General features: G+C 47.9%; 1 protein-coding gene and 1 pseudogene across 4 annotated transcripts; one reads left to right on the top strand and one right to left on the bottom strand.

Annotated features, from left to right (window-relative positions):
- Positions 1-48575: 48575 nt before the first annotated feature.
- Positions 48576-93229, bottom strand: LOC147114198 (myelin-associated glycoprotein-like). 4 transcript variants are annotated; one of them, XM_085995862.1, is made up of 13 exons: positions 93172-93229; positions 88768-88877; positions 78011-78379; positions 75345-75638; positions 70940-71221; positions 68538-68819; positions 67512-67793; positions 56340-56615; positions 55456-55749; positions 54045-54141; positions 51060-51141; positions 50113-50317; positions 48576-48931 (listed from the first exon to the last, which is right to left on the bottom strand). In XM_085995862.1, exons 2-13 carry the CDS (start codon positions 88853-88855, stop codon positions 48924-48926), a joined length of 2559 nt encoding a protein of 852 aa, XP_085851988.1. In that variant the 5' UTR covers positions 88856-88877; positions 93172-93229; the 3' UTR covers positions 48576-48923. The 4 variants fall into 4 exon arrangements, with proteins under 4 accessions (XP_085851988.1, XP_085851987.1, XP_085851989.1 ...); XM_085995861.1 differs by having other exon boundaries at positions 48576-50317; XM_085995863.1 differs by lacking the exon at positions 68538-68819 and having other exon boundaries at positions 48576-50317.
- Positions 83684-84980, top strand: LOC147114199 (protein NYNRIN-like; annotated as a pseudogene).
- Positions 93230-107551: the final 14322 nt, after the last annotated feature.

Genomic DNA, 107551 nt, shown 5'->3' with positions numbered 1-107551 from the left:
CAAGCCAACGACGACTCGAGTCTGGATGACCCTACGTCAGGTGCGGTTACATGTAGCATGATATGAACCCAAGATCCCGGTTCAGGCCATCCTCATGGGTGCGGAACTTGGCTATCAGTTTCTGCTCGATGATTTTGCGTTGTCGTGTGTCTCGAAGGCCGCCTTGGAGAATGCTTACCCAAAGATCGGAGGCTGAATGTCCTTGACTGCTGAAGTGTTCCCCGACTGGGAGGGAACACTCCTGCCTGACAATTGTTGTGCAGTGTCCGTTCATCCGTTGTCGCAGTGTCTGCATGGTCTCGCCGATGTACCATGCTCATGTGACTCGGCCAACGTTGTCTACCTCATACGTTGCAAGAAAGGATGCCCCGGAGCATGGTACATCGGCGAGACCATGCAGACACTGCGACAACGGATGAACGGACAACGCGCAACAATTGCCAGGCAGGAGTGTTCCCTCCCAGTCGGGGAACACTTCAGCAGTCAAGGACATTCAGCCTCCGATCTTCGGGTAAGCATTCTCCAAGGCGGCCTTCGAGACACACGACAATGCAAAATCATCGAGCAGAAACTGATAGCCAAGTTCTGCACCCATGAGGATGGCCTGAACCGGGATCTTGGGTTCATGTCACGCTACATGTAACCGCACCTGACGTAGGATCATCCAGACTCGAGTCATCGTTAGCTTGTTCTCTCCACACAGATGCGGCCGGACCTGCTGTGATTTCCAGCAAAAAAAATGTTTTTTGTCTGTTTTTTTGTTTTTCATACAGACCCCAGCATCTGCAACATTTGACCCCTTGTGACCCCACCTCATTGCTCTTTGATGTAATGTTTTCCTGACTGACCTGTTTGGACACCATTTACACCTCTGATTGCTGTGATTATCTCTCTGCCAAGGTGTGATAAATGGCAGTTAGAAAGATTACCTGTAAACATCTGACATTATTCTTTGACTATATAAGCTGTGTTTTTATGCATCTCTCCACTTCACCTGACGAAGGAGCAGTGCTCCGAAAGCTTGTGATTTCAAATAAAGCTGTTGGACCATAACTTGGTGTTGTGTGATTTCTTACATTTGTCCACCCCAGTCCAACACCGGCATCTCCACACCTTGACAGATCTGGAGGAGCCTTTCAGTACACACAAGCCAGGGTCTCCAGAATCATCATGGTCTGCTGTGCCCTGCACAACATAGGGCAACACCGAGGATTAGTGCTGCATGAGGAGCAAGGCTCTGAGCACACGACCTCTTCAGAGGAGGAGGAGCAGGAGGAGGAGGAGCATCAGCTGGAAGACGAGAAGGAGCAGGAGCTGCAGGAGCCTGCGGTGCAGATCCCAGGACCCCCCAACATGTTGCTGCCCGGGAGGCCAGGGATGGCCTGATCATGGCCAGAGATGGCCTCATCATGTCCAGATTTACTTAACCTTACACAGTACACCCATATGGCTTCCACATGATGCGCCAGGTTGGCACCACCACACAGCAACACAATAAAGGATCCCTACAATGACCAACACATTTCTTTCACACTGACCACCTTTGCTGGAGGTACCGTTATGTCTCACCATTCACTGCAACTCACTAAGCCACGTACAAAGGTGCACACAAATTTGTCCAAGACAGAAAAGTGGTGAAAATAAAGATTTTTATGGTTGATAATACATTAATGGAAACTTGACATTAACATTGAATAAAACACCCAAGTGGCTAGCCTTGTGAATCTACTTGTGTGTCATCTTTCTCTTTTGTGTGCTTCTACGAGATGCTACCCCTATGGCTTCAGCCGAGGAAGAGGCAGCCTGCTCACTTCCCTGCTGCGACTGCTTAAACACTATTGGTGGACATCCTCTAGGTTTTGGAGCCTGTGATGGCCCCGCCAAAGCCTGCTCTCCTCCTGTGACTGTGCAGGGGCAGACTAGGCCTTCGCGGTCTGAGGAGCCATCTGGGGCTCTGACTGAGGTGGGGAGGGGTGCAACGGGAGAGAAGTGTGAGCGTTTTGAGAGGAGGCCACACTTCCACGTCCACTCTCACCATCATCCCTCTCGTGGGCCACCCGCACTTCCCTGCTAGCAAGGAGCTGGAGAGCACCTTGCTGCACAGCAGTGGGGCCATGAGGACTCACGTCTACACTGACATCCCTCCTAGAGAGGACGTCTATGAGCTTCTGCCATGTATGGTCCATGGATGGTCATCTATTTTCCAAACCTCAAACAGACCCAGAGCATCACTTGGGAAACCGGGAAAACCAAATTCAGTTCAAGACGAAAATTTTTATATCGACCAGGCAATAAGCAGGAAAGCTTAAAATGTGTAAAATAACAGATGGCAAATATTTAGTTGTATGAAACCTCCTTCTTGGAGTTTTATGAAAAATGAGACAAAGCTAAATAAATAAGCACTTGATGCCCTTGTTTAGTCTAAAGAGGAACAGGTTGCAACAGAAGAACTGATTTGAAAGATTAAAAGATCAAAAAGTGTCAAGATCTTTGAGACTTGCAATCAGTTACTCAAACCACATTTAAATCAATCCTTTAAAAAGAATGACTGCAGTAAGATTGCTTACCTTGTGGGAAGAGACTGGTGAAGAAGTCCAGAGACTGAGCAGCAAAGCTCCCAGCACAGCGGCACACAACACACTGAGGCTCTCAGGCATTACTCTGCACAAAGTAAATGGCGTTGTCTCTTGTGAAACCACAGGGCAGGCGAGCTTCCTCTTCCCTTTCAGCTCAGGGTTCAGACACCATTGGTGTTGTGGACGTTTGAGCTGAGATAGAAAATTGGCTCAAAATAGGAAACAGAGGGTAGCTCAAAATAGAAACTTATCAAGTCCAAAAACATTTCGGGATGGGTCACAAAGGGTCAGTCTTGGTACCTGTTATTTTAAATGTTACTGGAGGATCTCAAATGGCAGAGCTCATGGTAAATCAGAGAATCTGCTGTTTTATAATGAAAGGAGTGTTATACCAGAAAGTGCCTGGGGTTGAAATTCTGGGGTGTCAGCTCCGCTACAGAATAAGGACAGACCGGGACTCCCTGCCACCTCTGGCCATGAACATTGAGAGAGTTTGAGGAGCTAGGATCCAAATTAAAACACAGAACTTCAAAGGAAATAATCTCTGGAATGTTACCTGAGCCACGTGCAAATTGGCATAGCGACAAGCAGATCAGAGTGTTAAATGCGTGGCTGAAAGACTGGTGTGGATGGATGGGGTTTTGATTCACGGGGCACTGGCACCAGTACTGGGGAAAGAGGGAGCTGTTCCGTTGTGAAGGGCTCCAATTAAACCGGGCTGAGACCAGTATCCTGGCAAATCGAATAACTAGGGCTGTAGATAGGGCTTTAAACTAGGGAGGGGTCAGGTGAGGGGAAATTTAAAAATCAAAAGAGAAAAGTCAAGGCAATGGAAAAGTGTAGTGATGTGGGTAAAGATAAGCAGAGTGTGATTGGATTGGAGAGAGTTTAATGGTAATATTACATCAGCGAATAAGGGGAAAGCAGGGAATAATGGTAAAAAGTTAAAATTAAAGGCTCTTTATCTGAATGTACGAATCATTCGTAACAAGATAGATGATCTAGTGGTACAGATAGAAAGAGACATTACAGAGATGTGGGCCAGAATTTTCCCATTGCCGCAGCTGTGGATTTGGGGGCGTGTCAGCAGTAAAAATGCCGGAAATAGTGAGCGCATCAGGAACCCATCATCATCCAGCCGCCTCGAGCATTTAACTCGGGCAGCTTTGAAGATGCGACGTGGACTCGATCCGCAGAGGCGGGCGACCTCATTGAAATGATTAAGTGCTTGTTTAACGCCAGCTTCTGAGTTTTACTGCAGGTGCACAGGACTCACAGAGGTTGGGTGCCTTGCCTGTGAAAGGGAGGTGGAAGCTTAGTGGTCTTTGGTGAGTTCATTCATTAATAGCTGGGACAAGCACTTAAATACTCCAACATTCCGCCGCATTATTTGCCTTATGGAAAGGCTCTTGCTCACTCCATTTTGACCACAGATTTAGACATCAGCAGTTCGCAGGTTACTTTTGAAACCTCAGAAGCCACTCTCACCACATTGCTACTCACTATCACAACATTGAGGGATTGGCCCTCTGATCTCCACTTTACCTGCCATCTACTACATCAGCATGGGTGCTGTTTATACTGTCTCTCCTTGCTCCTCTGAATCCGACCAACATGTGCCCCATCACCAACAACACCAGCCACACCGGCAGCACCAGCAGCAACCACCACTGCAGCCTTCTCTTCAATGACTAATGCTCTACAGGAGAAAGGGGGTCAACACAGGGCAGCACCTCGCCAGAGGCAATACCCCCAACACAGGGTGTACAGGCAGAGGACGAGCTTCCTGGACATAACTGAGCAGCAGTGCTTCAGGAGGCTCAGGCTATCGCTTCAGGTCATCGCAGACATTTGCAGCTTGCTGGAACAAGACCTGCTGCTCAGAGGACCTGGTGGACACACCTTACGGGTGGCTGTTAAAGTCACCACCACCCTCAACTTCTTTGCCTCAGGCTCCTTCCAGGGATCTGCAGCAGACATTTGTGAGATCTCGCAGTCGATCGCCCACAGATGAATCACCCAGGTGACGGATGCCATGTTTCACAAGTCAGCCAATTATATTAACTTTGTCACTGACGAGGCCAGTGTTACTGAGCGTGCGCTCGGCTTTGCGGCTCTAGCTGGCTTCCCACAGGTGCAGGGCATCATCGACTGCACACATATGACCAAGAAGGCACCCCACATCACCCAGGAGTGTTTGTGAACCAAAAGGGCTTCCACTCCCTCAACACGCAGCTCGTCTGCAATCATAAAAAGATGATTATGCATGTGTACATCAGATTCCCTGGCAGCTGTCATGACTCTTTCGTGCTGTGCCAGTCCACCCTCCCTCAGCTCTTCTCACCTCCAAACGGACTTACCGGCTGGCTGCTTGGAGACAGAGGCTATCCACTGAAGAAATGGCTCATGACATCCTTGAGGAGACCAAGTAATGAGGCCAAGGAGCGCTACATAGAGAGCCACACCTCCACCAGATGTGTCATAGAAGAAGCAATAGGAATGTTGAAGATGCACTTCAGATGCCTTGACAGATGTGGAGTAGGCCTTTAGTATGCACCAGCCGGGGTCTCCAGAATCATCGTTGTCTGCTGCGTGCTGCACAACATAGCACTGCAGTGAGGATTGGAGCTATAGAAGGACCATGGTGCACAGCACACAGCCTCTTCAGAGGAGGAGGAGGAAGATGAGGAGGAGAAGGAAGAGGAACCTGAGGTGCAGATGGCACCAGCAGTGATGCACATTGCTGCCCAGGAGGCCCAGGAGGGCCTCATCATGGCCAGATTTACTTAACTTGCTCCAATGCAGTCAAATCAGTGCCACATACTGTACTAAGTTCCCCCCACCCACCACCAGCAACAACACCATAAAGCATCCCTACAATGACCAAGCCATTCCTCTCAACCAAAGCCCCATTGCCCGAGGTTAAGTAATGTATCACCATTCACTTCAAGTGACACTTCGAAGGTTTCAGGCAAAAATGGACAAGACCCAACAGTGGTGCGAGCACACATTTAAGTGTGTCATCAAAAATAACTGAAAATTAGCACTAACATATTTTGATACACCCATGTGCATCTACTTTGGTGTCATTTTTCTTTTGCGAGTGTTTCTATGAGGTGCAACCCCATGGCTTCAGCAGAGGTAGTTGCAGGCTGCTCACTTCCCTGCTGTGACTCATCAGACACCTTTGGCGGACGTCCTCTGTGTTTTGGAGCCTGTGATGGCCCCGCCAAAGTCTGCTCCTCCTGCGATTGTGGAGGGACAGACTTGGCCATCGGGATCCAAGGAAGCATGTGAGGCTCTGACTGAGTGTGAGGCAACGGAGGAGAAGTGGGAGTGCTTTGAGAAAAGTCCCAACTTCCATGTCCCCTCTCACCACCGTCCCTCTCATAGGCCACCCGCACTTCCCTGCTAGCAAGGAGCTGGATTGCACCCTTGGTCGACCAATGGTTGAACCCTTATCCTGAGACTATGCCCCCTAGTTCTAGACTCTCCAGCCAGGGGGAAAAAACTCTCAGCATCTACCCTGACAATCCCCTTCAGAATTTTATATGTTTCAATGAGATCATCTCTCATTCTTCTAAACCCCAGACAGTATAGGCCCAATATACTCAATCTCTCCTCAGAGGACAAGCCTCTCATCCCATGAATCAATCTAGTGAAGCTTTGTTGCACTGCCCCTAATGTAATTACATCCTTCCTCAGGTAAGGAGACCAAAACTGTGCAGAGTACTCCAGGTGCGGTCTCACCAAAGCCCTGTACAATTGCAGCAAGACTTCCTTATACTCTTACACCCTAATCCCCTTGCAATAAAGTCCAACATGCCATTTGCCTTCCTAATTGCTTGCTCTACCTGTATGCTAACTCTCTGGGGGAAAAATTCATCCCCTTAGCACCTCCCGTTAGCGCCAGTAGATGGCGCTAATGGGGTGCTAGACCAGTAATGCTGCTGGTAAGAAGTATCGCCGTGAACGCCAACGCCAGGTAGATCGTGACATCAGTGAGTGTGCAATGCTCACTGACCGCCCGATTTGCAAAATTGATTCTCACGACTTACCTCACCACCTGGAGTAAACGCCAACAGGGAGAGCTGGCTTGCAGCACCCAGAAGCCGGCTCCAGGGAGGTTATTTAAAGGGATTATCAGTAATCACTCGCAGATGTCAGGTTAGTGCAGTTCCAGTGGTTTCTAGTTAGTTTCACCGACTGCAACTGTTTCGTTTAGTAACTTGAATGTTCTTTTTTATCAGGAATCTTGCGGCAACTAAGAAGTAGCTACATTTATTCTTCAAAGATTCAAACTGCTACACTTGGTAACATTAATGGATGCTGTACTGGCATGCCACCTCGCCCTTCAGTTTCTATGGAGGAGGGAGCATAGGCAGCGAGAAATATGGGAACATGTGCACAGAGGGAGAAGGAGGGTCATCAGGGCTCTCAACAGGAGGTGTTGCCCTCCGTGGGTATTCCGAGAGCACTTCTCCTATCTTCAGTTAAGCGAGGAGCAGTGTATTAGATGGCTTTGTTTCACCAAGGAGGTGGTCCTGCAACCAGACCTCCAGCCTCAGACCAGGGTGACCATGGCTCTCCCAGTGGCAGTCAAGGTCACTGTGGCCCTCAATTTCTTCACCAGAGGTTCCTTCCAGTCTACAACATGAGACATAGTGAACATCTCGCAGTTCGCTGTCCCTTGCTGCATCCTGGGGGTCACTGAGGCTCTCTACAGCAGGAGAGGGGACCACATTGGCTTCCCGATCACCAGAGAGAAGCAGGACAAGCATGCATGTGGTTTTGCCAGGATAGGGGGCTTCCCCAAGGTGCAGGGCACCATCGACTGCACCCACGTGGCTTTGCGGGCACCGCATAACAATCCTGAGATCTTCCGTAACTGCAGAGGCTACCATTCACTTAATGTGTAGTTGGTGTGTGACCACAGACAGTGGATCCTTAATATCAATGCCCGCTATCCTGGCAGCAGGTACGATGCCTTCATCATGTGCCAGGCCGGTGTGCCAGCACTCTTCCAGCCACCACGTCAAGCTCGAGGGTAGTTGCTCGAAGACAAGGGCTATCCGCTCTCCACCTGGCTCCTGACTCCCCTCCGCAACCCCAACACTCCTGCCCAGCACTCATATAATGGGAGCTATGCTGCCATCAGGAAAATCATCGAGCAGACTATCGGCCGACTGAAGCAATGGTTCCACTACCTTGACTGCTCGGGAGGAGCCCTCCAGTACTCGGCTGAGCGGGTGTCCCATGTCATGGTGGTCTGCTGCATGCTCCAGAACTTGGCCATCATGAGGGCCCAGCCCTTGTCACCAGGGATTGTGGGACCACCTCAGGAGGAGGAAGAAGGGAGGAGAAGGATGAGGAGGATGAGGAGCAAGAGGAAGATGAGGAGGGCGAGGAGGAACAGGAGCGAGGGAGGAGGAACAGGAGCGAGGGAGGAGGCAGCCACTCAATCGGCCTTCCAGAAGGGCAGTCCATGACCACCTCATCAGACTGCTATTCGAATGAATTAAACCCCAGATCCCCGTTGCTCAGGTCCCCACCATTCCATCCCTGTCGCAGGGCATGTCAGTGCGCAAAGCTGAAATGAGAGACATCAAAAAAAATCCAAACTTAATTAATAAATTTACCAATAATCATTGAACATATATTTACAGCAAAATTATGAACTATTCACCCTTGTGCAATCCCTTACTGCCTCTCGTTACGGTGTCTTTGCTGCTCTAGTGCTCCTACGAAGTGTTGACCCACAGTGGCTGCAGCAGGGCTGGTGGAAGGCTGCTGAGTGTCCATGCGGGAGATTTCAGATAGCCTTGCAGGATGCCCTTGACCAGCTCTGGGCCTGGAAGGCCCAGCTGTGGACTGTACCACCTCAGCATGGGCGGCAGCAGTCTGGGATGGCTGGATGACAGACTGCGAAAAGGGCAATGGTGGAGTGGCAGTGGGAGCAGGAATGCTGTCATCCTGAGAGAGGACAGCAGGTTCCTGCTCCACTGACCCACTGCCAATCCCCCGGGGCAGCACCTCAGCATCCCTAGCAACCTGTTGGAGCAAAGATTGCTGGCCTGCTGCGACACCGTGAAAACCCCGGTCGATTGTGGTAGACCCAGCCACGATGAGAGCAGTCTGAGATTGGATGCCAACAAGCATAGACTGCATTACAGCACAAAGACGTTGCGTCGCTTCTGCCTGTGCTGCACTGGAAGCTGCCAGATCGCCTATCACATGCAGCATCAGGTCTGGGTTGCCACGATCTCTTTGGGAATCTACCATCCTTTGCAGACTGGAAGTGATCGGCTCCATGGTGTACACAGAGCCTTGGGCAATGTTGGAGGCGGACTCCTCCATGCTCCTTATCATTGCCGAGAGGCTCTCGGGCATCCTTGCCAATGCACCTATCATCTCCATGTGCATGCCCATCGCCCTTCTTCTAAACGCCTCCCCATCGAGGTCCTCATCTGAGTCCTGTGCAGCAGACCTCGTGTGCGATCTCACCTTCTGGGGAGCTGGCCCCCGAGCTACCCTTTCCCCTGGCCTTGCAGCAGCCCACTTGCCCCTGGTGCCTCACCCTGTGCAGATCCCACTACTATACTAGCCTCTAACGAACGCGTAGTGCCAGTATCTGAGCTGGTGCCTCTGGGTGAGACATGCAGTGACGCGGTGTCTTCTTCCTCCTCCTCTTCTCCCACCTCGCTCTCTACTGTGCCCTCAGGGACAGGCTGCTCAGGTGCTTGCTCATTATCTGAAAGCATAAAAGCACAAGAGTCAGGTTAAGGTGAGGGGAGGGGTCAGGAAGGGAGAAATGCATGCATACAGCATGATTAGCTGGAAAGTGCAAAACGCTTGTGGAGTGAGGGGGAAGTGGGATGTGAGAAGAAGGAGTAGGGATAAAGATACTGACGTAAGAAAACTACTAGGCACTTGGTCTAAGTATTAAACAAGGCTTTAATCAACTGTTTTACAACATGGAGATCTAGTTGTGTCTTTCACTAGTTCCTGTTAAGAATGTCCTGAGCAAGCTGGGCCCATGCCCGAGTATTCATACTCTCCCTGGACAGTGCCACCAGCGGGCCGCCCAGTATCATTTCATAAGTCATTTCCACATGAATGATAAGATTCATGTCAGATACCATTGTTGTTCCCAAGGGGGTCAACGTCGCCAGTGGCCACGGCGCCCATCACCTGACGCCCAATAATTTGCGGCACTCTATTTTCCAGCACTGACAGTGGTTGGGTGTTGGTTTGTCCCCCACCTGTGCACTCCTGCTCCCTCCTGTTATGAGCCACCTTGGCCTGCAAGAGAAAGGAAAGTGTGTGAGTGAGTGTGCAGCAATGTGTTTGGGTGATGTGCCTGCCATATTTGAATAGCTGCCGTTGTGTGCAAGGTGTGAGATGTGGGTGCGAGTGTTGGTAGGTAGAAATTGTTGGTGGGTGTATGCTGGGGGTGTGGTGCTTTGGGCAGTGTGTGAAGACTGTGGTTCAGATGATGGCATGTAGCATTTGTTGAAGCATTCACTCGCCCTGACTACCCGAGTGAGGTCATTAAATTTCTTCCTGCACTGCGTGGCGGTCCTGGGAACCACAGTGCTGCCCAAGACCTGCTGGGCTTTCTCCCTCCACAAGGTGCGGAAGACTTGCGGCGAGGGCCTCCTGCCACTTGCCGGGTAGAGCACCGCCCTCCGCCTTTCCACAGTGAGCACCAACGCCTCCAATGCCATGTCGCTGAATCTGTGGGCTCTCTCCCTGGGGCATGGATCTGCCATGAGTACAGCTGCTGCAGTCCTCCAGCTCCTTCTCCTTGACCTGCTGTTGCTTGCTGAGGCAGCTGCCCAGCCAGCAATGCTGAGAATGAGATTCTGTAGCATCAATGAACCTTCCCTTGAAGAACTGGAAAAAGCCTGTGGCAATGATGACTTGCGATTAGGCTGCACCTGATATTGGTCCAATGAGCTTGGGCTTAAAGACTTGGGCCTAGAAATTCATTATAGCCACTTTTGGGGCGGTAAAGTCGTGCGGCCGCTAAAGTTTGCGCCCGGCGCAAATTCGAGGCCACTTCGCCGATATTCATTAGCTTCGCCCTAAGAGTTTGCTCGAGCGCTAAAACTGGCGATGCACAGCTCTCTTTAGGCGCTAAGCCGGAGGTGCTGAGCGATACCGCCGAGGCCGGGCGCAGCGCAGGTGCGGCCATTTCTTGATTGACAGCAGACACCCTGGCGCCGGCCAGCTCTTAAGGGGGAAGGGTTGAGTTGGTCTGCTGCCACGCCCTGGACACTGCAGCCCTCCAGCTAGGCCTGAACACTGCTGCTGGACCCAAATAGCGCCTGAAAGGATGGAGAAGGCCCATGAACGAGCGCAGCACTTCTCAGAGCATGATCTGAGGGTGCTGGTTGGCGCTGTGGAGAAGAGACGCCATATTTTGTTTCTGGACAATGGGAAGAAGCCGGCGGCCCGCGTCTACCGGAAAGCCTGGAGGCATGTCGCCACCAGGGTGACATCCAACAGTGAGGTCCCCAGGAGTGCTGTACAATTCCGCAAAAAGCTAAATGACCTCGCCAGGATTGTCAGGGTGAGTACCCTTTCCAGTGTCCTCCTCATCCTTGCATGTGCACCTCACATTATGGGCAAAGGGACCTGAAAGCCCTAATGGCCAGCCCTCATGCAGCAGCTATGGGACAGTCATGAACATCAATTGCACATTGCACACTTAACACACTGGCCAGGCTATTCGACCATGGGAGGCAGTGCACAAAAGATCAGGGCTACACACTGGCCAGGCTATTCCACCATGGGAGGCAGTGCACACAAGATCAGGGCTACACACTATACTTAGAGGCCGTCCTTTCTCTTGCAGGCCAAGCTGGCCAATAATAAGAGGAGCCGGACTGAGACCGGGGGAGGCGGACCCCAGATCCAGCCGCTCACCGAGCTGCAACAGCGCATGGAGCGCATCATGGGTGCCCGGGTGATTGGCACCGTTGCATCTGGAGATGCCGACCCTGTTCTGGGCACCAATGGTAAGGACATCACCTTTTGGACCTCTCTCGTCCCACTTGCGCATCAGATCTACATCCTTTGCCACTGTCCGACCAATGCGCTGAATGCCACCACTCATGCATCCCTCACTGACGCCCTCTCCTCACTCTAAAGCTACTCTTGTGCCTTCCTGCTTTCAGATGGTGAGGAGGAGGTCCCTGAAGTTGCCAGTGACAGCCCCTCAGAAGGGGAGGAGGAGGAGGAGCAAGAGGAAGGCGGCCCATCAGGGGAACCCTCAGCCGCGGCAAGCCATGCCAATGTAGGGGAGACGTCTTCCCTGGAGGGGAGCCTGGGGGAAGTGTCGGAGGGGAGTGTAGCTCCTGGGACCAGCGGCCTGCAGAAACGCGGGAGGGGGGTGGAAGCTCAGCGGCCTTCTCCCCAGAGGGGGGAAGGGTCGGAGGGGAGTCCAATTGCTGGGCCCAGTGGCGTCCAGCAACGCAGGAAGGGTTGGCCAGCTCGGCGGCCTTCTCCCCAGAGGGAGAGTCCGGCCTCCAGTCCGGAGACGGTCAACGCCGAGGAGATGCGCCGCCTCGAGGACATGTCCGCGGACTCGGAGCGCCGGCACACGGAGCTCATGGGGGTAGTGGCACGGATGCCTGAGGCCATCGAGTCCCTGTCTCGGAGTGTGACCGAATTCGGGGCCTCACAAGCCACCAGTTTGGCGGAATTCGGGGCAGCTCAGGCAGCGACTGGCCAGGTGATCAGTGGTGCCGTGCAGTCACTGGCTGCTGTGATGCGGTCACAGAACAGGGCAACACGGGCACTCACTGCTGCCACACTCACTGTGTCAACCAGGCATCGCCAGGGCACCCGGCGCGCTGCAGCAGCACAGTGGTCTGTCCCTCGGCAGATTGCTGCGCATGCTGCAGTGCTGGCCCGGGCGAGTGCCAGTGTCTCAGGTGACCAGCGAGCGCCTGCCATCCGCCAACTTGCCCCCATTCCTCCAGCTGCCACTGCCACTCCCCCAGTGGAGCTGCCACGAGCTGCTGCAGCAACTGATGCTGCCCAGCCACAGCTGCAGCATTCACCAGCCGGCCCCTCGACGGCCAGACCTCATCTAGGCCGACCCCCAAGGGCATCTGCCGTCACGACATGTGCCCCTCAGGAGCCTTCCCTCAGCCTTGCAGCAGCCACTGGCCTCACTTTGAGGAGGAGCAGCAGGGCGTGCAGGGGCCGCCAAAGTTTGCAGAAGGCATCGCCCTCGCGGGCCACAAAGTAGAGGGTGTGTCCAAATGTTTTGTTTTTTGGAATGGGTGTTTTGTGAAGGCCGAGGATGAAGGCCATTTTTGTTTACATCTTTTGTTAATCCTCCCCAGGTTGTGGGAGTGAGTCATGTGTGTGAGTGTTTTTTGGGGGTTTCGTGTGTTTTTGGTTTTCATGTGGGAAGGGCCCTCAGTTTGTACAGTAAATCATTTTATTTATTCACATTGTCCATGTTTGATCTTTGAAGTGTTTGTTGCCTTAACCGGCTGAGGGCTTGCGGAGCGGCTGCAATCATGTTCTTTCATTGGCACAAGCCATTTCCTGACAGGGGGCCTAGAAGTGACGTTCAATAAGCCGCCGACGGGCGGCCCTTGGACCTTCTGCCTCCCTCCTGGGCTGGTACTGCTCCTCCTCCTCCTCCTCCTCATGCTCCTCCTGCTCCTCCTCCTGAGGTGGTGGTCCAACGTGAGGTGGCAGTGCCTGAGTCCTGCGGATAGCCAGGTTGTGCAGCATGCAGCAAACGACGACGAATTGGGAGACTCGCTCCTGCGAATACTGGAGGGCTCCCCCGGAGCGATCCAGACAGTGGAACCGTTGCTTCAGGACGCCGATTGTTTGTTCGATGAGGTTCCTGGTCGCTTGATGGCTCTCGTTGTATGCCTCTTCAGCAGGGGTCATGGGCACGCGGAGCGGGGTCATGAGCCAGGTACACAAAGGATAGCCTTTGTCCCCGATAAGCCATCCTCTTGGGTGAGGCTGTGCCTGGAACATGTCAGCCACAGTTGTCTGTCGCAGGATAAAGGCATCGTGGCTGCTGCCTGGAAAGCGGGCATTGACAGCTAGGATGCGCTGCCTGTGGTCACACACCAGCTGTACGTTGAGGGAATGGTAGCCCTTCCGGTTGCGGTAATCCTCGGCATGCTCCAGAGGTGCCCGCAAAGCCACATGCGTGCAGTCAATGGCGCCCTGCACCATGGGGAAGCCCGCTATTCTTGCAAATCCCACTGCACGCTGCTGCTGCTTGTCCAGGGTCATGGGGAAGGAGATGAATTGACGTCTCCTTCTGAAAAGGGCATTGGTCACCTGGCGGATGCAGCAATGCACGGCGAACTGGGAGATGTTAGCGATGTCCCCAGCAGCGGATTGGAAGGAGCCGGTGGCATAGAAGTTGAGAGCCACCGTCACCTTCACTGCCACCGACAGAGACGTCCTGCGCATCAGCTGTGGATGCAGATCTCTGTGAAGCAGCTGGCAGATGTCTGCAACCACCTCCCTTCTGAATCGCAGCCTCCTAACACACTGCGCGGCAGACATGTTGAGATAGGAGAACTGCTGGCGGTATACCCTGGGTGGGTAAGGCCTCACTTGGCGACGCCTGTTGCCCCCTCTGCGTCTAGCCAGGGCTGCCACTCTCTCACGGCGTCTGTAAGCCCTTCCGACATAAGGCTGAAACTCAGCGTTGGCACCCAATGCAGCCCCCATAATATGCTGGCAAACACTGAGATCTCAATGAAGGCAAAGATAATTGCAAAGCTCTGGCCTGAAGCCAAAAATACCTGTCCTAGTGTTGGGCCAAAGCAGTAAGCTCTCTTCCTTGGTCTCTCTCCAAAAATCCGTTGCACAAGAGTGAATGCTGCAAAATGGCTGCCCTTTATAGTGCAGGGTAAGTGCCCTTTAATTTGCGCTCCCCGCGGCCCGCCTCAGCTGTGTACCGTTCCACTCAACAGTCGTTAGGGCCGCCCAGCGCACAATGGGGCGGCGCGATTGAAGTTCCGGTTCCGGGCGCACAAAGGGCGTTGCACGATGAAATGACGTCATGATCTGCGCGCGCAGATGAGCGCGCGCAAAGACTTTGCGCCGGCGCTAAATGTCTACTGAAGTTGGGGCAAGGTGCAGATCGCGCTGCGCCCGGGCGCTAAGCGCCTAGCGCTCGAGATCTGCTCCTCCTAAGGCGCTAACGGCTGGCGCAGCCAACTGAATTTCTAGGCCACTGTTTATTGGCCTGGCATAAATAAGGACATTGAGAACATGATAGGCAAATATGAGACATGTCAGAAACACCAAAACAAACAAGCAAAGGAACCAATGATAGTAGCTGACTTACCAACAACACCATGGCAAAAGGTTGGTATGGACCTTTTTCATTTGAATGGTAAAGCCTATCTATTAGTGATTGACTACTATTCTAACTATCCTGAGATGGTGCTGCTCTCAAGCACATCAGCAAGCAGTGTCATAATGCATGTTAAATCCATCTTCGCCAGACATGGAATTCCCAGGATTGCTGTTAGCGACAATGGTCCGTGCTTCAACTGTAAAGAGTGGCAACAGTTTGCAGCACATTATGACTTTCAGCACATCACATCCAGTCCTCTGTATGCTCAGTCGAATGGTAAGGCAGAGAAAGGTGTTCAAGTTCTCAAACAGCTACTGAAGAAAGCAACAGAAAGCAAGTCTGATCCTTATCTTGCCCTGCTGAGCTACCGAGCCTCCCCTTTAGACTGTGGTTCTTCACCTGCTGAACTCCTAATGGGTCACAAGTTACGTACCATGCTACCCTGCTGTGCAAAAGAAAAGCAGAGTAAGGAACTGAGACAGAGACTTCAACTGTTGAAGCTGAAACAGAAATCAAACTATGACAAGTCATCCAAAACTCTGAAACCATTGACAAGGAATGATGTTGTCAGGATTGAGGATCCAGATGCATGGAACAGGAAAGCTACAGTTCTTGAGGAAGTAGGACCAAGGTCATACACTGTTAGAACTGAGGAAGGACAGATTCTCAGGAGGAACCGCCGTTCCCTCCTGCAAACACAAGAAACTATCCAAGAGCAAATGGATGACAATGCCGCAACTGAATCTTGTCACTCACCACCAGAACAATCTAACACAAACACACATACAGGCTCTCATGCAAACACATCAGACTTACCTGTGCTGAGAAGATCCACACGTGAAGTAAAAAAGACTGATAGACTTAATCTTTGAGTACAAAGAAAAGTATAATAAAAGAATGAAAAGCTTAGAGTTCATAAAATAAAGCTTTGAAAATGTATTGACTGTTGTGAAGATGTTTATGTTGTTATGTAAATAAAAATAAGTTCATTCGAAGGTTTATAGAGCACTAACAAAAGTGTAACTGATATCATCTTTATCATTTTTCTTGAAAGTTGATTGATGTTGATTTTGTTTAACCTCAAATGAAGGGGGATGTAATGATCAGTAATATGTCATTCTAGAATGGTACACTAAGTGAAGCTGTATGTTTAGTAGTGGGCTACCCACGATGCACCAGTCAAGATGGATGCTGTATACCAGTCCACATGGCTGAATAAATGTCTAGCATAAGCTAGCTGTTCATAATGAAAACGTCTATTTATTTATGAACATAACAGGAGTGAATGTTTAAGGTGGTGGATGGGGTGCCAATCAAGTGGGTTGCTTTGTCTTGCATGGTGTCGAGTTACTTGAGCATTGTTGGAGCTGAACTCATCCCCTTCTTAGGCAGTGCCTCAGAACCGAGAATGACTTACTTCGTCACTAAAAATGAGCTCTCAGGTGACTGATGTGTTCAATGCACGACCTACAATCTCTGTCACAGGTGGGGCAGATGGTGGTTGGAGGGGCGGCTGGGTCGGGTGCTTGGGTGGATGTGCGCTCCTTCCGCTGTTTGCACTTGGCTTCAGCTTGCTCCCAGCGAAGAGGCTCGAGGTGTTCGGTGCCTTCCCGGATGCTTCTCCTCCACTTTGTGCAGTCTTGGGCCAGGGATTCCCAGCTGTCGGTGGGGATATTGCACTTTTTCAAGGAGGCTTTGAGGGTGTCCTTGAAGCGATTCCTCTGCCCACCTGGGGCTCTCTCGCCATGTCGGAGCTCCGAGTAGAGCGCTTGTTTTGGGAGTCTCGTATCGGGCATGCAGACAATGTGACCCGTTCATCGGAGCTGATTGAGTGTGGTCAAAGCTTCAATGCTGGGGATGTTGGCCTGAGCGAGAACACTGATGTTGATGTGCCTATCCTGCCAATGGATTTGCAGGATCTTGCGGAGGCAGCTTTGGTGCTACCTCGCCAGTGCTTTGAGGTACCTGCTGTACATGGTCCATGTCTCTGAGATATACAGGAGGGCGGGTATCATTACTACTCTGTAGACCATAAGCTTGGTGATGTGTTTAAGCTCCTGGTCTTCAAACACTCTCTTCCTCAGGCGACCGAAGGCTGCACTGGCACACTGAAGGCGGTGTTGGACTTCATCATCGACGTCTGCCCTTGTTGACAGCAGGCTCCCGAGGTGTGGAAAGTGGTCCACGTTGTCCAAGGCCTCGTCATGGATTTTGATAATCAGGGAGCAGTACTGTGTGGCAGGGCACTCATCCAGGCAAGTGGAGAGTATTCCATCACACTCCTTATTTGTGCCTTGTAGATGGTGAAAGGTTTTGGTGACTCAGGAGGTGAGTCACTTGCCACAGAATACCCAGCCTCTGACCTATTCTTGTAGCCACAGTATCTACGTGGCTGGTCCATTTAGTCTCTGGTCAATGGTGACCCCCCAGGATATTGATGGTGGGGGATTTGGAAATGGTAATGCCATTGAATTTCAAGGGGTGGTGGTTGGACTCTCTTTTGTTGGAGATGGTTATTGCCTGGCACTTGTGTGGCACGAATGTTACTTGACACTCATTAGCCCAAGCCTGAATGTTGTCCAAGTCTTGCTGCATGCGGGCACGGACTGCTTCATTATCTGAGGAGTTGCGAATGGAACTGAACATTGTGCAATCATCAGCGAACATCCCCACTTCTGACCATATGTTGGAGGAAAGCTCATTGATGAAGCAGCTGAAGATGGTTGGGCCTAGGACACTGCCCTGAGGAACTTCTGCAGTGATGCCCTGGAGCTGAGATGATTTGCCTCCAACAACCAGAACCATCTTCCTTTATACCTATCTAAGAAAGCGAATATGGGATGAACATAGCTAGGTATGACACCAGCCAGTTGAGAGTTTTCCCTCTGATTCCGACTGACTTCAATTTTACTAGGGCTCCTTGATGCCACACGTGGTCAAATGCTGCTTTGATGTCAAGGGCAGTCACTCTCACCTCACCTCTAGAATTCAGCTCATTTGTCCATGTTGTGTTTAAATCCATCCATGGCCTCGTCCCATGCCCCCCCCCCCACCACCACCCCATCTTTGTAACCTCCTTTAGCCCTACAACACTCCGAGATCTCTGTGCTCCTCCAATTCTGGCTTCTTGTGCATCCCTGATTTTCATTACTCCACCAGTGGCAGCTGTGACTTTAGCTGCCGAGGCACTAAGCTCTGGAATTGCCTCCCTAAAGCTCGGGCAATTCAAAAGTGAATTTGATATAATCTTGAAGTGGAAACTTTGCAGGGCTTTGGTGAAAAGGCGGGTGAGTGGGAATAATTGAATAGCTCCTTCAAAGAGCCGCACAGGCCGATGGGCCGAATGACCTCCTTCTGTGCTGTAAGCTTCTATGATTCTGCGATTTAAGTTCCTTACCAGCAATGCTTTTTCCCCACTGCTGAAATCATGAATACTGCAGAAGAACAGGGAACAAGAGGTGTTTGGCATCAGCGTTTAGTGTGAAGCCCACTTCAGTTTTAACAAACACGCAGTGAGACTGTCTGTAAAAGTCATGAACTCAACACAGCTGCTCCTCTGACCCCTCTGAGGCTAGAGGAGATTTGCTACTGTGCTTCAAAGTGTCTGCTGGATAGGGCCAGTGCTGAGCTTGGGGACAAGTCAGTCTACAATGCTGTATCGGAATCAACCTACAATAATATTGTTGGATCTAAAATAATCCCTTAGACAATGAGGATGCAAAGTGATTCCTTAGATAATGAGGATCCAAAGTGATTCCTTAGATAATGAGGATCCAAAGTGATTCCTTAGATAATGAGGATCCAAAGTGATTCCTTAGACAATGTGGATCCAAAGTGTGCCAAGCAGACAGAATCACCTTAGGCAATCAGCTGGGTTGAAGAGCAAACAAGAAGGTTAAGCTGGTTAGTGATTCATGATGGAGAAAATGGTGTGAATTCTGATGCCTCCTAATCCATTGATCCTGCCTTGTAAGTCAGCACAGAATGTACCTCTGTTGGTGCGCCATTTAGGCATTGTGTTGGATGAAAGACTTGCTTCACTAAACAGGGTCGTGAGGTCTATGACCCAATATAGAAGGAACTTGTCCACTCCTGTGTCCAGGATTCCCTTCCATCCATTGGGTTGATGGAACCATCTGTCGGGTCAAGAATTGTCTTCACATACTGAAATGTTGTGTGCTGAGGAAAGGGCATGAACACAGGTGGATGTAAGATCCACGGGCAATGTGACTATGAGTCTGTCCGATATGTGGGTTCAATATAATACTGATTGCCCAACCCCTCCTCCCCAGTACTCCTCCCCAATCACAGATATTGGTGTGCGATGTTTTATATTGATTTTTGAATTACTTTGCCTCAGGATTTACCAGGGAGGCTAACAGGGTGGACATTAGAAGTAGAGATCAAACAAGCTATCAAGATATTTAAGATAGAAAGGGGGGAATGAACTAATTAGTAAACTAATCAAACTTAGAGAAGCTAAAGCCCCTTATCCGGGTGGATTGCATCCGCACATACTAAAATAAGCTAGGGAAGAGATAGCAGAGACGTTATATCACATATTTAAAAGAAAAGGGAATTGTGCCAGAGGACTGGCGGACAACTAATGTTATTCCTCTATTTAGAAAGGGAGATAGAACAAGACCAGGGAACTATAGACCAGTTAGATTCATGTCAGGGGTAGAAAAGATAATGGAATCTTTATTCAAAGCTGTAATAGAAAAATAGAAATACATTTAAAAACTAAAAATATAATAAAGAATGTATTTCATGCTTGACCAACTTTATTGAATTATTTGAAGAATTAACAGAAGGAGTAGATAAGGTTGTGTAGCAGATGTAATATACTTGGATATACTCGCCCATCGCTAGTTGCCCTAAGAAGATGGTGGTGGTGGACCTTCCCCTTGAGTCACTGCAGTCCGTGTGCGGAAGGTGCTCCCACAATGTTTTTAGGGAGAGAATTCCAGGATACTGACCCAGTGATGATGAAGGAACTATGATATATGTTCAAGGTAGGACGGTGTGTGACCTGGAGGTGATGGGCATCCCATCACATTGCTGCTTTTGTCCTTCTGGGTGGGAGAGGTCTCAGGGGAGGGAGGTGCTGTCAATGTAACTTTGGTGAGTTCCTTGTTTGTCCTGTAGATAGTACACACTGCAGCCACTGTGCACCAGTGATGAAGGATTTTGATATCGAGTCTAGTGGAGTGACAAGACATCCAGTTCTAAATATTGATATTTCTCTCCTTATCTGTATTGTCACAAGAGTGGAAATGCGACAGTCCATGAGATGTGACAGCACAGGCAGGTTTGTGCGCACAGATTCCCTGTCATTACAGTTATCCATCGCATCTGGTAAAAGAAATGCAACATGGTGTCTGGTTTACTAATGAGGAATGGAGATCATCATCTATCGCCTTTCACTCCAAGAATCACAATCGCGGGTTGGCACGGTTATGCCATTGGGCCCGGCTGTCTGGCGATTCGAAAGCTGGCGACTGTTCCCTGATTATAAACGACATTGTAGGAGTCTACGTACTCCTAGCAAAAAATACTGAACTCGGAGAGGTTCAACAGAAAAGGTTTAATTGTTGAGGCTGCATGCTGAACACAAAATGGAGTCAGAGACTACACAAAGTACAACTCCCTTTCATCAGTGCACAGCTTCGACTGCTCCTCCCCTGCTCTGGGCTTAACTATGTTGCAGATCGAGTTTCTTAAAGGTGTGATCCTTCTTAAAGGCATGACGCCTGATTTATGATTTATACTCTACGGACCGGAAAGTGGATTGTGTCCGTTCTGTGATCGGTACGCCACACAGCCCCCCCCAGAATCTGCTAGTAGGGAGTGTACGAACCGGCATGGTGGCTTGATGGCACTGCCGGAACGGCTCTTGGCGGTTGGTGTCGGGAGCGGGGCAGTCGGACGCGTCGGGCTCTTAGGCGGTCTGCCCCGCAGTGGGGGTTGGCCCACTTGAATGGGTTCATCGGGCTCTAGGTGCGCCAGCTTGAGCCGGTCGACCGACACCTTGTCAGTTCTGCTGCCCACTTCGAGGAGGAAGAACTTGTTCCCCGTCTGGAGTACCTTGTAGGGTCCGTCGTATGGGGGCCGTAGAGGTCCTCGGTGGGCGTCATGGCGCACGAAAACAAATTTGGCCATGTGCAGGCTAGGTGGTATGCGGGTTGCTGGTTTGCCGTGCCGGCCGGTGGGTACCGGAGTGAACTGTTGTGCTCGGTTGGCGAAAGCGCGGCATTGCTGGTCAGCCGACCAGGGGGTCGTGGCGGTGGGCAGGAACTCTCCGGGTGCGCGCAGCGGCTGGCCGTACACGAGTTCCGCCACCGAGGCTTGCAGGTCTTCCTTGACCGCGGAGCGTAGGCCGAGTAGCAGCCATGGGAGGCGGTCGATCCAAGCCTCGTCCTCGAGGCTGACGCGGTGGGACGCCTTCATGGACCTGTGGAATCGCTCGCACAGTCCGTTGGCTTGGGGGTGGTAAGCCGTGGTGCGGTGAACGGCCACCCCGAGATTTCGGGCGATGGCGGCCCACAGATCAGAGGTGAACTGCGGGCCTCTATCCGACGTCATGTCGGAGGGGATGCCGAACCGAGCGACCCAGGTACCGATGAACGCCCTCGCGATGTCGGCGGTGGTGGTGGACGTCAGTGGCATGGCCTCGGGCCAGCGGGTGGTACGGTCCACGATTGTCAGCAGGTGCATGTGACCTTGTGATGGCGTCAGGGGGCCGACGAGGTCGATGTGGACGTGGTCGAACCTTCTTTCTGGCACTGTGAACTCCTCGAGTGGGGCTTTGACGTGTTGGTGACTTTGGCACGCTGGCAAGCTATGCAGGATCTGGACCAGACGCGCACATCTTTGCGCAGGCCGCGCCAGACAAATCGGTTGGCCACCAGTCTAATGGACGCGCGGGTGCCAGGGTGTGAGAGGCCGTGGACGATGTCGAACACCCGTTTTCGCCAGGACGCCGGGACTATGGGGCGGGGTTGTGCCAAGGAGGTGTCGCATTTGACTGTGATGGCGGACGGGCCGCAGGCGACGTCGGTCAGTCGCAGCCCTGGGAGGGTTGTGGGCGCAGACAGCCGATCGGGGTCGGTGCGTTGCTCCACTGCCAGTTGAGCAAAGTCTACTGCCAGGTGGGCGCCGTGGACGGCGGGGCGGGATAGGCAGTCGGCCACCACGTTGTCTCGACCGGAGACGTGCCGGATGTCCGTGGTGAATTCGGACACCGCGGCGAGCTGGCGTTGTTGCCTGGCTGACCACGGGTCCGCAGATTTCGCTATCGCGAATGTCGGGTTTGTGGTCGACAAACGCGGTGAAGGGGCGGCCATTCAGAAGAAATCTAAAATGGCAGACTGCCAGGTACAGTGCGAGGAGCTCGAGTTCAAAGGCACTGTATTTGGCCTCCGGGGGGCGCAGTTGGCGGCTGAGAAAGGCCAGCGGTTGCCAGGCCCCATCGACCCACTATTCGTACACGGCGCTGACCGCGTGGTCGGAGGCGTCCGTGGTGAGGGCCACACTGGCGTTGGGCTGTGGGTGAGCAAGCATGGTGGCATCGGCGAGCGGCTTTTTGGTCGAGTCGAAAGCGGTCAACATGTCCGCCGACCACTCGATCGCCATTCTGTCTTTCTTACCCCGGAGGGCTTCATATAGGGGCCGCATGAGGGAGGCCGCTCCGGGAATGAAGCAGTTGTAAAAGTTGATCATCCCCAAGAACTCCTGGAGGTCTTTGATGGTGGTAGGCCGGGGGAACTGCTGGACGGCTTGCACCTTGGCGGGCAGGGGAATGGATCCGTCCTGCGTGATGTGGTGGCTGAGGAATTCGATCCCGCTGAGGCCGAATTGGCACTTGGCTGGGCTGATGAAGAGCCCGTGCTCACTGAGCCGCTGGAACAGGGTGCGGAGGTGCTCGGACGGGCCTGGGGGGCCTCGTGGCCGAGCTGTGTGTCCGCGCGATAGAGGGTGGAACGCGCACCGACGCTGCAGAGGCCAGGTTGGGGGTGACGGCGTGGTTGGAGCTGGCGGACAGGAGCTTATCGGCTTCATCGGCCAGGGCCTCGAGGTCCATGAGGCTGAACGCCACGATCACCGGGCGGATGCTGGGAGGTAGTTGGCGGATAAAGAGCGTGCGGAAGAGGGAGCTGGGTGGTTTCTCGTCGGTCAGAGCAAGCATGTGTGAGAGCAAGTCTGACGGCGTGGAGTCACCGAGGACTGGGAGGTCAAGGAGGTGGCAATTGCGCAAGAATTGGGAGGCTGTGAATTTTTTAATGAGCGCGGCCTTTGAGATGTGCGCACTTGCCTTCCTCCGGAGGGTTTTGTAGTGTTGTCCAGACTTTCGTGATTGTGGAGCTGCCCAGGGAGGCGAGGAGGTAGTCGTACATCGTTGCGTCGGCGGTGATGCCACGGAGTCGGAATTGCGATTCGGCTTGAAGGAACCAGGCGGTGGCCAGGTTCTCCCAGAACTCCGGCAGCTTCACAGAAACTGTGTTTGTGTCAGCCATGGTTATGCTTAGGAGTCGTCCTGAGCGTCAGGGTCACCAATGTAGGAGTCTACGTACTCCTAGCAAAAAATACTGAACTCGGAGAGGTTCAACAGAAAAGGTTTAATTGTTGAGGCTGCATGCTGAACACAAAATGGAGTCAGAGACTACACAAAGTTTAACTCTCTTTCATCAGTGCACAGCTTCGACTGCTCCTCCCCCGCTCTGGGCTTAACTATGTTGCAGATCGAGTTTCTTAAAGGTGTGATCCTTCTTAAAGGCATGACGCCTGATTTATAGTCTACGGACCGGAAAGCGGATTGTGTCCGTTCTGTGATCGGTACGCCACAACATCACACATCAAAATGCAGGTCCTTATTTTTTCGGAATAGAATTTGACAACGGGGAGAACCATAACTACTACCCTGCAACACGGCTTCATGTTTCTGGTAAGTGCTGTGTTATAATTACTCAACAATTCACGTTCAACAGTCAATGAGAAATAACATAAACTGTGGCGTTTCCATATTAACACAAAACACAGCTTATTATAATGCAGCATCTGATTATGAATAACCTGGAGATATCTTCCAGTTCAGGCCTAAAGCAACCTCTGATACTTTATTATCAATGATTAAATGTCTTGACTGTGTCCATTAATGTTATCAGATTGTCGGCTCCCACCTATCTCTATGATAGTGTTTAAAAGGCTTACTTATAGGCAAAAGAAATAACTTACATTGCTGTAGCGCCTTTCACGACCTCAGGGCCTCCCAAAGTACTTCACAGCTAATGAAGTACATATGAAGTGTAGTCACCGTTGTAATGTAGGAATTGCAGCAGCCAATTTGCACACAGCATAGACTCACAAAATTCAATAAGCTAAATGAACAGATCGCTAAGAAAGTGACAAGCCAGTGCTCCTCAAGCTGTGACCTGCTCCTCCGCCCCCACCCAGTATTGTCCTTCTGGGTGGTAGATGTCACAGGGGAGGGAGGTGCTGTCAACATAACCTTGGTGAGTTCCTTATTTGTCCTGTAGATGATACACAGTGCAGCCACTGTGAGCCAGTGATGGAGGGGTGGATATTGAGCTTAGCAGAGCGACAAGACATCCAGTGATAAATATTGATATTTCTTTCCTCAGCTGTATTGTCACAAGAGTGGAAAGGCACAGTCCACGAGATGTGACAGCACAGGAAGGTTTGTGTGCACAGATTCCCTGTCATTACAGTTATCCAGCACGTCTGGCAAACCACCCGCGAGATGGAGTCTGGTTTAATACCGAGAGCGAGATAACATGCGCTCTGTAGGCTTTCACTCCAAGGATCACAATCATGAGTCGCCACAGTTACGCCATTGGACCCGGCTGTCCAGAAATCTGAAAGATGGCGACTGTTCCCTGATTATAAACGACATCACACATCAAGATGCAGGACCTTATTTTTTCAGAATAGAATTTGGCAATGGGAAGAGCCTTAACTACTACCCTGCAACATGGCTTCACGCTCTGGTAAGTGCTGTGTTATAATTACTCAACAATTCATGTTCAACTGTCAATGGAAATAACATAAACTGTGGCGGTTCCATATTAACACAAAACACAGCTTATTATAATGCAGCATCTGATTATCAATAACCTGCTGATACTTTCCAGTTCAGTCCTAAAGCAAACTCTAATACTTATTTTAAGACCAATGCTTAAATGTCTTGGCTGCATCCATCAATGTTATCTAATTACTGACTCCCATCTATCTCTATAATAGTGTTTAAAAGTCTTACATATAGACAAAAGAAAGAACTTGCATTTCTATAATGCCTTTCATAAATCAGGACATCCCAAAGCATTTCACAGCCAATGAAGTACATTTGGAGTGTAGTCACTGTTGCAATGTAGGAATCGCAGCAGCCAAATTTGCACATAACAAGGTCCCTCAAACAGCAATGAGATAAATGACCAGGTCTCTGATAGAGTGGCTCACCAGTGCTCCCCAAGCTGTGACCTGCTCATCCATGCCCATCCAGTATTGTCAAGTCAAAGGCCTTGGAGAGAAAGTGCATTAAGCACAGTGACAAACACTCCACCAAGCCTGAAAATAGGAAACAACTTTCACTTACATAAATACACAGAGTTACACAGTGTTACATAGAGTTACATAGAGTTACACATAGTTACACATAGTTACACATAGTTACATAGAGCTACACAGAGTTACACAGAGTTGCATAGAGTTACACAGATTTACACAGAGTTACACAGAGTCTACACACAGAAACAGGCCATTCAGCACAACTGGTCCGTGCGGTGTTTATGCTCCACACGAGAATCCTCCCACCCTACTTCATCTCAACCCATCAACATATCCTGCTATTCTCTTCTCCCTCACATGCTTATCTAGCTTCCACTTAAATGCAACAATGCTTTTTCCCTCAACCATGTGGGAGCGAGTTCCACATTCTCATCACTCTCTGGGTAAAGAAGTTTCTCCTGAATTCCCTATTGGATTTATTAATGATGATCTTATATTGATCGCCACTAGTTCTTGTCTAACCCCAGAAGTGGAAACATCCTCTCTATGCCTAATCTATCAATCCCCTTCATAATATTAAAGGCCTCGATCAGGTCACCCCCCAGCCTTCTCTTTACAAGAGACCAGAGCCCCAGCCTGTTCAGCCTTTCCTGATCGTTGTAACCTCTCAGTTCTGGTATCATCCTTGTAAAAGTACCTTCTCTTGCAGGACTATGATTTCTATCTGAACTGATGCTTGACGTTATAATTATCTAAAAGGATCCATTCACAGATAAACCCACGATATTCCCCGCTGAAATTATTGCACGAAAGCGTGTGAACATAAGCTGCGCCTTCCACACCACATACTCTGGAACAACATCTGACTTAACCTGGGTCAATCCCGCTGACGTACCCGGGTCAGTCTCAAACAGTGTAACTCAGCATGGCATCACTCTGATATATACTTCTGTTCTGACCCTGATCCCATCACTCAAACACTACGGACAAACTCTCATCTGCAGAGTCAGATATGCATCCGTCACATCAGAGCGGACACTAGCACTAACTGTGCAATGTAAGTACGAACATCCTTTATTCTATATTAACCATAATAGTCTACATTGCACACAGCAAGATCCCACCAACAGCAATGTGGTGATGATCAGATCATCTGTTTTTTACTAATAAATATTTGCAAGGACACTGGGGAGAACATTTCTTTGAATAGTGTCATGGGATCTTTTATGTCCACCTGAGAGGGCAGATGGGGCCTTGGGTTAATGTGTCATGTGAAAGAAGGCACCTCCGACAGTGCAGCACTCCCTCAAAACTGCGTCTCCGAAAGTGCAGCACTCCCTCACTACTGCCCATCCGACAGAGCAGCACTCTCTCAGCACTGCCCCTTTGACAGTGCAGCAATTCCTCAGTAATGCACAAAAGTGTCTGCCTGGATTATGTGCTTTGTGATGAAGGAACTTGCATTGATATCACACCTTTCATGTTAAGAACATAAGAACATAAGAATTAGGAGCTGGAGTAGGCCATACAACCCCTCGCGTCTGCTCCACCATTCAATAAGATCATGGCTGATCTTCGACCTCAGCTCCACTTTCCCGCCCAGTCTCCATATCCCTTGATTCCTCTAGTGTCCAAAAATCTATCTCTCTGAGTCTTGAATATACTCAACGATTCAGCATCCACAGCCCTTCGGGGTAGAGAATTCCAAAGATTCACAAACCTCTCAATGAAGAAATTCCTCTTTATCTCAGTCATAAATGGTCGACCCCTTATCCTGAGACTATGCCCCGTAGTTCTAGACTCTCCAGCCAGGGGAAACAACCTCTCAGCATCTACCCTGTTAATCCCCCTCAGAATCTTGCATGTCAGATCAAAACCAGTTAGGCCTATACGTGAGGCCATCAAGCAGTTTGCATAAATAATCAGGAACAACTTAAGGAAGCCATCGAGGCTGGTCAGGCCGATTAAGATGCATTAATAACAATACAACCCAGACATCAGGCCAGTAGGTGCGATTACCGGCCATCTAAAAACAGTTAGTTTAGATTGCTACCATTATTTAAACTAGCCCGCCAAGATTGGGACAATGAACTAACCTGATTTGGCGCGCAGATAAGGGCCATCCGAAGGAGTATAACCGAAGGCCCCGGGTAGCAATCTCTCCCTCTGACTCTTGCTCTCCTCTCTGCTCCTGCTCCTTGCCCTTGTGGCTGCTGCTCTTTCCACATCCTGCACTTACCACCTGGCCACTGCCCGTGCCTTTCCCATCCCATCAGGAACGCCCGGCATTGCACCAGGCGGACACGGACAAACCAGGCCAGGCGAGGCGGGACGAGACGAGGCGAGGTGGTGGGGTGAGACGAATTGGGAAGACGATTGAAGAACGCTTCGAATAATCGGGCCTTCAATCCAGCTGGCCTGCGACTATCTTCATGCAAACTCCAACTGCCGCCCGAGGAAGAGGAACCATCATCCCTGCGAGATAAAGTACCCAAGCAGAGACTTTAACCTTGGGGTACTTGTACCTGGACGATGCCCTTGCAGCGCCCTGAGACCACGTGACGACGGCAGGCCCCAGAGAGCACAAAAAGCGAAACCCAAGCCCCACCGCTGTTTGAATTCAGCAGATTTTTGGATTGGTGAGCATGAATTCTGGCCCCTCGTAGCTTAATCTAGTTGGTATAAGAGGTGGGATAAGGATAAGGGGATTGCTAAGATAGCTTGTTTTCCCTCGATGTGCTGTGTGTTCCCCATTCCCTGTATAAGTATAGTTATTTTGTATTTGCTTGTAATTTTATACTAGTAACTTCTCGTAATATTGTGTTAATTTCTATTTCAATAAAATCTTGGTTTTCTTACATCCAAACCACCTGTCTACTCGAGTCTTTTCTGTAACGCCGCCTGTACCTAAGTCCGGTGTCTAGAACCCAGGGGCGTGGGAGCGATTCGAACCACTCACAAACAGTCAGGGGCATAACTGACTGGGCGCACACACCAACCCACACCACCCCCTACACCAGCCAGGGGAAACAACCTCTCAGCACCTACCCTGTCAATCCCCCTCAGAATCTTGCATGTTTCAATGAGATCACCCCTCATTCTTCTAAAGTCCAGAGAGTGTAGGCCCATTCTACACAATCTCTCCTCATAGGCCAACCCTCTCATCCTAGGAATCAATCTGGTAAACCTTCATTGCACGACCTCTAAGGCAAATATATTCTTCCTCAGATAAGGAGAGCAAAGCCCTGTACAATTGTAGCAAGACTACCTTAGTCTTGTACTCCAACCTCCTTGCAATAAAGGCTAACATGTTATTTGCCTTCCTAATTGCTTGCTGTACCTGCATGCTAAATCTCTGTTTTTCCTGTATGAGAACACCTAAATCTCTATGAACACCAACATTAAATAGTTTCTCACCACTTAAAATGTATTCTGTTTTTTTATTCTTCCTACCAAAGTGAATAACCTCACATTTCCCCACTTTATACTCCATCTGCCACCTTATTGTCCACTCACTTAACCTGCCTATATCCCTTTGCAGGCTCTTTGTGTCCTCCTCACATCTTACTTCCCACCTAGCTTTGTATCCTCAGCAAATTTAGATACATTACATTTGGTCCCTTCATCTAAGTCATTAATATAAATTGTAAATGGCTGAGGCCCATGCACTGAGCCTTGCTGTACCCCACTAGTTACAGCCTGTCAACTGGAAAATTATCCGTTTATCCCTAATCTCTGTTTTCTCTCCATTAATCGATCCTCTATCCAAGTTAATCTATTACCCCAAGCCCATGAACCTTTATCTTGTGTAGCAACCTTTCATGTGGCAACTTATAAAAAGTCTTTTGGAAATCCAAATATACTACTTCCACTGGTTTCCCTTTATCTACCCTGTTAGTTACATCCTCAAAAAACTCTAATAAATTTGTTTAAAACAATTTCTCTGTCATGAAACCATGTTGACTCTGCCTAATCATATTATGACTTTCTAAATGCCCTGTTACCACTTTGATAATAATCGATTCCAGCATTTAAGTTCCTCACTCTCATTAGCCACTTGGTTCCCCATTATTTTTGGTATGCTTTTTGTGTCTTCTACTGTGAAGACAGATACAAAATATTTGTTTAAAGTCTCTGCCATTTCCTTAATCCCCATTATAATTTCTCCTGTCTCAGCCTCTAAGGGACCATTGCTTACTTTTGCTACTCTCTTCCTTTTTACATACTTGTCGAAGTTCTAACAATCTGTTTTTATATTTCTTGCTAGTTTACTCTCATATTCTATTTTCTCCCTTTTTATCAATGTTTTGGTCATCTTTTGCTGGTTTCTCAAGCTCTCCAATCCTCAGGCTTACTATTATTCTTTGCACCATTATAAGCCTCTTTTTTCAATCTAATACTATCCTTAATGTCTTTAGTTAGCCACGGATGCATCACTTTTCCCTTTGATATTTTATTTCTCAATGGAAAGAATTTTGGATATTTCATTAAATGATTGCCACTGCTTATCTACCATCATACCTTTTAATCTAATGTCCAAATCTACCTTAGCCAACATGCCCCTTGACATGAATCAGTCATTCATGAAAGAAAGACTTATGAAATAATACTGAGCAGCCTGCGGGTGGCGCTGTCCAGGGAGAGTATAAATACTTGGGCACTGGCCCAGCTTGTGCAGGACATTCTTAACAGGAATTAGTGAAGGACACAACTAGACCTCCATGTTGTAAAACAGTTGATTAAAGCTGTGTTTAAGGCTTAGACCAAGTGCCTAGTAGTTTTCTTACGTCACCCCTTATACCTTTGTAATTGGCTTTATTTAAGTTTAAGACTTTAATTTCACTCACAAACCCAATATGAAATTCTACATATTATGATCAGTCTTCCCTAGAGGTTCCATTGCTATGATATTACTAATTAACCCGGTCTCATTACACAATACAAGATCTAAAACAGCCTGTTCTCTGGTTGGTTCCGTGATGTATTGTTCTCAGAAACTGTCTCAAATGCATTCCATGAACTTGTCCTCCAGACTAACTTTGCCAATTTGATTTGCCCAGTCTATATGAAGATTAAAGTCCCCCACAATTATTGCATTGCCTTTGTTACAAGCTCCTATTATTTGGTGATTAATACTCTGTCCAACTGTATAGCTACTGTTAGGGGGCCTATAAACTAATCCCAACAGTTTTCTGCCTCTTATTATTTCTTATCTTCATCCATACTGATTCTGCTTTCTGATCTTCCGAGCCAAGATCTTTCTCACTAGATTCCTTATGTCATCCTTTATTATCAGGGCTAACTCCTTTTCCATTCTACCTGTCTTTTTGAAATGTCAAGTATTCTGGTATATTTAGTTCCCAACCTTGGTCACCTTGCAACCACGTCTCTGTAATGGCTATTAGATCAAACCCATTTATCTCAATTTATGCCATTAATTTGCCTATCTTTTTATGAATGCTCTGTGCATTCAGATAAAGAGCCTTTAATGTTAACTTTTTTCCAGTATTCCCTGCTTTCACCTTATTTGCTGATGCACCATTACTGTTAAACACCCTGTCCCTTCCTGTCACTCTCTGCTTATCTTTACCCAAATTGCTACACTGCTCCATTGCCTTTACTTTTCTCTTTAGATTTCTAAATTTATCCTCACCTGATCCCTCCCCCATCCCCCTGTTAATTTAAAGCCCTATCTGCAGGCGTAGTTATTTGATTCACCAGGACATTGGTCACAGCCCAGTTTAAGTGGAGCCCATCCCAAAGGAACAGCTCCCTCTTTCCCCAGTACTGGTGCCAGTGCCCCTTCCTCCCACACCACACTTTGAGCCATGCATTTAACTCTCTGATCAGCTTGTCCCTATGTCAATTTGTGTGTGGCTCTGGTAAAAATCCAGCGATTATTACCTTTGAGGTTCTTCATTTTAATTTTGACCCTAGCTCCTCAAAATCTCTCAGCAGAACCTCATTCCTAGTTCTACCTATGTCATTGGTTCCTACGTGGACCATGACAAATGGATCCTCCCCCTCCCACTCCAAATTATTCTGCAGCCACGAGGAGATATCCTTAACTGGCACTGAGCAGGAAACACAGCCTTCAGAATTCCCTATCGCGTCAGCAAAGAACAGTTACTATCCCCCTGACTACACTGTCCCCTACCACAACTACATTCCTTTTCACTCATCCCACTTGAATGGCCTTCTGTGCCACGTTGCTGTGGTCAGTTTGCTCATCCACCCTGCAGACTCTGCCCTTGTCCAAACTGGCAGCAAGAAGCTCATACCTGTTGGATAAAGGCAAAGACCGAGCTCTTCCAGCACTGCACCCGGGGACCAATTAGCTGCCTGAGTCGCAGTCACACCCTCCTGTCCCTGACCACTAACCAGACCTGTACCATTACCTAACCTAAGGGGTGTGACTGCCTCCTAGATAAAAGTGTCCAGGTAACTATCCCCCTCCCTGATGCCCTGCAATGTCTGCACCTCAGACTCCAGCTCAACAACGCTGAGCTGAATTTCCTCGAGATGCAGACACTTACTGCAGACGTGGTCATCCGGGACCATGATGCTCTCCGCAAACTACCACGTGCTGCAGATATAGTGCACCAACTGCACTGCCATCCCTATTATTTATTTGATTAATTAGAGTTTATGTATTTATTTAACTTAGCTTATAGTTTAGTTTTATAACTAATTACTTGATCTAGTTTAAGTGATAAGTAGCTGAAATTAAATCTTTACCTGTTACACAAAGCACTACAAGTATTGGAGGCAAAAAGAATCTCTCAAAGTGCTTCACAGTCAATGTTCTCAGGATCTCTCAAAGTGCTTCACAGTCAATGTAAATTAACTGATCTTTACTTGTTTTGAGACGCACCATGGAATCGCTCAATTACTTCTCGTGATACGATTAAGGATTCGTCAATCAATATAAAAGAAAGGAAATCTACTGTGATACTCTGCTCTGTCGAGAGCTCCCCAGCTTCTAACCTGAGGTGGCAACATCTTGGTGTCACAATGAACAGAACAAGATCCAGCAACAAGCTGTGGTTGGAGTTTCCTCACATTACATCCAGGGTCGATGGAGACTATCAGCGTGTGGCTGAGAATGAACATGGAGCAGTGGAGAGGGTCATAACCATCATCATGGAACATGAGAGTACAGATACTTTCACTTCTCTCTAAATAGAAACAAATTAATGTCTACGGGAGACTGTGGAAATTACAAAGTCTATGAGACGCACTCGACCATGCATAAACACACACATACACTCTCCGCCTCTCCACCTCTCTCTCCTCATTTAAAACGCTCCTTAAAACCCTCTTCTTTGACCAAACATTTGGTCACCTGTTCTAATATGTGGCTCAGTGTCAAATTTTGTCTGAGAGTTTTAAAGGAGGAGAGAGAGGCGGAGAGGTTTAGGGTGGCAATTCCAGTGCTTAGAGCCTAGGCGGTTGGAGGCACAGCTGCCAGTGGTGGAGCGAAGGGAATTGGGGATGTGCAAGAGGCCAGAATTGGATCAAGGCAGATATCTCAGAGGGTTGTAGGGCTGAAGGAGGTTCCAGAGGTAGGGAGGGGTGAGGGCCATGGAGGGATTTGAACACGAGGATGAGAATTTTAAATTCGAGGTGTTGCCAGACTGGGATCCAATGTAGGTTGGGGGCAACAGGGGGTGATGGGTGAATGAGACTCAGGAAGGGGCAGCAGAGTTTTCGGATGAGCTGATGTTTATGGAGGGTGGAACATGGGAGGGCTGGTCGGAGAGTGTCAGAATTTCCTGCTGACTCTCCTCTGGTTTTGTTCCAGATCCACCCAAGGAGACGAAGGTGGCCATCAGCGGAGCCATGGGCGGAATAAAAGAGGGAAGCAACATCACGTTAACCTGCTTCAGCGAAAGTGCCCTCCCTGCATCTACTTATGCCTGGTTCAGGATCGACGGAAACACGAATTCCCAGTTAAACACAAGCGCTCAGTCTGTCTACTTCGGTCACGTAACACGGGAGAATGATGCCAGTTTCTACTGCATAGCAAGGATTCCATTGGGTAACGGCACATCCACCATTGTACTTCTGAGTGTGGAATGTAAGAAGTTTACTATCTCTGTCTCTTATTAAAACTCAGGCACTGCCTGTCTGTGAAGAACGTACTGTGGCGGAGCCACTGAATGACTCTGGGCAACTGTATATAATTCCCTTTAACAATGTTCTAACACCAGCCTAAGCCTGTACCATTGTGCTAGACATTACTGTGTTTTGTGTATAGTGTTTGTATGTACGGGGCGTGGCCCCTTTAAGTGCACGGGAAAACGCGGGCAAGCGCGATGATGTCACGTTGCAGACCACGTGACTGCCCGGGCAGTCCTCGTGGAACCTCCATCTTATTAAGACCTGTTTTTGTGGTTCTCCTGTATCGATCTCAACAAACTGTTTGAACTCGTTTAGTCTTACATTAAAGACCTGTTTGATTGAGCTCCTGAGTCGACCTCAGTTATTAGTTAGGAATTCGTCAATTCCTACATTGGTGACCCCGTTTTTTGTGAACATTTTTCGCAAAAAGAACACAACATGGAGGCCAACGCCATTTCGTTGAAGCTACCGCAGTTCTGGGAACAGCAAGCAACCTCGTGGTTCATTCAGGTCGAGGCCCAGTTCACCCTGAGGGACATCGTTGCGGATCAGACCAAATATCTCTATGTGGTCTCCGCACTTGACAGTTCTACCGCCTCGCGGATCGTCAGCCTCCTCGAGAACCCTCCAACGGAGCGCAAGTATGAAACCCTCAAGGCGCGGTTGCTGCAAGTTTTCGGGCTCACTAAATTGGAGCGCGCCCGTCGATTGCTCGCTATGCCCGGGCTCGGGGACTCCCAGCCTTCGGAGTTGATGAGCCAAATGTTCACACTCCTGGGCTCAGAACCGGAATGCTTCCTATTCCGTGAACTATTCCTCAGCCAGCTGCCTGAGCAGGTGTAAGCTGCCCTGGCCAGATCCGAGGTGGAAGACTGCGCGGCACTCGCAGCAGAGGCGGACAAAATTTTCGCGGTAATGCAGCAATAATGCACCACCACGAGGCGATCATCCCCCACAGATGCCACCCCAGCTCATCAGCCTGCTGGGCTGTGTTTCTAACACGCGCAGTTCAGCGCGAAGGCGAGACATTGCCGCCCTCCCTGCAGCTTTCCCCCAAAAAAACAACTGCGACTACTGAGGAACAGGTCTAACGGGCGTCCCGTGGCCGCCATGACGATTGGCAACACGGGCAAGTTGCTTTTCATCACCGATACGCTCTCCGGTCGTCATTTTCTGTGCGACACCAGAGCGCAGTGCAGCATTTTACCCGCGTCCGCCCTCAATGTGCAGGCAGGGAATCACGTCCTCGCCCTTGATGTGGCCAATGGCGGAGCAATTTGGACCTTCGGCAGACGGCGAGTGGAGGTGTGCTTCGGGGGGCAATGTTTTCACTGGGAGTTTGTTACAGCCAACGTTTCTCAACCTATTCTCGGTGCGGATTTCCTGTGCGCAGTAATGCTACGTCGCGCACCGTCGCCTGTGCTTTCCCGACTCCTGACGAGACCCACGTTCTCATCCACAGCCACGAAACATGGTGTGGAACACCACTTCACCATGTGGTAAACCACTTTTATCGTTCACTATCGTTACACTATGGTTATCACTGTTATATCGTTACACTATGGTTATCACTGTTTACACTGTTGTATCACTACACGAGGTCACCTCTTGTCACGCTGTTATACCTGGGCTGACCACTGCTGACTCCGCCCATGGCTCCACCTACTTGCCCAGGTATAAAGGTGGTCGACTGGCTGGTATTCCTCCTTGTTGGATCCGATCACCCACGAGGGTGGGCTCTGTTATTTAGCCAATAAAAACCTATAGTTACTGTCTTAACTCGTCGCTTTTCATTGGATGAATTGATAGGTATATCAATTTTATTGGCTAAATTTTGAAATGTCTTTAACGGAGCAGCCAAACGACCAGTCAGATGCCCAGCTACAACAGCCACAGCAGCCGGCCTGGCTGTGAGCCCTCCGACCGCCGTACCTGGATCTAAACCCACAGGCAGCAAACTCAGCCCTCGACTTCAAACACTGGCTAAGCTGTTTTGAATCCTACCTGGGAGAATCCGGCGTGCCTCAGAGATCCAAACTAAGAGTTCTGACCGTCCAAGTGAGCCCTAAAGTATTTGCACTCATCCAGGACCTTACTACATACGAGGCCGCCCTCAACCTGCTGAAAGAGCAGTACCGGAGCCCGGTAAATTCTATGTATGCCAGACATCTCCTAAGATCCCGCCCGCAACAGCCAGGAGAGTCTGTGGATGAATTTTTACGGGCGCTACAAACACTCGGCAGGGACTGTGACTTTAAAGCTGTAACGGCTGCAGAAAATACTGAAGAGAATATCCGCGATGCCTTCGTGAAAAGCCTTCGGTCCGACTACTCACGGCAAAGACTGCTCGAATCAAAGGACCTCGACCTGAACACAGCTGCAGCCCTCGCTCGCTCTCTGGAAGTGGCCCATCGGGACCTCGAGGCGTATTCCAGGTACTGTGCTGCGCGACCCTGGGACTCGGGCCCGACCCCGACCGCAATACCCCTCGCACCGCTGTCTCTGGGACCTACCTCAGCATCGGCATCCCGGACCCGATCGGGACCGCCACCCCTGGTACCGGTTGCGACATCGGAGCCCCGCGATCGGGCCGCCGGCTGCTTTTTCTGTGGCCAGGCGAAACACCCGAGGGCGCGCTGCCCTGCAAGAAACGCGACCTGCTCCGACTGCCACAAGAAAGGCCACTTCGCGAAGGCCTGCAGGGGGAAAGCCACAGATGCCAGCAGTGCCTCATGCGAGTTGTGGGGGCGGCCATCTTTCATCAAGGCCACAGGTGCCAGTATCCCCTCGTATGAGTCGTGGGGGCGGCCATCTTTGATCAAGGCCACCGACACCGGCAGTGCCTCATGTGAGTTGTGGGGGTGGCCATCTTCTCCGCCATTTTATGCAACGTCGTGGGCACCGCCATTTTGTTCACCACACTCGACCGCCACCTTGTCTCCAGACCCGACCGCAGCCTCACCCGCAGACTACAGCAGCTCGCTCAGCCATACACTAGCCTCCATCACACTGGACCAAGCTCGCCCGCATCACCTGTCCAAGTCCATGATGGACATCAAAGTAAACGGCCACGCCACGACCTGCCTGTTCGACAGCGGAAGCACGGAGAGTTTCATCCATCCAGACACGGTGAGCCACTACTCCCTCACGGTCCAGCCAACGCGCAACCGGATCTCGATGGCGTCGAGGTCCCATTCAACAGACATCAGCGGATACTGTGTTGTGACCCTGTCGGTTAGGGGCACGGAGTATAAAAATTTTAAACTTCTCGTCCTGCCCCAACTCTGCGCTGCCGTCCTACTAGGGCTGGATTTCCAATCCCACCTTCAAAGTGTCACTTTGGCATACGGTGGACCCCTCCCCCCACTCACAGTCGACAACCAACAGCCTTTAAACCGCCCACCGCGTACCACCTGCGGCCTATCCACCCTCAGGGTTCCGCCCCCCTCCCTGTTCGCCAACCTCACCCGCGACTGTAAACTCATCGCTACCAAGAGCAGGCGGTACAGCGCCGGGGGCAGAGCTTTTATTAGCTCTGAGGTGCAGCGTCTCCTGAAAGAGGGCATCATCGAGAGGAGCAACAGCCCCTGGCGTGCCCAGGTCGTAGTCGTTAAGACCGGCGATAAAAACCGCCTAGTCATCGACTACAGCCAAACCATAAACCGGTACACCCAGCTGGACGCATACCCCCTTCCCCGCATATCTGATATGGTCAATCAGATTGCACAGTACCGAATATTCTCTACCATCGACCTTAAGTCGGCCTACCACCAACTCCCTATCCGCCCTGAGGACCGCCAGTATACCGCCTTCGAGGCGAATGGCCGCCTCTACCACTTCCTTAGGGTTCCCTTCGGCGTCACCAGCGGGGTTTCGGTCTTCCAAAGGGAGATGGGCCGGATGGTTGACCAGAACGGGCTGCAAGCCACGTTCCCCTATCTAGATGACGTCACCATCTGCGGCCGCGACCGGCAGGACCATGATGTTAATCTGGAGAGATTCCTCCGTACGGCCCAATGGCTGAACCTCACCTACAATAAGGAGAAATGCGTGTTTAACACCTCGCGCCTTGCCATCCTCGGCTGCATAGTAGAGAACGGAGTCATCGGCCCCGACCCCGAAAGAATGCGCCCCCTCATGGAGCTTCCCCTCCCCCACTGTCCAAAGGCGCTGAAGAGGACCCTGGGGCTCTTCGCCTACTATGCCCAATGGGTGCCGAATTATGCGGACAAAGCCAGACCCCTCATGAAGTCCGCCTCCTTCCCCCTGACGGCAGAAGCGTGCGCAGCCTTCTCCCTCATTAAGGGAGACATTGCTAAGGCCACAATGCACGCGGTGGATGAGTCTATCCCTTTCCAAGTGGAGAACGATGCATCCGACTTCGCCCTAGCCGCAACCCTTAACCAGGAGGGGAGACCGGTGGCCTTCTTCTCAAGGACCCTCCAGGGCCCTGAGATCCGACACTCCTCGGTCGAGAAGGAGGCCCAGGCGATCGTGGAGGCTGTACGACGCTGGAGGCATTACCTGGCAGGCAAACGATTTACCCTCCTCACCGACTAATGTTCGGTCGCTTTTATGTTTAATAACAAGCTGAGGGGCAAAATCAAGAACGACAAGATCTTGAGGTGGAGAATCGAGCTCTCCACCTATGATTATGAGGTCTTGTACCGGCCTGGTAAACTGAACGAACCCCCAGATGCTCTATCACGAAGTACATGCGCCAACGCGCAAATTGATAGACTGCAGACCCTCCACAACGACCTCTGCCACCCCGGAGTCACCAGACTTTACCACTTCATTAAGGCCCGCAACCTGCCCTACTCCATCGAGGAGGTCAGGACCATGACCAGGAACTGCCAAACCTGTGCCGAATGCAAACCGCATTTCTTTAGGCCGGACAGAGCAAGCCTGATCAAGGCCACCCGCCCCTTCAAGCGCTTGAGCATCGATTTTAAGGGGCCCCTCCCATCCTCTGACCGTAATGTGTACTTCCTCAACATTATTGATGAGTACTCCCGTTTCCCCTTCGCCTTCCCCTGCCCAGACATGACCAGTACCACGGTCATCAAATGCCTGAACGACCTCTTCGCCGTGTTCGGGTTCCCGAACTATATACATAGCGACCGGGGCTCCTCCTTCATGAGCGAGGAACTTCGCCAGTTCCTACTAGCGAGAGGTATTGCTGCAAGCAGGACCACCAGCTACAACCCCCGAGGGAACGGCCAGGTGGAAAGAGAGAACGCGACTGTCTGGAAGGCCGTTCTCTTAGCCTTAAAGTCCAAGGGCCTCCCAACCTCTCGCTGGCAGGAAGTCCTCCCGGCAGCGCTGCATTCCATCCGGTCACTGCTTTGCACTGCCATTAACGCCACCCCCCATGAACGAATGTTTGTTTTCCCCAGGAAGTCGACTACGGGAACCACGCTACCAACTTGGCTGACCTCTCCGGGGCCAGTCTTGCTGCGAAAGCACGCGAGGGCCCATAAAATGGACCCCCTGGTCGAGAGGGTAGACCTCCTGCACGCCAACCCCCAGTACGCCTATGTGGCATACCCAGACGGGCGGGAGGACACAGTCTCCTTACGAGACCTCGCACCCTCGGGCATCCCTGAGACACCACCATTACCCCCCACCACCCCCCCAAATCCAGCCCAGGTAGACGGCATGCCGGAACCCCATGAGCCTTCGCCGACCACGCAGACACCAGCATTAACATCGGATACTGCATCACCGCCGCCGCTGCTGCGACGATCGGAAAGGCTTACGAGGCCTCCGGACAGACTGACATACCCGAACTGGTAGTACACTTCACCCCGCCGGACTCAAATCTAAACAAGGGGTGAATGTGGTAAACCACTTTTATCGTTCACTATCGTTACACTATGGTTATCACTGTTATATCGTTACACTATGGTTATCACTGTTTACACTGTTGTATCACTACACGAGGTCGCCTCTTGTCACGCTGTTATACCTGGGCTGACCGCTGCTGACTCTGCCCATGGCTCCACCTACTTGCCCAGGTATAAAGGCGGTCGACTGGCTGGTATTCCTCCTTGTTGGATCCGATCACCCACGAGGGTGGGCTCTGTTATTTAGCCAATAAAAACCTATAGTTACTGTCTTAACTCATCGCTTTTCATTGGATGAATTGATAGGCATATCACACCGCCAACGGCCCCCCGGTCTACGCGTGAGCCCGGCGCCTGGAATCTGGCAAGCTGGCGGTCGCGAATGCGGAGTTCGCGACCATGGAATGGTTAGGGATTATCCGCCGGTCGAATAGTCCCTGGTCTTCACCCCTCCATATCGTCCCGAAGCCTGGCGGCGGATGGCGACCATGCGGCTACTATCGACGCCTAAACGACGCCACCACTCCTGATTGGTACCCGATCCCCCACATCCAGGATTTCTCTGCCCATTTGGCAGGGAGCACCATCTTCTCGAAAGTTGACCTCGTACGGGGCTACCACCAGGTCCCAGTGCACCCACAGGACGTCCAGAAGGCCGCAGTCATCACCCCATTCGGCCTCTCCGAGTTTATGCAAATGCCGTTTGGGTTAAAGAACGCCGCCCAGGCTTTCCAACGCCTGATGGACTCCGTGCTACGGGACCTCAAGTTCCTCTTCGTCTACCTGGACGATATTCTCATTGCCAGTCATACTAAAGAAGAGCATATCTGTCACCTATGCACCCTTTTTCGCCGCCTCAGCCAACACAGCCTGATTATCAACCCGACCAAGTGTCAGTTTGGCCTGCACCAAATTGATTTCCTGGGGCATGGCATCACCGCAGAGGGAGCGGTTCCTTTACAAGCGAAGGTTGAGGTGGTGATATGCTTTCCACGCCTGCAAAACATTAAGGCCCTGCAGGAATTCCTAGGCATGGTAAACTTTTACCACCGTTTCGTGCCTAAGGCAGCACTACTCATGCAGCCCCTGTACGAGGCCCTCAAGGGCAAGACTGGCAAGAACCCGGTAGACTGGACGGACGACATGGCCCGAGCGTTCGCCAACACCAAAAGCACCTTAGCCAACGCGACCATGCTGGCGCACCCGCTGCCAGGAGCCACCATCGCCCTCACCACCGACGTGTCAGACTACGCAATCGGCGCCGTGCAAGAGCAGTGGGTGAACGGGACGTGGCAGCCGTTGGCATTCTTCAGCCGTCAACTACGGTGGACCGAGAGAACATACAGCACGTTCGACCGGGAGTTGCTCGCCCTTTTTCTGGCCATCCGCCATTTTCGCTTCCTCCTGAAAGGACGTCCTTTCACCGCCTTTGTACACCATAAGCCACTAACTTTTGCCATGGCCAAGACCGCCGAACCGTGGTCATCCAAACAGCAATGTCAACTGACCAACATATCCAAATTCACCACGGATATACAGCATGTGGCCGGTAAGGACAACATGGTGGCAGACTGCTTCTCCCGCGCGACCGTCAATACGGTTCATTTGGGCATCGATTACGCCCTTATGGCAGCGGACCAAGCCTCGGACCCAGAAGTCCAGGCCTGCAGAACGACCGTCACTGGCCTCCGGTTGGCCAATGGCAAGTTTCATTCGGCAGGTACCACGCTGTTGTGTGACGTCTCCGTCCGGGACCCTCGCCTGGTCGTGCCGGTCGTCTGGCGCCGTAAAGTGTTCGACGCCATATATGGGTTGTCACACCCAGGAATGAAGGCCTCACAGAAGCTGATGTCAGCAAAATTCATTTGGCATGGCATGCACAAGGATATCCGCGACTGGGCCAATGCCTGCGTGGTCTGCCAAAAGGCCAAAGTATAGCGCCACGTCAAAGCTCCGTTGGCCACCTTCACGGTTCCGGAGCGATGTTTTGACCATGTCAATGTGGACCTGGTAGGACCACTCCCACCCTCCCATGGTTTTTCACACATCCTGACCATGGTTGACCGCACCACCAGATGGCCGGAGGCGGTTCCCCTGTCATCCACTGCTTCGGCAGATGTGGCCAGGGCGTTCATTTCCACCTGGGTCGCCCGTTTCGGGGTGCCCGCGGATATTTCTTCTGACAGAGGACCACCGTTTTCCTCTGAACTCTGGAATGCAGTGGCCCAAGGGCTCAGTGTCAAATTACACCGCACCACAGCCTACCACCCACAGGCGAATGGCCTCTGTGAATGCTTCCACTGATCACTCAAAGCCGCCCTGAGGGCCAGCCTTCAGGATGCTGGATGGGCAGGCAAGCTACCGTGGGTCCTGTTGGGCCTTCGCACGGCCCCCAAAGAAGACCTTCACTCTTCATCAGCGGAGCTGGTGTACAGTCAGCCGCTGCGAGTCCCGGGGGATTTCTTGCCATCATCGAAAAAGCCATGGTCCGCGTCTGACCAGCTTACTAGTCACCAGGAGGTGGCCAGCTGCTTCACACCGGTGCCCACTTTGCACCACGGGCTGCAGAGTTCGCACGTTCCCCGGAGCTTCACAAGGCGGAGTACATCTTTATTCACCATGATGCTCATAGGGATCCACTCAAGGCCCCATATACTGGTCCCTTCCGCGTGTTGGAGGCAGGGGAGAAAACCTTCACGGTAGATGTCGGTGGTAAACCGGACCACATCTCGGTCGATCGCTTAAAGCCAGCACATTTGGACCTCGACCGCCCCGTCGAGACAGCACAACCGCCGAGACGAGGTCGGCCACCCATCGCCGTTACAGCAGACCAAGTGCAACCGCCCGCCAGACCGCCAGCCGCCCAACAGCCTCCACCTCAGGAGTACAGGAGTCGTTCCGACAGGCTCATCAGACCCCCTCACTGTTTGACTTTGTCCGTTAAAGCGAATTCTTGGGGGGCGCATGTGGCGGAGCCACTGAATGACTCTGGGCAACTGTATATAATTCCCTTTAATGATGTTCTAACACCAGCCTAAAGCCTGTACCATTGTGTTAGACATTACTGTGTTTTGTATACAGTGTTTGTATGTACGGGGCGTGGCCCCTTTAAGAGCGCGGGAAAACGCGGGCAAACGCGATGACGTCACGTTGCAAACCACGTGACTGCCCAGGCAGTCCTCGTGGAATCTCCATCTTGTTAAGACCTGTTTTCGTGGTTCTCCTGTATCAATCTCAACAAACTGTTTGAACTTGTTTAGTCTTACATTAAAGACCTGTTTGATTGAGCTCCTGGGTCGACCTCAGTTATTAGTTAGGAATTCGTCAATTCCTACAGTAACTCCTATCATCACCTTTCCAGTGTCCACTTTTCCTGTTGTGTCCAGTGTCCACACTTAAAATAGACACTGCCTTTGTAAATGTCACGCTGTAATTACAACCTCCCACCAAACTCAGGAGGCCAGAACTGGAGGAGCCTGGAGATCGAGGAGGGATGTAGGGCTGGAGGAGGTAACAGAGATGGGGGGGTGGGTGGTGGGGGGGAGGGGGCGAGGCCTGGGAGTGATTTGAATATGAGGAGGAGAATTTTAAAATCAAGGCGTTGCTGGTCCAGGAGCCAATGTAGGTCATTGAGCAACAGGGGGTGATGGGTGAACAGGACTTATGCGAGTTCAGACACGGGCAGCAGAGCTTTGGATGATCAAGTTTATGGAGAATGGAAGATGGGGGGCCGGCCAGGAGTTCTCTGGAATAGTCAAGTCTAGAGGTAGCAAAGGCATGGATGAGGGTTTCAGTGTGATGTTCTATCTCATGGTTTAATGATGCTATGATGTTGCCTAATTTGTTGTTCTTACTCCCTTAGGTAAGCCAGAGATTTCCCCCGAGTCAGAGCGCACTCGGACGGCCAGATCCAACCCACCCGGAGACCTCACCTGGCATCTCCCCCTCGCCGACATCAGTGGAAACCAATCGAGTGGCCATGTCGTGGCATGGCAGAGCAGCGGTGGGCAGCTGGTGACTGGCTCCCTGACCCTGCTTGGACGCCAGGGTGAGGAGGAAGCGACGGCCTTATGATCGGTTAGAAACCAGCATGGAGAAGCCATGTTCAAGGTGTACCTGTGGGTCAAAGTTGAGAGCACCTCTCGGGATCACTCTCCGTTCAGCCACTTAGTTCCCCAACTCTGGAATTCCCTCCCTCAACCTCTCTACCTCTCTCTCTCTATCTCCTTTAAGACGACCCTTGCACCCTACCTCTCACCTGTCCTAATGCGATATGTGGTAAGGGCACTTCCTTAAAATGTGATAGGGCAGGTAGAGAGCAACTATTTCCTCTGGTGGGGGAGGGGGCATAACCTTAAAGTTAGAGCTAGGCTGTTCAGGGGTGATGTCAGGAAGCGCTTCTTCACACAAAGGGTCGTGGAAATCTGGCACTTACGCCCCCAAAAAGGTGTTGAGGCTGGGGTCAATTGAAAATGAAAATAAATTACACAAGCTAGTGTTGTATTGGAGTACTGTGTTCCGTTCTGGGCACCACACCTTAGGAAGGATATATTGGCCTTGGAAGGAGTGTAGCGTAGATTTACCCGATTGCTACTTGGAATCCAACAGTTAAATTACGAGGAGAGATTACACAAACTAACGTTATATTCCCTGGATTTTAGAAGGTTAAGGGGTGATTTGGTCGAAGTTTTCAAGATGTTAAGGGGAACTGATAGGGTGGATAGAGAGAAACTATTTCTGCTGGTATATGGAGTTAGGCCACAGATGAGCCATTGAATGGCAGAAGAGGCTCGAATGACCTCCTCCTGATCCTATACCCCTTCCTATGGTCCTATGTGGCTCGCTGTAAAATTTTGTCTAATTTACGCTCCTGTGAAGCACCTTGGGATGTTTTACTACATTACAGGCTCTATATAAATGCAAGTTATTGTTGTCTGATACAAGGCAGCTGATTGTTGCATCAGTCAGAGCTGCCCAAACATTGCAGAATGGTCCCAGGGATAAGGGACTTCAGTGATGTGTAGAGACTGGAGAATCTAGGATTGTTCTCCTTAGAGCAGAGAAGATTAAGGGGAGATTTATTAGAGGTGCTCAAAATAAAGAGTGGTTATGTTAGAGTAGATAGGGAGAAACTGGAGGTCGACTAACATGACATCTTCAGAAGTTACACATATAGATGTTATATATGTAAATGTTACATATATAAGGTGGTTCACTAATGTCCCTTTAGGGAAGGAAACCTGCCGTCCTTACCTGGTCTGGGCCTACATGTGACTCCTGTCACACACCAACCTGGTTGACTCTTAACTGCCCTCTGAAGAGGACGCTCAGTTTGTATCAAACCCGCTACCAACAGTTCAAGAAGGCCCACCACCACCTCCTCAAGGAGCAACCAGCGATGGGCAATAAATGCCGCCCTTGCCAGCGACACCCACAACCCAAGAATGAATTGTCAAAAATTGAGTGAATGTGTCGCTTCTCGGGGTACATCGGAGCACCGTTCTCAAACTGTACTGCAGTAATTAATGGCTGTTTTTACAGGTGGAGACTCTAATGAATGGAAAGTCGGAATGCTTGCAGTTGATATCATTTTGATTTTTGAAATGGTTGGATTCATAATCTTCAAATAGGTGCAAAAGTAAGTGCACTTAGTTTTTTTTTTCAAAACCTTTACTTCAATCTTCACTCCTTAAGACATTGACTGTTTCCCTCAGGTTCAGCAGCAGATGCTACTCCCATAAGTGGTCCATGTCTCCCCTACGATCTGGAGTGTGCCTTTCATGGCCTAGTATCGAGATAAATGCTAACGAGATCCAGAGGTCCCTCACTCTGCACGCTAGCTGCTGGATTGTACCAGGTCACCTTGTGATTCAAAAAAAACCATCATGACTACACCTTGATAACAATTCAGTGGCTGGGAAGCATGTTGGGATGTCCCGAGGATGTGAATAAATAACTGCACATTCATATGTTCTATTTTTCTCTCTTTTATTTAGATTTACTAGAATGATACAAGAACTGAATGGTAAAATGATCAGGAAAGACTGAACAGGCTGGGGTTCCTTTCTCTAGAAAAGAAAAGGCTGAGGGGTGACCTGATAGAGGTCTTTAAGATTATGACGGGGTTATGGCAGAGGCCAGACGAGAGGCTATAAATACAAGACAGTCACTAATAAATCCAATAGGGAATTCAGGAGAAAGTTTCTTTACCCAGAGAGTGATGAAAGTGTGGAACTCGCTACCACAAGGAGTTGTTGAGGTGAATAGCGTAGATACATTTAAGGGGAAGCTCGATAAACACATGAGGGAGAAAGGAATGGAAGGTTATGCTGATAGGGTGAGATGTAGAGGGGTGGGAGAAGGATCGTGTGGAGCAGAAACACCGGCATGGACCAGTTAGGCCAGTTAAGGGGAAATTTAACAGAGCCATTCAACATCATGAGGGGTTTTGATAGAGTAAAACCAGGAGCGGGGAACTAGTGAGAAAACAACACTTTGTCTTGCGCTATAAGCAAACTGTCAACCCTTTTTGTCCTGACACTGTGACAATAGTTCTGCTCAAAGCTGGGCTGCCTTTGACGTGAAGTTTCGACTGTGTTTGGGAGCAGGAGGATGTTTATTCAACTGTTCCCCCATTCTCTCCTGCGACCCTTGCCGGGTTTTCTATTCCAGCGCCACTGGGCAGCCCGTCAATAGTTGTTTTACGTGCCCACTTTTGTGTGTAAGACCAGTATGTTTGAGCAGGTCCAACCAAACCAACATGGCGGGGCCGGGGGGGGGTGGGGGTGGTGGGGAACGGCCTCACAGCAAGTCCTGGCCCTGCCCTCAAGTTGAAACGGAAGGAAGATTCCCCCCTGGACCCTGTATCTTAACAACATCGTAAACACGTATCCCTCACTCTACCAGTACCATAAAGCCAGAGGACAAACAGTGGTTCAATGAGGAGTGTAGAAGAGTGTAGAAGAGCATGCCAGGCATAATTAAAAATGAGGTGCCAACCTGGTGCAGCTACAATATAGGACTACATACATGCTCAACAGCAGAGGCAGTATGCTATAGACAGGGCTAAGCGATTCCACAAGCAACAAATCAGATCAAAGCTCTGCAGTCCTGTCACATCCAGTCGTGAATGGTGGTGGACAATTAAGCAACAAACGGGAGGAGGAGGCTCCATGAATGTCCCCATCCTCAATGATGGTGGAGCCCAGCACGTGAGTGCAAAAGACAAGTCTGAAGCATTTTCAACCATCTTCAGCCAGTTGTGCCAAGTGGGTGATCCATCTTGACCTCCTCCTAAGGTCCCCACCACCACAGAAACTAGTCTTCAGCCAGTTCAATTCACTCCATGTGATATCAAGAAATGGCTGAGTGCACTGGATATAGCAAAGGTGATGGGCATAGACAACACCCTGGCTGTCGTGCTGAAGACTTGTGCTCCAGAACTAGCCACACCTCTAGCTAAGCTGCTCCAGTACAGCTACAACATTGGCCTCTATCCGACAATGTGGAAAACTGCCCAGGTATGTCCTGGCCACCAAAAGAAGGACAAATTCAATCCGGCCAATTACCGCCCCTGCAGTCTACGCCCAATCATCAGCAAAGTGAAGGAAGGTGTTGTCAACTGTACTATCAAGCACTTACCCATCAATAACCTGCCCATCAATCAGTTTGGGTTCCACCAGACCTCATTGCAGCCTTGGTTCCAACATGGACAAAAGAGCTGAATTCCAGAGGTGAGGTGAGAGTGACTGCCCTCGACATCAGGGCAGCATTTGACTGAGTGTGGCATCAAGGAGCCCTACTAAAACTGAAGTCAATGAGAATCGGGGGGGAAAACTCTGTACTGGCTGGAGTCGTACTTAGCACAAAGGAAGATGGTTGTGGTTGTTGGAGGTCAATCATCTCAGCCGCAGGACATCGCTGCAGGAGTTCCTCAGGGCAGTGTCCGAGGCCCAACTATCTTCAGCTGCTTCATCAATGACTTTCCCTTCATCATAGGGTCAGAAATGGGGATGTTTGCTGATGATTGCAGTGTTCAATTCCATTCGCAACTCCTCAGATAATGAAGCAGTTCATGCCCGCATGCAGCAAGAGCTGGACACCATTCAGGCTTGGGCTGATAAGTGGTAACATTCGTGCCACACAAGTAAATGGCAATGGAGATCGCCAACAAGGGTCTAACCACCTCCCCTTGACATTGAACAGGATTACCACCATCGAATTCCCCCACCAACAACATCCTGGGGGTCACCATTGACCAGAAACTTAACTGGACCAGCCATATAAATACTGTGGCTACAAGAACAGTTCAGAGGCTGGGTATTCTGCAGCGGGTATCTCACCTCCTGACTCCCCAAAGCCTTTCCACCATCTACAAGGCACAAGTAGAAGTGTGAAGGTATACTCTCCACTTGCCTGGATGAGTGCAGCTCCAACAACACTCAAGAAGCTCCACACCATCCAGGACAAAGCAGCCCACTTGATTGGCACCCCATCCACCACCTTAAACATTCACTCCCTCCACCACCGGTGCACCATGTCTGCAGTGTGCATCATCTAGAAGATGCACTGCAGCATCTCGCCAAGGCTTTTCCGACAGCACCTCTCAAACCCGCGAGCTCAGCCACCCAGAAGGACAAGGGCAGCAGGCGCATGGGAACACCACCACCTCCAAGTTCCCCTCCAAGTCACACACCATCCTGACTTGGAAATATATCGCCAATCCTTCATCGTCGCTGGGTCAAAATCCTGGAACTCCCTCCCTAACAGCACTGTGGGAGTACCTCTACCACACAGACTGCAGCAGTTCAAGAATGCGGCTCACCACCACCTTCTCAAAGACAATTAAGGATGGCCAATAATTGCTGGCCTTGCCAGCGACCCCTACTTCCCATTAACGAATAAAAAAACGCAGCCGGAAGATTCTCCCTGTTCCCTGTGCGTTAATAATATCGTAAACACAGTGGGATGATTTCCTCTGGGATACAAAACTGTGACAGTACAGCGCTGCCAATGGTAGGGGGGTACAATTACAGCATGACATGTTTACATAGCAAGTTTCCATTATAAATGTGGACAGAGGAATTTTCATAATGTGGGGGTGAAATACGACAATAGGAAGTAACGTTTAGGAGACACGAATTGTGCACAAATGAAAGATGTTTAATACAGATATATTTGTACATTACAGTTTGAGCATTTTAATCCCTTGTGTTAATAAATGTAATAATATACATAACCCATAAGTTTCTTGCAATCTATCACAGCATAGGAAAGGTGCAATAATCAGAAATAACATTTAGATCTGATTTCAAAGTTGAGTGGCACCACATTTCTGGTCAGTACTATTTGGCCATGTTGGCTGCACACAGTAAGGCAGTGCCTCGGTTATGATGTGGCCACACACCAGGGCTGGTGGTTCAAAGGGCATGCTTATTTGTTGGCATGCAACGCATTTATTGTCCTGTTGAAGGACCCTCCTTGGTTCCATTAGCACTCTGCCAATATCAAAGATACAACAACAACTTGCATTTATATCGTGCCTCTCACAAAGTAAAACATCCCTAAGGGGGGTTCACAGGAGCGTTAATTCAGACAAAAGTTTGACACCAAGCCATGGAAGGAGATATTAGGACAGGTGAATAAACGCTTGGTAAAAGAGTTAGGTTTTAAGAAGCTTCTTAAAGGAGGAGAGAGGTGGAGAAGGTTAGGGGGGGAATTCCAGAGCTTAGAGCCTAGGTGGCTGAAGGAACGCCCGCCAATGGCGGAGCGGTGGAAAGCGAGAATTTCAGGACTTAACTAATTCACAGAGAGCGATCGCAACCTGGGATTGGATCCAGGTCATGGAGAGGGGTCATAAACCTTCACGAGGCGGGGGGGATGGTGTGACGGAGGATCCCAGTGTTTATTTGGAACCATTATCTACATGGATAGAATGGCCTCTCTCATCTCTACTTCCCTTTGTGGAATGCACACTGATCAGATGTTCGGAGAGACTGTCTTTATGCAAAGGGTTGTTGGGATGCACAATGTCCGGCCAGGAACACTGGGTGAGGCAGAATCCAGAATATATTTTAAAAGGTAACTGGAGAAATATTTGAAGTAGGAACATTTTTTTAAAGTATGGGGAAAGGGCAGGGGATTGGGACTAAGGGGAGCGTTCTTTCAGAGAGCTAGCACAGGGGGAGATGGGCCGAATGTGGGAAGGGCCAGGGATTGGGTCTAATGGGGTAGCTCTTTCCACGAGCTAGCACAGATGTGATGGGTCGAATGGGGCAATGGGTGGAGGAACGGGACTGAAGGGGATACCTCTTTCAGGTGCAATAGGCCATATGGCCTCCTCCTGGGCCATAGAATTCCCTGACTCCACACAGTGAGCTCATATCACCACCTCCACCCATCACATTTGATGACTGTGCCTGTGAGGTGTTTGTGCAGAGAGAGGCAGACCTTTGAATCTCTTGACCCAATGGGTCAGCATCAAGTTGTCCCTGGTCAAGCAGTTCATCCCAATCATGTCAAGCGCAAAACCATTTGGTCCCTTCCCTCCTTCCAATATCTCCCCCAGCAGGTTGTTACCTGGAATTTCAAACCCACCTCAACCCTGACCGTTCACCCCTTCCCCTATTTCATGCTCAATTTTACTGGAATTTGATCTCTGCGTACTCCGTGTCCTCACCTCTGTGCACCCTCCCATCACCGTTGGCCAGCTTCAACAAGTTGATGTTGGCGTAGAGAAGGTCCTCATGCTTGGCATGTTGTCCATGACCAGCATCTCCTCCTGCCGGACCTTCAGAAAGATCCCGGGGAGCTGGTGTCTCCACCTCGCCAGGTGCATCACCGGTTGTGTTCCTAGGGTCAACAACCACCACGCTCTGTGCATCCTACAAAGAAAAGGGAAGCACAATGCTCACATCATTTACCGGGGCTGATGGGGTTAAATTATTGCATAGACTCGCTAGTGTCAGCCATGGCTCACTGGGTTTAGCTCTCTCTCTCTCTCTCTCTCTTGCTCGTCTATGGATTAGAATGTTATGGGCTCAAGTCCCACTCCAAGAGACCTCAGTCCCATAATTCACACTCTCAGGACATCCCAAAGTGCTTTACAGCCAATTTTTTTTGAAGTATAGTCACTGTTGTAATGTAGGAAATGCAGCAGACAATTTGCATACAGCAAGATCCCACAAACAGCAAAGTGGTAATGACCAGATAACCTGATTTTTTAGTGGTGTTGGTTTAAGGATGAAATATTGGCCCCAGGTCACCGGGGAGAACTCGCCTGCTCTTCGTAGAAATAGTGACCTTGGGGTCTTTTATGCCCACCTGAGAGGGGAGACAGGGGCCTCAGTTTAATTTCTCATCCGAAAGACGGCACCTCTGAAAGAGCAGCACTCCTTCATTACTGATACCGTGGAGTGTCGGTCTGGCTTATGGGGCACATGTCTCTGGAGTGGGACCTCGAACCCACGACCTTCTGATTCAGAAGCGAGTGTGAGTTCTAAACCCACTGAGCCCCGGCTGACACCATAGGCAGAAATTCGTGAGAAACCGAACTGGGAATCTCTGACACGTGTTGTCTACACGCTGAGATTGAGGCTTCGGACTAAGTTCAAACAACTTCTGTACCTGGTGCTTCACGGAGAGTGGATTGTAGGTCATTGCAAGGTCACTGGGCTCTGCAGCTCTCTCCTCAGTCGCTGCCTTTCTCCTGAAATAGCAGAATATCGCACTGTGGTTATCATATATCAGAGTGTCAGTGCCGGACAGACACAGACCCCGCTGTAACGTTACAGCAACTACTGCACTGTCTCTTTAGGGACGTAAAAACATAGAAAAATAGGAGCAGGAGTAGGCCATTTGGCCTTTCAAGCCTGCTCCGCCATTGAATATGATTATGGCTTATCCTCTATCTCAATACCATATTCCTGCACTCTCCCCATACCCCTTGATGCCTTTTGTGTCTAGAAATCTATCTATCTATCTTTAAATGGCTTCTGTCCACACACATAGAATCATAGAATCACACAGCACAGAAGGAAGCCGTTTGCCCCAACATGCCTGTGTCGGCTCTTTGTAAGAGTTCGCCAATTAGTCCCACTCCCCACTGCTCTTTTCCCAGAGCCCTGCAGATTATTCCTTTTCAAGTATGTATCCAATTCCCTTTTTAAAGTTACTATTGAGTCTGTTTCCAACACCCTTTCAGGCAGTGCATTCCAGATCACAACAACTCGCTGCGTAGAAATATTTCTCCTCATCTACCCCTCTGGCTTTTTTACTAATGACCGTAAATCTGTGTCCTCTGGTTAACGACCCTCCTGCCAGTGGAAACAGTTGCTGCTTATTTAATCTATTAAAACCCCTCATGATTTTGAACTCCTCTGTTAAATCTCCCCCTAACTGACCCACCCCTCTTCATCTCACTGTATCAGCATAACTTTTTAGTCCTTTCTCCTTCACGTGCTTATCTAGCTTCCCCTTAAAAGCATCTACGCTACTCACCTCAACCACTCCTTGTGGTAGCAAGTTCCACATTCTCATCACTCTCTGGGTAAAGAAAGTTTCTCCTGAATTCCTGATTGGATTTATTAGTGACTATCTTATATTTATGGCCTCTAGTTCTGGTCTCCACAACAAATGGAAACATCCTCTCTATCAAACCAGTTCATTATCTAAAGACCTCTATCAGGTCACCCCTCAGCCTTCTCTTTTCTAGAAAAAACAGCCCCAGCCTGTTCAGTCTTTCTTGATAGTTATAACCGCTCAGTTCTGGTATCATCTTTGTAAATCAAAATCAGAGAGAGTAAGGAAGAACATATGAATGTGCCGTTATTTATTCACATCCTCGGAACTTCCCAATTGCTTCCCTGCCAATGAATTGTTTATCAAGATGTAGTCACTGTAGCTTTGCCAAATCACAAGGTGATCTGATGTTCCCAATGATGGGTGAAACTAGAACTAGGGGGCATAATCTTAAAATAAGGGGCTGCTCATTCAAAACTGAGATGAGGAGAAACTTCTTCACTCAGAGGGTGGTAGGTTTGTGGAATTTGCTGCCCCAGAAAGCTGTGGAAGCTACATCATTAAATAAATTTAAAACAGAAATAGATAGTTTCCTAGAAGTAAAGGGAATAAAGGGTTACGGGGAGCGGGCAGGAAATTGGAAATGAGTCTGGGTTCGGAATGGTCATGGCCCTGTGGGTAGTGGAGCGGGCCCAGGGGCCGTGTAGCCTTGTTCTGCTCCTACTGTGTTCTAATTCTGTTAGATTTCAGGAGATGGTTTTATTCCTGTTCCTGGCTGGGGTGGAGATCGCCTTTACAGAAGGTAAGTACTGTAGAAAATATAGGGACAGAGTGATCTCCTGGAAGAATTTCGATCGCCTAGATGGGTCGGAGAGGAATTTCCCAGATTTTTTTCTCCCAAATTGGCCATTGGGTCTTTATCTGGTTTTTCGCCTCTCCCGGGAGATCACATGGGTTCGGGTGGATGCAGAGTGATAGAAGATTTGAGGTTAGGATCAGATCAGCCATGATCTTATTGAATGGTGGAGCAGGCTCGAGGGGCCGATTGGCCTACTCCTGCTCCTATTTCTTATGTTCTTATGTTCTTATGTAGTCCAGCAGCTAGTGTGCAGAGTGAGGGGTCCTTGGGTATCCTTAGCATTCACCTCGATACTGGGCTATGAAAGGCGCACTCCAAAACATAGGGGACACAAGGGAAACTTACGGGAGTGGCATCTGGTGTTGCACCTGTAAGAAATAGCTGTTAGATTCAAAGATGGGCTTTAATGCTTAGAACAGAGACTGAGAACATGCAGCCGGGAACAAATAGCAGAAATGCCAGCAATGTTGAATATCAAGCATCAAAAGACAAATAGAAGTGATAAGGGAATCGTAAAATGCAAAACATCACAGGGTGGTGGGATAATAGACAAAAATGGAGCCAAAAAGTCATAAAATGTCCTTAAAAAAACATAACAAAACATTCCTCAGAAAGATAAGAGGGAGGCCTCATCAGCCATGCAGAAAGGGACGGCGAGGGTTGCCTTCCCGCTTCACAATTGGACAATAGGATAGGGGATCAAATGATTGACACCCAGGTGACAGCCCACCGAAATAACTATAAGTATAGACGATGGAGAGAGGAAATCAGGCAGTTAGGGGCGAAGGCTTCCCCAAGGTGGCTACGGCTTAACACCGTGGTCAAGTTTAGCTTCTGAGGTGGCTGACGGCCTCACACCTCCAACAGCTTGAGAGATGACCCAACGGAAGTAGCCACTGCAGCAGACTGCAGGAATCCACCCAATCCGAGACCACCGTATTGCCTCCCCGTCCGTCCGGTCGGGGCATTCCGATTCGGGAGTCGTAGATCGCTCCTACTGTCACGGGTTGTATGTCTATTGTACTCGGCTTAAACCATATGTAATACCTGATTATGCTTTAAAACTGTAGCTCTTTAATAAAAGCCTTACAACTTCTAAAGCCCTGTTGGGCAATCTGTGTGTGGCCTGTGATCCAGATCTTACAACCTGAGGGAAACAATCACTGATTTAAGGAGAGAAGATTGGAGTAAAGATTTGGGAAAAAAAAGCAAAATTAAACCTTTGCACTTACTTTCGCACATACTTGAAGATTAAGAATCCAGCCACTTCAACACTCAATATGATCCCAGCAACAAGCAATCCTACTTGCCATTCATTGGAGTCTCCACCTGTAAAAACAGCCATTAATTACTGCAGTACAGTTTGAGAATGGTGCTCCGATGTACGTCGAGAAGCGACACACTCGCTCAATTTTTGGCAATTCATTCTCGGGATGTGGCCCTCGCTGGCAAGGCTGGCATTTATTGCCCATCGCTAGTTGCCCTGAGAAGGTGGTGGTGGGCCTTCTTCTTGAACCGCTGGTAATTGTTTTGATACAAACTGAGTGTCCACTTCAGAGGGCAGTTCAGAGTCAACCACATTGGTGTGGGACTGGAGTCACATGTAGGCCCAGACCGGGTAAGGACGGCAGGTTTCTTTCCCTAAATGGACATTAGTGAACCACTATAACATCTATATAATATAGATATATAACATCTATACATGTAATATCTAAAGATATAATATTAGTCGACCTCCAGTTTCTCCCTATCTACTCTATTAAAACCACTCATTATTTTGAACACCTTGATTAAATCTCCCCTTAACCTTCTCTGCCCTAATGAGAACAATCCCAGCTTCTCCACTCTCTCCACATCACTGAAGTTGTTTATCCCTGGGACCATTCTGCAATGTTTGGGCAGCTCTGACAGATGCAACAATCAGCTGCCTTGTATCAGACAACAATAACTTGCATTTATATAGAGCCTGTAATGTAGTAAAACATCCCAAGGTGCTTCACAGGAATGTAAATCAGACAACATTTTGCACTGAGCCACATAGGACCATAGGAAGAAACACAGGATCAGGAGGCGGCCATTAAGCCCCTTGAGGCTGTTCTGCCATTCAATGAGATCATGGTTGATCTGTGACCTAACTCCATCTACCCGCCTTTGCCCCAAATCCCGGAATACCTTTAGGTAGCAAAATTCTATCAATCTCCGATTTAAAATTAACAATTGAACTCGCATCAATTGCCATTTGCGGAAGAGAGTTCCAAACTTCTACCAACCTTTGCCTGTAGAAGTGTTTTGTAAATTCACTCCTGAAAGACCTGGCTCTAATTTTTCAGCTAGGTTCCCTAGTTCTAGACTCCCCAACCAGCGGAAATAGTTTGTCTTTATCCACCCATTCAGTTCCCCGTAATATCTTGAAAATTTCGACAAAATCACTCCTTAATCTTCTAAAATCCACGGAATATAACGCTAGTTTGTGTAATCTCGCCTCGTAATTTAACTGTTGGATTCCAAGTAGCAATTGGGTAAATCTATGCTACACTCCTTCCAAGGCCAATATATCCTTCCTAAGGTGTGGTGCCCAGAAGAAATTCCAGAGCTTGGGGATATAAACGGCTGAAGGAAAATGATCGCGAGAGGTGCTCTCACCTTTGACCCACAGGTACACCTTGAACATGGCTTCTCCATGCTGGTTTCTAACCGAGCAGAAGACCGCCACATCCTCTTCACCCTGGCGTCCAAGCAGGGTCAGGGAGCCAGTCACCAGCTGCGCAGCGCTGATCTGCCACGCCACGAAACGGCCCCTCGATTGGTTTCTGCTGATGTTGACGAGGGGGAGATGCCAGGTGAGGTCTCCAGGTGGGTTGGATCTGGCCGCGCAGACACAGATGATGTCCTCGGGCCTCCGAGTGCACTTTGACTCGGGGGAAATCTCCGGCTTATCTGAGGGAGTAAGAACAACTTAGGCAACATCATAACACCGTTAGACCATAAGATAGAACATAACACTGAAACCCTCATCCATGCCTTTGTTACCTCGAGACTTGCCTATTCCAAAGAACTCCTGGCCGGCCTCCCATCTTCCACCCTCCGTAAACTTGAGGTCATCCAAATGTCTGATGCCCGTGATGAACTCGCATAAGTCCTGGTCACCCATCACCCCCTGTTGCTTGCTGACCTGCATTGGCTCCTGATTCAGCAACGCCTTGATTTTAAATTTCTCATCCTTGTTTTCAAATCCTTCCCTGGTCTCCTCACCCCTCCCTATCTCTGTAACCTCCCCCAGCCCTACAGCCATCTGAGATCTCTGCACTCCTCCAATTCTGGCCTCCTAAGCACTCCCGATTTTAATCGCTCACTGATGGGAGGATGTAATTACAGCGTGACGTTTACAAAGGCAGTGTCTATTTTAAGTGTGGACACTGGACTCAACAGGAAAAGTGGACACTGGAAAGGTGATGACAGGAAGTAAGCTCTTCACAGACAGGCAGTGTCTGAGTTTTAATAAGAGACAGAGATAGTAAACTACTTACATTCCACACTCAGACGTACAATGGTGGATGTGCCGTTACCCAATGGGTTTCTTGCTGTGCAGTAGAAACTGGCATCATTCTCCCGTGTTACATGACCGAAGTAGACGGACTGAGCACTTGTGTTTAACTGGGCATTCGTGTTTCCGTTAATCCTGAACCAGGCGTAACTAGATGCAGGGGGGACGCTTTCGCTGAAGCAGGTTAGCGTGATGTTGCTTCCCTCTTTTATTCCGCCCATGGCTCTGTTGATGGCCACCTTCGTCTCCTTGGGTGGATCTGGAACAAGACCAGAGGAGAGTCAGCAGGAAATTCTGACACTCTCCGACCAGCCCTCCCATTTTCCACCCTCCATAAACATCAGCTCATCCGAAAACTCTGCTGCCCCTTCCTAAGTCTCATTCACCCATCACCCCCTGTTGCCCCCGGCCGACATTGGCTCCCGGTCCGGCAACACCTCGAATTTAAAATTCTCATCCTTGTGTTCAAATTCCTCCATGGCCCTCGCCCCTCCCTATCTCTGTAATCTCCTTCAGCCCTACAACCCTCTGAGATCTCTGCATTCCTCCAATTCTGGCCTCTTGTGCATCCCTGATCCCTTTGTTCCCCCATTGGCGGCTGTGTCTTCAACCACCTAGGCCCTAAGCTCCGGAATTGCCGGCCTAAACATCCCCGCCTCGCTCTCCTCCTTTAAGACGCCCAGAGGAAATTTGACACAGAGATATTCGGACAGCTGGCCAAAAGCTTAGTCAACGAGGTAGATTTTAAGGAGGAGAGAGCGCTGGAGAGGCGGAGAGTGTATGTGTGTGTTTAAGCATGGCCGAGTGATCTCATAGACTTCGTAAATTCCACAGTCTCCCGTAGACATTAATTTGTTTTTATTTAGAGAGATGTGAAAGTATCTGTACTCTCACGTTCCACAATGATGGTTATGACCCTCTCCACAGCTCCATGTTCATTCTCCACTATGCACTGATTGTCTCCAGTCTCCTTGTGGAACGTGCGCTCTGTTTGGGCAATGTGAGGGAACGATAGAGTATTGAGGGAGAAACCTACATTCGTTGTGCAGGACACTGCTCGTCTAATCCAGGGCCTTGTTGATCTCTTGTTTATAGTGTTTCAACACAAAGCCCATGTTGTATCCGTGTGTTAATGGAGACACGGAATGCAGGAGTTGGTTTACAGGTGTTTACTGGACAAAGTCTGGAGGTGAACTAACAGATACAAGACACTATACAGGCTTATATAGCCCGAGTGGCCACTACCGGCATTACAGTACACAGGGGCTCTTAAAGGCACATACACCACAATTCCTCCCCTTTTAGATAGCCAGTACATAACATTTTAAGTAATTGTTATTAACATGTGTACAAGAAAAATAATCTAAACATTTGCTGCAGTTAATCAATTATAAGTCAGTCTCTCTGGAGGCTTTCTGACTCGGTCCAGATAACGCCTCGGTGGTGCAGTAGTTTTCGGTGGTGTAGTAGTTTTCGGTGGTGTAGTAGGTTCTTTTGGCAAGGTCGATTCGGCTTGAATGCCAGTGTCGGGTTCATCTGGTTCCAGTATCACCGGATCGGAGGTAGATACTATGGGTATCTCTGCTTCATCATTAGGCGTATAGAGTGGTGGTGTAGGTTGTCCCTTTTCGGATGACTCTATGATCTGGTCAGCATGGCGCCTTATTATGCTTTCTCCAATTTCCACGGTATACATCAGTGGTCCCAGTCGTGTGCAAATAGTTCCAGGCTGCCATTTCTCGGTACGGTAGTCCCGGGCCAAAACTTGTTGACCTATCTGGAAGGTTCTAGTTGGCCTTTCATTCATGCCTTGAAATTGCCGGTTCTCTACGTCCCTTCTGATGTTTGGCTTGATCAAATCCAGCTGGCATCTTAGTCTTCTATTGAAAAACATCATGGTGGGAGTTTGGTTTGTAACCATATGTGTTGCATTCCTGTAGGCAAACAAGAAGTTATCTACCTTATGCTGTAGATTAATGCCTTCATTACCCATAGCCTTTATGGCCTTCTTGAAGGTCTGGACAAACCTTTCAGCCAATCCATTGGTGGCGGGATGGTATGGGGCGGATGTATAGTGCTTAACCCCATTGTTTTTTAAGAACTTTCTGAATTCTTCGGACACAAATTGTGGTCCATTATCAGAACAGATCTGTTCAGGCAGCCCATTCCTGGCAAATATGGTCCTTAATACTGTGATGGTTTTTTCCGTGGTGGTGGAGGACATCTTTATTACCTCCGGCCACTTGGAGTGTGCGTCAACCGCGATTAAGAACATTGAGTCCATAAATGGACCAGCAAGTCGATGTGTACCCTTTGCCATGGAGATGAGGGCCACTCCCATGGATGCAGACGGGCTTGTGGTGGGGCGTTTTGGACCTTCTGGCATCCTAGACAGCCCTTGGTCATTTCTTCGATGTCTCCATCGATACCTGGCCACCACACAAACGCTCTGGCTATGTTCTTCATTTTCACTCCACCCAGATGCCCCTCGTGAAGCTCCTTTAGCACTTTATCCTGGAGTTTGGGTGGAATCACCACTCTGGATCCACACATCAAGGTTCCTCGGCACACTGACAGCTGTTCCCTTCTTTGCGAGAATGCTGGCAACAGTGGTTCGCCATGTGCTGGCCATCCCTTTACCGTTAAATCATAGACTCGTGAGAGAGTCGGGTCATTTCTCGTTTCCTTTTCAATGGCAGAATTTGTTACTGGTAGACAATCTACTATGGTAGAGTGGAACATTTCCACTGGGTCCACTGTAGGTGCTTCTTCTACCGTTGGCAATGGTAGACGCGATAAACCGTCAGCATTTCCATGCTGTTTTGATCCTTTGTATTCTATGTCATTTCGGTGTGCCCCCAGGAAAAGGGACCACCTCTGTAGCCTTTGTGCTGTCATAATGGGAATGCCCTTTTTAGGGTTGAATGTGGAGACGAGGGGTTGATGGTCAGTCAACAAGGTAAATTTTTGTCCGTGTAGGTAATGGTTGAATTTCTTCACTCCCCATACCAGGCTGAGTGCTTCCCTGTCGATCTGGGCATAGTTACGCTCAGCTGAGTTCAATGAGCGTGACGCAAAAGCTATCGGCCGCTCCGAGCCATCAGGGAATCTATGTGATAATACCGCTCCTACGCCGTAAGGGGATGCATCGCACGCCAGTCTGATTGGCAGTGAAGGGTTGTAATGAGCCAAAACTTCCTTGGATGTGATCAAGCCTTTACATTTATGGAAGGCACGTTTACAGTCCTCGCTCCATTCCCAAATTACTCCCGTTTGTAGCAGTTCGTTAAGAGGGTGCAGAACAGTTGACAAGTTTGCTTTGTGCATTGAGTGCTGTTGGAGTTTTGCTAAGTGGGAGAAAAATCATTTAAGTGTATTTTGTGAATTTGAGTGTGTTAAGAAGTCAATTATTTGAAGTAAGTTTAATTTTTTAAGGGTTTTTTAAACTCTTGGGCAGTTTAAACAGGAAGTAGAATCCGGGTATAAAAGGGGAGGGGCTAGTGCGGTGCACGGAGTGCTTTGTGCATTGAGTGCTGTTGGAGTTTTGCTAAGTGGGAGAGTTCGGATAAGTGGGAGGTGAGGGTGTGTTTTTTGCTGTGTTTTATTCCCCACTCCCAGGCTTAGACAGCACTGCGGAGGCGGAGCAGCGAGACGAGTCAACCAAACAGGCTCCACAGACAGTATTCAAGGAGGAGGTTGGTGATCAGCTGGTTGGTTGGTTTTCTTCCTTCTCTTCTCTTTCATACCTTTAAGTTGGTAAGTCCTATTGAATAGTGGTGTGATATTATCATATATATCCGGGCAGGGTCTTCATAACTAATAATAAGAAATTTAATTAATTATATAGAATGGAGCAGGTGATGTGTTACTGTTGCGAGATGTGGGAGCCGGTGAACCCCATTGAGGCTAACGGTGATTACATCTGCGACAAGTGTTTGCTGCTAGAGGAACTCAAGTTCCATGTTATGGAGCTTGAGACCGAGCTTCGGACACTGCGACACATCAGGGAGGGGGAGAAGTTCCTGGACTCTATGTTTCAGGAGATGGTCACACCTATGAAGTTAATTACTGCAGATGTAGTCCGTGGTCAGGGACAGGACGGTGTGACTACGAGTGAGGAAGGTACAGGGATCCAGGATGTAGTGTTGAAGGAGACGCAGCCCTTGTTCTTGTCCAGCAGGATCGAGGTTCTTACTCCCTGTGAGGGCGGGAGCGGGGACTGCAGGGAGGATGAGCAACCTGGCCACAGCACCGTGGTACAGGGGGCCATTCAAGTGGAGGGAGTAAAAAGAAATGTTGTAGTGGTAGGGGATAGTATCATTAGGGGGATAGATAGGGTTCTCTGCAGTCAAGAGCGGGAGTCCCGAAGGCTGTGTTGCCTGCCTGGTGCCAGGGTTAAGGACATCTCTTCTGGGCTGGAAAGAAACTTGCAGTGGGAGGGGGAGGATCCAGTTGTCGTGGTCCATGTTGGTACAAACGACGTAGATAGGACAAGGAAGACGGTTCTGTTAAAGGAGTATGAGCAGCTAGGGGTCAAATTAAAAAACAGAACCTCAAGGGTAATAATCTCTGGGTTATTACCTGAGCCACGAGCGAATTTGGCTAGGATAAATAAAATTAAAGAGTTAAATGCGTGGCTCAAAGACTGGTGTGGGAGAAATGGGTTTTGCTTCTTGGGACACTGGCACCAGTACTGGGACAGGAGGGAGCTGTTCTGTTGGGACGGACTCCACTTGGCCAGTGCTGGGACTAGAGTCCTGGCAAATCATATAACTAGGGCTGTAGAGAGGGCTTTAAACTAATTAGTGGGGGGGAGGTTTCCAGAGAGCAAATCATAGAAATGACAACAGAGAAGGTCATAGACTTAGGTAGCAGTGGGGGAATTAAAAAACAGAATGTGTCAGGAAGGGACAGAAGGTATGGAGTAAAAAGTAAAGTACTAAAAAGGGAAAAAACAGGAACTAAGTGTTACAAAACATATTTGAAAGTTCTTTATCTGAATGCACGTAGCATTCGTAACAAAATGAATGAGTTAACGGCACAAATAATGACATATGGGTATGATCTTGTGGCCATTACAGAAACATGGCTGCAGGGTGACCATGACTGGGAATTAAACATACCAGGTTATTTAACAATCAGGAAGGACAGGCAGGAAGGGAGAGGAGGTGGGGTGGCTATGTTAATAAAGGAAGGAATCACTATAATACAGAGAAATGATATTGGGTCAAAGGAGCACGATAGTGAAACAGTTTGGCTGGAGGTAAGGAATAATAAGGGGAAAAAAACACTAGTGGGTGTAGTCTATAGGCCTCCGAACAGTTGCAACTCTGTTGGACGGAGTATTAATCAGGAAATAGTTGAGGCTTGTAATAAGGGAACAGCTATAATTATGGGGGATTTTAATTATCATATTAACTGGACAAATCAAATTGGGCAGAGCAGCCTTGAGGAAGAGTTCATTGAGTGTATTAGGGATGGGTTTCTTGAGCAGTATGTAACTGAACCGACCAGGGGGCAAGCAACCTTAGATTTGGTCCTGTGTAATGAGACAGGATTAATTAAAAATGTCCTAGTAAAGGATCCCCTTGGAATGAGTGACCATAACATGGTTGAGTTCCATATTCAATTAGAGGGTGAGAAGGTTGGATCTCAAACAAGCGTGCTGAGCTTGAATAAAGGAGACTATGAAGGTATGAGAGCGGAATTAATGAGAGTGGACTGGGAAAATAGATTAAAGGGTAAGACGGTACATGACCAGTGGTGTACATTTAAGGAGTTATTTTACAACTTCCAAAAAAAATATATTCCACTGAGGAAAAAAGTGTGTAAAAGAAAAGATAGCCATCCGTGGCTAAGTAAAGTAATTAAGGATAGTATCCGACTAAAAACAAGGGCATATAAGGTAGCCAAATCTAGTGGGAGGATGGAAGATTGGGAAGTCTTTAAAAGACAGCAAAAAATAACAAAAAGATTGATTAAGAAAGGGAAGATAGATTATGAAAGTAAATTAGCAAAAAATATAAAAACAGACAGTAAAAGTTTCTATAGTTATATAAAAAGAAAAAGGGTGGCTAAAGTAAATGTTGGTCCCTTAGAGGATGAGACCGGGAAATTAATGGTGGGAAACATGGAGATGGCAAAAACACTGAACAATTATTTTGTATCAGTCTTTACAGTAGAGGACACTAAGAATATCCCAACACTGGACAAACAGGGGGCTCTAGGGGGGGAGGAACTAAATACAATTAAAATCACTAAGGAAGTGGTACTTGGTAAAATGATGGGACTCAAGGCGGATAAATCCCCTGGACCTGATGGCTTGCATCCCAGGGTCTTGAGGGAAGTAGCGGTAGGGATTGTGGATGCATTGGTAATAATTTTCCAAAACTCACTGGACTCAGCAAAGGTCCCGGCAGATTGGAAAACTGCTAATGTAACACCATTATTTAAAAAGGGTAGTAGGCAGAAGGCTGGAAACTATAGACCTGTTAGCCTAACATCTGTGGTTGGTAAAATGTTAGAGTCCATTATTAAGGAGACAGTAACGGGACATTTGGATAAACACAATTTAATAGGGCAAACTCAGCATGGTTTCATGAAGGGGAAGTCATGTTTAACAAATTTGCTTGAGTTTTTTGAGGAAGTAACATACAGGGTGGATAAAGGGGAACCAGTGGACGTCGTGTATTTAGACTTCCAAAAGGCATTTGACAAGGTGCCACACAAAAGATTATTGCTCAAGATAAAAAATCACGGGATTGGGGGTAATATTCTGGCATGGGTGGAGGATTGGCTCTCTAACAGAAAGCAGAGAGTTGGGATAAATGGTTCGTTCTCAGATTGGCAACCAGTAACTAGTGGTGTTCCGCAGGGGTCAGTGCTGGGTCCCCAACTCTTTACAATCTATATTAACGATTTGGAGGAGGGGACCAAGTGTAACATATCAAAGTTTGCAGATGATACAAAGATGGGACGGAAAGTAGTGAGTGAGGAGGACATAAAAAACCTGCAAAGGGACATAGACAGGCTAAGTAAGTGGGCAAAGATTTGGCAGATGGAATACAATACTGGAAAGTGTGAAGTTATGCACTTTGGCAGGAAAAATCATAGAGCAAGTTATTATCTTAATGGCAAGAAACTGGAAAGTACTGTAGTACAAAGGGATCTGGGGGTCCTGGTGCACGAAACTCAAAAAGTTAGTATGCAGGTGCAGCAAGTGATCAAGAAGGCCAATGGAATGTTGGCTTTTATTGCTAGGGGGTTGGAATATAAAAACAGGGAGGTATTGCTGCAGTTGTACAAGGTATTGGTGAGGCCGCACCTGGAATACTGCATACAGTTTTGGTGTCCATACTTAAGAAAAGACATACTTGCTCTCGAGTCAGTACAAAGAAGGTTCACTCGGTTAATCCCGGGGATGAGGGGGTGGTCATATGAGGAGAGGTTGAGTAGATTGGGACTCTACTCATTGGAGTTCAGAAGAATGAGAGGCGATCTTATTGAAACATATAAGATTGTGAAGGGGCTTGATCGGGTGGATGCGGTGAGGATGTTCCCAATGATGGGTGAAACTAGAACTAGGGGGCATAATCTTAAAATAAGGGGCTGCTCATTCAAAACTGAGATGAGGAGAAACTTCTTCACTCAGAGGGTGGTAGGTTTGTGGAATTTGCTGCCCCAGAAAGCTGTGGAAGCTACATCATTAAATAAATTTAAAACAGAAATAGATAGTTTCCTAGAAGTAAAGGGAATAAAGGGTTACGGGGAGCGGGCAGGAAATTGGACATGAGTCTGGGTTCGGAATGGTCATGGCCCTGTGGGTAGTGGAGCGGGCCCAGGGGCCGTGTAGCCTTGTTCTGCTCCTACTGTGTTCTAATTCTGTTAGATTTCAGGAGATGGTTTTATCCCTGTTCCTGGCTGGGGTGGAGATCGCCTTTACAGAAGGTAAGTACTGTAGAAAATATAGGGACAGGGTGATCTCCTGGAAGAATTTCGATCGCCTAGATGGGTCGGAGAGGAATTTCCCAGATTTTTTTCTCCCAAATTGGCCATTGGGTCTTTATCTGGTTTTTCGCCTCTCCCGGGAGATCACATGGGTTCGGGTGGATGCAGAGTGATAGAAGATTTGAGGTTAGGATCAGATCAGCCATGATCTTATTGAATGGTGGAGCAGGCTCGAGGGGCCGATTGGCCTACTCCTGCTCCTATTTCTTATGTTCTTATGTTCTAAGTTCGGTAAAAATTTATGGTAGTAATTTATCAATCCCAGGAACGACCTTAATTGTGAGACATTTTCAGGTGCTGGGGCTTTTATGACCGCTTCAATTTTTTCAGGGGACTTATGCAACCCTTCTTCGTTAATTATGTGGCCACAATATGATATTTGTTTCTGGAAAAATTCACACTTGGGGCAGTTTGCTCGTAGGCCCTGTTCTCTCAGCCTAGTGAGCACCTGCTCCAAATTGGCAAGGTGCTCATTGTCGTTTTCTCCTGTTACAAGGATGTCGTCTAGGTAGCATTGAGTCCCAGGAATCCCTTGCAGGACTTGTTCCATAGCTCTTTGCCAGATAGCTGGAGCTGATGCTACTCCGAAAACCAGTCGATTGTACCGGTACAGGCCTTTGTGTGTGTTTATTGTGAGATACTTTTTAGAGGCCTCCTCAACCTCCATCTGCAGATATGCCTGTGCCAAGTCAATTTTTGTGAAACGTTTCCCTCCGGATAGTGAGGCGAAAATATCTTCTATCCTCGGAAGAGGATACTGTATCGTGTGAAGGACCGGGTTTACAGTCAGCTTGAAGTCCCCACAGATGCGAATTTTTCTCTGTTCTTCAGATTTATCATTATTCAAAGTTTTCTTCATGACCGGGACGATGGGTGTTGCCCACTCGCTCCAATCTATCTTGGATAACACGCCTGTCCTTTCCAAATTCTCCAGCTCTGCCTCGACTGCTGGACGAATTGCGTATGGCACCAGCCTTGCCTTAATAAACTTGGGAATTGCCGCATCTTCCACCTTTATTGAGGCGGTGACGCCTTTCAAGGCTCCTAGTTCCTGTTGGAACACTTCTTTGGCGTTGGCCAAGATGTCTTTCAATCGTTCAGGTATGATGTCATCATCATTTTTTTTCTTACTGGTCACCGTCAGTGCCTGAATGGAGTGCCAGTCTAAACGTATCTTTCTGATCCATTCACGTCCCAACAGCGGTGGATCACCATTTTGCAGAACGTATAAATACAACTTCTGTATTTCCTTGCCGTTGTATACAACAGGCACCCTTATTTTCCCTCTGGGGTATACTTTCTGCCCCGTATATGTTTTTAAGATAATGGATGTGTCTTTCAAGGGTATCTGTGGAAATAGCCGCTCGTAATCCTGTCGACTTATGACGGTCAGAGCTGATCCTGTATCTAGCTCCATTTTAACTGGGGACCCTGCTATCGTGAGGGTAACCCAAATGGTCTGGTAATCTTCTTTGGCAATTACATTATGTAATTTGAGACAGCTTAGTCTCTTGTTTCCGGAGTCGCTATCGCTCTTCTGGTCTTCGGAGCTACTGTCCGTCATCATTTTTACCTTTTTGTACTTTTCTTTATTGATTTTTTTTTTGTCAGTGGATTTTTTGTTTCCAGATCGGCATACACGTGCAATGTGTCCCATCTTTCCACATTGCCTGCATGTTTTGTCCTTGAACCAGCAGTCCCTCTGATCATGGGTGGATCTGCCGCACCGATAACATCTCTCGAAACCCTGTGTCATTTCATGAGTGCTGAAATCCTGTGGCTTTTGCTGTATCTCTGCAGCTCCTCTCGCTGCTGCTTCGTATGATACAGCCATACTGAAAGCCTTGTCCAGTGTTAAATCTTTCTCAGAAAGTAGCCTTTTCTGTGTTCCTTCACTTAGGAGACTGCAGACGAATTTGTCTCGAAGAGAATCTGCCAGTCCTGCTCCGAATTGGCAGTGCTTTGATAGCTTCCTTAATTCGGTGAGGTAATCAGCTTTACTTTCATTCTTTTACTGATTCCTCCTGAAGAATTTGAACCGTTCCGCTATCAGCAGCGGTGTTGGGTTTAAGTGCTCCTGTAGGGTATCAACAATTTCCTTAAAATTCTTGTCCATCAGTTTGGCTGGAGTGATTAAGTTTCATAACAGCCCGTATGTCTTTGCGCCCATTAGATTTAGGAGTATCAATGCCTTTTTATCATCCTCTATTTCATTTGCTGTGCAATATACCTCCACTCTTTCAACATATGTGGTCCAATCCTCTACATCACTATCGAAAGCAGTAATATTGCCAGTCTTAGGCATCCTGAAAAAAAAATGGCACCTCCCGCGCTTTCCTTTCTTCCTTGCTGAAAAAAATGGCGCCTCCCGCGCTTTCCCGCCGCTGTTGCTGCTGACAACGCTGTTCTCTGCGGTTTTTATTTATACAAATATTTTTAATAGTCGGAGACTTGTTCCCGCTGGACTCTCTGGGACTTTCCCCTCCCTCTGTGTGGTCCGAACGCCGACCTGCTTTGCAGAGCTGGCCGTCTCCCGAGTGCTCCACCCTTCGTCTCTGTTTGCCTGTGCCTTCACTGCTTGGCCCCGCTGTAGAGCCAGCCGATCGAGCCCCAGCCCGCCGCCCAGGAAGGATTATTGCAGTACCTGCCACCAGCCCGGCTAGCTGGTGAAACCACAGGTTTTTTTTTTCTTTTTTTTCTTCTTCCTTCGTCTGAGGAATCGATCTCCTTGAGGTGCTGCCGAATTGCAGGTAAGTCCGTTTCCAATTCGTCGCCACTGTTGTATCCATGTGTTAATGGAGACACGGAATGCAGGAGTTGGTTTACAGGTGTTTACTGGACAAAGTCTGGAGGTGAACTAACAGATACAAGACAATATACAGGCTTATATAGCCCGAGTGGCCACTACCGGCATTACAGTACACAGAGGCTCTTAAAGGCACATACACCACAGCCCAGAATCCAGGCTAACACTCCTGTGCAGTTCTGTGTGTGTGTGTGAGTGCGCGTGTTTGTGTGCGTGTGTGTGTATTTGTTTGTGAGTTTATGCACTTGCGATTGTATATAATATACATTGTAAAATCCACAATGTCCTGTAGATATTAATTTGTTTCTATTTAGAGAGATGTGAAAGTATCTGTACACTCACGTTCCACAGTGATGGTTATGACCCTCTCCACTGCTCCATGTTCATTCTCTGCCACACACAGATAGTCTCCAGCCACACTGGATGCAACATGAGGAAACTCTAACCGTAGCTTGTTGCTCGACCTTGTTTTGTTCATTGTGACACCAAGATGTTGCCACGTCAGGTTAGAAGCTGGGAAGCTCTCGACAGAGCAGAGTATCACAGTAGAATTTCCTTCCTTTATATTGATCGATGAATCTTTGATTGTATCAAGAGAAGTAATTGAGAGATTCTGTGGTGCGTCTAAAGACAAATAAAAATATTGTTGTGAGCTAACGCAGCGCACAGCAAGTCCGTGCTTCATCTCTCTGTATCTTATGCCTGCATGGTTTTCCAGGTATCTTTCCCCATTATAAGTTCCTATGTCAACAGTTATAATGGACACTACCTAGTTAAACAGTCACGCTGTAATTACCACCAGTGGAGGCGCTGTCCTTCTAGAAAGAAAGAAAGTGCCCTTCACATCCTCAGGATGTCCCCATGGGCTTGACAGCCAATGAATTGCTTTTGAAGTGTTGTCACAGTTGTTCTATAGCCAAACATGACAGCAAGTTTGTATTGACTGTGAAACACTCTGAGATGCTGAAGATGTGACAGGTGATATATCAATGAAATTTCCTTCTTTCTGTCATACAGCTTTGCTTGGTCATGTGGAACACCCTTCTGTCTGGGGAATGTGAGGGAACAATGGAGTATTGAGGGAGAAACCTACAATTCTCTGTGCAGGACGCTGCTAGTCTAATCCAAGCTCTTGTTGATCTCTTGTTTACAGTGTTTCAACACGAAACCCAGAATCCAGGCCAACACTCCAGTGCAGTACTGAGAGAGGTCAGGAAACTCACCGGTGTGTGTGCGAGTGTGATTCTGTGAGTGTGTGAGTGTGCCTTTATGTGTGCATGTGTGTTTGTGTGTTTGTGTGCATGTGCGTGCCTGTGTGCATGCGTGCATTTTCGTGTGTGAGAGATGTGATAGTATCTGTACACTCACATTCCACAGTGATGGTTATGGCCCTCTCCACTGCTCCATGTTCATTCTCCGCCACACACTGATAGTCTCCAGTGACCCTGGATGTAACGTGAGGAAACTCCAACCACAGCTCGTTGTTGAAACTTGTTCTGTTCATTGTGACACCAAGATGTTGCCACGTCAGGTTAGAAGCTGGGAAGCTCTCAACAGAGCAGAGTATCACAGTAGAATTCCCTTCTTTTATATTGGTTGATAAATCTTTAATCGTATCAAGAGATGTAATTGAGAGATTCCGTGGTGGATCTAAAGACAAATAAAGATTTTAATGTGAGCAAATGCAGCGCACAGCAAGAGTCCTTGTTTCATATCTCTGTATCTTATGCATTTCCAGGCATCTTTCCCCATGATACATTCCTATGTCAACATTTATAATGGACATTGCCTATGTAAACTATCACACTGTTATTACTCCCTCCCACCAGTGGAGGTGCTGCCCAACTAGAAAGAAAGAAAGTGCCCTTCACATCCTCAGGATGTCCCCATGGGCTTGACAGCCAATTAATTGCTTTTGAATTGTTGTCACTGTTTCTATCTAGACAACATGGCAGCCAGTTAGCCTTGAGTGTGAAACACCCTAGAGATAGTAGATGCATTGCTGGTCATCTTCCAGAACTCGATAGACTCTGGAACAGTACCCATGGATTGGAGGGTAGCTAATGTTACCCCACTATTCAAAAAAGGTGGTAGAGAAAAAGCGGGGAATTATAGACCGGTAAGCCTGACATCGGTAGTAGGGAAAATGCTAGAGTCCATTATAAAAGATGTAATAGCAGAGCACTTGGAAAACAGTGACAGGATCGGACAAAGTCAACATGGATTTACAAAAGGTAAATCATGCTTGACTAATCTACTGGAATTTTTTGAGGATGTAACTGGTAAAATAGATAAGGGAGAACCAGTGGATGTGGTGTATTTGGACTTTCAGAAGGCTTTCGATAAGTTCCCACATAAGAGATTAGCGTGCAAAATTAAGGCACATGGGATTGGGGGCAAGGTATTGACTTGGATAGAGAACTGGTTGGCGGACAGAAAGCAAAGAGTTGGAATAAACGGGTCGTTTTCCAAGTGGCAGGCAGTGACTAGTGGGGTACCGCAAGGATTGGTCCTAGGACCCCAGCTGTTCACAATATATATTAATGATCTGGACGAGGGAATTGGATGTAATATCTCCAAATTTGCAGACGACACAAAGCTGGGTGGGAGGTTAAGCTGTGAGGAGGATGTCGTGAAACTCCAGTACGATTTGGACAGGTTGGGTGATTGGGCAGAAACATGGCAAATGCACTATAATGTGGATAAATGTGAGGTTATCTACTTTGGTGGCAAAAACAGGAAGGCAGATTATTATTTGAATGGCAATAGATTGGTAGAAGGGGAAGTGCAAAGAGACCTGGGTGTTATTGTGCACCAGTCGCTGAAGGTAAGCATGCAGGTGCAGCAGGCGGTTAAGAAGGCAAATGGTTTGTTGGCCTTCGTAGCAAGAGGGTTCGAGTACAAGAACAAGGATGTCTTGCTGCAGTTGTACAGGGCCTTGGTGAGACCGCACCTTGAGTATTGTGTGCAGTTTTGGTCACCTTACCTGAGGAAGGACGTTCTTGCCATGGAGGGAGTGCAGCGAAGATTCACCAGGCTGATACCTGGGATGGCAGGAATGACGTACGAGGAGAGATTGTGTCGATTGGGCTTATACTCACTGGAGTTTAGAAGATTGAGAGGGGATCTCATCGAAACATATAAAATTCTGTCAGGTCTGGACAGACTAGATGCAGAAAGGATGTTTCTGATGGCCGGGGAGTCCAGAACCAGGGGTCATAGTCTAAGGATAAGGGGTAAGCCAATTAGGACTGAAATGAGGAGGAATTTCTTCACCCAGAGAGTGGTGAACCTGTGGAATTCTCTGCCACAGAGGGCGGACGAGGCCAGTTCATTAAATATATTCAAGAAAGAGTTGGATATATTTCTTGAGGCTAAAGGGATCAAGGGATATGGGGAGAAGGCAGGGACAGGGTACTGAATTTGGATGATCAGCCATGATCTCGTTGAATGGCGGAGCAGGCTTGAAGGGCCGAATGGCCTACTCCTGCTCCTATCTTTTATGTTTCTATGATGCTGAGGATGTGACAGGTGATATATCAATCAAATTTCCTTCTTTCTGTCATTCAAATTTGCTTGGTCATGCTAGTGTGATACTGTGTGTGTGTGAATGTGCCTTTATGTGTGCATGTGTGTGTGCATGCGTGTGCGGTCTGTGCAATTCTGTGTGTGTGTGTGTGTGGGTGTATAGATGTGTACGTGTGTGTGCGTGCCTGTGTGCATGCGCGCATTTGCGTGTATGAGAGATCTGATAGTATCTGTACACTCACATTCCACAGTGAATCTTATGGCCCTCTCCACGGCTCCATGTTCATTCTCCGCCACACACAGATAGTCTCCAGTGACCCTGGATGTAACTTGAGGAAACTCCAACCACAGCTTGTTGCTGGACCTTGTTTTGTTCATTGTGACACCAAGATGTTGCCACGTCAGGTTAGAAGCTGGGAAGCTCTCGACAGAGCAGAGTATCACAGTAGAATTCCCTTCTTTTATATTGATCGATGAATCTTTGATTGTATCAAGAGAAGTAATTGAGAGATTCTGTGGTGCGTCTAAATACAAATAAATATATTGTTGTGAGCAAACGCAGCGCAGAGCAAGAGTCCATGCTTCATCTCTCTCTATCTTATGCCTGCATGCTTTTCCAGGTATCTTTCCCCATTATAAGTTCCTATGTCAACAGTTATAATGGACGTTACCTACTTAAACAGTCACGCTGTAATTACCACCAGTGGAGGCGCTGTCCTTCTAGAAAGAAAGAATGTGCCCTTCACATCCTCAGGATGTCCCCAAGGGCTTGACAGCCCATGAATTGCTTTTGAAGTGTTGTCACTGTTTCTATCGAGACAACATGGCAGACAGTTAGCATTGACTGTGAAACACTCTGAGATGCTGAGGATGTGACAGGTGCTATATCAATGAAATTTCTTCTTTCTGTCTTTCAGCTTTGTTTGCCCGTGTGGAACGTGCGCTCTGTTTGGGCAATGTGAGGGAGCGATGGAGTATTGAGGGAGAAACCTACAAATCGTTGTGCAGGACACTGCTCGTCCAATCCAGGGCCTTGTTGATCTCTGGTTTGCAGTTTTTCAACACGAAGCCCAGAATCCAGGCCAACACTCCAGTGCAGTACTGAGGGAGGTCAGGCAACTCACAAGTGTGTGTGTGCTGGTGTGTGTTTCTTTGTGTGCATGTGTGCCTTTGTGTCATAGAATCATAGAAATTTACGGCACAGAAGGAGGCCATTTGACCCAGCATGCATTTGCCGGTCGAAAAAGAACTATCCAGCCTAATCCCACTTTCCAGTTCTTGGTCTGTAGCCTTGTAGGTTACGACACTTTAAGTGTATATCCAAGTAGTTTTTTAATGCGATGAGGGTTTCTGCCTCTACCATCCATTCAGGCAGTGAGTTCCAGACCCCCACAACACTCAGGGTGAAAAATGTTCTCCTCAACTCCCCTCTAAACCTTCTACCAACTACCTTAAATCTGTGGCCTCTGGTTATTGACCTCTCTGCTAGTGGAAATAGGTCCTTCCCATCCATTCTATCTAGGCCCATCATAATTTTATATACCTGAATCAAGTTTCCCCTCAGCCTCCCCTGTTCCAAAAAAACCAACCACAGCTTATCCAATCTTTCCTCATAGCTAATATTCTCCAGTCCTGGCAACAGCCTCGTAAATCTCCTCTGCACCCTCTCTAGTGCAATCACATCCTTCCTGTAATGTGGTGACCAGAACTGTACGCATTATCCTAGCTGTGGCCTAACTAGTGTTTTATACAGTTCAAGCATAACCTCTCTGCTCTTATATTCTGTGCCTCAGCTAATAAAGGAAAGTATCCCGAATGCCTTCTTAACCACCTTATCAACCTGTCCTGCTACCTTCAGGGATCTGTGGTCATGCACTCCAACGTCATTCTGATCCTCTACGCTTCTCAGTAGCCTACCATTTATTGTGTATTTCCTTGCCTTAATAGCCCCCTGAAATTGCATTACCTCACACTTCTCCAGATTGAATTCCATCTTTGTGTGCCTGTGCATGTGCATGTGTGTCTGCCTGTGCATGTGTGTCCATGTGTGTGTGCATGTGTGTGGGTCTGTGCGTCTGTATGCGAGTTTGTGCGTGGAGGTAAGTGTGTGCGTGCATGTGTGTGTTCGATCATGTGCATGTGTGCCTCCGTGTGTGTGTTTGTGAGTCTATGTAGGTGCGTGCATGCTTGTGTGTCAGTGTACTTGCATGCACGTGCATGTATGCATGTGTGTGTGTGTGCGTGAGGCATGCATGTGCGTGTGTGAGTCCATGTGTATGTGTTTGTGAGCGATGTAATTAGGAAAGCTAATAGAATGTTATTGTTTATTGCGAGGGGAATTGAATACAAAAGTAGGGAGGTTATGCTTCAGTTATACAGGGCATTGGTGAGACCACATCTGGAGTACTGTGTACAGTATTGGTCTCCTTATTTAAGGAAGGATGGAAATGCGTTGGAAGCAGTTCAGAGAAGGTTTACTAGACTAATACCTGGAATGGGCGGGTTGTCTTATGAGGAAAGGTTGGACAGGCTAGACTTGTATCCACTGTAGTTTAGAAGAGTATGAGGTGACTTGATTGAAACATATAAGATCCTGAGGGGTCTTGATAGGGTGGTTGTGGAGAGGATGTTTCCTCTTATAGGAGAATCTAGAACTAGGGATCACTGTTTAAAATAATGGGTCGCCCATTTAAGACAGAGATGAGGAGAAACTTTTTCTCACAGAGGGTCGTGAGTCTTTGGGACTCTCTTGCTCAGAGGGTGGTAGAAGCAGAGTCTTTGAATATTTTTAAGGCAGAGGTAGATAGATTCTTGATAAGCAAGAGGGTAAAAGGTTATCGGGGGTAGGCGGGAATGTGGAGTAATCAGTTCAGCCATGATCTTACTCAATGGCGGAGCAGGCTCGAGGGGCCGAGTGGCCTACTCCTGCTCCTAATGTTCATATGTATGTTCATATGTGAAAATATCTGTACACTCACATTCCACAGTGATGGTTATGACCCTCTTCACAGTCCCATGTTCATTCTCCGCCACACACTGATAGGCCTAGAAATTCATTAAGGCGCTGCCAGCTTTGCGGCCAGTTACCGCCTAAAGAGGGCTTCTGCGTCAAAAATGAGTTTGCGCTGATATTCAGCGCAGCGGTATTGGTGGCGGTAGCCGTTAGCGCTGCGCCGGCACCGATGACATCATCGGTGTGTGCAGTGCCCCGGTTCCGCCCCGAAACCGGCCTGATCCCCATATTTAGTAGCGACCGCCTCCTCCGAAGCGGCCGCAAACAGCGACCAGAAAACGGGGCCGTGCTGCAGCCTTAGTGGGGCGCTTTAAAGGGGAAGGTGCGGCCGGCCGCTTTTTCGGCGGCCGCCTGCACGCACCTCCTTCCCCGGCCTCCTCCACCCCCCCACCTCGCCCCCCGCGGCATTGCCGGCTGCTTTCCGCGAACCCGGCACTTCTCCGTGGTGCCGGGCTCATTTGCCGGCACTCTCCAGCGGCGATCTCCCCGTTGCAGCCAGCTCCCCCTTAAGAGGAGGAGGCCTGCAGTACCGCAGCCTGCCGCTCCGCAGCGGCTGGCGCAGCGGCGCCAAGAGCGTTGAAATTCAGTGTCAGCGCCCCAAGCGGAGGCGGGCACACTCTGGTATAGCGCCCGGTTCCGAATTGGGGTGCAAACACTGAATATCTGACGATCGCTAATGGCTCCCCGCCCAGCGCTAACTTTTGGGCGCGAGCGAGCTGGCCGCCCCAAAGTGAATTTCTAGGCCATAGTCTCCAGTGACCCTGGATGTAACCTGAGGAAACTCCAACCACAGCTTGTTGCTGGAACTTGTTCTATTCATTGTGGCACCAAGATGTTGCCACATCAGGTTAGAAGCTGGGAAGCTCTCAACAGAGCAGAGTATCACTGCAGATTTCCCTTCTTTTATATTGATCGACAAATTTTTAATCATATCACGAGAAGTAATTGAGAGATTCCGTGGTGCGTCTAAAAACAAATAAATATCAGTCAACTTACATTGACTGTGAAGCACTTTGCGAGATCCTGAGAACGTGAATCATGTGATATCAATGCAAGTTCCATCATCACAAAGTGCGTAATCCAGGCAGACACTTTACTGCAGTACTGAGGGAGTTCTGCACTGTCAGAGCTGCAGTACTGAGGGATTTCTGCACTGTCAGAGGTGCAGTACTGAGGGAGTTCTGCACTGTCAGAGGTGCAGTACTGAGGGAGTTCTGCACTATCGGAGGTGCAGTACTGAGGGAGTGCTGCACTGTCAGAGGTGCAGTACTGAGGGAGTTCTGCACTGTCGGAGGTGCAATACTGAGGGAGTGATGCGCTGTCAGAGGTGCAGTACTGAGGGAGTTCTGCACTGTTGGAGGTGCAGTACTGAGGGAGTTCTGCACTGTCGGAGGTGCAGTACTGAAGGGGTGATGCACTGTCAGAGGTGCTGTCTTTCACATGAGATGTTAATCTGAGGCCCCGTCTACCCTCTCAGGTGGACGTAAGATCCCATGCCATTATTCAAAGAAGAGTTCTCCCCGGTGTCCTGGCTAGTAATTATCACTAAAAAAACAGATGATCTGGGCAACACCACATTGCTGTTGGTGGGATCTTGCTATGCGCAATCTAGAATAAAGGATGTTCATACTTACATTGCACAGTTAGTGCTAGTGTCTGCTCTGATGAAACAGATGGATATCTGACTCTGCAGGTGAGTGTTTGTCCGTGGTGTTTGAGTGATGGAATCAGGGTCAGAACAGAAGTATATATCAGAGTGACGCCATGCTGAGTTACACTGTTTGAGACTGACCCAGGTACGTCAGCGGGATTGACCCAGGTTAAATCAGGTGCTGTTCCAGAGCATGTGGTGTTGAAGGTGCAGCTTACGTCCACACGCTTTCCTGCAATAATTTCAGCGGCGAATATCATGGGTTTATCTGTGAAATCTAACACACACAGAATGGATCCTTTTAGATAAATGTAACGTGAAGCATCAGTTTAAATAGAAATCACAGTCCACAAGAGAAAGAACTTTTACAAGGATAATATCAGAACTGAGAGACTACAATGTTCAGGAAAGACTGAACAGACTGGGGCTCTTTTCTCTAGTAAAGCGAAGGCTGAGGGGTGACCTGATAGAGGCCTATAAAATTATGAAAGGGTTCGATAGGGTAGACGTAGAGAAAATATTTCCACTTGTGGGGGGAGTCCAAAATTAGGGGCTGTCAATATAAGATAGTCACTAATAAATCAAACAGGGAATTCAGGAGAAACTTCTTTACCCAAAGAGTAGTGAGAATGTGAAACTCGCTACTACATAGAGTGGTTGAGGCAAATAGCATAGAGGCATTTAAGGGGAAGCTATTCAAACACATGAAGGTGAAAGGAATAGAAGGATATGCTTTTAGGGTGAGATGAAGAGGGGTGGGAGAGGGCTCGTGTGGAGCATAAACACCGGCATGGACCAGATGGACCGAAAGGCCTGTTTCTGTGCTGTCGACTCAATGTAAATTGATGTAACTCTGTGTAAATCTATGTAACTCTATGTAACTCTGTGTAACTCGATGTAACTCGATGTAACTCTGTGTAACTCGCTGTAACTCTGTGTAACTCGATGTAACTCTGTGTAACTCTGTGTAACTCTATGTAACTCTGTGTAACTCTGTGTAATTCTGTGTAACTCTGTGTAACTCTGTGTAACTCTGTGTAACTCTATGTAACTCTATGTAAATCTGTGTAACTGTAAATCTGTGTAACTCTGTAAATCTGTGTAGCTCTATGTAACTCTATGTAACTCTGTAAATCTGTGTAACTCTATGTAACTCTGTAAATCTGTGTAACTCTATGTAACTCTGTGTAACTGTAAACCTGTGTAACTCTATATAACTGTGTTACTCTGTGTAAATCTGTGTAACTCTATGTAACTATGTGTAACTCTGTGTAACTCTATGTAACTATGTGTAACTCTGTGTAACTCTCTGTAACTGTGTAACTCTCTAGCTCTGTGTAACTCTGTAACTCTGTGTAACTATGTAAGCGAAAGTACTTTCCTATTTTCAGACCTGGCGGAGTGTCTGTCACTGCACTTAATACACTTTTACTCTGAGACCCTTGAATTGACAATATTGGGCGGGGATGGTGGAGCCGGTCACTGGCTCATCATTCTCTCTAGAGATCTCTGCCAACGTTAAATTCAATCCTGTCTACAGCAGGACAGAAACAAGTTGCATTTATCTCTCACCATCACCTAAAAAAGATGATCTGGTCATTTATCACATCGCTGTTTCTGGGAGCTTGTTGTGCACAAATTGTCTGATCTGTTTCCTACGTTACAACAGTGACTACACTTTAAATGTACTTCATTGGCTGTAAAGCACATTGGGACGTCCTGAGGTCATTAAAGGCGCTATAGAAATGCAAGTTCTTACTTTTGTCTCTATGTTTAGAGATGATTAGAGAGATCGATGGAAGTCGATAACCTGATAACATTAAGGACACGACTGCTGCCAACCAACGGGAAGTAGTTGCACAGGCGCAGTTCAAGTGGGGTTTTTTCACAGGTATTGTGAGGTCTTTAATGTGACTTGAAGGTGATATTAGGATGTTGTCAGCGTGTGAGAGTTTCATTGTACTCTCACAGAGTGTGTATCTCTCCCAGCTCCTCTGTCGTGGTTTGAACAGGCGGCTGGTGAACAGAATGCAGGCGCGGGATGTTAGGATTTAATCGGCTGGGAGAAGGACCATTGAGAAAGAAAGAGAGTAGAGACAGTGCGGAGAGATACAGAGAGGAGCGCTCGATAAAGAGACTGGGGGAGGAAAACAAGAGGGAGGGCGGAGAAGGAGCGTGAGGAGAGAGAGAGAGAGAGAGTGGGGCGGTGTGATTCATTCATCAGAATGAACAGCTAAAACTTCCAGTCCGATTCACCGAGGATGTTGTCAGATTGTGAGAGTTTTATTGAACTCTCCCCGAGTGCGCTGATCACTATCGGCTCCTCTGTCTGCTGTGGTGAACGTTACTTTTTCAAATTTGGGACCTGACATTTATGTGCAGAATGTTTCTGCACAGCCTCCGGTAGCTTCCGGCTCATTGGCAGTCACTCCGGAACATTAATGGACACAGTCAAGACATTTAATCATTGATAATAAAGTATCAGAGGTTGCTTTTTGACTGACCTGGAAGATATCGCCAGGTTATTGATAATCAGACGCTGCCTTATAATGAGCTGTGTTTTGTGTTAATATGGAAACGCCACAGTTTATGTTATTTCCCATTGACAGTTAAACGTGAATTGTCGAGTAATTATAACACGGCACTTACCAGAAACATGAAGCCATGTTGCAGGGTAGTAGTTATGGCTCTTCCCATTGTCAAATTCTATTCTGAAAAAATAAGGTCCTGTATCTTGCTGTGTGATGTCGTTTATAATCAGGGAACAGTCGCCAGCTTTCAAATCGCCAGACAGCCGGGTCCGATTGCGTAACCGTGGCGACTCATACTTGTGCTCCTTGGGGTGAAAGGCTAGGGGAGCCCATGGTATCTCGGTCTTGGTATTAAACCAGACTCCACCTCGCGGTTGGTTTGCCAGACGTGCTGGATAACTGTAATGACAGGGAATCTGTGCGCACAAACCTTCCTGTGCTGTCACGTCTCGTGGACTGCCACCTTTCCACTCTTGTGACAATACAGCTGAGGAGAGAAATATCAATATTTAGCACTGGATGTCTTGCAGATCCACGAGACTTGATATCCACCCCCCTCCATCACTAGCGCACAGTGGCTGCAGTGTGTACCATCCACAGGACAAACAAGGAACTCTCCATATTAACAACACCTCCCTCCCCTACCACCGCCAACACCCAGTAGCAGCAATGTGATTGGATGCCCAACACCTCCAGGTCACACACCGTTGCTGCCTCGTCACTGGGTCAATATATTGGAATTCTCTACCCATTGTGAGGGCACCTTCAGCACACGGACTGCAGCGTTTCCAGGAGAAGGCCCACCAGCACTAAAGGCAACTAGGAATGGGTGAGTGTATCCGTATAAGAATAACAATATATGTTTTGTATGTGTGATGGACTCGAGACTATTAATATAAGATGTATGTAATAAAGATAAATTTGAAGTGTATGGATCTCCCTGGGTGAGCAGAGCTCAAGGCAACGGTGTGAAACTTAACAAAGGAGACCTGCAGAACAGGATAATCCCCACAGAGACTCACCATCGAAACTCACCATCGAAACTCAAGAGCCACTAAAAGGTGTCAACAAACAATTAACTTAAGCAAGAAATGGCACCAGCCACTGCAGACAGACACATGTTCAAGGAAAGCCAATCAAGAACTGCCATGAAACTAAGACCCAATCCTGGGGTCTTAGCAATATAGACTAGAGAAAATGGACTTTCTGTCTCTCTGTCTCTCTCTCTCTCTGGATGACCACACAGAAAAACAAGAAGCCCTCCCTCTACAGACCAGATCAGACAAGAAGCAAGGAAAAATGCCACGTGCATTGCTTGACTCAGGGAAGTACAAGTCTCTGTAGATCTAAAATAACATCAGAAAATGCTGGAAAAACTCAGCAGGCCAGGCAACATCCGTGGAGAGAAATTAGAGTTGACGTTTCGGGTCTAACCCTTTTTCAAACCAGTTTTGAAAAAGGGTTAGACCCGAAATGTCAACTCTAATTTCTCTCCATAGATGTTGCCTGGCCTGCTGAGTTTTTCCAGCATTTTCTGGTGTTATTTCGGATTTCCAGCATCTGCAGTATTTTGCTATCGTCTCTGTAAATCTAACCCATTACCTTATGTGTTGTAATCGAGTAGAGACCATAAATACCAGTAGGCTGTTGTTTTGCTGTGCATGAGTGTGTGCGTTTAAGAAACTTATTCCAAATTGTTTCAAAAGAATTGGTCTTGCTGTCGATTTAATGCCAGTCGAAATAAAAAGGTTACAAAACTGGGGGCTCATCCGGGATCTGGCGAGACAGCTTTAGATTATTCTTTTAAAAAATTGGAAATTTCAGGAGTTGCAATTCTAACTTGTGGTGCGCAGTTTAAAAGTAAATTCAAAAGACAGGATGAAGGGATTGGGGGCATACAAAAAGCCAGCAAAAGACGTAGCTGTAGCCTACTATGAGAAAATATATGAAAAGGTGTCCATAAGGGACTTACAAGAGTTATGGGCACGATGCATCTGTAAGGGCCAACATGCGTCCTTTGGGGAGCGCGTGGCATTCATCCAGGAGAGGGTAGATGAGGGAAAACTAAGGCCCAAATAGGAAAACGGTCTCTTGGCATTCAGGCACAATACTGTGCTCAGAGAGATGTGGAATTAATGAGGCAGGATGCAAAAGAGATTTTAGATTTAAAGGGAGAGATACAAGATTTAAAAGAACTAAAAACCAAAGAGATTCAACTAAAAGAAAAAGAGATTGAAAGTATGAAAGAACAGAAAGAAGAAGGCATCCAGCTTGTTAGGTGGTTAAAGGAGGGAGAAATCCAGCACTTGAGACAAGAAATCGATTGATTAGGCCACAGTATCAGGCAACTAGAAAGAGGAGCTGAGCAGGCAGCTTCGTTGCCACAGCAACAAAGCCTCTCAATTTAAATGCAGGAGCAGCTGTTGCAGCAGCAAATGAAACAAGATTAGAGCTCAAGAAATATAAATTGGAAAACCTGGGGCTCCGGTAGGAAGTAGAAGATGTTAGGGGGGCATTAAGGGAGGCAATTAAGAAGCCACACAGGGTGGCAGACCACTCCCGGTGCCACCTAGAAATAGCATGGCTAAAGAGTAAATTAGGGCAGCAACAGGCTCTAGTATCCACAGTAACATGGGGAGCTATAACAGAGACAACAGAAGGGGACGAGGGGGAGACAGATTGGGAAGAGGAAGGCAGTCAGTATAATCCCCAGGACGGCGGTGAAGGATGGGATACATTGGAGACACAAGGGCCAACTGTAGCAGTAGTGACCACCTCTTTATGGCATAATATGCATGGTCACATCACTAGTAACCATACCGACTGACGGCCCATATCTGTTGCTGACACCACGGCGTGTAGCCACGAGTTGGGGCCCATTAATGATGGGGACGATCCACTGGTAGTTAATAGGAGGTGGGCAGATTTCAGGAGGGGTCACCCTGAACTAGAAGAGAGAGACTTAACACGAGTCCTCTTCTTGGCCTGTTCCACTTGTTTACAGAATAATCTGCCAGACGCGATCCTCCAGCGTGGCACAGCGACCGATGCAGTCATGACCGAGATCCTAAACCATTTAGGGATCCAACACTTAAACTTAGTGGCTATGCTTAGTCAGACCAAACAGCACCCAGATGAGACCCCTAGAGCCTTCAGCAATCACCTGTACGATATCTATGAACGTACGCAGAACCAGGCACCTGCAAATGCTGCAGCAGGAAAGAATCAGGAACAATTCAAAATGATGTTCCTGACCCAACTCCACTCTTTAGTTAAAACTACCCTGGGCATAGCCGTGAGGCCCACCGATCAGTGGACAGATATAGAGACTAACATTCAAAGAGCCCGGGAGATGGTAAAAGACCAGTTAAAGGTGAAGTCACCACCCACTGCAAAGAAACCAGTGTCAGCGGTGGAGGGATCTAGGTATTACCGCTTTAGGGGACAGTGCTTTAATTGTAAGAAGGAAGGTTACCTAGCAAAACAATGCAGGAGACCCAGACAGGCACCAGACCACAATGCAACGCATAGCTACCTCCCGAGGGACGAACCCAAACCCTCTGGGATGGAACAACAATTGGCTCTGTTAGTTACCCTTCTAAAAAAGGACGAATCCAAGCCCTCTGGGACGGATCAACGATTGGACTGGTTGGTAACCCTCATGAAAGCCCAAATTGTCACGGGGAGGGGGGGATGCAAAATCATTTACCGGTGCATGCAATCGCCAATGCACACCCATTGGAGGGACCCCTCCAAGGATCCACCCTATGACAGGGTTTGGCCCCCAAAGATTGTTCGGAAGCGGGGTTCCGACATGATGGTAGCGGGAGACCAGTAGTCCTTGTTGTCTTAAAAGAGGGCCGGCAGCAGATTATGCTTATAGACACTGGCTCAGCCATTACCATCATCCACACCCCATACCCTGAACGCCATACAGTGGCGGGCAAGGGTTGTACAGCCCTTAAAGGGTTTAATGGTGATACAACCACCGCGTATACAGGGAAGGCCTCTGAACTTCAGTTGGGAGGCCTCACCTGTAAGGTCCCAGCACCGATGCTGATGACCACCCCCGACGGAAGGGGTATTTTAGGGACTGATGTGTTGGATCAGTATGGCGCGGTAATAGATTACAATCAGGACTGTGTTTGGATGGGATTGAGAAATAATGCAAAAGTGATAGAAATTTCAGATGCTCACTCTGTTTTTGCTATTAAAAAGCCATCTGAGTCTGACCATCCGGGGAGCGAAATTGAAGCTGTGGCAAAACTAATTCAGGAACACCTAGCGGTGTTTGTCACGTGCAACCCGATTGTGGAAAAATGGCAGGCGAAGAGTCTATCGAGAGACCCCCCCAATCATTCACTAAACAGTACCCCATCCCAAGGGAGAGTCACCCTTACATCCGAGGCACCATAAAATCCCTAGTCGAGCAGGGTGTTGTTTGGACAGGCACTTTCACAACCAATTCACCCACATGGCCGGTTAAAAAGCCTGATAGCAGCTGGCGACTGATTATTGATTACAGAAAGTTAAATTCTGTAACGCCAGCCTGCTCACTGATAGTAAGAGAAGTTCCCACCATATTATCTCAAATTCCTGCTGGTTCCAAATACTTCTCGACCCTCGACTTCGCCAATGGATTCTGGAGTATCCCTGTTAAAAGGGAGGACCAGTACAAATTTGCGTTCACAATTGAGGTCCAGAGCTACACCTGGACATGCCTGCCTCAGGGGTTCCACAATGCCCCCACGATCTTTCACAAAAGAATAGCTGCAGTTTTAAAAGACTTTTCCCGCCCCACCTGCTTGCTACAGTACATAGACGATCTACTGCTGGCAACCGATAACATGGAGGAGCATCTGTCCCTTTTGCACGAACTGTTGACATTGTTGGCTCAGGCGGGACTAAAGGTGAATCCCCGTAAGGCTCAGTTGGTAAAAGAACGGGTCACCTTTCTGGGAGTGTCCGTTTCGCCAGACGGATCGTTTCCCGACTCCCACAAGGTGGAGATAATACAGCGACTACCTTTACCCACTTCCAAAACAACCATACGATCATTCTTGGGTTTGGTGGGGTACCAAAAGAACTTTGTTCCAGGCTTTGCAGAGTGCGCAAATCCCCCGTATGATTTGATAAAACTGCAGGGTGATGACATACGCCCGGCATGGACTGATGCTCACACCTAGTCTGTGGCCAAATTAAAAACTGCAGTGATACAGGACGCATGTCTAATTCCTCAGGATCCTGCGCAGCCCTTCCATTTGGAGGTCAGGGCCACAGAACAAAGCCTCGCCGCAGTTCTGTGCCAAATGCGAACAAATCGACTCCAGTCCATCGCATATGCATCTCGAATCCTGCAGGGGGCAGAAAAGATGTATACCGCGTGCGAGCACCACCCGCTGGCAGTCTTCTGGGCGGTACATCATATTACCTTTATCTCCGGGCTATTAGCTACCATCCTTCACAGCGCTCACACGCCTCTGAACCTACTGATGAAACCAAGAGATTCGCGAGTTTCCTCACAGCACCTCAGCAAATGGACATTGGAATTTATGGAAGGAGACATTGGTATCATTTCCGAACCCACCACATTGCTGCCACCATTTCTGGTTTATGAGGGGGAACCGCATGAATGCCCGCTACCCCTGATTAACTTTGAGACCCATCCTGTGCAGAATGAGCCCATACAGGGAGCCCCAGATGTCTACATCGATGGGGCCTCATATCACATCGAGGGATCCCCCCACACCGGGTATGCTGTGGTATTGCCAGAGAGAACCATCCAGCGACGATGCAACCGACAGTCTTCACAATATGCAGAAATCGCCACACTTCTAACCGCCGGGATAGAAACCTCAGATAGACCCGTGAATATTTAGTCCGATAGAGCCTATGCTATAAACACCATGCTTTCCTTGCCCCTATACCACAATAATGACTACCGTACAATAGACGGTAAGGCCCTGGTCTATGGGCCCTGGTTACGCCTGCTCTGGTCATACCTTAAACAGCGATCCCAGTCCTGCTTCATAGGAAAGGTAGCAGCCTATAGAAAAGGGGGTCCACATAGTGAGGGAAATTCCAGAGCAGACAGAGCAGCCAAGGACGCTGCGATTGTTGGGGAGACGATATAGTTGTTGAGCCCTGCAATGCTGTTAGCAAGGGCTCCCCAACAGATCACCTAGATTTAAAATCCCTGCAGCAGCAATACTGGCCATATGCCATTGTAAGCGCCTGGCACGAGGAAGGCAGACCCCTTCCTCAACCGACAGCCTGGGCCCCCAATACCACACTAGCCACTGCCCCTGACAGACCCCTTCCCCAACCGACAGCCTGGGCCCCCAATACCACACTAGGCACTGCCCCTGACAGACCCCTTCCTCAACCGACAGCCTGGGCCCCCAATACCACACTAGGCACGGCCACTGACTCAGCAGAGCAGTTGCTGATGTTCATAAGAAAGCCATACTCCTGTCCGGTGGTGTGTGTTCCACCAGAGGTGGGTCAGGAACTGCTCTCCCTCCCTCACTCCCACCCCACGGCAGGGCAATATTCGGCCCTGGTAACCTTCTATAAGGTAGAATCCACAGCTTGGTGGCCTTCCATGAGGGAAACCTATATGTGGCACGATGCCTACCGTGCCTGCAGCACAATCCTCCCACCTGCACTAACCGAGCCTTGCTTCAAAGCGCACCCCTACCTCAAGGGCCATGGACTCACCTCCAGATAAACTTCATTGGGCCACTTCCACAGGCACAAGGCAATTTTCAGTATGCTCTAGTGATGGTTGATCAATTCACTAAATGGATCAAAACATTCCCCTGCCGCTCCAACACCGCAATCACGGCAGCCAAAACATTATTAAATCATGTGTTTTGTAGGTGGGCAGTACCGGTACAAGTGGACAGTGATCAAGGTTCGCAATTTACTGGTAAGATTTTTACCCACCTGCAGGAAATGTTAGGGATAAAACACAAACTACATATTGCCCACCACCCCCAGTCCTCCGGAGGGGTCGAAAGGGGGAACAGGACCCTCAAGTTAATTTTAGGAAAATGGTGTGTGGGCCACCCCACTCAATGGGCTAACATGCTGCCAATGTGCTTAATGGCAATGAGGTCTACATCTCATAAAACAACAGAAGTCTCCCCATATCAGGCCATGACAGGGAGACTCATGAGAACGCCAGGCCAGCTAACACTAACGGGGATGAGCCACTTGAAAATGGAACCATGTAGATCCAAGTGGCTGGAACACGTGGTAGATCACTCTGATCAGATGAATTGATTTGTGGCCACGATATTGGGGAAGTCAAAAAGACAAATTAAAAGGTATTTTGACAAGAAAGTACATCCCTTTGAGTATCAGGTGGGGGACACCGTAATGAATCCAAATTATGGCAAGAAGAAGCATGCCTTTGAGCCCAGGTGGTGGGGACTGCATACTATTATAGACCGATTGAACCCAGCGGTTTATTTAATTTAGTTACCGAGGAAAAAGGCCGTTAAGTACAAGAAATGGTATCATATTAATCAGTTAAAAACTGGCAAAGTGTAAATACTACACTGATCTTGTTTCCCACAAGACCATGATATGGATCCTTATGATTGTCAGGACGATACTGGACAGCGGTCATCCACCTCACAGAGACATTTAATACAGATGACACAGAACAATGCCATAAACAGCAGAGCTATACAAAAGCTAGGAGCCAGCCCATGGTGGGAAACAATGTATAATGTAGGACAACACCCCTGGCTCAGAACCCTCTCAATGCTTATGATACTGGTACAAGCCATAATTGTAGTGGTGGGGATCATCATGATCTGCTACCTGAGAAAACTCCTGAGGAAACTGAAACACCATATGCGAGCCCTGAGGAGATAAGCCAAATGAGGGGTCAATAAGGATATTTCCACCTCAAGACGGGGAATCTGTAATAAAAATATATGTTTTGTATGTGTGATGGATTCGAGACTATATTAATATAAGATGCATGTAATAAAGATAAATTTGATGTGTATGGATCTCCCCTGGGTAAGGCAACAGCGTGAAACTTAACAAAGGAAACCTGCATAACAGGATAACCCCCCCACAGAATAACATGTGAGGATACGAGTATCTTTTATCCTTTCAGCCCTGCCGCTGGCCAAGAGCCCTGCCAAGAATGGCCAGCACCGTCTCCTCCAAGGGGGTGAGGTGAGGCTAGGAATGGGAGATGTGCCTCGTGATTGATGCAGATTGTTGGTAGGTGAGTGATTGGGGGTGTGGGTGGTGCAATGAGCAGTGTGTGAAGCTAGTCGAGACGGCTTTTGAAAATGCATTCACTGACCTTGACCAGTGGTCTGATGTCATGAAGCTTCTTTGGGCACTGGAGCCAGGTGGTGGGGGTGACACTGCTGGCAGTGACAACCTCGATGGTGTAGTTCCACACCCTTCTTTCTGAAGGGCCTCCTGCCCCCTGTGGGCAGAAGGCCAGTCTTACAGTGTTGACCCCCTGCACAAAGCTGGAGTGCTGTGTGCGAGACCCTGGGTGACCCTTCCCTGGCTTGCTGAAGCAGTTATCCCATTTTTTGAGGTTCGGCAGGGAATTCAGCTTTAAGAGCTGAACAATCACATTTGGGAATTCTTTTTCATGTTAAATTTTATTTTGACAGACAGTAAGGGCTGAAAACTGCATTTTTTCACTGCCTTTTAATTTGTATTTGTTCTGAGTGCATGGCCCCTTTAATTCATAGCCCTTTAAATGCCCACAATTCCTCGCTCCCAGAGGCTGTGCAAAGCTCAAACGCCATTTCAGGACGGGAACTTCACCTCGGAGGTCTCCACTAACACCACCAGGCGACGGTGCATGGAAGGTTAGTGCTGTGCCACCAATCTCCAGCCCCCCGGATGAATCAGGAAGGCACAAGAATAGGTTTGTGGTGAGGGGAGGAGGGTAAAGCTAAAGCAACATGCTTACCCCATGTGCAGCTTGTAAGTCAGAAGAGATTGTGGGATGAGGGGAAGTAGGATGTGAGAAGGAGGATAAAGTGTGAGGATACCAGCATCTTGTATTCTTTCAGCCAATCCTTCTGGCCAAGGGCTCAGCAATGCCCCTGCTAATAATGGCCTGCACCATCTTCTCCAAGGAGGTGAGGTGAGGCTAGGAATGGGAGATGTGCCTCGTGTTTGGTAGAGATGTTTGCTAGATGAGTGATTGGGGGGGCGGGGGGAATCGGGCATTCAACAGTGTGTGAGGCTAGTGATGCAGTTGGTAAGAGACGGCTTTTGAAGATGCATTCACTGACCTTGACCACTCGTCTAAGGTCATGAATCTTCTTTGGACACGCAAGTCTGGTCCTGGGGGGCAACACTGCTGGCATTGACAGCCTCAGCGATCTGGTCCTACATCCTTCTTTCGGGAGGGCCTTCTGGCCCGCTGTGTGTAGAGGATCTTTCTTCCTGAGTTGACCCCAGCTCAAAGCTGCATGAAAGACCCTAGGTGCCCTATCCCTGGCCTGTTAAGCCGTTTGGTTTAGTGGTGAAGCATATTTACCATTTTTTCATCAGCAGAAGGCAGCTCATCTTTAGGAGGTGCAGACTGCCTTTAAGAGGAGCAGGACAATTTTAGATAAAACAACATGAAATTTGGCCCCCTGCTGAGTGCACAGCCTGTCACCAGTGCATTCAGCTCTAGGCTGTGCACTGAAGTTGACGTGCTACTTGCGCTCTTTGAACAGGCGTGGACACATCTCTCATCGTGGTGCCCGCGCCCGTTTTTCCATGTTATCCAATTTCTAGGCCAATGACTCTGTGCACACTGTATCCACAGTGAAGGTTAAACGTGTTTGAACACTAAACCAAGATGTGACCCAAAGTGAACATCAGCGACAAACCTTCAAGACTTTTCAAATGATGTTTTACCAAACTAACTGAGTGCAGCTTGGAACAGAGTGTAAACGGGCAAGTTGGTGAGTAGGGCAGTTTGGTGAGGAGGGGAGGGAGGTGCTCCTTTCTTCTTTTTCTACCTTTGTCAGCCTCCAGGAGAGCAGGAGTTAAAAATCTGCACGAGAGGGGAAAGACAACCAGTGGGAGTTTGGCTCTGTGAATCCCCCCAACCGCAATTAATTGGAAATGAGGAGGAATTTCTTCTCTCAGAGGGTCGTGAATCTTTGGAATTCCCTTCCCCAGAGAGCTGTGGAGGCTGGGTCATTGAATATATTTAAGGTGGAGATAGACAGATTTTTGAATGCTAACTGAGTCAAGGGTTATGGGGAGCGGGCAGGGAAGTGGAGTTGAGGCCAAGATCAGATCAGCCATGATCTCATTGAATGGCGGAGCAGGCTCGAGGGGCCAAATGACCTACTCCTGCTCCTACGTCTTATGTTCTTATGTTCTTATAAGTTGCACAGGCTTGAACAACAAAGGGTTCACAATAATTCCTAATATTATGAACATTTACTAACATTTTAATATTGTTATTACTTTTTAAATCATTCTGTACCACATTCAATCTGTTAGGCTGTTGAAATCTGAAATATCGTGGAATACAGAGAGTGCTCCACAGAGTGAGTCTGACACTTTGAAATGTGACATCGAGCTGTGTGATGGACGTTTGCTGTATGCAAGAGTAGATGTATAGACAGACAGAGAGATTAATAGATGGATCGGGAAATGGAGTTGAAGAGCAATGAGAAGTATGTTAACACTTGTCATTTTATAAAGTTTTTCCATTGTTGAATCTGAAAAGTGAAATCACACATCCTGTTTAAAGGAGCAGGGACATGAAAATAAAGACCTTACTTGTTTGCTGAATACTGGGTGTGTGAATTCATTAAACACTATGATGAAGTAAAAAAATATGATTGTGATTGGTGGAAAAAAGGCACTTACTTTGTGTAAAAACAGACAGAAGTAGAAACACAAAGAAACTGAACATCAAACCAGCTGGCATTTTGTTGCAGAAAAATCGTAGCCTCATTTCACAGATTCCGTCTCTTTCCCTGTAAGAAATATACATATAGATAAAGATATAAATATAGCACCAGAAAACCACCAGAAGTAAAACCGAGGCACGTTTTCTCAATATGTTTAACACTTCAGACTATGAAGTAAAGGAATGAGATAAAATAGCTTTCCAAATTATTTCCTCATTCTAATTTAGAACTGCAAAATGTACAATAAACTGCTTCAGTAAAGTGTGCCACCTCTTCCTGTGAGAAGTGTGTAGGATTCGCAAAATTGGATTTCATATTAATAAGGGTTAAATGGCAGAAGAGGCCGTGATTCTAAGACTGTTTTAAAAGAAGCCCAGAAAAAGGGGCATACAAAATGGCCACCGTACCATGTGACCAGCTTATTGGGACACTTTAAAATGGTTCCTGCGCAACCTCAGACAGATTTGTGGATTCAATCCACAGTAAGTTCTGGAAGCCGTTCCTGAGAGAACGAAACCAGACCCACAGGCATGCATATGGATTAGATGCAGATCCACTCAAGATTGGCCTGGAGACAGGGGCCATCAAGATGTTGACCCAGACAAAAGGGGACAATTTCATATTCATGAGAACAGCACCCAGGACTAGATAACGAGATCAGCAGGACATTCAAAACAATGAAAGCCATTTCCAACCAGAGATGGGCCTGTTACCAGCCCCTTAAAATGATTTTAAATATAATAACTGCCCCGCTGTGCTCAAAGCCCACCAAAGTTAAAACAAAGACTAACCTGATTTTGGGCGGGAAGTGAGGCCTCGGGAAGAAAGGTATAACTGAAGAGACCTTTCAGCAGTTGAAACACGGAGCACAGCACCCCGGACACGCAGCTTGAGGAGGAAGAAACAGCTTGGAAGAAGACGCTGGAGGAAGCTTGAATCAACAAGCTCGGACAGTCACAAAGAGAGCCGAGAAAAAGGACAGTTTAAAATCGGACAGTCGTTGCAGCCCCAGCAGCCTGTCCAGCTTTTGAGCTGGGCAAAGAGGAGCTGGCTTGGGGAAAGATCAGCGGACTCTGCTCCACCGTTGGAGAAATCAGAAGGACAATTCTGACTGTATAAAGAGTCATTTCGGAACCAGCGTCCCACCCCGGGGAAGACCATCGGGAGATCATCGACCATCCCCGGGCCATAGCTGAAGGTAGAAGGGGCCACACCAGCCCAAGGCTCCCCTGACCAGGGTCGAGCCGACGATCCTCGACCTCGCCGACATCCAGGCCTGCCGGTGTCCAGCCGCCCCCGACCCCCACCTCAGGAGAGAGGTGTGGCGCAGTTCGCAGGGGCCCCACGATCCAAGTGGAGACAAAACGCTTGAAAGGACCAAACACAGACTCGTTTTCAAAACCTTGCACTTCCTAGTGGGATTGGTGAGCATGTTTCTGGCCCTTCACAATCAGATCTAGATAGGTTTAATAAGGGGGTGGATTTAAGGGTACAATTAACATGAGTTGTCCCTCGATGTTCCATGTGTTTCCTTATTTCATGATGATCTTTGTAGAGTATAAGATGCCTGTATTTGCCTTAGTTAGTATAATGTCGTCATGATTTGTTTGTGTTTGTTTTTCCCTCCCATGTACTGTACTCTTATCTGTGTTGCATTTGATTTGATATTTTTCCATTTGCAATAAAATTTCATTTTGATTCGTCAAACTTGGTCTACAAGAGTCTTCTCTACATTGTAGTTCCTGCGCCTAAGTCCAGAGTATAGAATCTAAGGGGTGAGTGGGTCGAACCACTCAAGGTTTTACTGTGCAAGAGAGAGAGGCCTCTAGAGAGAGAAACCTCAGGGAAACCTCTCGAGGAAAACCCCTTTCAAGTGTAATAAAAGTTACTCATCCTAATATATGATGGACCATGCAAAATCGACCTCTGATCCACCAGCCACATAGGCCAGAGTTTTCCCTACCTGGGCAGGTCCGGTGTGGGCGGTGGCCATGGTGGGTCACGACCCTGCTGCTGACTCCATCCCGCTCCACAAAATGACTTCACATTAATAGGGCCTATTAAGCCCGCCCTGCGTGTTACCCGGCCCAATTAAATGGTGCGGGTCTGGTGACGTCATTCATGATGTGTTTTCAGCCGGGATCTTTAAAGGGGCCATGGCCACATTACATTTGAAGGTTAATCTAACATAGTGCTGTCAGTGCACTACAGCATTGGAGTGCTGCAAACACTTTGACAATGACTGCACAGAGGCAGAGGGCTGCACTCAGGTTCTCCGATGCCTCTCTCCATATGCTTATGGAAGGAGTCAGAGCACGCAGGCAGGACCTCTTCCCTACCAATGGGCGAAAGAGATCTCCCCAGGACACCAAAACAGCCTGGTTGGAGATTACAGAGGAGGTCACCAGCAGGGATGTGGCCAGGAGGGCCTGGGTACAGTGCCGCAAATGTTTCAATGATTTTATTAGATCAGGAAAGAGCGGACCTGGAGAGAGCAGAAGGAGCGGAGCTGGAGGGAGCACAGCGAGAGCAGAGCAGTTAAAAGGAGCAGCAACAGCTCAACAGAGGCTGTTTTTGAAAAAGTGACGTCAGAGTAAAAAAAAGTGACATCAGCACAAGTGAAGGAGCTGATTGGTGAGTAGCTGGTGATTATATATTTTTTAAGTTTATGGGGTAAAAATTGAGTCGCGCCCCCTTTTGGGCGTTAACTTCGCCGGGGCACTAAATGTAGCGGCCCGGACAAATTAACGCCCCCGCAGCCGAAATTGAGTGGTAGCGCCCCAAGAGGGAAGTGGGGCGCTACTGGAAGTGCTCCACCTCCCACTTAGGGCGCAGTGAGGGAATATCGCGGCGCTATGTGCCGCAGCGCCACGCGCTGTGGCACGTCACGCCGCAGTATTGCAGGCCTTCCTCCCCTTCTTAAAGGGGAGGGGCCTTGCGCAGCGCGACCTGGGGGCCAGCTGGGCCACCGGGGATTGGAATGCTGGCAAAAGAGCCCGGCACTCAAGAGAAGTGCCGGGCTCATGGAACGCAGCCAGCACTCCATGGGGGAGGCGTTCACGAGGCCGGGGACAGCAGCAGAGGCAGGTGCTGGCAGGCGGCCAGCAATAAAAACGTCCACCTGGCACCTCACCATTAAATAGTGCCGCACCGGCCACAGGTAGGCCCCCCTCACCCCGGCGGACATATTGTCCGGCGGTAAGTCAGGGGGCGGGAGTGCGAGCGGGGCGCTGCGCACGGCGATGACGTCATCGCCGGCGGTGCAGCGCCACGGGGCACTAATGGTTACCGCCGCAGCTAACCTCCCGCTGAATTTCACGAGAGGCGTTGGCGGCGCCTCACCCAGGCACTAGTTGTTTTGCGCCCCGTTAGTGCCCTTTTAGGGCAACTGAATTTTTCCCCTAATAAGTTTATTTCTGCTAAGTTAGTTAATTGCCTATTAAATAGAGGGAAAGAGCTGATTGGTGAGTAGCTGGGGGCTGTTTTGTGTAAACTTTTAAGTTTATTTCTGCTGGGTTAGTTCTTAGTCTATTAAGTAGAGGAATGGCATGGCAGCTCAGTCCTGTGGAGTTCACGTCCTACGCCATGTGGGAAGTCCTGGACGCTTCGTGTAGCCTGGATGAGCACATGTGTGGGAAGTGCCACCAGCTGCAGCAACTCGAGCTCTGGGTTTCGGAGCTTGAGCGGCAGCTGGAGTCACTGCGGTGCATCCGCAAGGCTGAGAGTTACGTGGATTACACATTTCTAGAGGTGGTTACCCCGCAGCTTAAGAGTATGCAGGCAGAGAGGGAATGGGTGACTGCCAGACAGAAGAGGAGGACCAGGCAGGTAGTGCAGGAGTCCCCGGAGGATCGACTGGGCTGGGTGTGCCGTTGTCATGTCCGTAGCTGGTGCCGAGGTTGATTAAGTAAATGACTACCTCCAGGATTAGGCTCTTTCTGATGGATACAATGATAATTGTTCCCTATAATCTTCACTGACATCCCTCCTTTCTACAGAGACATTGAAGATTACGTCACAGAAGAATCTGTCCCGTTGTGTCTGTGCCAGCAATTTGCTAGAACAATCCAAAAACTAACCCCACTGCCCCACTCTCTCTCATAGCCCTAAACCTTACCTCATGCTTCAAATGTTTATCCAATTTCACATTAAAGATGCAATTGTCTCTGCCTCAAACATTCCTGTTGCATTTATATAGAGCATTTCACAACCTCAGGACATTCCAAAACACTTTACAATAAAGTACATTTTTAATATAGTAAACGCGGCAGTGAATTTGCGCACAGCAAGTTCCACAAACATTGGGGCAGAAATTCGGGTCGGGGGCTTGCCGCGCGTGCAAGCCCCGATCTGCACTTACCCGACGCGCCTGCCATTCACCTCCAGGGACGCCTGGAATTCCTTTTTGAAACAGAAAAATCCTGGGCAGCGTCTGACGTCACGCCGCCCAGGAGTGCAGCCAGCGTGAAGCCTGTAGCGCGCTGTGCAACTGAGACACGCCCCTTGAGGTCTCAGTTTAATAGGACACGCCCCCAATGTTTCTCACAAGCTGAAAAGCATTTTTACATGCAGAGCAGCATTTCAAATAGGTTTTTGGTATTTTTATGAAGCTTTTGGTAACTTTTATAAACTTTTAAAAACGTTTACATTATTTTGAAGAATCTGAAGTAGTTTTAAACAGAATTAAAGCAATTTAAAGACTTTTAAAAGCCCTGAAAGAATTTTTTTCATTCCATTTATTTATTTAGCAACGTCGTCGTCATACGTGTCTTCACACTGTTCCCTTTGGGGAACTGTATGAAGTGGTGGAAGGATTTATGGCCGTGATTAACGCTCATTCCGTGACCGTAACCATCTTTGAACCAGCCATTAGGGTGGTTAGTCCTATGGCGGGAGGGTTTTACGGGCTCGCACAAGCTATACGAGGAGGGGGGGCCACCCACGCCCACGGACGCAAATACCTCACTGGATGTCAACCCAGAATTTAGAGCTGGAGCTCCGACTCCACTTGCCGGGACTGTCTGGAGCGGGGTTCAAAACCCTACTCCGTCTGGCCCAGCGGCAGGGATCCTACCGCTACGCCAAAGGCCCACTCCGATTAGCAACGTGAAATGGCTGGAATGAGCACAATTCACGGCATTAAAAGAACTCACAATTGAACTGATGATGACCTCAGCAATCTCCTCAACGAGGTGGAGGTGCAGCGCCTGCTCATCATTGGTAATGAGAAGTCAAAGGCGCCGCAAAAAGGACAGATGATAGCTTGGTCTTTCAAGTGGCAGCATAGGGCTTCAGTCACGGGGAGGGAAAAGGTGCAGGAAACGTATGGGTGTCACCTTATGCACGGAGTGGGCCTTTTGCGTAGCGGTAAGCATCCCCGCCGCTGGGCCAGAAGGAGTAGGGTTTCGAACCCCGCTCCAGACAGTCCCGGCAAGTGGAGTCGGAGCTCCAACTATAAATTCTGGGTGGACATCCAGCGGGATACTTGCGTCCGCGGGTGTGGGTGGCCCCCCCCTCAGATGGGTTGTGGGAGCCCGTAAAACCCTCATGCCATAGGACTAACCACCCTAATGGCTGGTATGAAGATGGTTATGGTCACGGAAGGAGCGTTAACGTGGCCAGAAATCCTTCCACCACTTCATACAGTTCCCGAAAGGGAACAGTGTGAGGATACGTACGACGATGACCTCTTGCGCAATGCACCTCCTTGGACCCTCAGTCGCAGATGCGAGGGGGCAAATCATGCAATTGTTAAATTTTTCATTTTATTGACATGTAAAATGTTGGCCCAGTAATTCCATTCCAAACGCGTGAGTACGGTCAGGGTACTCACGCGTCTGGCTGGAGGAAATGCCGGTTTTCAGCATGCACAGCGCATGCGGGGAAAACCGGCATTTCCTGTCCTCTGAACGAAGGGGTTCAGAGGCAGAACGCGTGCGACTGCACAGGCAGCGCGTGCGCAGTAAAATTCGCCGGTTTCATTCATGCTTTCAGTGAGGTTAAGTCCTTACAACTTACACATGAAAAAAGCATGAGTACAGTTGCTCCAGAGGCTGCGGAGGAAGATATGTTTTATCGTGGAGCTTCTGAAAGGCAATATTTTTGTTTGGGAAAGGGAGGAAAGTTATTTTAAGAAATGCTGAGGTAAGTTTTAAAGTTTATTTTTGTTTTTTAAAACGGGTTTTCAGTACTGTAGGTAGAAGGAGCAATTGTGGCTATGTGAATTGAATTTGCTGTGTTTATTAAATGTGAAAATGACTCCAACATTTTTAAGAAAGAAACTTTTCATCAGTAATATATTCTTTTAAGTAATTATGTATGTATGTCTGTATATATTCCTTTGCGTATATGTATGTATATATTCCTTTACTTATGTGTATGAATGTATGTATTTAATTATGACTTTCAGAGAAAGTAACTTATTGGAAAATCATAATTAAATACATACATTCATACACATAAGTAAAGGAATATATACATATACGTAAAGGAATATATACGGACATACATACATAATTACTTAAAAGAATATTTTACTGATGAAAAGTTTCTTTCTTAAAAATGTTGGAAATGTTACATTACTCATTTTAGAACAATCATTTTCACATTTAATAAACACAGCAAATTCAATTCACACAGCCACAATTGCTCCTTCTACCTACAGTACTGAAAACCTGTTTAAAAAAAAAATTAAACTTTGAAACTTACCTCATCATTTCTTACAATAACTTTCCTGCCTTTCCCAAACAAAAATATTGCCTTTCAGAAGCTCCACGATAAAATATATCTTCCTCCGCAGCCTCTGGAGCAACTTTACACATGCTTTTTTCATGTGTAAGTTGTAAGGACTTAACCTCACTGAATCCATGAATGAAATCGACGATGTTCACTGTGCACGCGCTGCCTGTGCAGTCGCACGCACTGTGCCTCTGAACCTCTTCGTTCAGAGGACAGGAAATGCTGGTTTTCCCCGCATGCGCTGTGCATGCTGAAAACTGGCATTTCCTCCGGCCAGACGCGTGAGTACCCCGACCGTACTCACACGTTTGGAACGGAATTACTGGGCCAATAATGAAATATATGACCAGAACATCTGTTTTAGATGTTGGGTAAGAAACAAATGTTGACCAGGACAACACGAGAACAGCCCTGCTCTTCTTCAAATAGTGCCCTGTGATCATTAAGATTTACCTGATAGGGCAGGTAGGGAATCGAAAGACGACACCTCCAACAGTGCAGCACTCCCTCAATACTGCACTGAAGTATCAGCCTAGATGATGTGCTCAGTGGGAGTGGGACTGTAACCCACAATCTTCAGACTCAGGTGCGAGAGTGCAACCACTGAGCCACAGCTGATACCTTATATTTAGAGTGTTTTATCTGAAAGTTATGTGAAACTAATAATTGTTATATTTGGAAATAAAACATATCATATCAAGTCTGAAACATAAGTAAAACATTGTTTCATGTATTTTAAAATGTCAGACATTAATGAAATGGTCATGGGCTTGTCTGAATGGTCCTCAGTTAGATCAGGTGACCCAAAGCAGTAGGTGGTTATCTTAGTGTCACAGTTTTAGATTAACCACATCGACATCCTTCATCGACCTGCCCAAGGCACAAACATGGTTCATCTAAAACTGTGACACTAAGAGAACCATCTACTGCTTTGTGTTGCTTACATGGCCTAAGTCAGGACCAGTTAGACTAGCCCATGATGAGTTTATTATTGTCCGATATTTTAAAGACCCAAATGACTGTAAATAAGCTGTACTCCTTCTGTTTTACATTTCCAAACAGAATTCTTTAAAGGTAGTGTACCTGATATGCTGCTGCTCATAGTAGGTCAGAGGCTGGTTTATAAGGGCAGGAGCTTGTAATATCTCACACACACTGTATTACTGTGCCAATAAAGGGAAACTGTGATAACTCAATGTGACGATTTCAGACTGCAAGGTGTAATTGCTGTGCTTTCTGAACTCAATTAGAAGGTAACGGGTTTCAGGCAGATCCTTAGGTCAATTAGAGCTTCTGCTTTTCCCTGTATCATATTCACTGGAGGAGTTGAACCAAAAGTAGGGGCATTTTTGAAGCCCACATTAAGGGCTGCCAATCAAGTTTGCCCATAATGGTTCATCTCTTCTCTTACATTTTAGTTTTTCACACTTTTACTTCCTATTTCACTGCAGGATGTTTTCAACTAAATTGGGCATCACTGATTAGTCAAAGAACTGAATCGCCAGCAGAACTTTGAAGGACAATGAAAACCTCAAACAGAACCAGAGCATCACTTGGGAAACCAGAAAAAACAAATCCAATTAAGACAAAAATTTTATATCGACCAGGCGACAAGCAGGAAATCTTAAAATGTGTAAAATAGCAGATGGCAGTCATAGAGTTGTAAGAAACCCCCTTATACGAGTTTTATAAAAAAGGAGAGGAAACCAAATAAATAAGCATTTGATGCCCTTGTTTCATCTAAAAGGTTCAACATCTTTGAGGAATGCGATCAGTTATTCAAACCACATTTAAATCAATCCTTTAAAAAGAATGATTGCAGTAAGATTGCCTACCTTGTGGAAAGGGACTAGTGAAGAAGTCCAGAGACTGAGCAGCAACGCTCCCAGCACAGCGACACACAACACACTGAGGCTCTGCACAAAGTAAATGGCGTTGTCTCTTGTGAAACCACAGGGCAGGCGAGCTGCCTCTTCCCTTTCAGCTCAGGGTTCAGACATCATTGGTGCTGTGCACATTTGAGCTGAGATAGAAAATTGGCTCCCAAAAGGAAGCAGAGGGTAGCTCAAATCAAGCTCAAAAAATTTCAGGATGGGTAGCAAAGGGGTCAGTCTTGGGATCTGTTGTTGTAAATATTACTGGAGGATCTCAAATGGCAGAACTCATGGTAAATCAGGGAATCTGCTGTGTTATAATGAAAGGGGTGTTATACCATGAAGTGCTGGGGTTGAAATTCTGGTGTTCCAGCTCCACTACCGAATATGGACAGACCGGGACTCCCTGCCGCCTCCAGCCATGAACGTTGACCCCGCACCAAATCCTGGGGATGGGTTCATTAGCACGTTCGGGCGATTGCATCACACCTGTAAGGTTAATCTGTGATTCTCCCTCGATCCACTCCAGGAGATAAGGATCGGGAGACAACCACTCCAGGTAACAGAAGGTGAGAGTGGGCAAATCAGGAAAAATATAACAAAGATTCAGAATTACTTAAATCTTTTAGGCACAAATCTATAAGACACTGAGTAGAACCATTTCTGCTCTACTGTTTACAGCTTTGGTCACTCAATTACAGGAAGGATATTATTGCCTTTGGAAGATTACACAGAAGAGCAACAAAGATGATTCTGGAGATCAGGATTTTAATTTATCAGGAGAAGTTAAGGAAGTCACACCTGGAGGTTGTCAGTTTTTGATGCTGAGTCAGTTTTTACCAGCCGGCTAGAATAACGCGTACACAGACATGATGGTTCAGACCTGGAATTTGGGAACAAACTCTTATCAGAAGTAGCAAACATTCTCGCAGCATTGATGGGAAAGCTGGATTTTACATAAACCCAAGCCTTGAATAGACCAGAACTTTGAATCTCCCTCATTCCCCTTTGTGACCTGCCTTGTCTTTCTATATTGTGCATATTGTTAAGTTTAATGCTTCTCTGAGCTTTTCTCTCTTGTTCCTCCTAAGCTACAAATTTGCCATCTGACTCATTCTACTTCTTACCCACATCCTCAATATGTTGAACTCAAAATATAAATACACAGTAACTGATGAAAAGCTGACCAACAGCTTCAAAAGAAAGATGTCACCCCATCAGAAAGAGCGACAACTCCAGAAACACCCTGAATGGGAGTTTGCAATGTGTGAATACTTGTAATTTATGCTGCAAAGTGCACCCAAAATTATTACTCATCTTGAGGGAGAAAAATCAAAAGTTTCTGAAAGTTTTAGCAGAGGTACAAGTTTAGAAGGCACAAGGTTTGATTTTTTGACCCTTACATTTTCCAACTTTTTAGATGTAAGTAAAAATGTGCATTGAATTTTCTTTACATCTAAAAATGGAGAAATCTGAGGATCATCTTGAATGAAATATATGCTTGGCTGTAGGGGCCGGCACCCCGAGAGAGTGGGAAGGTGCCCCTCGGATTCTTCCAGCCAACCTGTGGGGCGGGTGCCCACGAGGAGCTGTAAATAGCACAGGCCTCTGGGACAGGGTCTATGCTGGGCTGTGCTGACAATTGGAAATGCCGTCCCCTGCACTTCCATCAGGGGTAGGAGCCTCCAGGAATTTCAGGCCCCGTATGATTTTCAGTCCAGGCAGCACCTGGTAAGGTGTTTATGGCCTGCTAATTAGAAGGAATTTCTCACCACATTCATCGAATTATGATTTATCCATCCTTCATTGTCCTATTTTCACCCAAGGTATTTCTGGGGGGAAATGGAACAATGAGGGATGGATAAATCATGGGGAACTCTGCTACTTCCTCAACTTGGCTTGGAGTTTGACACAATGCAACTCCACCATTAGGCCTGAGCTAGGTCAGGGGAATGGTTTAATGGTGGAGTTTCATTATATAAACTCCAGTGTAACATGAGGAAATAGCACAGTGACCCAGAATCCACTACACATGATATAATGCACATCAATGCTGTCAATCATTTTCACCAATGGATATGAGCCTGATTCCAATGGACATTACTCCGAGTATTTAAGTATCTGTGTTGATTACGTTATGCCATTTGTTTCTTCTGAAAAGAACGTGTAGCATTACCAAATATGATGGATAACACAGAGCATGCATGAAGTTGATTTATGAATTGGAGTGTTTAATGGGCAGGGACTGATAAATGGCTGCCTAAGATGGAACTCACACTGGTAACCAAGGAAAAGAAAGATAAGAAAGATTTTTATTGGTACAATGGTATGAGGCGCGAGTTGGCTAGGATGGATTGGGGAATATTACTTAAAAGGTTGATGGTGGATAGGCAATGGCAAACATTTAAAGATCGCATGGATGAACTACAGAATTTCTTCATCCCTGTTTGGCATAAAAATAAAACAAAGAAGGTGACTCAACCATGGCTAACAAGGGAAATTAGGGATAGCATAAGATCCAAGGAGAGGACATATAAATTGGCTAGAAAAAGTAGCTAACCTGAGGATTGGGAGCAGTTTAAGATTCAGCAAAGGAGGACAAAGGGATTAATTAAGAGGGGGAAAATAGAGTATGAGAGTAAGCTTGCAAGGAACATAAAAACTGACTGTAAAAGCTTCTATAGATATGTGAAGAGAAAAAGATTGGTGAAGTCAAGCATAGGTCCCTTGCCGTCAGAATCAGGGGAATTTATAATGGGGAACAAAGAAATGGCAGACCAATTAAATACATACTTTGGTTCTGTCTTCACAAAGGAGGACACAAATAACCTCCCAGAGATGTCGGGGAACATAGGGTCTAATGAGAGGGAGGAACTGAATGAAATCAGTATTTGTAGGGATTGAAGGCTGATGAATCCCCAGGGCCTGATAATCTACATCCTAGGGTACTTAAGGAAGTGGCCCTAGAAATAGTAGACGCATTGCTTGTCATTTTCCAAAATTCTATAGAATCTGGAACAGTTCCCATGGATTGGAGGGTAGCTAATGAAACCCCACTATTCAAAAAAGGTGGTAGAGAGAAAATGAGGATTTATAGACCGGTAAGCCTGACATCGGTAATAGAGAAAATGCTAGAGTTCATGATAAAAGATGTAACAGCAGAGCACTTGTAAAACTGTGACAGGATTGGACAAAGTCAACATGGATTTACAAAAGGAAAATCGTACTTGACTAATCTACTGGAATTTTTTGAGGATGTATCTGGTAGAATAGATAAGGGAGAACCAGTGGATGTGGTGTATTTGGACTTTCAGAAGGCTTTCGATAAGGTCCGGCATAAGAGATTAGCGTGTAAAGTTAAAGCACATGGCATTGGGGGTAAGGTATTGACTTGGATAGAGAACTGGTTGGCAGACAGGAAGCAAAGACTTGGAATAAACGGGTCTTTTTCCAAGTGGCAGGCAGTGTCCACTGGGGTACTGCAGGGATCGGTGCTAGGACCCCAGCTGTTCACAATATATATTAATGCTCTGGACGAAGGAACTAGATGTAATATCTCCAAGTTTGCAGACGACATAAAGCTGGGTGGGTGTGTGTGCTGTGAGGAGGATGCCGAGAAACTCCAGTATGATTTGGACAGATTGGGTGATTGGGCAGATGCATGGCAGATGCAGTATAATGCGGATAAATGCGAGGTTATCCACTTTGGTGGCAAAAACATGAAGGCAGATCATTATCTGAATGGCAATAGATTGGGAGAAGTGGAAGTGCAACGAGACCTGGGTGTCCTTGTGCACCAGTCGCTGAAGGTAAGCATGCAGGTGCAGCAGGTGGTTAAGAAGGCAAATGGTATGTTGGCCTTCATAGCGAGACGATTCGAGTACAGGAGCAAGGATGTCTTGCTGCAGTTGTACAGGGCCTTGGTGAGACCACACCTTGAGTATTGTGTGCAGTTTTGGTCACCTTATCTGAGGAAGGATGATCTTACCATGGAGGGAGTGCACCGAAGATTCACCAGACTGATACCTGGGATTGCAGGAATGAAGTATGAGGAGAGATTGGGTCGATTGGGCTTATATTCACTGGAGTTTAGAAGAATGAGAGGGGATCTCATTGAAACTTATAAAATTCTAACAGGACTAGACAGACTAGATGCAGGAAGGATGTTCCCGATGGTGGGGGAGTCCAGAACCAGGGGTCACAGTCTAAAGATAAGGGGTAAGCCATTTAGGACAGAGATGAGGAGGAATTTCTTCACCCAGAGAGTGGTGAACCTGTGGAATTATCTACCACAGAAGGCAGAGAGGTCAATTCATTACATATATTCAAGAAGGAGTTAGATATATTTCTTAAGGCTAAAGGGATCAAGAGATATGGGGTGAAAGAAGGGACAGGGTACTGAATTTGGATGATCAGCCATGATCTCATTGAATGACGGAGCAGGCTCGAGGGGCCGAATGGCCTACTCCTGCTCCTATCTTCTATGTTTCTACGTTTCTATGTTTCTATTATATAGCGCCTTTCTCAACCTCGGGATATCCCAAGGAAATTTACAGCCAATGAAGTACTTTCGAAGTGTAGTCATCGTTGTAATGTAGAAAACGTGGCAACCAATTTGTGCGCAGCAAGCTCCCACGAATACCAATTTGATAATGACCAGGTAATCTGCCTTAGTGTCATTGATTGAGGGATAAATATTGGTCAGGACACCAGGGATAACTTCCCTGTTCTGCTTTGAAATAATGCAATGGGATCTTTTACGTCCACCTGAATGAGCTGATGGGGCCTCGGTTTAAGGTCTCGCCCAAGAGAAAGCACCTCCCACAGTACAGCGAACTGGGGGATGTTGGCAATGCCCCCAGTAGAAGCTTGAATGGAGCTGCTGGCATAAAAATTCAAAGCCACTGTCACCTTAACTGCCACCGACAGAGACGTCCTGGTCCTGAGTTGAGGCTGCAGATCTGGTTGCAGCAGGTGGCAGAGCTCAGTGACCACCTCCTTGCTGAAGCACAGCCTGCGCAAACACTGCTCCTCAGACAAATGTAGTTATGAGAACTGCTCCCTGAATACGCTCGGTGGGTAAGGTTTGTGCAGAGGCCTGTTGGCCCTCCTCCCGCTGGCCATGTTTGCCACTCTCTCTCTGCGTCTCTGCTGCCTCCGGTTCTGCAGGTGCAGAATTATGCCCCGAGTCAGTGCAGCCCCCCAAGTCTCTTCTAAATCACTGGAATAAAGGTGAAATAAAATGTTAATGCAAAATGCTGCTCAGAACCCAAAACTCCAGCGTTGAATCTCTCCAGATGTGCCTCTCCCTCTCAGCATGCGTGGTGTAAAAATTTCGCTGACAAGAAAAGCCAGGAAGTGGCTGCCCTTAAATAATGTTCCCCCAGCCCCTTCCTGAATGCAAAACGTTCCCCTCTACCTGTTGTTGCTAGCGGCAGGCGGAAAGGCAGGGGGCATGACTCAATATCTGATCCGGGGTGCTACTGGGGTGTTGCACGCTCGACTGACGTCATGATCTGCGGGCGCAGGAGATCGTGGTGGTAGTGGTTAGCACTGCTGAAAAACGTCTGGTCAATTTTGCAAGCGGCGCTAAAATTGCCGCGCTCAGGCACTAACTTCCTAGCGCCCCATTAGCGCCCGCGGAGGTGCTAATGGGAGGTGCTAAGCAACTGAATTTTCCCCCCTACTTGCTTTCTGAATACTGGGTGTGTGAATTCATTAAACACTATGGGAAGAATTTTGCCGGCATTCAGGGGGCGGGTTTAGAGGCGGGATATCCGGCAAAATTGCAAAGATTGACAGCAGGTTGGAAACCCTCTGTCAACTCACCCCCAAACAATCTTCCCAGGTGTCGGGTCCCCGATTTGCACATGGACCTGATACCTAGCGGCGAGAAGAGGATTACAGCCACTTAACTGCTTGTTAACAGGTAGTTAAGAGGCTTTTTGCAATTTTGACAGGTCTACTGCAGGCTTCCCGATGTCCGGACACCACGCCAGGTAAGTGTGGCGTACTGTGGGTCTACTGTAATATTTCTGCATTGATGACAGCTGCAGAAGTGGTGTGAAGGATCCAATGGTACACTGCTGAGATTCAGAGGTAAGAAAATGTTGGTAAAATCATTTTTAATGTATTTAGACTTTTCTGTAGGTGACAAGTTTTGAATTGTTTGTGTAGTCCCACCTCATTGGGAGAGCATCTCTCACCAGTGACAGATCACTTCTGTAACCTCACATGCAGCTACCATCTGGTCTAGTCCAAGGAGGGAGTCACTGGAGAGCCTGAGTGCAAGGGCTCACCATTGTACAGTGATTGTCAGTAAACAGCTGTCAAAAAAAAATATTCGTGTCCCCTTTACGAAAACCGGGAGTTTTGGGTCCTGAGCAGCATTTTGCACCTCATCAACTGACGTGATCTGACACCGGCTTTCTCTTAATTGGCCGGCAAGCCCGCAGGGCTTAACAAGGCCAATTGACGCAAAATAAATCGGACATCGTTGGGGGCGTGACTGAAACATAGAAGATAGGAGCAGGAGTAGGCCATTCGGCCCCTCGAGCCTGCTCCGCCATTCAATGAGATCATGGCTGATCATCCAAATTCAGTAAACTGTCCCTGCCTTCTCCCCATATCCCTTGATCCCTTTAGCCTTAAGAAATATATCCAACACCTTCTTGAATATATTTAATGAATTGGCCTCCACTGCCTTCTGTGGTAGAGAATTCCACAGGTTCACCACTCTCTGGGTGAAGAAATTCCTCCTCATCTCTGTCCTAAATGGCTTACCCCTTATCCTTAGACTGTGACCCCTGGTTCTGGACTCCCCGGCCATCGGGAACATCCTTCCGGCATCTAGTCTGTCTAGTCCTGTTAGAATTTTATAAGTTTCAATGAGATCCCCTCTCATTCTTCTAAACTCCAGCGAGTATAAGCCCAATCGACCCAATCTCTCCTCATACGTCATTCCAGCCATCCCAGGTATCAGTCTGGTGAATCATTGCTGCACTCCTTCCATGGCAAGAACATCCTTCCTCAGATAAGGCGACCAAAACTGCACACAATATTCAAGGTGTGGTCTCACCAAGGCCCTGTACAACTGCAGCAAGACATCCTTGTTCCTGTACTTGAACACTCTCGCTACGAAGGCCAACATACCATTTGCCATCTTAACCTCCTGCTGCACCTGCATGCTTACCTTCAGTGACTGGTGCACAAGGATACCCAGGTCTTGTTGCACTTCTCCTTCTCCCAATCTATTGCCGTTCAGATAATAATCTGCCTTCCTGTTTTTGCCACCAAATGGATAACCTCACATTTATCCACATTATACTGCATCTGCCATGCTTCTGCCCAATCACCCAACCTGTCCAAATCATACTGGAATTTCTCAGCATCCTCCTCAGAGCACACACGCCCACCCAGCTTTGTGTCATCTGCAAAATTGGAGATATTACATCTAGTTCCCTCGTCTAAATCATTAACATATATTGTGAATAGATGGGGTCCTAGGACCGATCCCTGCGGTACCCCACTAGTCACTGCCTGCCACCCGGAAAAAGAGCCATTTATTCCAACTCTTTGCTTCCTGTCTGCCAACCAGTTCTTTATCCAAGTCAGTACCTTGCCCCCAATCCCATGTGCCTTAGCTTTACACACTAATCTCTTATGCGGGACCTTATCAAAAGCCTTCTGAAAGTCCAAATACACCACATTCACTGGTTCTGCCTTATCTATTTTACCAGTTACATCCTCAAAAAATTCCAGTAGATTAGTCAAGCACGATTTACCTTTTGTAAATCCATGTTGACTTTGTCCGATCCTGTCACTGTTTTCCAAGTGCTCTGCTATTACATCTTTTATAATGGACTCCAGCATTTTCCCCACTACCGATGTCAGGCTTACCAGTCTATAATTCCCCGTTTTCTCTCTACCACCTATTTTGAATAGTAGTGTAACACTAGCTACCCTCCAATCCATGGGAACTGTTCCAGAGTCTATCGAATTTTGGAAGATGACCTACAACGCATCTACTATTTCTAGGGCCACTTCCTTAGGTACCCTAGGATGTAGATTATCAGGCCCTGGGGATTTATCGGCCTTCAATCCCGTCAATTTCCCTAACACCATTTCCCTACAAATACTGGTTTCTTTCAGTTCCTCCCTCTCATTCGACGTTATGTTCCCCGACATCTCATAGAAGTTATTTGTGTCCTCCTTTGTGAAGAGAGAACCAAAGTATTTAATTGGTCTGCCATTTCTTTGTTCCCCATTATAAATTCCCCTGATTCTGACTGCAAGGGACCTATGCTTGACTTCGCCAATCTTTTTGTCTTCACATATCTATAGAAGCTTTTACAGTCAGTTTTTATGTTCTTTGCAAGCTTACTCTCATACTCTATTTTCCCCCTCTTAATTAATCCCTTTGTCCTCCTTTGCTGAATCCTAAACTGCTCACAATCCTCTTATTCTGGCCAATTTATATGTCCTCTCCTTGGATCTTATGCTATCCCTAATTTCCCTTGTTAGCCACGGTTGAGTCAGCTTTTTTTTATTTTGTTTTATTTTTATGCCAAACAGGGATGAAGAAATTCTGTAGTTCATCCATGCGATCTTTGAATGTTTGCCATTGCCTATCCACCGTCAACCCTTTGAGTAACATTCCCCAATCAATCCTACCCAACGCTCTGGAACACGGAAGGCAGCTGTCCCGCCCCCAAGCTGCACCGAGATGTAAGATCGCGGCCTATGATAAAGTGAAACAATGGCTCAAAAATTGTGGTCGGCAGTGTAGCTACGGAGTACACTGCCAACCTATGAAATGATAAACAAACTTACCTTGTGCGAGGCCCAGAACGGAGACTTGCTCTTCTGCACTGCAGAGCTCTGCGCAGCGTATGACATCAGGGAGGCGGCGCGCAGCCTATGCATAAGTGAAGACATGCCCACAAAACCTGTCAAAACTAAACCATGCCCACAGAAACGCCTCTCAGTCTCTTCCATTGAAATTACATTTTAAAAAGTTTTAAAAACTGCTAAAAACTTCTAAAACTTTTAAAAACTTATAATTAAACTGGTACTTGGACTTATTTCATATATCAGTATTTTGGGGTTTTTTCATCCAAACTCACAATTTATTAGTCCCTATGTTTACAACTTTCTGTTTTGATGCTCAGTAAAGTTGTAACACTCTGACAAGTAATGATGTTGAAATTCAGAAAGAGATTCCCAGCCATATATTCAGTGTTAATTTTCAGGATTAAAATATATTATTCAGTCCTCATTTAGACTGGTAATAGCTAAATCTATTTTCCCTGTTGTAGATGCATTGTATCGATATATTGTTTATTACTTTTTTCATTATTGTGTTGAAAGGACAGAATTGGGCACTGAAATCTGATAGATGTTCACTTTATTTAACTTTCTTATTCAACTTCCCAAGTAATTAAAGTGAATACTTTCTATCTGCCTATCTGCCTGGCCTTCTGTGTTTCTAAAGGATATTTATTGATGAGCAATCAATTTAATTTTCAGAATTTAACTGCAATAAAATAGAGTATGCTAAATAGTGTGTTCACATGAAACTTGCAAAAATAACTAAAGAAATCTTTAACTACTGTTAGATTGTACGATTTGGACATGTGCTCACCGTTTAATGATATAAAGCTAAAGTACACGAAAGATAACAGCCCCTCGCTACACACTGTTGAAACAAAACTAAAAGTTATCCTAGAAATCTTGCATTGATTTCTGCTTAAAAGCCTGTGCAAAGTCAAACATTCTGAGGGCACGCACTGCGCTGTTAGAAGTGTGTTTTGACTATAGGAGATGTTTTTATCCAGGCTATTTGAACATGGGTGCTCCCTGTGATAACTATGTTCTGTGTAACACATGCTACAAATATTTCCTTGTGTGCTTGTGTGCATCTGTATCAATTTGTATTAACGTTTAAGCTGGAAAAATGTAAGTCTTTTGATTCCAGTTTGCCATGTTTCCTGGTTTGGAAGGTTGGGTGTCAGTCCTGCACCGGCTCACACTACATATGCTCCAAATTGAAAAGCACAGCCATTTGAACCTTAATCGACCGTCAAAAGCATTTTCCTCCACCAAAACACACATGTAGAAACAGGCTCC

Source organism: Somniosus microcephalus, chromosome 8 (genome assembly GCF_052327205.1).
Source record: "Somniosus microcephalus isolate GS21.2 chromosome 8, FLI_Smic_1.0, whole genome shotgun sequence".
Taxonomy (NCBI): domain Eukaryota; kingdom Metazoa; phylum Chordata; class Chondrichthyes; order Squaliformes; family Somniosidae; genus Somniosus; species Somniosus microcephalus.
Note: the sequence above shows the minus strand (reverse complement) of the source record. Positions and strands in the feature narration are given on the sequence as shown.

Coding starts and splice junctions, on each gene's coding strand:
- LOC147114198 (XM_085995861.1), bottom strand. CDS start 88,855: ATGAGGCTACGATTTTTCTGCAACAAAATGCCAGCTGGTTTGATGTTC. Junction 71,222..75,344: donor ACTAGCACTAACTGTGCAAT/GTAAGTATGAAC, acceptor ATTTGTATTTAG/ACGCACCACAGAATCTCTCA. Junction 55,750..56,339: donor TGTACGTCTGAGTGTGGAAT/GTAAGTAGTTTA, acceptor TTACTCCCTCAG/ATAAGCCGGAGATTTCCCCC.